Consider the following 142,972-nt stretch of genomic DNA (forward strand, 5'->3'; position numbering starts at 1 on the left):
TGCCACATGTTTAACATATTGTTGTCCAAAGCATATTTATACAAAAAAAAAAACAATCAATATATCAATACATGTTTAATACAGTGCCAAACCTAAAAATCACAAAATGCTAAATGGAATACTCAGAGAGACTTAAAATATGCACCAATGCTTAATATCAGTAATACTTAACTGCATGTTTCCTTAATTCTTAAATCCTTAATGAGTAAACATTTAATTTGCACTCGTAAATGCATTTTACCACAGTATGTCTACACTCACCAAGCACATGGAACACCTGCTTATTCATGCAATTATTGCATAAAATCCTGCAGATACAGGTTAGGTTAATGTTCACATCAAATATTTTTTCACACATCAGTCTTGGAGTTTATGCAAAATGGCGTTAAAACTAAAAAACATCCACTTAACAGCAGTTATACAAATAGAAATGCCTTGTTGATGAGGGGGATCAGAGGAAATGGCCAGAGCGGTTGGAGCTGACAGAAAGGCTACAGTAACTCAGATAACCACTCTTTACAACTGTGGTGAGCAGAATTGCATCTCAGACATGTCAACGCTTGAGGTAGATCGGCTACAACAGCAGAAGACCATGTCAGGTTCCATTCCTGTCAACCAAGAACAGAGATCTCAGGCTGCGGTAGGAACAGGCTCACCAACACTGGACAGTTGAAGACAGGAAAAATTTAGCCTGGTCTGATAAATCTTGATTTCTACTGAGGCTACAGATGGTAGGATCAGAATATGGTTACTTAGCACACTTTGGGTCCCTTAATACTAATCAATCATTGTTGAGTATACATCCTGTCTGAGCATTGACAAGTACATTGTGACAATAAAGGGATGGACATGACCAGCAAAGGTTGTTTTTCTGCCACAAAGAACTTAGGCCATACCCAGTATTGGTATTGTGTTCCTAATAAAGTGCTGCCTTCTCACACAGTTAGAGTGGATTTCATGTAATGTTCGGCATGTACTCCACATACAGTCCAACAGCAGCTTTGGCTTACAGGAATTTTTGAAAGTTGACAGTCTTGTGTTTTTAGACCTCAGCACAAACACACACACACACACACACACACACACACACACACACACACAACACACACACACACAAGCAAACAAAAACACACACACACACACACACACACACACACACACAAGCAAACAAAAACACACACACACACACACACACACAAACACACACACATAGAAGCAGAAGGAGAGCCAACTGTACACTAAATAAAGCTGCTTGTCGTAATAATGATGAGAGCCGACTCCATTATGTTCTTTTGAGTTTATTTCTCTGATTTACTGCAGTCAAAGTGACACGTGCCTGGGACAGTCTCCAAGGTTGCTGTCAGGGGGAATTTAATGTCCTTGGCTTTAGCATCTTTCTGGGAGCCTGTCACATCGGCTCAGCACTGACTGGCATACCAGCTGCGACCTCTGGCATTGTGAATATTAATAGAATATTGATACCTCCAAAATATTATGGTAGAATTCTTGTCCTCTCCCCCCATGTCTCTCTGTGAGATTATGACCCCCCACTTCCAATGTTATAGAAAACCCAATTAATTAGTTGTTTTTTTTTTACTATGTCTCCCTCTCACTTAATTAATTATTAGTTAAGCGAAAAATACAGATGCGTTGAATGTTTAAAATTAGGTTCCAATGGTCTGTGGGAGCACACTGGCTGAAGTGTGGGTGGTTGCAACCAGGCTATTTCAGACTATTTACACACACACAAACACACACACACACACACACACACACACACACACACACACACACACACGCACACACACAGAGCAAGAGAGAGAGAGAGAGAGAGAGAGAGAGAGAGAGCACGGTTTATCCATACTAACACTCAAGCTGTTGCATAAGCCACACCATGCATGTACCCTCATGTGGACGTTTCTTAAAAACAATGACTCAGCCATGAGCAAACTGGGAACTCATCCAACTATCTTTATTCATGTTTCTGCCACTGCAGTTACACCAACCAGTGTTTGTAAGACCCCACTACCACTTTAAATCCCCTCGTAATGCTGGTTTTCCTTTCCATAGGCTCCCTTCGATCTCACAAGTGGTAGTAAAGTGAGGGAACATTTTTTAAACACCATACTCTTGGGTGGCTAATTCAGTTGAACAATAAATATATAATTTGCTTTGTCAAGTTGATATATTCTGGTTGATATATATATATATATATATATATATATATATATATATATATTATGATCCATTCCCCAAAGGATGAACACTTTCATTTGAAAAGTATTTTTATACTTTAAAGCCCTTCAAAACTTGGTTTCAAATATTTAGTATTTCTCACTATAGCATCAAATATTTATGACTATATTAACAACAATCACAGCTAAAGTTTGTTATTATTTAAAACTCCCAAAACACAAATCAGCTTCATCATGATTTTGTGTGTGTGTGAGAGTGTAAATATATAAATCTATCTTGTGAAATTACCATAACTGTTCTAACTTTAACAAAAAATCCTTTGTTCATGTAGGACTCCATTGTGCAAAATAAGTTGACTCAAAAAATAAGTTTCCAGGGCCTTTAAATAAAACTTCACTACCATAAATACCACACCCTAACTTTGAAAAGAAGGTTATTATGAACCAAACAACTTTAGTATATTTCCTTCATATAATATTGAACCACATGACAAGCTAACATATTTCATCACAAGGGGCATTGATTTTGATGTAAACATAATTATCAAAGAGCATCAGAGTAAATTGGTGTGAAAAGATAGAAAGTTCATTATCAGTCAAAACACTTGGGAGTGTGTTACTCTAATTAATTTTCTATAATGAACCCAATGTTTTTGTTAAGCTCCAAAATACCTCAGTGACACATTGCTGACTGCAAGACCTCATTGCAGCTCCACTGGGTTTTGCAGGGAAGCTTGTGTTGGGTTATGAATTTCAGTAATCTGGTATATGCTGGTTTTTCACCAGTAGTGGTGAATAATAACAATTAGAAATCTGACATCATGTAACAGGATATAGTTTTAAAGCCTGAATTAGTGGCTGTAGTTTTTCTATCATTAAAAGACATTTTAAAGTAACTCCATTTGGTCAAGTCAGTGCTGTCCCCTCTATGCATGCACTCTCAGCGGTGGCATCAAACTATTTTCAATAATTGATTCCGCACTGTAATTGAACAGCTTGACTGAACGACATAGCTCATTACTTTACTCATTAGTTAATTATCGGAGAAGTAGGACAAGTCAATAAAAGTGAAGGCAGTAAATTCCGATACTAATTAGCAGCGTTTCCTTTGAGACATATTTAAAGGCAGATTAGTTACCTGAATGTCCCACAACGGGATAGGAGGGGGCTGGTGAAGGCAGTGTGTGTGTGTGTGTGTGTGTGTGTGTGTGTGTGTGTGTGTGTGTGTGTGTGTGTGTGTGTGTGTGTGACAAGAGATATCAATAAAGTGGAAGAAATTATAGTTACAGCAACATGATGGAACTCCCCAGAAGACAAGCTTTTCATCTACATTGGGATTCAAGGTAAGGAGACTGATGACTGGCAAATGAATACAGGGGGCACTCCGGAAAAGTCTAAATGATTTCTTGTTTCCATTTCTGGTGAAATTGTGTTATGTTAATACTGTTAATACAAAAAAAATGTTTTTTGTTAATGTACAATGCAAAAAAGTGGTGGCAAAAATAATAGGATGTAAATTATTTAATAAATAAATGAGCAAAAAAAGAAAAAGAAGGAAGAAAGTGTTTAAGCATAGCATATACAATTATATATATATATATATATATATATATATATATATATATATATATACATACACTGTTGCCCATAAAGTTGGAATAGTTTTGTTTTCAGACACAATCCTCTGTTTATTCCTATTTAAATGCATCAGTAATCACTTTTGACCAGGTGCAATGATTACATTATGTGTCCCAATTACTCAGGTGAAATGAAATAAATCACATTGTCACAATCATTTCATGGAAAGAGGTAAAACATGTTTTATTCCAACTTTATGAGCAACAATGTATATATATATATATATATATATATATATATATATATATACATAAAAATTTGCTATACTCATCAGTAACATCAGCTGGGAATGTGTCATTGACACATTGCTCCAAACTGATTAATGTAGAGAATCGATTAAAGCTATTCTCCCTTTCTTTATGAGCCTCTCCGCCTGTATTTGTTTTCTTGGCTAATGCCGCCAAAAATAACCGTTTGACATATTGGGCCAACTGTGAATAACCGTGACTGGGTTCATGCACTCCTAACAGGGGGGCTTTGCAACAGCGTAGCGCAGATGCCCTGTCAGCCAATCATAAGACGCGAAAGAGGGCCAGGCGAAGCAAACACTAGTTTCTTTTTCACATGCAAATTCTAGAATGTGATAATAAACACCTGACATGGAGCGTGACTGAATTATCCTGCCTGTTTAATCAAAGGCGCTGCTTATTGCAGCGCCCAACCCTTTGTTGCCCTTCTTTCATTCAGTTTCCTCTTTGAAAAGCATTTCATCACCTTCTCTTTTCTTATTCTTTTTCTCTTCATTCATATTTCTCTCTAGACTTTTCTTTCTTCTTCTTTCCTCACTTTCTCTCTTCTTCCTTCACATCCGCTTCCTAGACTGTTAATCTTTCTCCTTCCTTTTTCTCTCCCTCCCTCCCTTCTATCACTGAGCTGTTTCACAGTCATACATTATCACTTTTTTTGTCAATTGGCTTTAACCGTGCTTAGTAAGTTTTGTGAAGAGCCATCGGTGGGGGCCCCTTGGGGACAAGGAAATGACAGAGGGCGGCCTTTATTTACCTCTGCGGCCCCTACCGTGTCGTCTGCTTAATCATGTGGCTAATCGACAACACTGTCTCCCCGCTCGCCCGCACCCAGACAATGGGGAACCTCATTCATATTTGATACAATGGAGTGTTTAAGTCACTGCACGCGTCTGAGGAGGAGGATATTGTGTTTCATTGTGAAGGACTCCACAGGGACCTCCTCCCTGCCCACCCAGGCCTCCCTATCTGTCCTCCTCCTCCCAACTAGCATATGCTTGGCACTTCTGGTGTTAAGCAGGCGGGCCCCGGCTAATGCAGCTGGCTGGACGCAAGGGCCCCAGCCTGGTATCAAAGCATTAATTCCCATGATTAATTCAAATGGTTAATTCTATTTTATCGTGGCTTAAGAAAAATTACCAAGACAAATATGTACTCCACCAAAGAATGAATTACGTAGAGGTGTGTTTAATAATGCAACAGGGCATATAATAGGGACTCTTTTCCTTGCTCTAATCTCCTCACCACCTCCACTTTAAAGAGGATAGTGTCAGATGCTGGGCGCCATGTGCTGCCTCTGTTCTTTAATATATCTAAAAAGGGATTTATCCCTTGTGTCCTGTGTCTGTTTATGTGTCTGTTGCTACTTAATCACTCCCTGAAGCCACTTGAAATGGCATTTCAGTGGTCCAGCTTGGCTATGGTTGAAAACTTACATAACTGCAAACACGTTTATTGATGTGAACAGCTGATATATACTTCCTCTTGGTCCCTGTCAGTTTCTCTCTCCCTATCTCTTTGTCTCATGCTGTCTTTTCTCCTCCCTGTTACTTTAAAAGATTAACCAGGGTCATTAAGGACACTGAGAAGGTTCATTTTGTTACGAGTGGCAAATTAATCATGGGGGGATGCCATTTAATGACACACTTCCCTGGACTGATTACTTGTGTTCTTGCTAATTACATTGGTTAACTACAGTGCACCTATGAAGGTCCTTTTGGTATTTGGTCTCTTAAGTCCATGGGCCCCCTTAAAGACACACTTACAAGTTGTTTTCTCCTTCAAGCAAATTAAAGAACATAAAAGAAACAGCTGTGTATGGCACGGTGCCCTGACGAGCCCATTACTGACACGTTTGCCTGTGCCACGGAAGGAACTTAACTGTGTCCTATAACCTTATAACAAGGATACGCCACTCACTGTAGTTTTACTGTCGCAGTGGTGCAGAGGTCTTCCTCCTCATTTCTCTCTCCTTGTCTAAATGAAAAGAGTACAAAAGCCTAGCGTCATTAAAAACCACCATCATCAGGGCTGGCTGGCTTCATTTGTCGTCCATTATTACTGAAGACAGCTCAGCCTTCAGAGCCTCAGAGGTGGGGAGGAGGGTGATAGGCAATACAATACAGGTTAGACAGAGGGCCACAGCCCAGTTAATAAGGGAGGGAATCTTGGGGCAGGTAAGGGTCAAAACTGGACACTTCGTAGTATGCAGAAAAGAGCAATTCATCTGAATGGAAATGTCAACAGAGACCATCAGGTCAACAGCTCCAGGCTAACTTGGACCTGGGTGTGACTCCTGACACTCAACAGTGGACAGGGGCCAGATAATGGGTTTAGGACCCTGATGGTTATCTCTTGACTCTGACTTGTTTTCATTCCTCTCCTCTCTTCCTCTGCCCCTCCTTCAATCCCTCCATGCTTTCTCCCCCTCTAACGACAACTGAGGAGGGGTTAAATGGTCTAATTCCACAGAGATATTTGGTGGGACAAGATATGTGACAGATGTATTGCGATGAACGCAGTGCTGGCTTTACTTAGAAAATGTGTGTGTGTGTGTGTGTGTGTGTGTGTGTGTGTGTGTGTGTGTCTGTGTGTGTGTGTGTGTGTGTGTGTGTGTGTGCGTGTGCGTGTGTGTGTGTGTGTGTGTGTATGTGTGTGCGTGTGTGTGTGGGTGTGTACGTGCGTGTGCGTGTGTGTGCGTGTGTGTGTGTTTGTGTGTGTGTATATACAACAAGAAGTTCTGCTGTATGACCACCGTAATTGGTAGGTTTATTTATGTACTTTCTCTAGTTCCCGCAAATTACTCCTTTAAAAGACCTAAGGTTTAAAGCTGTTTGTTCACCATAGTCACCATTGTTTAAAATATTAAGATTTTGAATAATGCAGTTATTTACATGTGACTGCCAGTAGTTGACAATACATCCTTTACTTGATGAGTTGAATGAAAGGGATTTACAAAATACTTCTGACATGTGAAATGTGGAACGCTTATTTTTTTTTTTTTTTTTCAAGAATGCAACCCATTTGTGTGGAAGACAGCAGATAAATATCCACATCTTCCTCATGTCAAAATCTGTTGAAGCATTTGGAGTGCTTTGATTTTTTTTTCTTCTAGCTCATTTTGAGACGGCTTAGAGGAGATCCTGAAAAGACCTTTTGAAATGGACCAGAGCTGGCAGTCTGGCTATTTGGTAACCCCCTCATTTTCCTCAGCCTGTTTTACAATCTCATTAAATCGGCCCTTTGTTTTGCCACTTTCCAAGCTCTGATCTCTGGCTTAGGACGAGTCAAAAGGCCAAGACAGTTTGAAAAAGGCTCCCTCCACCACAAAGAGGCCTCTTGTTCTCAATCATTCCCCTCTTCAACATCACCCAGGCAAAAAAGAGAGGGAGAGAGCAAGAGGGTCATTCACTGGTGTGATATCGTGAGAACTTAATGAAAGTTTTATAACTCTTGAAATGTTTATGACCTTCTCACTCAGCAGCTTGTCCCACCAAGTAATGCCTGATTCTGACAAGAGCCTAATAGCTCACGTGGTATTACAGACAAAAAATAAGGAAAAAATATGGTGCATAAATATTTGACATTGGTGAAATGACTCAACTCTGAAAATATCACCTGAGAAAAGATATGATTTTTCTATTTTAATCTAGGTGGGACTATCACCAGCTGGCCTTTTATTTAATTCCAGATAGTGTATATGCCATCAGTACTTTACCTTGGCTGTTCAGTTGCTACAGGGAGGCACAGCACATAGAGATATTATTATCTCTTTGGCAGCCCGGGCCTCTCAGGCATTGCTAACAAAGTCTTTCTTCTCTTCCCTGCCCAGCAGCTTTCCAGCTCTTGATAAATACTGCTCTATTGTGGCCTTATTATGCAACATTCCACTCAATTATGTCACTATGTTTACAGGGTGTAAAAACAAAAGAACTGAAGAATCGAAAAGGCCAATCAAAAGCCGATTCTGCTGCTGTTACTGCATCATGTTAAGATCCTAATGCATTCAATAGTGTTGTATCAAAGATCAGAATGAACGCTAAATGCAGCCTCTTTCGCTCAGTAGACAGTAGTTACTGAATTACTCTTCTTGCAAGGACTGAGCAGAGCTCCATCTTGGTACTGTGAACCTGTCATGAAGCAATGAAGGGGAATCCAGCACCCATCTGAAACAAATGACAAAGTCTATTGCCCAAGGCCCCTCTCTCCCTCTTCTTAACAGCTATGCTGTGAAGCCATCACTGTCCACAAAATATGATAAAACCCATGCCATAATAGGATTCATAAACATGCCCAAATACAATTTGCTGAGATGTATTTCAGGAAAAGACAATCATTTACAACTTCTGAGGGGGATTTAGAATAAGTATGTTTGTATGCAAATCCGGCAAACACGTTTTATGTACTCCGCTCTCACAGATCATGAAAGCGCATTAGATTTATGGCAATGTGTGTGCATAATTGTGAAGATGGTGGGGAGGGGGAAAACAGGAAGAAGAAGAAGAAGAAGAAGAAGAAGTCTTGGGATTTATACTGAGACCTTATTGGGGGTTTTGATTAGTGTAGAATGAGCACAGCTTTCATGCCCCAGACATGAAAAACAATTGCTGCCACTTGGCTGAGTCCTGGGCATCCAGGCCCCCAATGCTTCCACATGGGATGCCGCCAACATTTGCTTTTGGCAATAAAGATAGCTGAGGACAAAAGACAAACAGCAAGTACCTCTTGGGAAAATTCTTATTTTCTTTCAAAACAAGAGCATTTAAAAGTGAAAAGTTTAACAGGAAGATATATTTTCATGGAAAATTATTATATTGGTTTATTAGTGAAGAAATTAATCTTAAACCATACATTATTAGATTAAAAACGTATGTCCAGCTGTCATTGTGAACATGAACCTGGAAAATATGACTTTTCTGTTTTTCTGAGACATGCAACTGTTTATTAAAGGACAATTAAGTTTTCAACTTTTGTCCAAATCTTTTTATGTGTTCACTCTTGTATCCCTGAAGTTTTTATCTGTGTAATCCCGTAACATTTAAAGTTAAATCCTCTTGTAAAAAAAAAAAAAAAAAACTTATGAATCCTGATTGGTCCTCTATAAAGATGACAATTTAAATAAAGAAAGTGTTATAATGTCTAATGACTTTATACTACCTTGGCCTTACATTGACACCATTACAAATTGTAATTCAATACAGACCAATTCACAAACTCATTTATTATCCATAAAGGAGAGGAGAAACAACTGCTTTACGCCACGTTAGTGTCATTTTGAGGTGTGTTTTCTCTCTCTTGTTCTGTTAGGAGACATCATTGCAATGTGGCATGGATTTGGGTGTCTGAGACAGCAGCTTCCTCTTCCTCTATCTCAATCATGGTGGGAGAGACGAAGCAAAGGAGTGGGGGAGATTTACCCAGGAATCTGGAGTTTTTTGGAATTAGAGTTCAAAGGAAATCCCTGCAGCCTACATAAACCACCCTCAATTGGCACAAGGAGGAAACTCAATTTGCAGGGAGCTGCGCTGTATACTTTTTATAGAGGAACTTTTAGTCATTAGGCCATATACTCCATCTTACTCAAAGAGCCAGGCGACGCGGTAGGAGGCCACAACGTGCTTCTTGTTCAAAATAGCAGGAAAGAACCCCCCACACCATAGAAGAAAAATGTCTCTTAATGAGAGCCCAGTTAGTCCCTGTGTCTTCAGATGGTGTCCTGTTTGTTCAGAAAAGCAGGGGGATCTGTGTTAACCCTTCCACATCGAAATCTGCTTAGAATGTGTAATCCTATCTAGTATGCATGTAGCAGTCTTCAGGCAGGGCTGTACAGGAAAATCAGCCAAAGATGCTGTATCAAATTAAACATATGTGTGAAAAAAGCATACTCTTTTGGGCAACAATCAGTCCACATTGAAAGAGAATGAATTTCTTCTGAAAATCTAGTTTAGGGTTGTCATATACATTTAAGTCAAATGGGATTTGAGAACAAAACACAGTTTGAAACGTGACAAAAGACTCAATAGTTGATCTGTTTACAAAAACATTATTCACTATGCATACTTTAGGACTTTCATCAAAGTACAAAACTGCTTACATGAAAAATGGAAATATAATAAAACACATTTAATTTCAAATATGTTTGAAGTTAAATATTTAAATGTATGCCTTCAAAATGAAATAAAAGTAATATATAATATATATATATATATATATATATATATATATATATATATATATATAATATATATGTATATATTATATATATATGGTCATTTTTTAAATTGGCCAAATTTTGATGGTGTGATTATATTTATGATTTGAGTTCAATGACTAATCATACCAAGGTGGACCAAATCTGCAAGTCACAAGACAAATTCACAAAGTGTGCTTATTCTATTATCTAGGGATTCTAAACATTTGCTTAGTTGTCCATTCTCCCCCATAATTCCTATTAACATTATTTTAAACATTTTACAATTTTACCAGTGAAATTAAAGCTGGAATTTTCTTTTTTTTTTCAATGGCTGAAAACAGCAAGTAAAATTTAAAATGATGTGGGTGTTTGAGAATTTCTATTTTGGTCCAATAATGAGTGTGAGAATTTGTCATTTGTAATTTGTTGTCAAGTAAAACAAATTTCATTGTAGCTGATCTGTCATTCAATCATTCAATAAGTGATTTGTTCAAACTGTTAAAGCTACAACAATCTATACATTTTTCAATGAAACTGTTATCTTTGTAGGTTGTAAAAATCTCTATGTCTGCTTCCTGTTTAAGACTCCAACCAAACATCATATTTCATAATCTCCATCTCCCCTTGTCCACCTGGGTTCTTGCTAACCTTTGTGAACTTTGAACTTACCACACAGCTCTTGCCAGCCATCATATTTGTCTCTTTGTGTCCTTTGTTGCCCTTCTGTCCCCCATTCTCCCCCTTCACTATATATGGCAGATTAATGACAGCTAATAATATCTGATGTTCCTGGACATTGCGCCTGGTAATGAGATGCATTCCCAATGGGTAGGCAAGGTGTCACCACTAACAAATTCCCCGTCACTGTGTGCAATTAGCCTGTAAAAAGGGTGGAAAAATACACTAAATCAGTATCAGCCAAGATGGATGAAGTGCACTGAACGAAAAATACCCCTTTGTTACCAAACACCCAACACGGAGGAAGAGAAAGAGAGAGAGAGAGAGAGAGAGAGAGAAAGAAAGAGAAAAATGTCTCTTTTCCTCCTCCACATCTTTCTCCTGGAGGAGATGTGGACAGGTTACCTTTATGGAAACATTATTCCATGACTGCTCCCTGGCAGGAGTTCATTACAGCTCAGCCTAACGTTGAAATATTCTCTGCAAAATGTCAACATATGTAAATGAGAACTCAGCCCTCATTCGCATGTCATGTTTTGTTAAAAGTTGTTGCAACCTTTCTTTCCTACTTATTCCTGGCTTTCCATTCCCCAGTCCTTACTAGGTCGTCACTAGGAATGTAGCACTATATGTAGCTATATACATATGTACATTTAGAAAAAAACAAAGAAAAAAATAAATATGTACATATTGCTTGATACTGATCATTTCATTTTATTTTTATATCATTGAAAATATAAAGGATACACTGCTTTATAAATATACATTTTTCATTTAATAATTATCTCTTAAATATGGCAATTTTGTCAATAAATGATGCCGTAACTTACTTTGAAATATTAGCCTTTTTTAAAGTCATAGATATCTCACTTTGAAATGAAACCAATTTGATTCGATTTCTGCTTTAGCAAAATTCTGAAGAAGTTAAATCAAACACCAAATAACAGTTTTTCTGTGTTATGTGGCTGTATTTATATCTGTAATTGTAGGCCATATTAAATCATGTTCAACAACATCGATCCCTGAGGGCAGTTTAAATATTAGTGAGCATTAAATCAATATCAATACAGGCTGTTGTTACACACTAAAAGGACACTGGCATGATTCAACATTTATGCAAAACAACAGCTAAACTGTGGCATAATGTCTTGGCTGGTGCCATACTCACTGTAGGGCCCTATGGCTACTCCGAGTGATGAGAATGGATAGAGCTTCCATTCACAGCCATCCATGTGTGCCCAGTAGCTCAAAGCATTGACTAGTTGCCCAGTCATCCCCAAATGTGACAGCTAGCACAAGTCAGAGCAAGTGGCTAGTGTTACACTAATGCTGAAACACCACCTACTTCACCCATAAACTCACAGTGTCTGTACTGATGATGTTCAGCATGACATTCAAAAGCTCCTTTGCCTTCCAGGGTGAGTGTGAGGCAGATGTAGATGCAGAGCTATATTCTGAAAAATTTCCCACCGTGGAGGGGCTTGCATGGGGGGGTTCAGTTTGGTTTGTGCTGCTATATATGTATGAATGCATCGATTCAGTCTTGCATTGTCAAAAATTCATTTTATGCAGGAGTACTGAAGATGCCAACTAGTTCACCTAGAGCTCTGAGGAAAGGGGATTTGGCGCATTGTGCCTCTGAAAAGAATGCTGCAGTACTCCCATATTCAGCAGCCAGCTCCCTGTTCTGCTTTGTACCATTACTGTACCCCTATTGACAGGCTGAATCTGTGGGGGCTCTATCAGCCTAATGAAAATTACATTCACACCCGTGTCACTCCTGCCTATACAGCCTACATTATGCAACGGATGAGCATTGGGGCCAGGGTATCTAAGTTGGATAGCATTTCTTAAGCTGGATCAAACTGGAAGCACAGGAAGAGTACTGGCAGTGATATGAACTTGATGAGTTCAACGGTAAGAATATTCACTTTTCACATATAATGAGAATGACAAACCCAGTTGGTTGCTGGGTTGATTTTCGAAGACTTTTTTGGGAGGAACCTTCTTTGCAATATCATTACGTGGGGTAAAATTGATATAAAAATTGACTTTTTGGAATAATTGACTCTATGCTCATAACGAGAGGGGATCCCATCATTTATTATGAGCCAAATGTATGCTACAATATAAGAAATCCAGTTAGGAGAAAAGTGATGAGTTTCAGGAAGGCACTGAAATCTACATGCAAATGCATAATAATCACACATCTACAATATTGCAGTGTTAAGAAAAAAATACCTTGAATTCAATTATCATGTGGGCTGGAATAATCATACTGTTATTGGAAACTCAATTATGGAGGCAAGCCATGTCTAGAAATTAGCTGAACTTAGCTAAGGCAAGTCAGCCCCTTGAATTCATCAAGTATGGATTATCACAATATTACATGTTCACTTTGATTCTGCTGTCCAAAGACAAACATTCACAGTCACTGCTGCATACTCCCCACGTTTGTTTTATTCATGAACTGTGCTCTGATCTATTATACATACAAAACTGATTCTATGCTGATTGCCTCAGGCTAAGAGGCTCAGACATAGAATTAATTATATTATATACACATGCAAGATAATTGTATATGATTCGGTCAAACACAGAGGTATTTCCCTATGTGTGATTACGAGTGTTGCTTCACCGGCAATTATTTTTATTATTGTTGCTAATATTGTTAATGTTATTGTTTTCTCATTACAGCATTTCTCTGGGGCTTATTTTTAAGGCATTAGGATGTATGTAACCGCTACTCTGGAATAAATCATGGCATTGGCTGACGAAGCCCATGACATTAATACCTAAGCTGCATGCTCATATACCAAGAAATTTACTTTGAAATTAAACACAGGGGTAGCCCAGGTCGGGCAAAGGAAATAGAGATATGGTTGTTAATTCATTAAAAAAATATTAATGAATTATCCCCCTCTATACAGTGTTCATGAGATGACCATCCTTTTGAAAATTTTAACATAAAAAGCATTTCCTCTGGCTGATATGAAGGGTAGATCTTTCTTTATTATTAATATTATATTGGTTGATATTTGTGCTCTGTTTTCCATGCCTGAACATGATTGAAAATATCATTTCCATTTGGTACTGGGACTGTCATGCATGGTTTGGTTATCAAATTCCAACACACACAGCAAGGTCCAATATTATTCCACCCCAATATTGTCCAAAGACATTTACAATAAATATACTCGGCTTATACAGAGTTTACTATGAAAAAAGTGTTGGACCTACGGAGGTCAATTGCATGCCTGGGTGGCATTTCTAATAAGTATAATGTGTTTAGGCATGGCCATGGAGAGAGGTGTTAGAATATCCACTGATATTTGCATGCATAGATCAATCTTGTGTGAATGCGTATATCATAGGGGAATGTAGTAAGGGAATGTTTGTATGACTGCATGTGCTGTATGTGGGGGAAATTGCAGGCCCTATATTGTGTTACACTATGAATGGACAAAACTCAAATTAAAATTTTAACTTTCATTTTTCAAATGCTTTCATATGTAACTGGGTAATTAAAAAACATTTATATGTAAACACTTTAAACCCTTTTTCTTTGCAAAATGAAAAAGGAAAAAGTGTTATAATTTCTTTTCTTTTTTTATTTTGCTGTCCAGCATCAATGATTATAGTAATATACGTGTTCCTTTTTATGATTCTGTCATCTTCAAGAGTTCCTTTCAGTTCACGCTGTTAGAAGCCTTACCCCTGTTTTCCCCCTACACCGCTGCCTGCCATGGCTGAGCTGGGGAACATGCAGCCTCGCTCCGAGACGACTTCAATCCCTTATTATCAGGAGCGCGCACATTGCTGCTCACAAGGGTTTAATTTATTTGTGCCTGTTTCAGCCCAAGATTAAAGTTTAATTGGCACTGACTGGCAGCTCCCAAGTTTTGACTAATTCTCCTTATCGGGAATCCTTACCGAGTAGCTCTGGGCAATGTGAGGTCTGCCTGCCTGCCTGCTTCCTTGTGTGCGTGGCAACAGTGCCCACACACAAACACACACACATTTACACACAGAGGTACACATGAAGTCAACATAGTAATCTCTTATTTTAATTGGTCGATAGATTGAGTACCTGTGACTATATGCTTATTTGAATTGTGTGTTTTCTAGTTGTGTGCGTGAGTGTAGGTGCAATTATGCATGTTTGCGTTTGTGTGTTTGAGAGGTAATACATGTGTTAGCTTCATTGGCAAGACCCCCAAAAGCTTCTGGATTGTTGGGTAATTAGACATGCATCCTATTATTTACTCCAGACTTTATAATTGATTTGTGAAGGTGGAACCACCATGCTATAGTGGAGACTGCTCTTGTGTTTCCGAAAAGCAGGCCGAGCTTTTGTGACTTGATGTATATGGATGTTTATCTAAAAGCAAAATTTCTTAGTTAGCTTTGCGAACACAACATCTGAAAAAATTCTGTGTAATAAAAAAAACAACAACAACATTGAATTGTGGTTTAATGCTGCTTGTGTTGCCACATTTTCCATGAATTGCTTACACATAAATCATTATAAAGTGCATTAGAGTAGAGGGATTGCATTTCCATAAGTGCGTGTTTATGCCAGAGTGATACACAAGCGTAAATAACACTGATAATCTAAGCCTGTGTTTCATCAGCCAAATCTATGTCTGAGGGTGCAATTATTTGTGACCTGTAATATTAGTGGCAGCTATTAAAAACTGTGGAGGATTTGCAAAGCTTCATTTACTCAGTTGAGGAGATGTGCGTGAAATAGAGTTACTTTGGTTGTAGCTAATGTCTCTAATTCTAATGAGCAGATCTTCAGTGTTGCAGCGATGTGCTCCTAAACTGGGAAGCACTGGATAAAGAGAGTTCTCATGAGGGCAAATGGACCCAAGTTCAAAGTCCTCGTCTTTGATCCAGGATGGAGATGAACACACTGGAGCAAAAGCTTGTATCAAATGATTCCACTAATGTACTTTATATGTGTGGCTGAACCTTCACACTCACTTTCATCCTACCAAAATAATGATGACGAACTGGAAACATTACAAAATTTGCATCAGCATTTTTAAGCAAATTTGAATATGACTTTGACACATTTCCAATAAGGGTGACATTTATGTGTACTCCCAAAGAGATTTGGCAGTAAACACAGCAAAAGTGACACATCTTCAGGTTAAGTCACTACATTGCAAATGTTTTAATGGAAAAAGAAGACAGGGAGAAATGCAGCAAAATAAGTATGGATATGTATTTGTTTGTGGAAAAGAAAAAATACAAGGAAAAGGCAGGAAGAAAGGAGGGAATGATGCAAGTGAGATTAGTGAATGGGAATGAAAATTAAGAGTATACACACGTAGATCCTGTGAGAAAGGTGAGTGGGTCCAACTGAAAGCCAAACTCACAGGCAGTGTGAGCACTGTGTCCACGTGGAGACAGCAGGCTGTCCTATAATGCAAATGACGTGACCACCTATACTTTTAAATATGACGGTACAGGAAGGACACAGTTAGCTTAGTACAAAGACTGGGAGTAGGGGGACACAGCCAGCTGGGCTCTGTCAAAAAGTAAATATGCATTAGAAATATTATTAAGAGTCTGGCCATTCTTCTTTAAGCGCTCTCATCAATATAGCCTGGTGATGATATAGCCATCCACAGAACTGCCACTCAATTGATGTTTTTCAGTAAACTCTAGCGACTGTTGTACATTAAGATCCCAGGAGATCAGCAGTTTCAGAAATATACGATACATGATACCCTACATGATCGGCTGATTACATGATTGCATGGATAAGCAGGTGCACAGGTGTTCCTAATAAAGTGCTAAGTGGGTGTACCTCGCAGTCACCATCATAACAGATTCTGCTCTGATGTTTTTCTGAGACAGCAAGCTTGCTGGATTGTAGACAAAGATACTTGGGACTGATGTTTTGTTGTTAGCGTTGTGTTTGCTAAAATGGCCCTGGAGCATCACACATCTGCACAGGGAGGGACAGAAAGTGCCACATGATAGATAAACACATACATACACATGAATATACACATCTTTGGACTTTTAGCTGGGAGTCATTATTTAGAGCTGTGATATCAGACGGGAATGACGTGTGTCTGCTTTGTGTGTGTTTGTATATATGCATGTCAAGGGTGTGAATGTGAAGGACTGTCGTGCGTTGAGATGGGGGAGGTTGTCCCTAATGAATCCCCCAGGTCTGAGGGTCTTTCATTGATGGCTGCTAATTTCACATGACACTGCCGGGCCGCTGCTGAGCACGGCCTGGCAACCAATCAGCACACATCAGTCTCAATCACGAGAAGATGCCCTCTCTCTGGTGCCCATAAACACACAAACACACACACACACACACACACACACACACACACCACTCAATACAGGGTTAAGGCTGGTAGCTGGGTTTCCACATCGCTCATCCCCAAGGAGAGCACCTGATGCTGACCAGGAGGATGACTTTGCTGGTTCTAACTCTACCTGACCTCTAGGTGCTAAATACTGTTCAGACTTGGTTGTCACATCTGTCACACCTGAGGGAGCAAGAGATATCTCAATGGAGAAACACATAGACACACAGACATGCTCAAGGCCTCTTCTCTTCTCTTCTCTTCTCTTCTGTTCTGTTCTGTTCTCTTCTCTTCTCTTCTCTTCTCTTCTCTTCTCTTCTCTAAAACTCTTGATGACATCACCTTGGCTTATTGTCACCTTTTGCCCGCTTCATGACAACTCTTCTAAAACAGTGTGTGTACCACCTGAGGAGTGGCAGAGTGGATTCCTCTCAAGCTGAAGTCAAGCAGCACCAAACAAACAGCACCCAGTCAACAGATGGTGTCACACTGCTGAGCTGAAGCACAGGAGAGGCACAGCCATTGGATGATGGCAGTTACGGTATAACACCTGTCATAGAAAGTGTGTATGTTGATGTGTGTGCACATGTCAAGTTTTTTAATAGTTTGTGTGTTTAGTTCAGTATTCAAAGAGGTTTTCGTTAATTTGGCTGAGGAAAGTGAACTCTTGTATATGCAGTATATCACTAAACTCTTAAAAAAATCCTGACTACTTGATAACATTTTATTTGTTTTTAGCCAAATCCAGAAAAGAATGAAGCCAATTAAATTGAAAAACTGAAATGTTTGACCAATTAAGCTAATGAAAGGTCTGTATTAAAGAGCCAACTGCAACACAAAAGTCAGCACAGTCCTTTGTTAGTGAGAATTTATTATTTTATTTTCTAATATTTTCTATGTCCACCTTTACTTTTGATGACAGATGTGATATAGGTAATATCAGTCTTACACAAATCTGTGCAAACATGTTGAGGTGTTCTGCCATTATTGAATTATTCTTTTAACTGCTTTTGCTTTGCTAAAGCCTTAACTATCTTCTGCTTTGTCTACTTTATCTGTACTCAGACATCTCTTTTTCAATGCAAGGTCACACAAATAGTGAATTGTGCATGGTGTCATTTTTCAAGGACAGCCACTGAGCCTGCTGTTATTGATAGTATGATTTTTCCTATACCTCCTAAACACTGCTTCATTATAAATACGATCAAATATCCTACACTGAAACTTTAAAACAATAGAATTGTTCACACTGTTTTGAATCATTTAATATTCTAGGGATAATCCACAGTGCTGTTCTCAGTTTTGTTTTCCACAGTAACAGAGACACATGTTGGCAGTCTCTGCTGGGCAGCTGAGCAACAATAACTCAACAAGCATCACTTTAATTCATAAACGTGACAAATGCACAAGCATCTTCTGCATTCATTATCCTCCCACTGGTACTTTTATTTAGCCTTTTTTCAAGGTTGTTACTCTGGGGCATGGAAAATGTTTCCTTTCTGCCATACAATGTTGAGTTATGATGAACAAATTGTGTGACAATATTTGTGTAAGGAGGAAAAAAAAGAAAAAACTCGAAACAATGTTGAAAAATGGGTGGAGCAGTTTTCGCATAACAATTAATGTTGTTTGTGGTGCACAAAAGCGCTTGTGGTCAAAACCCATCTCTCGTGCTCTTCAGCATCTGTATGTCACTGTCACGAGAGAACATGTGCATAGCTATTAAATGTTGATTTACACAACATATGTTGATAAAGACCAGTTCTTTATCAACATAATTCTTTGGCCATCACCAAATTGAATGAGCTTTTGATTTTGGCAGTCTCACAAAACATATACACATAACAATTTTTTAGTTAGGGCTTGCTCTTTTACAGCTCCATCTAGCTTCACATTTAAATTGGTACACAAATTCTCTCTTGGGAGCTGCAGATAAACACAATGCTTTGTTCGCTAGTAAGAATGACAGCAATAATCAGTTATAAGGGAGAATTGATTGACTTTGTTAAATGATTAAATGAATTTCAACAATTCAAGGTGAACAGTGACTATCAAAACTGTTGAAATACTTACAGTACATCAACTTAAGATTTTTTTTTTTATTTCTACATCTTATGTAAAGAAACTGGTCTTCAGCAAAGCAGCTTAAATTGGCCAGGAGTGACTAATGTGGCTACTAGAGAATGAAAATTGTTTAATTGTTATTGACAAATGTCATGGAGCAAAATAAACCAAATCAACAGAGATAAGTTTTTTAAAACAACCATCTTAGAGTGTTGATAGATGGAGATGATCACAATAATAAGGAAGAGTTGTACCTCTCAACACATGATTGAGAATTTCATCCAAACAAAGTGTCGGATACATTAATGCTAATGTAGTTTCAGGTGTAACTCTCTCAGTTGTTGATGATGCTTGCAAAGTTACTGAATGTTATGATGTAATTTTAACTTTAAATACTACATATTATTTAGTTTATTTGCAGACCCATATAAGCGCTTCATATGGGAATTGACACAAGCCCAATATTTCAGATATTTTACATATGAGTAAATTTAAATGTTATATGAGTTCAGCTTGTAGATTAAAACAATCTCTTCATTTCCTAACCCACTGTAAGGTAGCATGTTGATATACAGTATTTTGTCCAAACATGTTTGTATTTCTATTAACTAGCTAACATTTAAACAATTATTCACCCATGCTGTATATTTTGATTTTTGGCAGTATGATCAAATGTTTTTTCTGCAGACTGAGGTTTGGGCCTTATACGGTTTTTTAGCCATGAATCATTGTCTAAAGGTGAGTCAACCATCTCAGTCACCAACACACACACATACACACACACACACACACACACACACACACACACACACACACACACACACACACACACACACACACACAAACACACACACACACACACACACACACTAAAGTGCCCCTGTCAGCAGTGCTCTGAAGACCCCCAATGCGTACCTATCTGACAGCTTCTCCCAGCCACGTCTGCAATGAAGACACTACACACACTCACACCCCACATGCTGAAACAGAGACCCGGAGAAGGAAACTTCTTCTGTGCCTTGCACTGGTGCTTGAGCTGATGTTGCTTGACACCTACCGTAAAAACAAAGTCTTTCTTCGCTGCTACGTTAAGCATCGAGGCCAGTGCACCAGGCCTTACCTGCTTCCTGTTTGAAAGCTCCAGTGAAACCCATTGTGACGATACCACCTGGTCAGTGTCAGCAGAAGTCAGGATGAGTGTTACAGAGGAGAAACAGAGATAGGTAGAGGGAGACCTGGGAGAGAAGCCCACCATATCCTCTTATACTACTATATTGGTTATGAAAACTGTCTATTTTCTCAAACACTGATTGGTCCAATGCACTAATGTAAATCATTGAGTGTCAAATAAATGTGTGACTAGCTTACTTATTTAGCACTTTTTTGGCCATGTAGCAGAGGTATGATACTGTGCACATTAGATGTAAAGCTCTGAAAAGATTCATTCATCCTCTGAGCCAACTGCTTTTTTTTTGGCTGTAGTGTTGTCAAATAGTTTCACGTTGAGGCTAGAGAGAAATGTAATGCCTTCGGGGGATATTTTTAAGCTACTGGTGCATTTTAAGAAGTTACATGCATAAAATTTATTCATTGTGTCAGCCCACTATTTATTGATCACTAAAGTTGTGCCACATGCTTGCATTTGGTTCAAGCTTGATGAATAATAATGATAGTTTTAGACCTTGGCTAGGAGCGGGATGTATCATATTGTGACTATGGGCTTGATCTAAACTTTGTAAACATGTAGGTAATTTAAATTAGAGTTGAATGTGTAAGTGTGAACATGTAGTAGTGTGAAGAGTGTGAAATATTATATAATAAGTGTATTATTTCTGCCAAAGTCCGTTAGCCTCTGTTGTCGGTGTTGCTGTTTACTGGCATGATCTGCCAAAGGGAACATCACTGAAATAAGTCTGCTAGCAAAGCTGCTAATTGATTAGAAGTATCTGCAAAAAATCTACATCCAGTTCAGTGAAATCAAAATTTTGATTTTGAATTGCAAAAGAAGTGCAAAAGAGAAGAAGGAGCACAATTCCTGTGTGTGTTTTCAGCCTTCCCCCAAATTGAGGCCACACTTTTAGGTCAGCAGAGTGCGAGGAAATGCAGCGGGTTGCAGAATGTTACTGGCACTTAGCTTGTCGCACTTCTGAACCTTGTAGATGTTTGTGGCAAGGTCACTGCAGAAAGCATAAATGTAAGTTGATGGCTCTGTTGTTCCGCGTCATTGGCCATGCTCTCCACCATACTCTTTGGAGACGGCACTACTGAGTGCAGCTGACATCATGTGCATATATGCACAAGGAGGCAGGCGATGTTAAAAAAGCATGGCAAAAATAGAGCCCGGCTCAACATTATTGAGACACAAGCTTCAGTTAGCCCACACAATGTGACGATGGGATATAATTGATGCATTTCCTGTCTTCAGCCCGAGAGAGCTTTTCATGCTGGCTTACACAAACACACATCTTTGTGTCTGACTGCATGTTAGTGCAAGTTTTTTGTAAGTATTTGTTGGCTATCCACCCCCCCATCCCCCCCGCTTTTTTTTAAATGGAAATGTATAATGGAAATTCATGATGAAAGGCTAGAGTGCTCCTGATGCTCCACTCACCCGTTTTCTACTGAAGACTTTTTTCTACTTTGCAGATGCATTGTTTTACTGCAAATTATAACCATAAAAAAAGACTCTGATCACCCATTCTGTTAAATTAATAGAATTACACAAAAATGTAATGATAGCAATTAAGTCTTGAAAATGCAAATTTTATAGTCAAGGACGATTACCTCATTTATAGCATGTGCTGGAATGATGCCAGACGAAGGTAATTTAGATCCGGGTTGCTCACGGTTACATCATGATGAATATGAGATGAGCGGTGCCTCATCACGCACCTCCACTCACCCAACTCTCAATCAATTGGGAGATGGGGTTTGAGTTTGCGGGAATGAGGGACATGAAAGTTATTAGGGGCAACTATTCTGCAGGAAAGAAAGACACACATCAGGAGTATATCAGTGCTCCTTATGTATGTTGGGTGGATGTACTTTTGGGACTGAAGGAGTATGAAGATAAAAATGACAGTGCTAGAATATTTGAAAGGACTGCAAAGGGCCCTGACCATAAGCCTTAAAGGGCATACTCTTGACTTCTTTGAATCACACAGAGAAAAACTGTGGAATTTTACATTGAATGCTAACATTTTCAAGTGAAATTGATTATAACGCAGTTTGATAGAAGCCTCTTAGGACGACAATGCATTGCTTCCTTCAGCATGCTCTGTTAACCTCACAATGTTTATTGCCCAAGATTAAAAATTCACATCAAAACTCCAGACCAAAATGACATTTAATTGCAAGGATTTTAAAACCATAACTGCATTTGGCTGAGTAAAATACTCACATTAGTTAATTATTCGAGAAAGGCAGATGTATTGGTATGAATCTTTTATGGGGGCCTGCCTGGTGCAATGATCTCTAATAGCTTAACATTTCACTTTAGCACTCCTTCCACTCTAGTGCAAACCTGGACTGTTCTAATCAATAACTGTTTAACATGCTGGATTATGGTGCAGGTGGGAGCTTAGCACTTAAGTCCAAATCCAGTACACTTTTTATTTCAGAATGTTTGCCTCACTGTCATAGAAAAAATCATCAGGAAGAGTCATTACTTTCTCTGAAAGCAAGACAGGATAATTAATAAATCGTAAATAACAATTTTACTCCACTGAGGTAACATTATCATGTGGCCTGGATATTTCCCACGTATATAATGTTCTCAAATATTACTTGATTTAGTTTGATATCACCTCTGGGGTAAAAGTAATGGTGCAAATAGCACTGGGATAAAATTGAGAAATAGCACAAGTATCCCTCTTGTTTCTTTTAAAACTGGAAATTTCATTTACCTAACATTTCAACCAGGTCTGGCCATTCACAGTCTACTGACACACACTTCGTCTGGGTTCGACTCTTTCTCAACCACATCCATCGGTCACAAAGATTGTCCCCTGGTAGGCAGAGGCCTGCGACATTAATGGAAATGGGGCTATGCTGGGAGCATAGAGCCTGGAGAAGCCTGGATGATCCCTCAGGCCATGGCTGCCATGGGATGAAATAGAGAGACTATTACAGCAGAGTTGTAAAACCCCACACGCTCCACGCACTATCATAATAGAATATTGATTCTATCAGATGCCAGGCCCCAGCCTGTCCCTGCAATGAAGAAAATAGCACTAAAGGTCATTGTGTGAAAGAACAGAGTGGGGGAGAGAGAGACAGAAGAGCAGAAAAGTAGAGAGGAACAGAATTTAGTGGTCAGAAGAGAAAGAGTGGACTACTGCTGCTGCTGTGATACTGTTGTTCTGTTGTAACAGATTGTATCATACTATAACAGTGTAAACTATTAACTATTAAAAGTGAAAGGACCAGTAGAAATCATTTCAATACCATATGAATAAAGTCAAACCAATCTTAACTCATTTCTGCTGTTCAATTAAACTGTTTTTTTGTTTTTTGTTTTTGCATTGCTGCATCTGTCTCCACAGCCATAAGTAACAGGGAAGCAATTTCATCCATTAATTGTTGATCAAGGCGGTTGGGAAAAGTGCCAAAGGAAAAGGATGACAAATAAGCGCCCACCACGCGAACAGCAGTACAAATTACACCACAAGCAGGATACGTTTATGCTTGATTGGAGCAATTTAATGTTTTCTTACAAAAAAAAGCTTGCAAATCCTGGGAGGACAGTTAAGGAAATGACTTTTTAATCATCCAAGGAGCCGCTGCGCCTTGTCTCTCCTGATAGCCCCATATTGAAGACTTAGAGCTATTAAAAGAAGGAGTTCATTGGTAGAGGCCATTCTTAGCAACTTTTTAGCATGCAGCTAGTCCAAACTAAATAGGAATTTTGAACTGGGGATGAAACACGGAAAACATTTAAAGCAGGTCTTTAATGATGATTTTTTTTTAAATTCATTGTTCAATTCTTTACTATGTTTATTTATTTTTCGTACTTTCGTACTACATGTACTACTTGATAGAGATCTGGATATATATCTATATCAAGCAATGCAAAAAAAAAATAATTAAGAGAAAGAAAAACAAGTAAGAGAACCTCTGCAATGTAAATGTCTTGCCAATTTTGCAGTATGCAGTATAGTTTTCATCATGTACCTAAATGGTTTTAAATGGTCCCAAACTAGACTTTTTTTGAAAATTTTGCAGTCTGTCTGCAACCATCATACTATGTAACCAAGTCAGGGAAGGCATATGCTTAACAATACCACTGTTACATGCACAATACATTATAGGAAATTGATTAATCTTTGCTGTGACATTATGGTCTGTACAAAAGTTATGATAAATTCAGTTTTTCCACAGCCCTTGGAAAATGTATTCATGAAATTTCAATGTCCGATGAAACAAGCCATCTTTTAACCAGAGCTTGACTGTGACATACCATTCCTCATCTGTATTCCAGGCAAGGGTTTATTTTAGTCAAATAAATATCCATTTGTCTTCTTTTTTTTTTTTTTCAATTCACACACAGCCCCAGTAATTGAACCGTAGTTGTTGTTGAGGGCCCTGGCAAATGAAACTGCCATTGTAGCATCAAAAATAATCAATTTGATGAGTCTTGTATATACTCCCATACTCTAAGTAATGTGATATTGATTCGGCTCTCTGATTTAGTACTCCTTTCCTGCACCAGAATTATTATTGGCTTTTGACAAATTCCAGCACAATCTCCCCCCCGCAAACGCTGCCCAGCCTCTTCTTTTGTCTTGAAGCACCGGTGCCAAAGCACTCAGCTGCAGTTCCACTATGTAACCTGACTTTGTGTTTTTAACACACTTGAACAGTAAAAGAGTCTTTTCTTTATTGAATACATGTTTTACCCGATTAGTCTGCATCAAACTATTTTACACACACACACACACACGTACCTTTAAGTTATTAAGCATTGTGGATCGTATCTCTAAAAAATAATACATCAAATCACCCTCCTTTCTCTGGTCATGTCATAGTTATCAATAATACTGTCACCCCCTCTCTCCTCCCACTCTCTCTCTCAAACACAGATAAAACACACTTTTAGTCGTTAGTCTTCATACCCTCATTCTCACTCTCTTTATCTCTCATTTCCCTCTGATTAAATGGAATTCAGGTGTGGAGAGACGGAGGAAGGATGGAATGGGAAAAATAAACAAGAGACCATCATGCAAAGAGATCACTCCTGCTGTGACGCAAGTCAACATGTTGACGTCCCGAGCCAAGAGTGCTTAGTGTTTATAACTTTATTATTACATGACTATTCTGTACTCATGGGTCAAACCACACCCATCTTTGAACTCAGCCTTCATTTTGATCTCATCTACACACCTGTAAAGTTTCAGGACTGTATCTTGCACGATTGTGATGCCAACATGCAGAAAATTTGTTCACAGACATACAGTATAAACATCTGCCAGAGTATTCAAAACCACCTCTGTGGTAGTTCCCACAGTACGTGTTTCCATAACCACATTTTACAATGACGACACACACACTCAGAAGGTGAAAACAATACCAGCACCACTGTCATGGCTGGTAATGATGGAAGGTGGTGGAGGACAAAAAGGCGACCAGTCTGTATTGAATAGTGTGTATAATAAAGACAGGAAGACCCTTGGATAGGACAGGCTCACTTGGTATCGGCTTTAACAAGGAGTATACATGTGTGTGAGAGCGTGTGTGTTTGAGATAAAGTTACTAAATATGCCAATGCGTGCATGTTACACACAGAAATGCCTATGGGTGTCTAGAGAAATAAGTAAATGATGTATGTGTGTGTGTACAAGTGTGTCTACCTGTGTTTGTGTAAGACCATGTACTGTGCATGCAAGCATGTGTGTTTGTGCACATCCCCTATGTGTTGTGGATGAAAACACCTCACACACACAACAGGAGACTGCTCATGGAAAAATCAATATGCTGGTGATAGAAATATGCTAGAATGTTCTCTAGGTGAGAGATTGATCTGAGCTCCACAGAGAGTCTGTCCAAAACCAAATAATGGTTAGGGGCCAGCGACCTCTAAATCTCCACAGAAAACAATAATTATAACCACACTGTGTATGCCTGGACAAAGCATAAATGCTGTGGCCAATGACATCTAAATGTTAACATTGCAATAGTGGTTCAACATTAGGACAAACTAGAGCTTTCAACAATAATTAGCTCTAATGTAATTGTCAAGATGTGTGTTTCTGTCTGTTTGCTGAAATTACAAAAAAAAAAAACATATGTCATGGGGTTGCGGTTATATTAGCCCATGTTTTTGAGAAAAGGTAATATAATCACTCCAATACAAAATAGGTCAACGGAATTTTTTTTTTTTTTTTTGGAAAACTGTTCACAGCAAATAGAAACAAAATCTAGAGGAAAAATATATTTTTTGTACTTTAGATGAAGTGACCCTTTAAAGGTGCTGTATATAAGTATTTTATTTGATTAAAAAATTAACTAAAATTATCAACGTTGATATTATTGCAAAGACATCTATGTATTGTGTTGAAGAGACATCTACTGAAGTTAGCATGCTAACCAGCTAGCCACGCCCTGTCTCATAAGCCACTTTGTACCTCAGTTGATAGTAAATCACTTCAACTCTCAGTCTACCCTCCGTCCAACATGAGAGGATGTCCAGAGGGCAAGAAACTATTTCAGTGGCAAAAAAAAAGTGATACAAATAGAAGCAAAAAAAGAGTTAACATTGGTGATTCTTTCCACTGCTGAAGACAGTGACTGTGTCCTGTTGACAAAGGTTGTTAAGCAGAGAAGGGAGCAGCATTTTTTGGACGTTTAAGCGTGCACATTGAGGATAGCCTTGAGATCTTTGCAGTTGTAGCCAAAGTGTGCTTGTGTATCTGTCCTCGACTCTGCTTCAACCATTTTGAGATTCTGTGATATCTATCTATCTATATACACGTAGCACCATAGTACCAATTTCAATAGAAGAAATGAGAAATTACCACATGCAAAGACTTCTTCCAAATTCTGAATTAGTTCGATTTCAAGTTCAAGTTTCAAGTTTCAAAATGTTCATTGATGACCGAACATCGTCTGCTGAACAAGGATGTTCATTGCTTGATAGTTTCATACTGGACCTTGTGTCTGGTTACCTAATGAATATTCAGTAGGGCTGCAGTAGCACAGGGCCTCTGGTTAGGCTCTCCAGCACCATGCACAATCTATGAGCAACAGACCTGCACACAGTACTTCTGTTATGTGAATAAACCAAATAAATGTTTGGTTGAAAACATTATATTAAAATGCCAAAGCCAAATTTTTTGTAGTTTTTGATCATCCCAATGGAAATATGAAGTGGTTTAATACTACCAAGGCTAGATTGGCATAAAGAACAACCTGATATTACCTACCCAGCCTATCATCAGCACAGCCACTGTTTGAGTGATGAGTCTCCTACAGGAACCAACAGCTGTATGTGCAAATCATGCATATAAATCAATTACTGGGGCCCTATGTACTTTAAATGCACCCATTAATTAAGCAATGTCAGACACAATGAACCGTGAAGTTCATTACATTTTTAGCATTCAAACCCAGGATTATTTGAAGAGTGCATGAGAGAGAGGGAGACTGGTTTACCTAATGATTAGCCCCATAGCTCAATGTCAGGAATACGCCAGCGGAAATTTCAGGAAAGCTGTTGAAAGAGGAGACAGAACAGCAGCAAGCTGTCTCAGCAATCTACAAAACACGGAAGGGTTTTGATAAAAAGGAAAAGCAAGAAACAGCAACAAATATAAACTGTGCCTACTTTTAAACTTAAAATTCAACCATCCTTACAAGTTATACCTGGTGGATACATATGAGTCCATTTTTTAATTTTTCTTTGCGTTTTCACAGAACCAGTGTGCACACTGAGATTTGGTATGGAAAGTTCTGCAAGTATATTGTATACTCAAATCAGAGCAAATACAAGTAATGCATATTTTATTTAACCAGTAAGTGTGTCTTAAAAGCTAAAGAGTTTCAAGAATTATTCTAACCCTCTAAGTGTAGTGACAAAAAGAATCAAACTTAAACTACAAGGTTTTCTTTCAGCAACAGCATTATGCAGGTGTTTATGTTTATATGTGTCTGCATGTGCATGTGCTTCTCTCTCTGTGTGTGTGTGTGTGTGTGTGTGTGTGTGTTTATGTCCGTGACCTCAGTGTTTACTCATGCCAGGCTGTAGTTTGGTTCAAGTTGCTGTGAGATGACAAAAGGGGTTGGGGGGAACACAGAGAGAAGAAGCTGGGCCCAGCTGACTGGCATTAAGCAATGACCTCTGCATAATGAAAGATGGCGACAACATTTCCCACTCATTACAAGGTTCCACACTGTGACAAAATTTGCATATTCATATATTTTCCCCTTCACTCCCATCCAACCCCCCTCACCCTCTTTTTTCACTGCAAATTATTTTTCCTGTGAGCAGGACATCTGCCTCCCTGACAGTTCTCTGGATGAGGAAAAATAAATAAATATGTGTGCAGAGAGGCACATGATCTGTCCAGATGCCACAGAAATATGGCATGATGTAGACATTATCACACACCCTGACCGCGTGTGTTTTCCACAGCTTAAGCACCAGGAAATCATGTTTGGGGTCAGTGGAGAAGAATACAGCTTTTGCAGAAGAAACGGCGGTCTGGAATGTATATCTGTTTTGCATATTATTGTTCTACCACAGTGACATAAATGCCACTGTAACACTGGTGTTGTATGTTACACACAGTAGGTACCAACTATAATTCATGTCATAGAAGAGATGATCAATAGATGTGTTGCTGAATTAGACCTTTCATCTGACTGGTTTGGTTGAACCTTACAGCTGAGGTGAAAAAAATATCATCAAAATAATCAAATAAAAAAAACCCCTAATAACAACAAAAAACAAAACAAACCAAAAAAAAAAACAAACCAAAAAACTTGGTATGTACATTCAAAAGGCACACAGTATGAGATAGTTTACAGTTTTTTACATTTTATAAAGTGTATGCAAAGACATGGGCTGAAATTATATATATATATATTATTCTTTTGCTCCAGGTTTACACATAGGACACATACACAGCTGAATATACCTTCGGACCTCATTGATCAGAACACCAAGCTCTTCCAACCTCTACAAGGCATAATTATATTTCAACATCAAACAAAATGGTGCCATAAATGAAGTTAGGTAAATAGAAAATACGGACATGTATGCACAGACAGTAAATATACAAAACTTCATCAAAAGAAATGCTTTTGGTTTCCTTAAAGACAAAATATAAAGAAGAAAACAGAAAAGGTTTGAAAAGTAAAAAAAAAGCAGCAAAAGTGGAAAGTTGAATCCCTTTTATTTAGTTGGGTAACTTTAATTCAAATGAATGAGGCTGAGCTGCTCTCGCCAACTGTGCCCGAAGAGTTGCCCATCTCTACATGCAGCATAACGATCACCACAGCACTTCTCAGTACAAACTGTTTTATGTGAATACCTCAAGCTGAAGGCTACATAAATATAGAATTAGACAAAGTGTTATTTTTTTCTTTTTATGTTTCACTTTCACTCTCCAGCAACATCCCCAGGTTGGGCTGGCTCTAAGCAAATGCAGGCACTGCAGTTCCCTTATGATAGTTCTGCAAAAAGGTTTTCTTTCAACTTAAATCAGCAAATTGTGGAGCCGAGACCTAGCGGCATGTTTCTTTCCCCCAGAAATACTTGCTCCCAGGGATCAATTTGAAATTTAAATTATAGTGAAATGGTGTTTGTCATTAACAATCAAATATTTGAACCATTGAAATACCTTTGCCCCCTCTGCATCGGCACCCTCTGCCTTCATTTGGAAAATATCACACAGGGATTTGTTTTGATGATGAATCAAAAAGGTGGTGATACTCTCAGAAAATGTCCCATAAGAGAGAAACAAAAGACAGTCATCACAATTTATAGATTTATATAAACGTATTAATAATAAAATATTGAAACAAGTAGTTTCAATAGTTTGTTAGTAGTTGTGCTTTTCAGTTGTGTCAAACCAGCATCATGTTGCATATAAACTACTACAGACAGGAAGACGGAGTAAGCAAAAAGAAATCCAAAGAGTTGGGTAAAATACAGCCAGTAAGGTAGGACAAATGGAGAGAGAAGAGGTTCCTGTCATCTCTGAGTGGCAGCATCTCTGCTTAATGTTCATTAGGGGGCTGATTGAATTGGGGGGTGTAGCACTGTCACTGTTAATGGAATGATCTCTAATTGGGGCGCATTAGCTCTATAGGTTCTGGCTAGCGTCAAAGGCAGACAGAGGGGAAGATTGCAACATGAGAGTCTGAGACATCCAGTATTTTCCTCATTTTATATCATAGATGGACTGATAAAACTAAAAATGTCAACTAACTTCTTTCTTTTATTTTTTATGAGGACTTTAAAGGCTGCAAAGGCCAATGGCTCTCTCAGACCTCCATGGATCAGAAACATGTGTGTTCAATGTGTGTGGGAGAGAGAGAGAGAGAGAGAGAGAGATAATGTGTTATGTGTGTGTGTCCATATGCACTGTGAACCACACCCCAGGCTTATGATTGTCAATGATTTAAACATAGAGGTGAGGAGTAACTTCAAGGCCAAAGTAAGGTGTGTTCATGATAATGACGAGCACAAATGGCCACAATCTCCATCCAACAAGACCCAGAACTTGATCTATAATGGCTACCCATAAAAGAGAATCATCATCAATGAAAATGACAGGTTATTAAGATCCGATTTTAGGGGGGCTACAGCTTTAGTATGATAGGTTAGCTATCTATAAAATCTTTACAGCCTGGCCCTGAATGACATCAGTCCTGATCCCCATCTCCCTGCGCCTTGTGCCAGAGACACATGCTAATAAGCTCACAACCTTTAATTAAGCAATATGTGTAAGTAGGTGGTCATTATGGCCTGATTTGTGAGCCACTTCATTACACTGAGTACCAGCTAGCAGTCACATATTCAATACAAATCAAGCTGGCCTGAATATTATCCTGCTTAATGTGAGACCAATATTGATATTTTATCACTCGTGTTCTGATAAGTGACTTTTAGAATCTTCATTTTTCATTGTGTTGAGGCAACACTGAATACCTATCAACACACATTACAACACATTCTATAAGTACTGCTAAACATTGTTTATTAGGTTACATAGAGCTTATCAGTTCACATATGCTATTTATGTTTATTAAGGATGCACAAATAATATCATTTACAGCATTGTTTTTGGTTGTTGTTCTGATGGGTCAACCTTTGGGTTCCAACATATACCTTTTTGACTATATTAAGCATTTTCTTTCAGTCATGAAATTATATAGTTCTCACAAAGTACTACACACACACAGAGAAGAGAAAATATTCGACATACGTAGTGAAATTTACATTATGGAGTTTAGGTCAAACGGACAGTTGATAAAATAACTTACATCAGTTTAGTGTCCAACTAGCTCTGTCATTTCTTTGATGTTACTGGTCCAGGTCTTGCAGTGCAAAATTAGAGCCACAACCGCTTCTTCCTACTGGCTCAACACGATGGGACCCTGAGGGAACAAAACCCGATGAAACGGTGTAAAATCTATTAAGCAAACAGCAGGTAGGAAAGGTCTGTACAGGTAAAGGGGTCACATGTCTGTGAGATAAGGAGTTCTAAAAGTGTAGTTATTTTTGTGTGCTCTCAAATTTGGTGACTAAAATGTAAATAAATATAGTAAAGGTGATCAGGTTAACACTCACGGCCAAATAGTTTCTTCCGTTTGCGGAGCTGGTGTGGAGCACTTGCACCTTCCTTGCCCTCCCTCTGATTGGAAGAGCCGTCACCCGGGCAGGAAACCATCCTGGAAGCATTGTGCACCCCCTCTATGTCACCAATCACCTTCAGAAAAAAATCCCATGCATGCTACAGTCAGCGACACCCAGCTAGGCACATGAATGGAAGCTTAACAGTAATTGAACAGCACAGCAATGATAAAACCAAGTGTTTCAGGAGACTCTGGGGCCATAAGGTATCAAGCATCTCAAAGTACAGGTTGAACTTGGATGACAGTGACTGAGATTGGCAGAAGAAATTCTATTTCCCTCAAGGCTTGCGGGTGGTGTTGTCATGCATAGTCTCTACCTCTGCCTGGTGCTTAGAGTAAACTTGGAGGAGAAGCAGAAACGGAGACTATATGACACACTACCTCTTGTCCCGGAGGGGAAACGGTTTTCAAAACTTGGCCTACTTATGTACAGAGATTCGAAATATGAATATATATATAAATATCACTTTTTAATTATAACCCATGATAAAATGAAGTGCTATAAAAATAATATGGGTTTACCATTAATATATGAAGAAAATAAATGCAATTAAATTGTGCTGCATAAGAAATAACCAAAAACTTAATGCAATTATGGGTTGAGTCAAAAATACTTTGGCATTCTTTATACACATCTTCAGCTCTACGTTTCATCAAAGCAACATCAAGTAGTCATGTAAAAAATGTACACTGGCAGTTCTAAAGCTGCAAATTACACAGATTGAGCTACAATTGAGCAAACTTAAAAAATGTGCCACCGAGTGCTTCTTTGTCTAAAACTAGTATAAACAGGCCAGATAATTACAAGCGGTGTATTTTGAAGAAGTCCTCCTGCTAAGCAGACATGGCTGCCAGGGAGGCATTAATCTGCTCATGCAACATACAGTACATAGCCAAGGACATTCTCCTCTCCCTCTCTCCTTCTGTGTGTCTCTCATACCACATGAGCCACACATACCACTCCAGAAAAGACAGCCCACAGAGAGAGAGAGAGAGAGAGAAGGAGAGAGAGAAAGAGAGAGAGAATGACAGAGAAAGAGAGAGCACACTCCCTGTATAAATCATATTCATATTTCTGAGGGCTGCCGATGACCTCACGGCAAATGAAGCGTGGGTCCTTAGCTCCGCAGCGGCAATCAAATGTGTGGCAGAGTAATTACAAAAGAGGGATAGGAGGGAGAATTGATGTGGTTTGTCAATTAATGTTGCTGCAAGGTGTTTTCCAAAAGGTTAACTTCTTCATATTATCTACATGCTAAATTAGGTCAATATTGGTCTGGCAAAAGAGTTGTCCTCATGTGCAGATGGACGATGGGCTGAGTCATGGAAAACCAAGACAAAAGGCTCCTTGTTAATGAGAGATTTGAGAGCATATCGTCATGAAGAGGAGTCTCTTATTTGAAAGAGCAATCCTCTGTGCTCTTTCCAACTTTGCATCTGTCTGCTCTCCATCTCTCACTCTCTAGAATCATTAACAGTAAAATTATTATCACCATTATCATCATATTTATCAGTTTTGTCACTGTTGTTATAAAAATATAATCACTATAAGAAAAATATATACTAATACTAAATAATACAACATGCCATCCCTGGTGATATTAAGATAATTAAATAAAATACAATTTAAGTGTGAGTAAACTGCATACCTTTTGTTTCTACAAATGGTCAGGCACATCCTACAAAAAAAAAAAAAAAGAAAGAACGGGAAAAATAAGCAGAGCTGAAATTGCAGAGAAAAGTGTTTTTATTTATAGAAGTCGCTGGAGATGCTCATCATCAGCGTTTTTTCCGAGCCATAAATAATTTGCGGAGAGAGGTAATATTCAAGCTGGCAGAGCCTTAGTTGTGCATCTTTAATGGAAGTTTTACAGAAGCTAAGCCAGTTCTTGCATATGCTGCTGCTCCCATATGGAGAGAAGGAGACAAAAGGAGCACAGTTGGCTTGTCCTCTCTTTTCATAAGTCCATCGACACTTAAATGCTAGCCTGGGAGAAAAAGCGACACAGGGGGACATAAACCCACTGTGGTTTTAGGAGGGAAGATAATCACTTTGCCTGCATTAATTTCTTCATCAGCCATCTTGTTTCTTCAGACAGAGTGGTTATGAGGCCCTCTGTGAAGGTCCTAGGTTATATAGATGCATTTTCCTGCATAACAGTTGTTGTCAGTGGTGCATTTTGTGAGTTGGCAGCTGGGGAACATCTGTTTATAGGTAATGAGTATTTGAAATGCTGCAGCTCACTTTACCTGTAATGTCTTTTATTGGAGCAAACTGATGGGAACGTAGCTTTAACTTTTTGTATTGTTGTGATTCAGCGAGAAGATTCCTTCATTGTGGTCAATATTACAGATGCCTGCCTCAGGCACCAGACTGAATGAGAGCATATGATGGATCATTAATATTAACTTTCTTTAAACAGAATTCAATATGCAAGTCACTAAAGACTTCATTATTGCTATATTTTTTACTACACTCCCACTCCTTTAAACTTCATTCTTATTTCTAGCTAACGATGCAACACAGAAAGAAGCAAAAAAAACTTTAAGTCAATGTAGCTGATTCAATAATGGCTGAATAAACAATAGAAATATTTAGTTTCTCAAGACTCGCTCAGCCTCTCTCTCTAGTAAATCAAACAGGACACACCTCACTGTTCTGTTCCTTCCAAACAGTGTCTAACAGTGTCTATAGCTCAGGGCACTTCTTCCAGGACTTGCGTTTTAAGGCGTTCGTTTAGACAAATTTTGGGTGTAAATTAGTGGGTATTATGCAAAGCTGCTGGCCCCTGGAGCTGTGGTCATGTTAGTCTAAGGGAGGAGCAAGTCCTTGGGGGCATTGGTGTCCAAGACACTGCCTGTGAAAACAGGGCTCTCCGTCAATATTCCTTCAGTAAATGGAAACACACTTTTTCAAGTAGCAGGATTACCCTTTTAACTAACTGGGAGAGCAAATGGAGTTACATTATTACATAGTCAAATGAAGTTAAATATTTTTGTCAAAGTCATCCTGTTGCTTGAAGCACCATCTACATTGATCATCAAGATTTCAAAACAGAAAAACAAAGCTCAAACTATAAACTTCTTCTACTAATGATAACAATGAGAAAAAAACAAGGAAATGACCTGTTGTGTATGTTACATAGTAAGTAATATGTTGATAGTTTACAAAAAGGCCTTTGTGGAAATTTCAAATATACCTCAGCATATCTGGCTTAAAGTAAAACCAACTGCAATCATTTTTATTTCAGAATTACAGAAAGATTACAGAAATCATGCTACATAATGCTTATTGTAACAACATCACCATAAACCATGCTGTTATTCAGATAAGTGAATTAAGTAATAAGCCTATACAGAAAACCCATAAAACTACTTTAAAATGTCATAAATCTAAGAATAGACGGGAACTTCTATGCATTACTGTGGTCACTGCATCTTATAGTGCAGCCTTTTTTCTTTTTTCTTGTTGTATTTTTTAGCTATTTAATTTTTGTAGAAGTGCCTGCTTGGCTGTTATTTCTCTCAGAGGAGCTGTCACCTTACATCTGAAGGCCAGTTTGTACACAGCACCCTGTTGGAGTCTGTGTATCGCTGCCAGAATTATATAAAGCAATAATAAAATCAGCTCAAGTGTTCTTCGGAGTACTGGAGATGCCCTTTGGTGATCCCGGGATCTATACATAAACCCAGTCTATATATTCAGGGGAGGATTATTTTTGAATATGTAAAGTTGGGGTCCATGCTGTGAGGCGAAGGGGAATGGCATGGTGCTCTCTCGGCGACACTGTGCGTTGGTGTTATCGCTCCCCAATAGCAGAAAGTGAAAGAGGATGCCACCGGCATCTTTTGCAACTGGAAGCCCGTGTCTGTTATGTTACAAGGGACAGATATCAATACCCAAGGGACACAGTGTGTGAGAAAAGAGAGTAATAGAGAGAAATATAAAGATAGAGCATGGCGTGTGTGTGTTTTTCACATAGTAACACCTATCTTTCATTTAAGGTGGCCTCTATGAAGATCCCTTCACAGTTTAATGTTGATTTGGCAGGGTAGAAAAAGTTTCTCACAGCTGCAGTGTCAGGAATTTACTTAGTAAGCTGAGACTGTGTGTGTCTAGATTGTGTAGTAAATATATATAGGCATCTAATTTGTGTATTTTTCTTTTTGTGGGAGTTAAAGAGCTGTGTGTGTGTGTGTGTGTGTGTGTGTGTGTGTGTGTGTGTGTGTGTACGTGTGTACGTGTGTATGCCTGTGTCAATTTTTGCATGCTCTGTATATACAACTTTCCCTAGATGTCTTATCTGCACAGGTCTAGAGGCTATACACACACACACACACACACACACACACACACACACACAGTGTGACACCATACTATGCTGTATGTTTACTCACTTACTCACATAAGCTGACCATCACTCAAATTATGAAGAACAATTAGAACACAACAGTTCCTCAGAGCGAATTGTTTGCATATACTGTATAAACCCCTCCTAAATATGAATGTTTTTGGGATGGTCCAGGTTGCTCTTGGGGGCCTGAAAAAATGACTTAGATAAGTAGTGTGTCCTTTTTTTGCAGTTTGGAATTACATTTCATCATAAGTCATGACACCGTGTTGGACAGGATCAGGTACTAGGGTTTATATCATATGATACAAATTGTAAAAGGTGGTTACAGGCTGAAGAGATGGAGAAAAAGGTGAGTTTTGTTGAGTAAGTTTTAGGAGATACATGCACATGTTTAAATAAGTTTTGATTTGTTTTGCCGGGCAAGTCCCAGAATATTTTTTGTTAAAAAAGATGAAATTATTTAAAATCAGATTTTGCCCAAGGGAAAAAAATATTCCACTTTGTTTTTGTTTAACTGGCTGGCAAATGTCTGTAAATGTGGTTTATTAGACATAAATTGCTATTATTTGAAATTCAGATAACGTTCACTTGACATTTTCTTCAATTCAGACCTGTCCAAAGCCCTAAATTTTATAGGTGAAAATCTGTGTATTTTAATGCAGAACCAAGTCTTATGAATTGAAATAAAATATAGTATGGTATGATAAAAAAGTGAATATATTTGTTACGAAAATATTGTATGCAATATGTTGATATCACACCTCAATGATAGCTCCGTCCGATTGTCGGAGGAAGTGTCTGTATCTTTGTTTCAGCCCACTCTGGTACAGGGTGTAGATCACCACATGTGTGCTAGTCTCTGCCTCTGGTAGGGGTGCACCCTCCCTCAACGGGTCATCACTACTGGGTGTTAAAGAGCCGGGTAAGGGGTCTTCTGCTGTCCAGATGTAGTCGTGGACTACCACCTGATCAAACAGAGAAGATATTTGAACACACACACACACAAATGTAGGTAAGGTTTTTCACTCAAAAACCCAGCTGGAACATACTAAAATCCATGTGAACTCTACTAACCAAACTGCAGCACTATTAATTTTAGTTACATACAACTGCAGCCATCAGATACTGTAAGCACCAGTGGTGTGCAGTACATCAGCACACTAATTGCTAGTAACGCATGAGTCTAATGGGGCCTGATCTGTGGCTGATAAAGAGACAGGTTGTGTTTGCTATCATGCATACATATATATTATCCTGGTAGCAGGCTTGTTTTTGACTCTTTGTGTGTGTGTGTACACTGGGGAATCACACATCTGTAATGTGCTGCCCTAATCTATTAGATTGAGACGCAGGTAGCAAGCAGACCATATAACATGTTACGCAGGTCATATAACTCAAAGTCATCCATGTGTGTAGATCATGGAAGCTTTTCCCCTCTCTTATAGCGTCTGCTGGTAAAGGCTTGAATGCTTACTGATCACATGCATCACAGTAGACAAAGCAGTAAATCCATTGAAACAGTGTGTGTTTGTGGTTTTGCTGATGTGAGTTCATTGCCTGTCCTATAGGGGAATGTATAGGCCAAATTGCAAAGTTTACATTTCACACACACACACGCACGCACGCACACACGCACGCACGCACGCACGCACGCACGCACGCACGCACGCACGCACGCACACACACACACACACACACACACACACACACACACACACACACAATTAGAGTCAAAAAGAAGAGATAGTTTGTAAAACTCAAGGTGACCTTCTAATTGGCTGCGTAATTATGATTAGTCTAAAAATACAGATAAAGGAAAAAGGCTCATTCAGCAGGCCATGAGTGGCAGGGTCAAGCTGAAGGAGAGGTTTAATTTAATGGTGTATGGTTGTCACTCCACACTTACAAACAGTTAGCCAAACACAACTGTAGGCACTTCACCATGAAAACAATGAGCCATTATCACACTTGTAATTAGAGTCATTGCGTGAACCAGACAACCCCATGAGTTGGAAGGACCTCATTGTCAAAATGTCAAAAAGTCATGAGTGCAGAGAGACAGAGGACTAGCCAAGAACATTTAATGATGGTTTGTGTATGTGTTGAGGGGGTGGGGGGGCATCTCTTCAACAGTAATTCAGCTGCTCATTAGTGAAATTGCCTCAACTGCACCTTGCCTCAAGCTTGGCCTTGGTCCACACTGGGGGGAAACTGATTACCTGAATTCCTTCAGTAATCAGCACCTTGGCAAGGCAGCAATCAGTTTGTCTGGGTAGTGTGTGTATGTTGATTTGCTGCTTTCATTTATTTATTATTTGAGGAAACAGAAGTGGGAATGTGCAGAAAATCCTCCATCTCTTCCTCCTTGCTCATGATCCAGCACGAAATCACAAACATTTAAAGTCACGAATAAGAAAACATCCTTTCCTGCTCTACTGGCCATAGGATGTGTTCTTATGACCCAGCTAAGGCCCCAATCTGGGATTTGTAGGAACTGTACAGTGGTGATAGAAACACCATGGATTCAGCCTCTGTGCCCTTAGTCACTTTGGTTAAACACACCTGCTTAAATTCCCCTGTGTGGTGTGCATCTGTATGTATTTTGGCTTGCATAAAAATATATATTTATTTCATGTTAACCATGCCACCATCCTACGCTAATTAGCATGTGAAATCCAGTTGACAAGACTAGACAAAAGCCTGAAAAGGTGTTTGTGTGTTCAGTTTGGGTGATGCCATTTCATGCAATGCACCATGGCTCTCAGGATGCATCATTGCTATGACACAAAAAGGAAAGAGCATAAGAGGGCCTGTCTGCTCTACACTACTCTGTTCTGGTCTGTTGTGTTACGTTATGGTACTAGCCTGGCTTCTAGCCCTAGCTTGAGTGCTTCTCTCCACTCCACCATTGTTCCATGTGATAGCACTAAGTGACTGATTTAGGTTCAATGCCTGCATGGAGCAGACAGGCCAGCTGTGGGTTAAGCAGATAGCATTCAAGTGAGCTAACCCAATTCAAACCCAATCAAGCTGGGATTTATTGTTGGGGTCTGTATTTAGAAATCTGATAGAGTCTGCATCAGTCCCTTGACTTGCATCAAGAGAGACGGGCCTTATTTCCTTTAGCGGATGACTATAAATGGCAAACCATGTTTTCCAGCAGGGATATAAATTTCAGTATTTGTAGACATTACTGCAAATGCACATGGAGAATAGGAGCCTCCCTCCCAGGGACACAGGATGTGGGGATGGCACAGCTGCAGACATGGCTCCATGGTTCACAAATATAGTCTGTCTGTCTTTCTGGGAGAAGATGCGATTTCACACCTACCAAATCATACCATACCACAAATGAATGCAGAATAAAGGCAATCAGGACTTAAATACAGGCGCCTGTGGAAAGGTTTTCTTTTGAAAAATCCACTGTGACTTGTAATAAAATTTGACTGAAATGTCCATCATTTTTATTCAAGTGAGTGCAAATATACAGTCCGTCAAGACATGAATTTGGAATTACTGTTACTAAAATCATAGTTTGAGGCAAAAAAAATAGGCATCACTGCCTCCGACATAAGGATAAATAAACCACATTCTAAGATATAGTTTTGTATTATACTTAAAAAGAAAAAAACTGATTCATATTCACTTCTAAATTGAGATTTAAACTTCATCTAACAGCTAAAAAGAAGGCAGACAGTTTTCTGCTAATTAAGAAGTAATTTCCCACTGTGTGACATACATTTCTAGTAATAGCTTTGTCTGGGAATGGTACAGTGTATTTTATATATTTGTCTCACACGTCCTTTACCATCACAAGAATCAATGCCTGGCATTTTCCTTATATTTTCTCACATGTCAAACATAAACACACTGTCTAGAATTGACCATTTTTACAAAAAGAACATTTCCATTGTGACCCGATGTGGCATATCCCTGTCAAAAACCAAAACAGTAGGCAAACCTGACCTCTTGACCTTGCAGAAAACTTTGCCATTGCCAGTTTCAAAATGGGAACCAATCACAGGGTATGGTGGAATGCATTTACTTTTACAGATAGGCAAGCAGAGCTGAACATCAAACTAAGATGCTCCTTCTCGGCCACTGCGTTCTATCAAGGAATGTCATCTGGTTTTGCCATCCCTGCACAGAAGGCAATTCTCCATACTGTTCTTGGTTGTGGTTACCGGATGGTGGGACAAGCTACCAAGCAGGGCTGTCTCTTGAAGATACATCTCATCTGAGAGCACCTCCTCTCCTAACACCCTAACATGCCTAACTAGCACTTACTATTTACTTTTGGTTCACTTTACCTGATCTTTTTGCACTTATTGAATAGATGTAGTACTTAGTACTTACACTAAGGTCTCCTACTGCACTGAAGCTTTAATGTTGTCCCTCACTTGTAAGTCTCTTTGGATAAAAGTGTCTACCAGATACAGCTGCTCGATTATGGCAAAAATCAAAATCACAATTACTTTGGTCAATATTGAGATCACGATTATTCAACATGATTTCTTACTGACTTTGGAAAAAAGAACAGAATATAAAAAAAAATGAAACAAAACAAAAAGCGTTGTGTCTATGTAGTTATTCCTGTAATACATGATATAAGTTAAAGATATCTGAGTGTGTGATGAGCGACAGATGAGCTGCGAGCTAGTTGGTCGACAACTGTACATTACTCTCTCTGAATGTGATGGACTTTCACTGGATGTGTCCAAAGATCACTCGTGCTTCCATCCTTAAATGAAAAAGACTAAACCACACTTCAAAACGTTTAGTTCTCTCCATTGTCACTAAGAGCAGGGTCTCAGTGTGTGTGTACTGCACAGTGCTCCAAGGTGTGTGTGAGCGCTGTCCCGCCCCTCATACACAGGGTCAGAGAGAATGAGATGCAGATGAACTTCTGCATAGGAACAGCGAAAATGCATCACAGACCAATGTCTTAATCAGAAACGGAGTTGGTGAATGTGTAAGAGAACTTTTATGTTGCAATAACAAATCTATTTTCGTAATTTCAGGAACGAGAGCAGAACCAGTAATGTTGGATGGTTTTTGTACGGGAGATGAAATCTGTTGTGAAACAGAATGTGACATAATAATAGTTTTCTTTTGATTATTTTGTTTTTTTAATCATTGGAGGCCAAAATCATAATCAAAAATAAATTTGATGAATTGCCCAGTCCTAGTACCAAATGAGTAAATGTAATGTGATATATAATGTGAGCAATATCCTAACTAATCTCAGAATTGTAGAAGCTGAGTCAAGGACAGCTTGACAAGTACACGTTCGATATAACTAATCACTCGTAAAGGATCCCAGGATTATCCTCAATGCCTATGCACCATGGATGTATTATTAGAACTAGATACCAGATCAAAAATGGCGCCCGTTCATTTCTATAGAAGTTGCTCACCTGGCGCATACGCCAGAAAAGTTTCTGGCTTCCGGGTTACTTCCACGACATGCCGCCCACTTAATATGTGCAGTAGTGTCACTCTCATCGTGCCTCTGGGCTATGAGAACGAGCAAACGGCATTCTGGATCTGGCGCTGCATGTTCATAAATACTATGCTAATGGACTTCATGGAGGAGTAATAAGACTGCTACAGGACTTGCTTGGGGCTTGAAATCATTTATACAAATGACAACAGTAACAAACAATGAAGATAATGTTCTGAAAAGTAAGATGGTGTTAAACCAACGATCGTTGATATCACGGAAAATTCGTGTTGACAGTTAATTGTAATGTTAAAGGGAAAACGAGTCATTCAGTTAAAAGCTTTAGAGTTTAAAATCACTTTGGATTCAAAACAATAAATCATAATCGGACAAAAATATTTAGTTTCACCTGTTTTTTTTTTTTGCGTTTTTATTAGAAATTGATGATGCATGTGACAGATATTACAACTTGTCAGATAAAATTATCACAAGGGCTTTACTTTCTTACCTTTTTATATTGAAGCACATTCATATAGCACGTCTTCTACATATTCTTATAGGCCTACTAGTTATTTATAGTGGAGCATATCAAATAAAATGTGTTGATTTTGGTCATTATATACACTGGGATTTTGTCCATGATGATTTGTTTTACATCATCTTACCACTATGATCCACCAAAGCCTTTTTCCATTTTACTCGTATTTAGATGTATTTATTAATTAAGTCACTGTTACTTCATATTGTATACGTAAAATTTGTGCCAGGCTGCATGGTGTGACGCTGGTATGAATTAGTTCAATACAATACAATATTTCCACAAAACTGCAGAATTTCAATGTCCACAAATGTAGCTGTCACAGAACCCAGGTATTTTCTTTAAGTACATTACTGTCCCACATACTTGATTTGAAAAAGATAAAATAAATCAAAAACATATATTTGTAAAGATTTAATTTAAATGATAATGAATGCCATTGAACATTTAGCATATTGTATACTGAACACACGATGACGTGGGGAGTAAGAGAGACGATGATGAACACTTCCAGGACAGTTCTTCCCATCAGGGACCAGTGAGAGGAGGGGAGCAGGTTGCACCATCTCAGGCCACCACCGCCAACCCAGTGGACGTGAAGTCAGTTATAATTTTACCACACTGAGACAGTTTAAGCCATAAACTAAATGAATGTGGTTGCTGTGATCGGAAGACAGGCTGGTGAAGTAAAGTAAATTACATGGGCAATATCAGATCCTTTATAGGACAGAATGTGGTTCTGAGATATTAGGAGACTTTCATTTCAGTATTGTTCTAATTGCATGTTTTAGGTGGGAATACATGTAGCTTGCCCTGCTTACCCTGATGCCATTCCACTGCTAGAGAGCAAATTAGAAGTCAACAAAAGCCAAATAATGTATCCTGAAATCCACCATTTTCAAAATACTACCATGAGTGGGGATGGGGGGGGTTGCATAACTTATTAATAAACTAATAGGCTAGGCCCCAGAGTGAGTTACTCATAGGTATTTAATATTAAGCTTTTATTGGAAATGGGTATACATATGGGTATACATATAAGTAAGTGTTTGAACAAATTGTTTACAAACCAGCACATATGTGTGTGTGTATCCGTGTGTGACTAGAGGGAGGAGAGAAGGAGAAGTCTCCATGGGTAGATACTCTGAGCCAGGCTGGCAAATGTCCAGGACAGGAGCCTAAGGCGTGGGCACGTATAGACCTGTCATTCCTCCTGATCTTTAAATGATTGATCCAAAGTAGATAGCAATCATTCCCATTTGTGCACCCTCTCTTACCCAGATCTCCCTTCCTCTATCTAATTTTGCCTACCATTTGCATGTTCCCATGGACTAATTAAATCTTTCACTTCTCTCTCACTCTCTATCTATATTGCTCTCTCTGTCTTTCTCTCTCCATGTCCATTGGTATGAAAAATAATGCAGCACATTTTTGGCATATAATTATATATGAAATGTGAGGGCATAATTTATTCCAGTTGGTTGAAGTTCTCTAGATCCTGTCCGTAATGAGCACAACAGAAGTATACTCATTACACAGCCTCTGTGGATCGTATACCTCCCTTTTCACCCCTCTCTATCACTCTCACTATCTCCAGTCTTAAAGAGAGAAGATCATGACCTTCCTTCTGTCTACCACAAATACGCTGCATAAGTTCTTCATTTTCTTTCCGACCCTTTGCACAATTCATACATGGGAGGGCTGGGGTTTTCTCCTGCCATTACCATGATCCTTTTGGTTTGTAATTCTGTCCCACTTGGCTTTAATTTACAGTGGGAAAATAATTAGAATCTCACTTTTGCAAAGAGTGGAGTGAAAATGTAAACAATGCTTCCCTGCGGGCGGGTGCTTCATCACTTTGACAGGTGCATTTGAATTTGCCTGGGTGGCGGACAGGCTTGGTTATTTATGTGTCAGTTGCACATGGAAGCCCTGGCTGTGGCTAGGAGTATAGATGGGACTGAGACTTGAGAGGAAGACTGGAGCAATGTGAAGTGGGGGATAAGGGTTTGGATTTGGGAGAATACTGGTTCTGGACCTAGTTCTTGGAATGGGGCTTCTGGCAAGAGGCCTGATTGGGAATAGAGTTGCATGTCGATCTGCTGCTGTGACTGAGGACATATTTAAAACTGTAATGAGCAGAGAAATGATGGAGATAGAGCACTAGTACTGTTACCTGGAGGAGACAGGATTTAGAGAAGGGGAGTGAGATATAGCTGTGCATAGGAATTTGGATGCAGATAGTACATGAGTTGGTTTGGAAATTAAAACTATGGAACAATTTATGTATGGGCTTGGTTTTCTGGGCTAGTACCAGCAAGTTATGCAGGGATTACACTGCCTGCATTGCGTGAGCATGGTGGCTGATGGGAATCACGCATATATGTTTGCACCGGCTGCATCTCTGCTGCTTTTCTGCTACCACCATCCTGATCTATCTCTCTACATAGAGGTTGCTGGCATGTTCATATTTGTGTCATATTCATATTAAGCCTAGATATAGACAACTATAGGTAGCAGTTTTATGTATTATTGCTGGGATGATGTCAGTTTGACATCAACAGATCTTTTCTTTGTCTATTTTTGATGGGAGATGTGCGAGCCATGAATGAAAAATAGGCAAGATGCTGAATCTCTGAATCACGCGATGGCTGTGGGTAAGTAAAGGACGTAAACAAGTCACCATTACTGAGGTTGCATCACCCTGCAAAATGCATGCGTTCACTTGTCTGAGATTTGTTGGGTGTGCTGAGGACTAAGATGTTTGCTAGAAGTAGCTAAAGAATATTAACAGAAACAGACTTTCTTCCAAATGACAACAGCATGGTGGATTTTGGTTAAAAGCAGTCAATCTCTATTGACCTAACAATATCTAGTGTGCATCCGTGTAGCCCAAAATGGTAAAACAGCTCAAGTCAGCTAAGTTAACACTGCTTTTTCACAGGTGTAGGTATTGAGAGTTTTTGTCCTTGCAGCTTTTCTCTTACAGCCAAGGATTATCAAGTTTATGGTCCATGAACAACTGTTTCTTGTTATAATGAGGCTGTATCTTGGTTTGTTCACAGACTTAGGTACATAGTTTCCTGCTCTGGAGACCAATACTTGAAAATTTTATGAGGGAAAAGAATAACGCCTCAGAGTTTCAGTGACAATTATCCCCAAGCAACATGCATCATAGACTATTCTCAAATAAGGAAACAATCACAGAGATACAGCAATCACAAACATCACAATACTTACCAAGTCCTCTATTGCATAACCCGCAGTGGTTATGTGATGTTTGTTTCAAAATTGTGGTGGAAGGGCCTGCAATACTTTTATCACAAAGAACAGTGGCCTTGTTGGCCACCTGATTCCTGGTGATCAACTTTTAGCAGATTGTTATTCACCATCACAGATGTATTGTTGCCAGGAGTACTGTTGGCTGTTCAAGCACTTACACTGTTCATTATCTTAACCCTATATTAGTTCTATAGTTGGCATTTTGTTGCTCATCACAGGCTAGCTTGTATAGTGATGATAGTACAGTTTATTACACTTCAGCACTTAAAATGTGGCGGAAGGTAAAGAGGTCCGTCCTTTATTTGTAGTCACTGATAATGTAGTTCATTCACTTTCTCCTGAACTAAATTTTTGCATCACCATTCAAACGCAAGCTGTAGCATGTACAGCAGTAAGTGAATGTAATACCTCCACAATGTACACTACTAGGTGCATGGGTGATTTAATGTACAGGCTTTCCTGGGCTGAAGCCCAGGAGACTGAAAGGACTTCTAAATGCTGTGACTCAATTTCCAGTGCAAAAAATTGTAAACAACCATGGTGGACTTTAGGAGACATAAGAATGGTGCTGAAAAGTGAAAAGCTAAAAAAAAAAAAAAAAGAGCGAGACCAGGAATACTTTAATTTTAGATTTTTCAAAAAGGCTTGAGGCACAGTGTAGCTAACACTAATGTGAGCTTGATGCCTCAAGAGAGTGGAACTCAGCCAAGAAGATGGCAAGCAGATCTCACTACCAGGACTGGACATTGACTTGGAAACAAGTAGGCTACATCCACAGCAGGGTCACTTGCTGTCCAAGAAATAGAATGGCAGCTTCTGCCACTGCATGACCAAACTGGAGACCGCTAAAGGCAACACTGAGGGTACCAGAGGATCCATGCACTATTCCCAGGGACTTGTCAAAACAAAGATGCTTACCTGTCTAACTTAAGAATGCCAATGGCATACTTTGAGACAATGTTTGATTCAAGGGGCTAATCAACAATTTTGCTGGAATAGACATGTAGCCATATTCAGGGATTTGTTTTAATGCTTATTATGACTTTAATATATTCTATATTCCAGGGGCAGGCAAGTAAGTTTGGCTTCAGGCCAACTTTTTTCTAATCCATTAGATGGTGGGCCAGAATGTAATCAAAGGCTAATTTAAGAAATTGATGGATGAAAATGCAACTGGAATTTAAAATACAAAAGGAATACAATTACAGCATCCAATTTTTATAGGGGGGTCCGGGGCCATTACCCCATGAAAAAGAAAATAATAATTAAACTAAAATTTTGATTTTGTGATGAGCATTTGTATGAACTACAGAGGAAAACTTGTGAGCAAATTTTGGTTTGGATCTTCAGTAGACTACAATAGAACAGTATGCAGTATGCAGGCAGCAGTGCCTGTATGATGAACATTTGTATGATGAACTAGTATAGTTCTGCCTAGGATAGAACGATGTCTAGGCCCAATATGATCTTTTTGAATGGTGTAATCAAACAGCCTTATTAAAAGACCTGCCTCATCCCCATCCCCCTGACATTGCCCATGGAGAGCTAGCTCATTTACAGTGAGAAACTGAATGACCTCGCCTATGCTTTTAACATAGTACCTGTTCTTCTCCATCTGGGTTTGACCCAGTAACCCAATACTTTCACCTATCTCTGAGTGACGCTGGTATTCCTTCCATGCAGAGATCGCTCTAACATGAGGAATACTAGAGGCATGTTTAAGGAAACCACTGTCTCGTTCAAGCACTCTTTTACAATTAGTGTTTCCACGTTTCATGAATATGTCCTCTCGTTCTGAATTGGAAACCCCAAATTTGCGATAGACAAAGCAAAAGCAGGCATCATGGCAGACAGAATATTCTAGTCATGGTCAAGACTGGTACCAACCCACACTAAAGCTTCTCAAATGGGTGCTTGGGATAACTACTTAAAATTGGCTGGGATTGGCTATCCATATTTAAGTAAGGAGCAGACACAGCAGAGGTGGAGGATGGTGCATCTGGATTCTGTGGAGGACAGAAGTTTACTGCCGTCAGTAACGCTTTGCTCAGTGTAGATGTGCTGAGCTCGACAGCGTAGGGAGCATGCACTGGGGTTGAAGGTGCCTGTTTTTTAATGAGCCACCTATCCATGCTGGAAGATTTACCTAGCCAGTTAAATAAAACTAGTTGTGTTACCCTTCTGTCAAAATATTTTATACCCAACAAACCAACTCCAGTGACTAGCAACAACAGCTATAGCTAGCCTGGAGCTGGCTAGCTAGCTGGCTAATTACTAAACCAATAGCCACCAACTGAGCTGGTAACTTAAAAGAAACACACAGCTTGCAAAATGTGCAAACTCAACTGTGAAACTATACAAGACTACTAATACAACTTATAAGAACCAGAAAAAAGAATGAACATGAATCAAAGGTATTAACAGTTTTAATTGGATTGCTGAGAGCAGCTAGCTTCAAACAGGTCTTGCAATTCACTTAACCGTGTCTGTACAGCATCTGTGAAGAAGCGTTGTGGTTTGGCAATAATGTAAAGGAGGAGCACTGACTAAGCACACCTACACCATCAAAATGGCCAATATTTAAGCAGTGCATTTTTTGATGACCCATGACAAAATTACAGAAAACTACGAACGCTTAAAAAAGTAGCTTTTTTCAGTTTTCATTGGATGGGCAGATGATTCCTCTGGGTGGACAAGGCTTATCTCTGGGTGGGCATACCACCCCAGCCCACCCATTGACACGCCCCTGTGGGTAACCCCGCCTCGGGTGGTCCTGCCTGCAGCAGGTCTCTGGTCTAACAGCCAGACTCTTAACTCAACCGTCTTGGACTACAGCTGGTGACGGTGGTTCTTGTTCTGCTCTGGTGAAAAACTGGTTCATTTGGAGCTTTAGATAAAATAAATAAATAGTCAAGATACTTATTGCTATACTTATTGCTGGCAGGCCGCCAGTTGCCATTCCAGACCAGGGGTGGACAATTCATTTCCCAAGGGGCAACCCAGAAACTGGGACTGTTGTGGAAGGCCGGACCAATAGGCTGAACTCAGTTCTGCTCAATATTAATTTTTATATCTTTATAAAAAGCGGTATGTAATTGTATTGCTTTGATAAGCTGCTACTGGTAAGAGTAGATATTACGATTAGGCAATGAAAATGTGCAGCAGGAATAGTAAAAACTCCAACATTATATCATTATTTAATCAACATTCACGAAAATGATTGTGAACAAAATGTGCTCTTTTTTTGCAATATTTCAAAGACCAGCATTAAATTAATTTTATATAGTTACAGTGCTATTGCTGTGTTGTTTGTAGTCTAATTACCTAATTTGCTGTTTTTCAGTTATTTCTCTTGTTCATTGAGAGAAATCAAGTCTGCGTTAGGCTTGAAGTGCAATGAAGTCAGGTTAAATGTCTGAGGTTGATATGCGAAGGACACCTGACAGGAGATCGTCAGTGAGCGAGGATCTGTATCTGGATTTGTTAAACTTTATCACTGAGAAGGTTTGTTCCAGCAGTGATACTGACTTTAAGTGCTCTGCTAGTAGTGTATCAGACTGCAGGTCAATGAGTTCGAGCTGAACATCACTGGGTGCATTATCCACACTGCAAGGGAGGGGAGAAGAAATCATGTCTATCTCACCCTCAGTCTTCAGATCGCCTTGAAAACTCACCATGCAGTGCCCCTAACATGGATGAGTACCTGCGGAGGTGCTCAGCTGATGGTGTGGCTTCTTTCAGTGTTGGCATGTGGGTCGGAATGTTACCCTCCAGTTGACTTGAAAGAAACTGCAACTTTCTCATGAGAGCCTTCACCAGGCTGTACAATTCATATGCAAATAGGCCTTTGCCTTGAAGTTTAGTATTTATTTGATTCATTAATGCAGTCACATCAACAGCAACTGCAAGATCTGGGATGACTTTGCCTTCTTCTCACAAAACTCTCAAATCTGTGCTCTAAGGTCCACCCCGGGGGGGTAATTTGAAAGACTTTAGTATGTAAATTAAGTGAATGTATGTACACTATATTTGTTGTGGTGAGGATTGACTTGGGGGTATCAGTATGTGCAGTGGTAAATAGGTTGGTTGTGGCGAATATGTGGTTGCTGGCCAACAGGCTTCGTAAAGCCCAAGGACCTATGACAGCATTACATTACCCCAGAGTAGGTGAATGTATCACATTTCATAAGCACTTCAGTAAGTAAAACAGTAAGTGAATGTATCACGGTTCAAAGGCACTTCAGTATGTACAACATAAGTGAATGCAATGCCGTTCATTTGGCCTGATGTTCAGCGCTGATTTAGGTTGTCTTCACTTCAGTAGTATGTTCAGTCTGTTTATGGTTCAGGCTGTCATTGTCAAGGGTTTTGAGGTAAGTAGGACCCAAATGCAGCCAAAACTTGGGGAACGGTGCAGACAGGTTTATTAACCAAAATAACAGACATGAACAGACGACGTGAACAAACCCTGAACTAAACAGACGAACCGATCCAGACAAAAGGGAGCACAAAGATTATATAGACAAGGGAGGCAAGGGTGATTGAACACAGGTGAAACACATTAGGGCGAGGCAGACAATCACCACACAGACACAGGACCAAGACAGGAAGCAAAACACTGACACAAGGAAACCAATTACAAAATAAAACAGGAAGTGCAAAAAGTCCAAACAAAACTAGCAAAAGGTGTCTGCCATAGCAAACCATGACAGTCATGTTTAATTCAAAAACTAACCTACCCTAGCACTGCACATAAGGTTAATGGCTTAGCTTAGCAACTCATTATTTATGGTAGAGTTATCATATTATGATTGTTTCTGTGGCTTTCATGGTCTTTTAATAAGCTGCTAAGGAAGTAACATACTGTGTATCACAGCTGAGCTGAAAACGGTGCTCTTAGCCACTGGTGGGTTTGTGATGCTTAAAGCTACTGATTTGGTCAGTCACAATTTTGATTCAGTATAGTTAGTTCAGTTTGTAAATTTGCTGATACAGATTTGTTTGTACGTGTAGGCTACTGAACAACTCTGTTAATAACTAAAGATTTAGAGTTAAAGGATTTTTTTTGTTCCAAGAAAATATATCAGGGAAACCGCTCAGGGATTCTGTAACTTTCACACTTGTTATTAAGCCAAGTATGTGGTGATGATAATATATCAGCATTCTGATGTGCATGCTTAATTGGTTATTTGGTCATGACAACTTTATCAGCCACTGTATAGAAGGTGTTGTATGTTAAACCAAACCACTACACATTAAAAATACTTTATGATCGATCCTTTCTTTTTTACATTGATATTGATACCACATTGCCGTTGTAATAGCATTTAGGTGTATATTTCAAAACAAAAGGCAATCACAACAAGAAAATGTAGTGGGCACACAGGTGCAGCAGAAAGGAGCATCAATCAGTGTTTACTGTGTGAGAGAAGTAGACTTCTACTGCTACTTCTTTTGTTCATCCACACACACACAAACAGTCATACTCATCTACATGCTAATACACACACATACACCCATTCTCACAAACAGACAAAGCCTCACACAGTGAGGCAATGCATGTATGCATCTCCAACGCCTGCAGGCGCTTGGGGCTAGGCAGCAGAGGAGGGGGAGGGAGGGAATGGACGATTGTGGGGAGATGGGGGGGGGGGGCGGGCTGTACTGTGCAGAGGCTCTCTAAGCTATAGAAGGTCATTCCCTCTACTCCACCAACACCCGCACCCTGTCTATCAGAGCTGGCCCAAGTTCAACGCCTTTTTGCTGAGATTTGGGCTCATACCACTAATGCAGACTGTATGTAGGCACACAAACACGTGCCAACACGGACTAACAGACACATACTCCAGCACATTTGAATTAATGGGCACGTATACTGTTGTACAATGCACATATTTTAAATGTCAGGGGTCACACTGTACAGATGCACATGCTCATTTACGGAGATATTGACGCATGGACATATAAACTCAGTTACGTAGCCACACACTGGCTTCATGCAACACACACACACACACACACACACACACACACACACACACACACCTACACACACACACACACACACACACACACACACACACACACACAAACAAGGCCAAGACAGGCTACAGCACGTTGCACATGGCTGAGAAAGGACCAAACCACAAAGCATGAAAGACCACCGACATACATGCATGGATAAGCCAAGCAATGTCAGCCATTAGAATGGAAATAGATATGCTATTATTGTAAATTTGGCCAATATGTGGTCGGTCAGCAGATATAATTGGAGCAGCTTGAAAATGGCATGGATGCACACTGTCTGCGTTGGGCCTGATTTGGCTGAAGCAAAGGTCTGTGTCTGGTTAAACGCACCACTGGACAAGACAAGCCACTCATATTTGCATGTAGGGACACAAACATACTGCATGCACACACATAGTGATAAATTGGCTAGTATGCTACAGTAGCTTTCATCCACTCTGCTCTCATTACTGTGCCTACAAGGCAAATATCAAAGTCTATATGGACATTTCAACTTGAATAATGATAGGTAAAGTGTAATAATAGTCTCTATCCAAAAGTAGCACAGACCAAATTGGACTTAAGGAAAAGATAAACAAGCAACAATGCCTATATTTACAGTTAGAATAAACTGAACAACTTTAAAAGAGATTATCCAGTGTGATAGTATCTCTGAGTGCTCAAGATAATCCAGAAAATAAGATATGCATAATTCACTGTTACTAATCTCCTTTGCAGGAAATAAAGCCTACTCCCAGCCTACAGTAAACAACTCAGATAGCAGCCCATCATTTACTTCCATGCCATGTCTGACTCATCCTGGGCTCTAAGGAGATCACTTTTTCAGGTTTGTTCTGGAGCATATTGAAGTTTACCTGCATCTTTATTTAACAAGGGATATAAGTCCTTTCCATATTTTAAAGCCCCTTATATTGACTGTTCAATGACAGTTACATTTTAAGTTTTTTCAAGTCAAGGCATTACATACATGGGTAATTAAAACATTGATCACATTAAATTAATGACTGAACTTGTAAATATGTAAACTCAAACCTTCAATAAGCCAGATTCTGAAAAAAGTAAAGGACTAACATTAAAACCATTAAAAAAACATGCCTCAATATGAACTTATGTTATTTTAGTAACGATTTAGTAACCTGTAACCATAGGCAGTTAACAAAATCAGAAATAAACAAGTCCTAAACCTTTGTACTATCAAAGCCAAACCAATCACCAAAACATGCCTCCTTCAGGTAATCCTTTTGTGGTGCGAATAAGCTATATCTCTCACTGTAAGTGCATGGAAGACATATTTCAAGATGTCATGCTCAAAATTTCAGGAAACCAGGCTTTGTATTAAGATGCTGCAGAGAGATGCCAAAGTCAAGTCGTGCCTTTGATATCCAAAATTTGACTTTGGATTACCTTGAATTTAATCAGGCCTTGAAGGCTGGAGGTGATAAGTATCCAAGCCACTTAACCAAAATGATGCTGGGAATCAGTGGTAAGAAGGTACACACACATACGTTCTCTCTCTCAGTATCTCTCAGATACTGTGTGTCTGCATACACACACGAACCATGCTGTCTCTTTAAGGTTATGAGTGAAAAAAAAACAAAAAACTTCCAAATGTCTATCTCTCCTTGGGATGTCATGTTGGGCTGTTAAGACACGACACCTGTCACAATTACCAGACCTTCCTCATCCCTTCCGGGCAACAGGAAGCAGTCAAGGTCAAACTCTTTAAAGGGATGGAAGGGAGAGAAGGGAAAAGAAGTGACTAAGTATGGACAGTCACAAAGAATCAGATCTGTCGAGTTCAAACTGTAAAGTCTCTGTGAGTCAAAGGCTGCATAGGCATGTTTGTATATGTGCTTGCACGTTATATATAGCACACAATAATTTTCATCACAGATCTACACATGTGCCACAAATCAATTAAAATTTTTGTTAAACCATACTCCACATCAAATACACCGATCTGAGGCAGGATGTTTGGTTGCAAAACCTCTGTAAGTGGCATAAGACAAGTTTTCTCTTCAACAGTCCAATTTGTTGCCTTCATTGTCACATTATGGAATGGAAGCAGAAAAGGCCAGAATTCCTTAGGATTTGCCTTGATGGAGGAGAAAGAAGGAAGGGAGGTGGATGATGAAGGGGGAAGGACAGGAAAGCAGTGAAAACCTGGTGTCACTTTAACCTCCTCCAACTCAACATGTTTTGACAGCTGATGGGTGAGACTTCATATCATGAAGAAGTTGAAATAATCTTTCTCATTGGTGGTTTCATAAGATGCAAGTGTCCAAAACATTTGGAGAACAAAATATTCAAAAAATTCAAACAATCTCTAAACATCATGGCTTGATCCTTTTTTTTTTTTTCTTACAGAGGTTGACCATATCATAGGCTGGTAACCAAATAAAGGACACTTCCTTGTTTTGACTTGCTTTCTTTTTTTCACTCTCTCATTCCCGGCCTCTTTTCCCAGACAGAAAAGCCTGCCCAGGCTTTGGTAGATAATGACATCCTCTCCCTGGATTAATTGTGAGGGACACATTAAGCAATGGGGCTGACACTCCCTGTAATTAAACTATTCACACCGATGAGTTCATACTGGAACACTTTCTCCTTTCTCTGTCTATCTACTGCTGGAGCTGTGGGTCTGTCTAGAAATAGTATATTATAGGGATAGAAATATTATAATGGTGTGTTTGTGAGAAAAGTGAGTGTATCACCTTGTGAAATGTAAAAATAGGACATAGTGTGAGGTCTGAGTACACACCGAATAAGCAAACTACCTAGAATAAATTCTAAATCAGTTTATGGTGCCCTTAGTCATTATGGTCCTACTCTATGGAAATCTCTGCCACATGAACCAAGGTACTGTATTACAAACTACTACAACAATATCTTCTCTAAAACTAAAAACAACTACCTAAAACATATCATTTTTTGGTTTAGAGTTCAACCTTTTCAGGTTTAAAGTATATTGCTAACAGGTAAAACCTTTATCTGTATTATTATTATCATTCCCTTTTGGTAATAATTATAATCCAATATCTTATTGTTATACCTTTGCTTCTTATATGTTTTTATCATGTATGTACTTTGCCTATCGTTTGCTTTTTATCTTGAAGCACATTGAGTCCCCTGTTGTATGAAACCAGCTGCACTGTACAGTTAAGCTTGATGATGAGTCACATGCATACCTAAAAAGAGTGAACCATAACATACAGTATTGGCATTAATTGTAACCTCATAGGAAATTAACATGCAGTCATAGTGATAACTTCTGTCCACCCAACCAGAGTCTGTAGAGCAAACTGAGACTCTGGTATTAGCTGGTGTCCATGCCTCCACATGCCTTGGTATAGCAAGAAAGCAATGTGTGTGCCAGGAGTATTGTGTATGGCCTCTTGCTCCTACTAGTTTAGCAGCTGCTAAACAGAGGTTAAATAAGACACACACACACACACACACACACACACACACATATATATATATATATATATATATATATATATATATATATAGGAATGATGCAACGTCGGGGGACTCACTCTACCACGGACCCATTGTTTACACTCAGGACCAGCTGTTAGCCATATGCCACACACCCCTTCACTACGCTGAACGGCCAGAGAGAAGGAGGAGAGGCTGTACAGCTGCAGTGAAGCGCAGACAGCGGAAAAAACGGTATAAACCATGTTTACCGTCTGTCATTATGGGGAACGTAAGATCACTCCCAAATAAGATGGAAGAGCTTACTGCGCTAACCCGGCTTCAGAGAGAGTTTCGCGAGTGTAGCATCATGTGCTTCATGGAGACGTGGCTGAGTGAACTTTCTCCCGACTCACATGCCACACTGGACGGATTTCAACTGGTACGGGCGGACAGGAAAACCACGTTGTGTGGTAAGAAGAAGGGAGGAGGGGTTGCTGTGTTCGTTAATGAGAGATGGTGCCACCCTGGACAAATCAGTGTCAAGGAACAACTCTGCACTAGAGACTTGGAGCTGTTAGCGGTTAGCATGCAGCCGTACTATCTCCCGAGACATAGTGTTGTCTCTCAACTTCTAAACCAGCACTCCCATTCCCTCCTCCTCATCTCTGGGGACTTCAACCACACGTCCCTGTCCTTTGCTCTTCCTACCTTCAGCCAGTATGTGTATTGTCACACCAGGGACAATAAAACTTTGGACTTGTTGTATGCTAATATCACGAACTTCTGTGTGGAGAACACTGTGCTCTCCAAGTCGGTACGCTGTTTCGCCAAGGAACTCAAACAGAAAATAAGGGAAGGGAAGGACTGTAACAGACAGAAACTGGAAGAGCGGCTGGTGCAGAATAACACCAGAGATGTCTGGAGTGGACTGCAGAACATCTCTGGCTATGGAAAAGGAGTGAGGAGAGACCTGAGCTGCAGCGACAAGAACTGGGCCAATGAACTGAATCTGTTCTTCAACAGATTTGATTCTGCCCCCCCCCCCCCCCCCCCCCCCCCCCCCCCCCAACCCGCTACTTTCAACTCCCATTCACCTCCAGCCCTCCCCTCCCCACCAGTACAACTGCCCCCTCTCACCCCCCACTACCCCAATATCCTCACCTCAGTCATCTTCCACCCCCTTCTCCATAACAGTTGATCAAGTGAAGTGTCAACTTAAGAAGATCAAGACAAGGAAGGCCCCAGGCCCGGACGGCATCAGCCCCAGATTACTAAAACCCAGCGCCGCAAGGAGCCTAACCATTTCAGGCCTGTCTAGACCTCTCACCTGATGAAGACTTTGGAGAGGATCATCCTGAGTCACCTGAGACCACTGTTGAGCACACAGCTGGACCCCCTGCAGTTTGCTTAGCGGCCTGGTATTATATATTATATATTATACACAGTACGTGAGGCTTCATCACAGTGTGTCTGATGTGGTGCTCTGCAGTACAGGTGCCCCCCAGGGTACGGTGCTCTCCCCTTTTCTCTTCACCCTGTATACCTCGGACTTCACATACAACACCACACACTGCCACGTCCAGAAGTTCTCTGTTTCAGAGGGGAATGAACTGGAATACAGGACAGTCATCAGGGACTTTGTCAGCTGGTGCAAGATCAACCAGCTTCAGCTCATTGCCAGCAAAACAAAGGAGATGATTGTGAACTTCAGGCGGAAGACATCCCACTTCACACCAGTGAACATCTAGGGACTGGACATCGAAGTGGTGGAGAACTACAAGTTCCTGGGGGTTCACCTCAACAACAAACTGGACTGGTCCACCAACACCCACGCTCTCTACAAGAAGGGCCAGAGTCGCCTTCACCTGCTGGGAGACTAAGGTCCTTTGGCGTGTGTGGGGCTCTCCTCAGGACCTTCTACGACTCTGTGGTGGCCTCAGCCATCTACTTCGCTGTGGTCTGCTGGAGAGGGGGCAGCACTGACAGGGATAGGCAGAGGCTCAACAAACTGATCCAGAAAGCAAGCTCTGTCTTGGGCTGCCCCCTAGACTCCATTGAGGAAGCAGGTGAGAGGAGGATGTTAGCTAAGCTGACATCCATCATGAACAACTCTCACCCCCTGCATGACACTGTAGGGTCTCTGAGTAGCTTCTTCAGCAGTAGACTTTTACATCCTCGCTGTAAGAAGGAGAGGTTCCGCAGGTCCTTCATTCCAGCAGCTGTCAGACTCTACAACTCCTGCTCTTCCTGACCATGTGCAAACTTGCACTTTTTCATGTACATATCGTGTGTATTGTGTATATTGTATTTATTGGTGTATATTGGGTGTATATTGGTGTATATTTGGTGTATTTTTGATGTATATTTCCATAGATGTTTATTTTCTGCTGTGGTGAGTGAATTTCCCAGTTGTGGGATTAATAAAGTTAATCTATACACTATGTAAAGTGGATGTTCATACACTTTAAGTGATGAATTTTTGGTGTGGATCCAAGAGAGCTGTAATGGACTGAAGTCAGAGGTTGTGTTAGACTTTCTCATTGTCCATCATTTTGACAGACAGTGTCATAAGGATTTCTTAATAATCTTAAATTTTTAATGAGACATAGCCCATTTAATAGCATCTAGTTCTCAAAAGCAACTCAGATTATGCATTTACGAGGGCATGGAGAGAAAAGATGAACAGAGACACCATCACTGTCCATGTTGACACCATACGAAGCAGATCAATCGAAGCAGGGCACCAAAACACCATATCCATTGTGCCTAAACAGGCTAATGTGAATGATGAAATTTACGGACAGTTACAGTTAAAATACTAACAAACCATTGACAAGAAATTAAGTTGAACTCAGCTGACCTGTTGCCTAAACTCAAACGTTCCTCCATGGATTTAAACTGGTTGCTTGCTTGAACAAGGCTGCTCTGGAGCCACACTGGAGACTAGAATTACCAGCACCACTTCTGCCAGAGTTTTGAAATTGGGGAACATTTCTCTCAGAGAAGTGATCAGAAGTAATCTAGACTCTCTGAGTGTGGGATTTCCTGATCCTCCGAGCACCAAGGGCGCACGACTGCACCCCTCTATGACCCATACTGGTCTAAGAAAAACTCCAAGGCCTCCAGTCTGTAACTGTTCGACCCGTAGTCAGCACCCATATAGCAAGACACGTTGCTCCAATGTTGAAACTCTGATTTTTTTTAATGTCAAAAAATTCAGTCAATGATGGAAAATATTCAGATAACACGAATGGAATGTGTGAAATAAGATTGTGGTGTCATTTGCATTGTCCACATTTGTTTGATCTTTTATTTCATGTGTCTTGTAAACCACCTTGCACCACTTTGACATATTACTACCCAGCAAAGTCCATGTCTTTTTCAAGCATGTAACCGTTGCAGTCATATCTCTTACTGAGCTGCCTAATGTGCCGACTGTGGATGCTGTGTTTGCTCCTATGTCACTCCTGTCCTTGTCTTGCTATTGCCTTGGGCCATTGGCGCCCTCAGCGATGTCCACCAAAAACAAACCCATCCGCTGTAATTGAAGAAGCCACTCTAATGGGACAAGCACATGCAGGTGCGCGGCACGGTTTGCATGCACGTACCCACAAATGTGCATGATGATATACACACATGCAGACATACTGTGTAAATGCACTCTGTATCCAGATTAATTGGCTTGCATTCATACATTATCAGCTGAGCATATGCATGCACATACACAATGCATGCTGACCACATAGCTCTTTGGTAGAGGTGACCCGGGGGTTGGGAGGATTCCAGTGACTCCACACATACACACACTGACACACACACCATAAACCAATAGATGCCCTCTGATTCTAGATGACCCCTCCTGTGCCACTGAAGCACTCATTTCCTCCTCTCCTCTCCTGATGTTCCTGTGTTGCTGTTATGGGTTCCTGTTTAGGAGCTGAGTGCTCTATTGTTGTGTGACAGTGGTTCCTGTGTATCCTGTCACAGCCTGCTGCTTCCTCTGTCCCTCTCCCTCTCAACAGCTCTGTCTTCCTTTAGATTTGCATCTCAGGTGGCTCGATACTCACTTTACTGTGCTATTTCCACAGATGAATAACCCCAATGTGTTATAGTGTTTATTGTTGGTGTTGTAAGGTTCCACTGAATTCCTTTATTGGAGAGGTTCCAGGTAGATAGGCCAGGCAGATTTTATGATGTCAAAGCTCTCATTTACAGTGATAAATGAAATTATAGTAAGTGTGGTGAAGCAACCCTATGTTCAGATGTTTATTAACAGCAGCGGAGTCGCCAGGGGATGTTTGGGGTGGACGATGGTGGGCATACAAATGTCATGAATGTCACACCAGTGACAGAGGTTTGCCTCCACCGTCCTGTCTGTGGTTAGGTTTAGAGAACAAAAGCCCTTTGGTTAAACTTAGAGGGAAGATAGTGGTTTTGGTTAAATGTAAATAAACATGTTGTGCTTTAAGTCATTGTTAACTTTTTTTTCTGTAATAAACTAATTTTCCTGATCTTAAACAAGTGCAGTGAGTGCCTAAACAAAGCCATGTCTCTCTGGTCAGGTGGTACCATCATGCCACGTTTTATATGATTAACTGACTCCCAGACTCAGGTTATCATTACCACTCTAATCTGTTTGATTCTCAACAGGTTTACTCCCCACCAACCATGCTGCTGTTGCAAAACACCTTGGGTGTTCCCAAACTCACCTGCTGGTAACCCATTACCTAGACATATGGAGACAAACGGCATGAAGGTACACAAATGTTCAGGTTGCGAAAACATCTCCAGGGCCATTATACAAACCCCCTCCCTCCTGCCCTCCCCGCTTCTTTTAATCGCTCCCCCTCTCAATTATCACAGTGTCACCACCACCACTGGGAAAGTTTCCTTTTAGTGAATTAACAGCAAAATATATGTGCAGAGCGTAAGCTGGCACTCTTACTACTCTGTCATTGTCATAGCCATAGCTCTGAAAAAACAGTTTGCGTACCTGCTATAGTATTACCGAAATTAACACCTTCCTTCTAGGTACAGTAATCAAGAAAGTGACAGGAGACAATAAATTAGGTCCATCTGCATCACTGCCTTTACATAATTAATAGGGCTTATTACTTATTACTGAACCCCTAGTATGATGTGGAGCATGCCAGCACACTCAATAGTTCAGAGCATCATAGTACTCAAAAGGTTTTTGTTTGTTTGTATAACATTTTGTACAAATTTTCCTCTAACTGACTAACTGACTATTGTTAGCCTCTGTGCTAGATACAAATACAGTCACATTGGCACTTACACAACATGTTCTACAACTTAAATTACCATAAAGGTCCCTCCCCTCAGATAGGATCCAGATTGTTAAGATTGTGGAACGGTCATGGATAAAAGAAACAACGTTGACTATTTTTTAACGTTTCAACGTTCAAGAAACAGTGCCCCCCCCTGTGTAAAAGTCCTGTACATTCTCAAACTATAACTACTACAGCCACGAGAGGTCACCTAACGATAAAGCTATAGTTCAAGACAACCTACGGACTTGTTTCTTATGGTAAGCCAATCTCCCCTTAAGTTTAATTGGCAATCTCTAGCTTTGTTTATGTTTTGACTTTGAGCTAGAGCAATGGTCTGTCTGTTTTTAGCAGAAAGAAATACATTCAACTTACTAAACAACACTAATGCAAAGACACATACTTTATTTTGAATTTATTCTAGGAGCGGTGCCAAGTGATAACCCAGTCCAACCCCATTAAAAACTAGAATTACCACCTCACGGTTGTATGCCTCAGACTAGTTTCAGATTATTTCCCTGTTTATCCAGAGTCATATATAATATCAATCATTTGTGTGACCATTAAAATCTAAGTTCATCCTTGAGTCCAAGTGAATGTTTGTACCAAATTTGAAGAAATTCCTTCAAGGTGTTACTGAGATATTGCATTCACACCTTGACCTTTGACCACCAAAATCTAATCAGTTCATCCTTAGGTGTAAGCCAATGTTTGTGGCAAATTTGGAGAAGTTCCATCAAGGTTTTACTGAGATATCGTGTCCATAAGAATGGGACTGACGTATGTATGTATACCAATGGTCGTACAGACGGATGGACAACCGGAAAACAATATGCCCCAATATTTTATGCCTCCACTCTGACTTTCACTGGCATGGAGGCATGAAAATATACCACGGCCTATCTCCAAAAAATGTATCTGATAAAAGCAGGAAGGGAACAACAACTCAGTAAAAATGTAACAGATGAAACATCTGCTTGATAGCAGTTTGGAACAAAAAGTGTGAAAGAATTTCATTTATGAAAAATTTCATAATTGGTGAGTAAGCTAATACCCCCTCTCTCAGCTGTTCACATGCTCATCCACAACACGTGAGGCCAATAGTCTGATGGAAACTCATTCTTTTACCTTCATTCCTGAGAGAAAATTAAAGAGCACACAGGTGGATAGGTCCTTGACTCATTCACCCTCTTTGCTTAGCCAGTAAGCTGTACTGCTGACACCTTAACCTGAAAGTAATATTTAAACCTTGAAGCTACTCAAATGATGATATGGCATGGAGGAATTTTCAATATAAAGTTAATTGGTGAGAAAGTAAAAATTAGATCATGTTTTATGACCACCTTGTGAAAATTACAAGTTTGATAATAATAGGCCATTTGCAGGTTGGTTATTAAATGTGGACTCTTTTTTTAGTGTTTCAGGGCTGGAGGGAGATACATTGTCAGAGAGATTTTGCAGAATTCTAATTTACAGCACAGCACATCCAGAAAACTAGCTTTAATTTAACTGATCATGTCATGATCATGTCATTTTGTTTTACTTGCCCAACATAAACAATAATGAAATACAGAACAATACACATGATTTTTTTTAACCTACCTGTTATTATCTTTCCTATTAGCTTGTTTTCTCATTATAGTTAATACTGTGCGTGACAAAGTTTCCAGGAACCAGAGTTGTGCATGAACATGCATTCATTGAACATGCTCATGTTTTTTGGTGAACGGTGAACTAAACATATCAATTTGCAACTAATGAACGTGAACAAAAGTGTCAACTCTTACGCACCAGAAGGTGACAATAATGCACCAAAAAAACTCTTTGCCAACTGCCAAAAAACATCAGAAGAAGAGGAATCATGCTCTCAAGGATTTACCCAGCATGCGAACTGAAATCATAGCACATCTTTCAGCTAAGAACTGTAATGAAACCTGTGGTGGAGCTTTGTAGCCTGTAATCCATTTTATGTTTTTAACTGCTGCATAAGGTGGTTCATGCAGGCTAAATGAAAGTAATCTCTGTCTGTGATTCTATACTAGTATACCGTAATTCATTTAGTTTTGGAAGTAGCAATGATTCGGGGCATGGGATGGATGGGTGGAAGGAGCTTCTACTAAACAAAAAAAAGGAAATTCAAAACTCAGTGAATGTGAACTAGTTAATTTAAATGTGTGTGATGTGAACTTTGACATCACTCTTGAGTGAAGAGAGTGATGTCTGAACTTGCACAATACTGCTGGAAACTTACACATCAAAAGTTGTCCAGTCAAGGAACGTGCCAACTTGCTGAGAAATTTCTAATTTGTTTCTATTAAAGGATTCCTGACTGAAGCACAGTCAAGCAACAGATTGCTACTGGTTATCCAGTGCATCTGAAACCCCACTATTGGGTGCTACAGAAGAGGTTCTAAAATTACTGCTGCATGTAATAACCAACCTTAAGTACAAGATTTACCTTTCACTTGTGATCCTCCAAATGATTTTCCGTTTTCAGTTGCTCTGTCTGGCACCTGACATACAACTGGTATGAAATAAGGTTAAAACACACGGGGGGATTTTGCAGTTCCTGTTTACCCCAGATCTGATTTGTTGAAAATGTTATACTTTATCCTTTTAAGAGTGTACTGTTCAATAACATTCTAAAATTGGCTCAATATCAGACTGCAACTGTTCCTTTGAGTGCCTTGTTTTCTTTATCCTCATCCCTCATTTCTCTCACTCAGCTAATGAAGGCCTTGTGGCCCACTGTTATTAAAATTGCGCCCTTGCCTCTGATATTAATTGGGTCCGTAATAAGGAATGCGTCAGATTCATTATTTAATTGCAAGGGCACATTTGGAATACAGTTTCTGAAATGTATTTTTAATGAAAAACACTACATCCTGACCTAATCATATCAACCTTATTCTATCTAATTAAGAATGCAAAAAAAATCATTAGAGTTGCAAAATATTAGTTTCAGCTCTGTCGGGCTGCTCCTATGCTCCCCTTCATGAATACTTTTTTTTTTTTTTCCTGTCTATGATAAATACTTAATGGGGGAAAAATGACAAAAATTTGCATGTAGGCAAATTAGTCTAATAGGGATATGTCTTTGCTGAGTTAGGAAAGTGACCCTTGTCACAGGAGAAATTGTTACAATAATTATGAAATAATAGCAAAGCCCATCTTATTTTGATGAAAAATGGCCCACTTGAATAATGTAAAAATCATAAAATGCAATAACCCCAAATTTTCATCATGCTGGAGAATGTGTTAACCTGTTAGCATTTCATCAGTTTAATAGTGCCATATTAGGGACAATATGATGTATGGTGTAATTGTTGCTGTGGAGGCAGAAATGCAGTAATGCAATGATGATATAGCAGTGTTACCACAGCAAGAGGCCATCAGCACCTAAATGAAGCATTTTCTTAATAATACACTTTGGGGGTGTAATTTCTTTCAGTGTCTCTAAACATTGGGAAGTTCAATTTTCTCTAAATGAACAGGTCCATCACCATCCCATTAGTTGTAGTGTAGTCACCTCTCAAAGCCAGGGTTGCAGTTCATTAAAGCTTACAAGACAGGTGTAAAAAGCTCTGTTTTCATTCTCAACCAAGAACATGTGAAGTGAGATCACCAACTGATACTACATCCAGTCAAAATGATGGCTCCTATTCCAGCATTGCTAAGATTTCTATGATGGTAAGTTTGTGGCACATCAGATCAACCCTCAAGCAAAACTAATTTGTATACACATTAATTGATGAACTGCAATCATTATTATAAATACAGGATTTGTATTTATTTGTAAACATTATAAACATGTATTCCCAAACTTGTATGTCACTTTGGATAAAAGAGTGAATGAAATGTAATTTTCAATGAACTGCCTCTAATCATGTTTCTATTGCCTTCATTCACAATGTGGGGAGTCTTGGGGAGTTATTGTTATAAATAAAAAATCACAATCATGCAACAATTGGTAACTTCACAAAAGACATTTTGGTGTTGGTTGAATATGTTCACTTCCTTATAAGACAACATGGTGCACCAGTTCCTGGCATTCAAGTCTATCTTTCACCAGAAACACAGAACGTAATGTAGTTTCGGGTTCTATTTCACCCCTCTACAGCCACATGAACTTGTGCAAGTAGAGAGCAAGGGAGTTAATGAACATGGTGAACACCAAGCAATGTGTTCCACTAACAAATCCCACAGATTAAATTAAAGGGGGAGGGTGTGGTTTGATCGCTGCATTCTACTTCCCTTATCTCAACAAGTCACATTTTCAATCACTATGCAAAGATTTAACATCGGGTGCAGACTCAGTGCTAATACACTGCCCTGTCCTGTGTCATCATAATTGACCTACACTGGGCTGTCAAACATGTGACAGACTCTCCCAAGTGATAGGAATTTCATGGGGACATGCATTTATGCAAAGTGGAATCCTGCATTCCCTGACAGTTGTCCACATTAAGAAGATCCCCAGTATAATATATGCATGTGCATAACACCATGTATGTTGATTGAGCAATCTTTCTTTGATGAAATATCATAGGAAATTGGTTGCCACAGACTAATCAGGTTTTCTGTTTTGGTAATTATCTTGTACTAATTAGAATTAAGCTAAAGACCTCAGCTTTCTGAAAAGTAACTAAGGAAAATTCAAAATGAGCCTATTCTGTACATCCTCTTCCTTAAAGTGACCAATTTGAATGTAGTAAGGATGGACAGTGTGAAACCATCAAGGCTGTCATTAAATGTACCTCTTACCTTCATCCTGCCACAACCAAGATTTCATTTACAGCTATACCATAGCAGAAACCTCCCAGGGTTACAGACAATCAACTCTGATTCCTCCCTTTTACACAGACCAATCTAACAAAGTAGTATCAATGACCTTTTGGCGCATTCTGTCCTTACAAAAACAGCCATTAGCCCAATAAATCCCCAAGGGTTTGAAGAGAAGAGCATTGGCTAGAAAAGCAGGAGAGGCTTCAGAGTGGTGAGATACTTACCTTGCGCCTCTCCCCATTGAAGCCTCTCCATTGCTCTGCCTTCTTGACAATGTAGCTCAGTTCCTGATTGGACAGCTCCAGGTCTTGAGGTAGGAAGTACGTCCCCTCTTTGGCTGTCAGCCGCTGAAAGATGTCCAGCGTGTGTCCATCGTTGTGGAATCTGGAAGTGTGAAACAAGATATGAGGAGGGTTAAGTGGAAGCTGGACTGTTGCATATTGATTCACTGTCTCTGCCATATACAGGTCACATAGGGTTAAATGCCAAAGCAAGGAACTTATGTCAGAGATGATAACTAAAAGGTCTGTGGCTACGTCAGTGCCAAACAATATCATGTCCTCTTTTTTACTCTTTTTTTACTATTGGTTATCTTTAATGGAGCAGGTTAAATCACAGTGATCCAAACTCTCTAGAAGAACATATAAAACTTCTTTTGATTACACAAAGCATATTTGCAGTGTAACACAAATTGGCCTGTGAGGGGGACGGCACTTTGCTAACACAAGCTGACTGCAGCCATGTCTATGTTTGGTTGTGCATCTGCGTGTTTGTGCATTTGTTAATGTGTGGGAGTCAGATCCTGGGATGTTCTTCACTGTTAACGCTGAGCTTCAAAGATGGCAGATGCAACAGACGTACTGGATGCACATACGTCTGGAGAGACCAGCCTGAGTCACAAGAAAACATTCGGCATAGCAGAAGGCATATTGATTTATATCTCCAGATGAGCGCACATCAGCAAAGTGTTATTTTTCTTTTGCCACACAAGGGTGCATGCAGCCAACCCCTAAAAACAATCATCGGGTCTGTAAACAAATTCCTTGGCCAACCATCAAAACCAGCAGACCTTATGCCCTTCCATAGAGATTGTAGTCTGTCAGAGGGTAATCAACCCTCAAATAAAACCAACATCAAGGACACAGGGATTTATACAAGAAGCTGCTATGAAGCTTTGAACTCAGCATCATTCCCCATTGCTCTTGGGAGAGGGATGTTTGTAGAATCTTAACCTCAGACACAGGAATAGCATGCATTAATTTTCATCCTACACTTGAATTGTGCTTCTCATTCATTTATGCTGCCTTTCTCTCGGAGGAATTCACCGTCTTTGCATCTCTGTGCTTCAAAACAGGCTCATTTCCTTGGTGTACGAAGTGCCATGAATGCAAGTATGTAATTCTTATATGTGGTATATGACCTGGATGACAAGACCATTATCAGTTCCTCTTCAGTGTAGGGGTTACCATAACAATTTGTATTAACTTATGGAATACATTTCAACAGAATATTCATCACAAAATGAACATGGTGGATAAAAAGACAAACAGCTTATGTTTGTGTGGGAAACTTACATTAAATGCATATTACTACAAAACTGGGCCTTTATAATGCATACAATGTTATTATTTCATCCATAGGTATTTTCGAATTCATGCTTCTTCCTGTCTTATTATAGGCTAAATGAGAATTAAAATGAATATGGTGTATATTACTCCTTCAAAAGGCCAAACAACGGACAGGAGTCCTGCCTCCCAGTTTCCCAACACATGAAATTTGCATAATACTACAACCGATCAGGAAGTTTCCTCTGAGAAGAGTTGTTCAATGAATGACTAAACTTTGAAGTCACTGCCCCCCTGCCTCTGAGTTAGTTCCTGTTTAAATGGTATACTGTACTCTATGCCCATATATGCACATGCAACCTTTTCTACAAAAATCTAAAGAAATTATGTCTCTATTCAACTAAATTGCAATAGCAAATTTTGTTCAATACACAATTGTGACTGGAAATTTTATATTCACACAACAAGGTTATTTTGTTGATTTACATATTTGGCAAGTTGCAAACAGGTTACTGAACTTACCAGTAAAATGACAACTTATTTGTTTTCTGCAAAAATATCTGATCTTAGAGTACAATATCCAGTATTAAACTGGTTCATGGTTATGTTTGGGCATTCACAGCACTTGATTAAGATTAGGAAAAGATTGTGATCTGGTTTGATGCTGAAGACAGTTTACTGTGACTTCAGCCATAACATGTTTATTTACATTTAACTAAAACCATGAGCTTTCCTTGACCTTGACTAATGCTTTTGCTGCCTAAACCTAACAATAGACTGGACCTCCCCAACTACGCTGTGGTGACCCATTAATAAATGCAGCGCTTCATTCAGTCGAAAATATGGTAGCTAGCAATTATTTTTCGTACAAAATGTATTTGCTATTGCAGTTTAGTTTAGAAACATAATTTCTAGGAGTTGACTGAATATCCTTTCATACAGAAGCCTACACAAGAACAGAAACACAGTAAATGAGCAAGGGAGTACAAACTACATAATTTTTTTGTCTTGAACCTTCATCATTTAGATCTAAACTGCACCAGTATCAATATAACATCACTCTTTTGGGTGTTTATGAAGTTTCAAAGAGGATGGAGGTGCAAAGCATATCACTAATATGTATTTTTGCTGCCAGTGAATAAAGACTGCATAAAATGTAATTAAAAAAGGATAACAGTCCATTCTATCTATACATATAGCCCAAGGCATTTTTTTAGAAATAGGTCATGCTCTGTGTCAGAGCCCCTTCCTTGCAGCCAATAGAAAACTGTAACCCATAAAATGATCATCCTTGCTTCAGCCTCATGGCCTACATTCAATCCAAACCCGAGTGGCGGTTGAGTGGCAGAAGTCATTATTCCTGGCTGCTGTTTTAATATTGTCCATTTAGCTGGAGCCTGATAAGCGTCCCGCTTACTGAAATTAGATGGCACCCTCTCCTCACCCGCCAATCTCAAACTGATTAATTCAATAAGAATTTTCTTACATTTTGAGCCATTAATGGAATTTGGTCTTATATGAGGGTGGGAGAACACACCTTGGATGAATACTGAGTTATGTTATTCAGTAATTTACCACCCACCCTTCTACTCTTTTACTTCCATGGAGCAAAAAACGCTGTCCTTCTATTATTTAAAAAAGAGCAATATTCATCTTTTAAGCTGGAAATTTGGAATTAGTAGTGACGCAGTGCCTGTTTAAGTCTGCCCTCCCATTGCATTGCAGTGTCATTCTTTTATTAAATGTAATTTTATAAAACCAAGGAAAAAGGCAATGTTTGACTCAACAGTCAGGGACCTTGCTTTTTAAATTAAGCCGTTAGAGATTTCCATATGTATTAATGTTTTGTTTTTCCTGCTCAACCTCACTAATCAGCTAACGGCTCAATAGTGGACATGAAGGCTCAATAGAAAAAGAATTGCTAAAACAGTCTGAGGTGTTAAATCACAATACAACCTAACAAGTAAATGCTTCAACATGGCTGACCTCAATCTGAAAGACATGACTGGAACACAGTGCATGAAGATATGTATGTGCATTTACCATGATGTATATGCAGTCCTTTTCAGTATGTATGAAACCTGCACTGACACCAACCATGAAAAACATTCAGCCTAATCGGATAATGTACAGAGGTTACATGTTCATGCTATATTATACACTTATAACTTTTGAAATAGAAACACTATCAATTTTTGTACCGATTGCAGAATATGGTATGTCCAAAAAAGAAACTATGTGGTACATGCTTTTTTGTGAGTGATAACCCAGTGTGTGAGTAGACGTGTGAAGAAGCATAACTGCAAACGTAATTCTATGCCACTATAAAATCAGAACAGATATTTGTTTTCGTTTTCTGTTGTTTGCATTTGTTGCTTTTCTGTGGACAGAAGAGGGAAAGAAATGGATGCCCAGGAACAGGCACAAGGCTGCGGGGTTGGAGGCAGTTATTTCTGAACGTGTGCTTGAGAATAGTAGGCTGTTGAGGGCCACAGTGTCTCAGAAAGGGCCTTCCTCTTCATTGACAGAGTGTCCCTACAGGCCTTGTCAGTTCAAAAATACCCAAATGATAATCCCCACTTTCTCAGCTTGAGCTATAAGGCTGCTCGATTATAGCAAAAATCATAATCCCGATTATTTTTATCAATATAGAGAACAAGATTGTGTAACACAATTACTCATTGACTTTGGAAACACCATGCATTTATTGAACTATTTTTAACAGTGGACTTTCTTGAACTTTAAATACAATTAAACAGAAAAAGAAATAAAAAGATAAATTATAATCATAATTTCACAAAGCATTTTTTATTGTTTTAGGAAGCTTATGTGCAAGCAATACAACACATCAACCCTGGCAGCACACAATCACTAATTGAAGCATCCCACACAGAGGCTCCGACACTTTTACAGAAGCATCAACCCAGGAATGAGATGTGACAGATACGTTTTACCTGTTTGCACGGCGGCTAGCAGCTCACTCTCTCCACTGCATCTGTTTGTGCTCTGTAAGTGCATGTGATGCGCTCCTTGCAGATGTGTGTGTCCTCAATCGGAACAGAAAGGCAGACTCGACTGGCAGTGGAAAAGGGGGCAATCAGCAAAAGCGGGTTTACCCACGTTTGAAAAACCTGCTTACACCTGCTAATTTTGGTGGAATATCTGAACATGGGATATCAGCCCAACAGGGCATGGTCTCTCCTGACTAAATATAAAAAGTATCTGAACCGGAAAGCTGCTCAAGATGATGCAATTTGTTGCGAAACAGAATGCGACACAATAATCGTTTTATCTTGATTTTCTTGTTTTCATAATAATTGGAAACCAAAATAATATTGGAAAATAAAATTAGATTAGTCATGAAATGATTGTTGGTTGCTATCATTGCTTCAGTTACCAAAAAGAGATCTAAGAAGAAGAGACATAACTGCTTTTGGTTTTCACAGTAATGCTCTTCTACATGTTTGAGTTAGCACCTGGTTTGATGGTATGAACAAATATATACAGTAATTTACTGTATTTCAAACATGTTTTGATTTTGTTTGGTACACCGATTTAGCAGCATATCATTATAAAACCGTTTTTGTAATAATTCTGAATCACTGTAACCTTTGATGCCAGACTGTCCAGTCATGAAGATTGTAGTATCTGAGATATGTTTATTCTAAACTTTTCTTACTGGAATTTGTTATTCAGAGAAGAGACTGACCATAACCTTGGACATTATTGCAGTCTGGTACAGTAGGCTGGTGGAGAAAGACTGGTTAAGCAGATCCTACACTACACTCATGTGTGTCTGTTTCCTGGGCCCAGAAGAACATTACATTAATGTAGGACAATGGAGACTAGACTGTTTCTTTATTAATTAACCATCATCATCTTTCTGTTTGTCTCACCTGAGCAAGTAAATGGAGAGGATGGTGATGGAGAGCAAGAAAAGGACTGCGTAAAGGAAGAGAGTGATGATCACCCCTGCTGCACCTGATTGGTCAGCTCGATAGAAGTGCCAGTAAAGCTTGGCTGCGTCACCCACTGGCATGTCAGGGCTGTAGGTGAGATGCTGAGGAGACCAAGATTGAGTTAAAAAAGATAAAAAACAGTTTGATGGACATTCACAATATGGGGAAGACATCATGTGATCAAGAAAAGATCACATAATGGCGCAAAGATTTTGTTTCACATACTGTTCAGCTGGTGTTCCTCTCACTCTTACATCACACATTCACAAATATAACAGATATTTGGATTCACTTCTTAATAATTAGTACAAAATGTGAGTTATTAGGTCAGATATAACCATTACAATGGCATTTAACTAGGATTTTATTTAGACATCTGTAAAAGGATTAACAAGTGTGAACTATCAAAATCATTTTAGTCTTCCTCGTTGACAAAATCTAACCCACTGCCAAAAAAGACATCCATCTATCTATCCTTGCATATTTTCTTTCTCAGCCTATCCCATCCCCCTTTTTTGTAATCTAAAGTCACTTTGCCAAGATAAAGTGAACTCCTATTTAAAGTGCACAAGTGTCCATGCTATTTTTAAGTGACTTACCCCAAGGACGGCGTCCACTGCAAAGACTGCCAGAGGGTCGAGGACTGTCCACACTCCCTGAGCCATGATAAACTTTGACGTGAAGGAAGGGAGTGAGCCAAATAGCTGTTGACAGCCCCATCTGATCAGAACCAGCAGGAACATTAATGCGTTCAAGGTCAGGGGACCCACCACCAGCATCGCCAGCTCCTCCCAGATGTGGAGCAAGGAACTCTGGTATACAAGCTCCACCGTGTGTGCATGGAACTTGAACCTGGTGGGAGAGGAAATGGAAGCGGGTGATGTGTGTAGACTGTGTGTGAATTTTGCGCATGTGTCAATATGAGTGTAGTATATCTTTGTTTGTGATGTTTAACAGCTCAAGGGCAACTTCTTTTAGCAATTCAAACACTATGTTATATTGTTTTTGGTTGAGTCAATCAAATTTAATTAGACTGATGACAATTTGCAAACTGGCTGTTTTACTAGTCTGTGCTGCCCTATTTGGTTACACGTAATATGTATTAAAAGCAAATGTCATTATCTTAATCTGTAGATACAGTATATTAATTAAAGTATATAGATAAAGTAAAATCAAACTACTACAAGTAATTGTATCAACACCTGTGCTTTTACATGACAGAGCTTTTCCAGACCCCCTATTGTAAATTAGACTCCCCATTCACATCAAGCTTCATGAGTTTGTTAATCTTGCCATCAGTCAGGAGGAGGTAAAGCCAGTGGTGGGAGAGAAAAGGTGTTGTTTTTGGTCATTAATTTCCATCTGATTTGCTTCAATAGTCAAGCATCTCTCAGATTCTGTCCATTAATCTGACAGTAGAGGTCCAATAATGTTTTATCAGAGGAAAATCTCTTAACTCACAAAAATCCTGCCAGAGATTATCTCATCACAGTGGCTGACTCTACTCTGATTGGTCAGCTCTAGCAAGCCTGAGCATGAATTTCCTATCAACTCTAAGCCTTGTTTCTGGTCCTCCGCTTCTGCCCTGCCAGGGCATCCTTGCAAAGAGGGAAGCAGTGTAACCAAGTTTAACAGCATTTCTCAAAATATATGTTTGAGCAGCAGTCTGATCTGATATCAGGAAGGAAAATACAACATTGGCAACCAAGATTACAGGTTTCTCTGAAATTTTCCTCACGTAATATACTGCTCTGTTACATAATATTTAGGTTACTATTCATGCAGTAGTAGCCCAGTGAATTAGTGAGCGTTTGTTGTGAGAATATTCAGAGATAACATAATGATAGCATTCCCAAAACACAGTACAGCAGGTAACACATACAATAATTGTCAAGATGCAGGAAGGAAAGTAAAATATGTAACAACAGAGGATGTGAAACAATAGTCAAGAAATGATCTCTGTTAAAAAGACATCTAATAAAAGTAAGCTAGGGAGGGAGATGGTGGATCGCCTTAGAGGGTTGAGCAGGGGGGCATCGGCAGAGGCTGGTCCCTTCAGGAAGAAAAACTGGAGGAGGACCAGACAGATAGAGCCTCTTTGGAGGATGACTTGGAGGCTGGCAATATAAGTGAGACTCCTCTGGAGGCCAGCGCCACAGGCAGGAGTGCTCTAGAAGCCAGTGAAGAGAGCGGAGGCCTGGTGAGATAGCATTAGAAAATTCAGCTGCTGGTGGAGGCAGAATGCAGGGCAGAAGGCAGGCAGCTGGACATCTGGCTGAGTCTCAGCAAAGACAACCAAATGAGGATCTGAGAAGTCAGGCAGTGTGTCAGAAGGAACTGATGACAGCAGATTTGGAGTTGGTGTCAGGTGGACCGCCGACTGAGGAACAGAAAAGATATCAGCAGGATTACTGGATAGCGGAGACTTTTGGACAGTGTGGGCTCTGTAGAGCTGGGCAGCTGAGTCTCTGTGCTGCTGGGCAGCTCGAAGGATCGATGTTTCTGCTAGCTCTAGATACCTTTCAGGAAAAGCTAGACAAGTCCCCAAGAAAGAGGAGTGCTCAATGTCTCCAGTGTCTGGATCAAACAGGAAGCTGGACTGCAGGCTGCAGGCCAGCATGCTGGTGGGTAGCATTGGAAGCTCATTGGCTGAGGTCTAGCCAACTGAGAGGCTGGCTGCAGGCTAGCAGACCAGAGGCTAGCTGACTGGGAGGCTGGCTAGAGGCTAGCAGGTCAGAGACTAGCCAACTGGGAGGCAAGCTGACTGGGATGTAGACTGGAAGCTTGCAAGCTATATGCTACATTACTGACTAAGAAGCAGACGGACATTTAGTAGATTTACGTAGCCAACTGGGAGGCAGTTACAGTTACAAAATAACTTGCTCATGTTCTTTAAAAGACTGCTCAGTACAAACTATCCATAGCTACTGTGGGGGCTGTACTGTGTCCATATTTCACAATCTTTCCACTTGATAAGTCTTTACTGTCAGACATATTTATGCTTTAATATGTTTATTCAGTGACTCAAAGTATGTGTATGATACCTTTTGAAAACATTGTAGATAATGTAAATATTTTAGCTAACTGTAGGTGGAAAGTTTCAATCAAAAATAAATGTTATCCACTCAGCTCTTGTGTCCTCTGACAATGGACATAAATGTAGCCATTTGTGCTAGTCAGTGCAGACAACAACAATTAAGTTATAATTTTGAACACAAGACTACAATACTTTTACTTGAAAAAAAAAAATGTAAAAAAACCACGAAGGGAAAAAAACATTGCTCATATAGGTTATGGAAGGAGGGGGCCATGGGGCCAGAGACTTTGTTGCTCCTGGGCACACTATGCTGTCTGCTAAAATCCAAGGGTGGATTATGGGAAGGAGGAGGCAAAGAGAGACTGAGTTAGAGAGGACTAAATAGGAGAGTGAAATAGAAACAAGAGGGGAGGGAGGCCTGCCATCACGAAAGTGACTCTAACTGTCACTTGGTCTCTCTCTTTCTGTCACCGGGCACCACCAGCTCTGGACATTGCGTGGAGAGAGAAATGCTTGGAGGGAGAGCAGCAGATTCGGACATGTGGAAGTTGTCATCTGACGTTGACCCCCTCTGTTTTCATATTTTCGTTTTTTCACCTCCTCTCCGCCCCCTCAGTGCATTTTTTTCATTTAGCCACATTTTTTCTGTCTGCCTTCCTCTATCACTTTCCATGATTTAATGTGTGATGTTTGCACCCCACATGTTATTGTAATAAAAACCTGCCTCTATGCATGTTTGCAGCCAGCTCCTTTTATAGTGATGAATTAAATCAGCACCATATGCTATGTTGCAGTGTGATTTAACAATTCTGTGGTATTTTATTGCCATTTATTATCAATGCTGTGTACCAAAAAATAACAATAAATTCCTTCCAAATAATGTAGCCTTTTGGGACTTGGGCGGTGTGGTGAAATGAACAAACTCCTCCAACAATGGTTTTGTTTAATATTGAGTGAGTCTTGTTAAAATGTTAATGGGGGGATTCCAAACCGATGATTTGGGCGTATCCAGTCTGTGTGTGTGTGTGTGTGTGTGTGTGTGTGTGTGTGTGTGTGTGTGTGCGTGTGTGTGTGTGTGTGTATGTGTGTGTGCGTGTGTTTGCCAACACACACTCGGACACACTTCACTTCCTCATTCTCTCCTCTGCTCCTTACCCCCTCCACGTCCCATTTCACCACAACTATACTTTGCATGTGTGTTTCTGAGCTTGCATGCCTGTCTATTGAGTTGTGGGTACATTTGCGATTTTCCTATGCGCTTCAGTAATCTGTGTACTGTATGTATCTGTCCTCCATGTGAAGGGATTTATGTCAGCAGCAATGTGCATGCTCAAAAAGTGTCTATGTAATTCTGCTGTGTGTGTGTGCATGTGTATCCATGTATTCCCCCCATCATACCTATGTGTGTGTGTGTGTGTGTGTGTGTGTGTGTGTGTGTGTGTATGTCCGTGCAGGGCGATATCAAAGGAAGCAAACTCACTTGTTGACAGGAACTGCTATGGCCTGGAGGTAGAGCCACTGGCTGCAGTAATGCAGGTAGAGCCTCACAAACCACATCAAAGCCATCAGCAGCATAATGAGGCCGAGCTGCCGAACAGAGCCACGCCAGCTATTATGCGGCTGTTGTTGTTGCCCCAGCAACGGCAGGCCCAGGTCGGATGGCAGCATGTGCAGGGCCAGACGTGCATGGTCGGACAAGCGTGAGGGGCAGGAACCAGGTCCTGTCAGTGTTGATCTGTTTTTAGACACACCATACATAACAACTTGAAGCTTTTCTTTTACTTTTTCTTTTCTCCTAATAATAATATTATTGAAATAGATACATTACAATTTCAGTTAGATGGCTTGAACACAGGATGAATAAACAGATCCTGCACATAGGTGACAGTGTCAGTAAATTAGGTAATTCATTATTGTTGATGGCATTAAGTACACCTCAGTACATATATTAGGCTACAGTGGGTTACCACACTAGATGAAATGACTTAATTTTTTGATTTACAGTGCAAATACCTTTTCTTTGTATCACATATAGTATTCAAATGCATTTTTACCAGAGTCAGATGTGTGCAGTAAACATTAAAGGTAGGGAAATGTAGTATTCAAATGACACACATTCACACATGTACACAAATACACATACACACACACACACACACACACACGCATGCACACACAGATAGGAATCCCTTCCAGCAGTGCTTGGCTTCCCTCAGCACCTCTGCCTCTTCTGTGCCGCCCTTTGTCAGGCCTACTCAACTATTCCCTTTCATATAGAGGGCACAGATGGAGCAGTGGAGGCAAGACGAGAGGAGAGAAGACGAGAGGAGAGCAGAGGAGAGGAGAGGAGACTGGGAAGAAATTGTAATATCCTAAAAAAAACTTGTTCCATACTACATACATTACTGTACAGTGTTATGCAATATGTGAGGTAAATTAGTGTGTACAGTTACAACATGCATAGACCTACATGTATTATAGCTTGCACATGTCAACACAAGCTGACACTGGTGACCCCCCTATCCTTCACCTGACAGTAATTAGACCAAGGCTAAAATAGGTGTATACTGTAGAGCTATGGTTAGTATCACAGAGTGTGACTTCAGGCCTTTGCCTGTGGACATCCCTGTGTCTTACCACTGTGTCCCAGAGCACAGTTGGAATTCACTTTGTAGTGTGTATCTAGGGAAAATGGTACACTGCCTAAAGACAAAAAAATGAGAAAAAAAACAGAATCAGTTGTATTGCTTTCTTCTCCTCTACAAATAATTAGGCTAGACTTAGATCAAAACGCAGCATTGCATTTTCTTCCCTGCTTGTGTTGCTGCTGAAATACGAACACTTGCATTTAAAACAAGACAATTATATTTGCTCTCCCTGTGAGGTGGGCACAGATTCTGAAGTGTTAAATTATTACAACATTACCAAGTTTCTTAGTGAATGCACATGGTAGTTTAGGGTGTAGCACATGGGAGAACTCAGGATTCATTCAGAAAATGCTCAGGCAACAGTTTAACTTGGTAAACATTCATAGTTTGGCTGAAATAAACTTAGGCAGAGAAGATAAACGTCTAAATAAATGATAAAAGTCTGTTACTGGTCAGTTCTGTGGTTGAGATTTTAAACTACAGCATGTTTCAAAAGCATGTGTACTGTATATTTTCTATATGAAGTCAGTGAGAAATACAAGATAATATAAGCAATAGGGATATAAAGAGAATCACACTGAATCTATTGCTTTCTCTTTACACATTAAATCATCTGAAGGCATTGTTTTGCTATTGTTTTTTGTGTGCCATTACTGTTACTTTAGAAGAGCTGTATATGGTAAAAGCACAAACACAGCCACAGCCTCCATATGAATCAATGTGACTGGCAATAAAGATGACTTTAAAATCACTGCCCTGAGTCTTCAGAATAAACAACACAAAGAAGCCACATATGACTCTTAAGACTGATATTTGAAAAAAAAAATATTATTTTAAAATAGATATATCAGTTTTTCAGGTTATTGCAACAAAAATACTAATTTTGCTGTGATGTTGAAAAATGTATCTGGCAAGTGTGAGTTTAAAAAAGATAGCGAAGTGTAACAGAATCAGAAAGATGATAATGTACAACTAAATGTGTTTGCTTCTCTATTATAATTGTGAGAAAGGCACATCCATTCTGTTCCAAGCTTTATCACGACTTGATGTATCATGTGGTATGAAACTGCTTTCCGCATGTCTGCAAAAGTGGAATTATAGAATAGACAAAAACGCAGTGTGTCACAGACACAGGCAAGATGCTACCCTGTCAAGTGGCATTAAAAGAAAATAGCAAATGCAACCTGACGCCCATCTCTCATATAATGAAGATATTGATGATGCATGAAAGAGGAATATTTTTATCTTTATGTGGTGGCCTCTTCCAAAGTAAACTGGTAACATGATGTGAAATCTGTTATCACCACTGAATTGATTTCATTATGGCACCTCCAATTACAAAAGTACAATACAGAAAATGAGGGAAAGACGGGGGGTGGAGGTGTGGGCTTTGCAGGAAAGAAGGATGTTTCATTCCAATATCACAGCTTGTTCCTTGAACGACTGATAGCATGTGGCGTAGCGACCCAGAGATGAAACTAACCATTTCAACAGGCATGCATTGGCACATAATACTATATTTTAATTGCAGTTTATATGATTCTGTGAAATCCAGGCCAGAAGCTGTTTCCTTATTATCTTAAGTCTGATATGTTTGTTGTTCATTCCTATGTCATCAAAGCACATTGCAAAAGGACTCATCATCCTCTCTAAACCTTACCAAAGTGTGCCAAGACCTGTAAATCAGATTTAACTAGCGTGTATCTGTCAACCACTGGAACAAGAACCATCTACTGGAACTGGTTTTCCCTGACCGTCCTTAAATGTTGTACTCCATGACAACAAATGGGAGCTGAGCTTTTAAAAATAGCACCAAGTGAAAAGCAAGTACAGATGAGTATTAAACCTTTAAGACGGCATGGGTAATGAGAGATGGAGGGACAGGGCGAGGAGTACAGTGGGGTGTTACATTTTAAATAGCAGATTTATGGTGAGAAGGCTCCCAGGCTGAGGAGAGTGAAGGTAACCCTCAGAATCCTTTGCATGGCCCTGATGGCTTAAACCCTCCAGTCTAAGGCCACTTAAAGTATTGGACTTATCCCTTTATTTAGAGGATTATTTTCTGTCACTCTCTTATTTGGGCCACCGGCATTGTTTATAAATGTTCCAAAACCACACATCTTTTCCCACATAGTCGAAGAATGGTTTGCTGTTGGGGAAATACAGAAAGCAAAAAATGCAGTGTGAAAATAGACTTAAAAGATTGACAGATAATGTGATTGTTTTCTTAGTGGCCCAGATGCACAGCGTTGTGGTGATTATGCAAGTGTGATTATCTTAGGTGTCAAGAGATAAGACTGAAGATACCACAATCTTCGTTTACATTTCAGTTTTGAAGAATGCTGATAATGCATTTGTTTTGGATCGTGCCGTATTTGTCATCTGTCTTCTGTGGGTTATACAATCTTTTCTTTTCTGGGCTGTTATTCAGGCATGGTGGGGAAAAAAAAAACTTAATGTGAAACTTAGTTTGCAGCTCCTAAACAAATGTACATGTGTGAACATTTAAAAAAATATGCCCTGTTCTAACAGAAAAAGGGAAGTTATTTTCAAGCTTATTAAGAGTGTGTAATGCAAATCAAAAATAAACATCATGAGCAAAATATCCTTCTATTGCTGTAGTACCAAGTTTTCTTACTTCATTGTACAACTAACAGAACACAGACATTTTACTGTTTCTTTAGTTAGCAGCATTTGCTGTCTTGGAAGATGCTACTTATTATACAGTCAACTGTAAGTCATTACTTAAATCACAGCAGAGATTTTGCATGTGAGTTTAGTTTTACTGTGTAAAAGACTGGGGGTTTGTGTTAATGTGACAGCAACATGGCATACCACTGACATAATGACATATGCACTAACCAGGAAACAATTTTAAGACGTGAGGAGAGGTCTTATATTTGCATGAATAACCTATAGGTTCAATCAACAGCCGGTAACAGCTTAGCCAGTGAAGCACTTTATGATGATGCCTTTGTCAAAGCAATGAGATGCACTGCAATAATCCAATACACAAACACATAAACACACAGCTGTGCTTACATGCACACAGTGAATGACCTTTATGGAGCTGTTCACAATTACCAAATCCAATAGTTTACCATTTCTAATGTCGAGAATTGTTCCTGTTGTGAATATTTGTGTTTACACAATAAATTCACATTCAATGCACTCAATGATTGTTTGTGTGTGTGTATTTTCATACATGTACAGACATGATATACAGTATTCAAGTTCCTGTATAAGGACAATGCATGTGTATATTAACTGTGTTGCAGAGTTTGTATGTGTACTAATCCAAGTTTACCTTTTTTACATATGCTACAGCCATTCCCACAGTAGAAAGATTAAGCTTTAACTGCCTACCTATTGCATTTACACAGAAGCACACATACTTACACAATAAGCAGGGCTTTGCACATGTGGGGCAAATATAATGCAGGAAACCATGAAACCTCAAAAAGTGGAAATCACTGAGAAACCTGCTCCCACAAGATGTATTAAATGATAATCAGTGGTTACTGAGCTGGTATCAATTTCCAAAGCATCTCGAATGTGCATGCATAAAACAAGTTGAACAGAGCAGCACTTTATGCCTGCAAGGCTTTAAGATAATTAAGTCATTTTTATATAATCTTGTTTTACTTTAATCTAAGTTTTATTTGTACTGAAATCACAAAAAAGACAAAAATTTGCCTCAGATTTAACTTATTGTGCTCTCTCTTTCACTCTCACTCTCGCATCTCTTAGTTTTTCACAATTATATTTGTTCCAAGAACAATCACGTTACCATTTGGGGGCTTTATAAGCACAATTTTTCACAGAGATCCTGGCAAAGCAAGAATACACATAAATGAGTTTCATTGTCAATATGGGAGCACCGTGGCAGGTATTTGGGGTGTAGTTAAAAGAGAATTACGGAATTGTGACTCAGCTGCAGAACTGGAGTCCATCATCTTGTAATTAAAATAGCATAACGATGCACAACCAAATTATCAGAATTATTTGCTGACAGGGAGTGGAGGAGAGCATAATCAAAGCAGTGAAAAAATATGTTCCACTTAATTAGGAATCCATGTTTGACTAATAGTTGGCTGCTCATTTTTACAATGCAAGAGAGGCTCTCACATACAGGCAAGCATAAGAGAGCCATGGAAAAGGCCACAAGTGTTGTTGATCAGCTAGTTGTGTGTGAGATACGATGCTTGCACATAATCACAATCGGATACAAATTAATTAATGATTATATAGCCAGCTGAAGATTAGTAAGAAAAAAAAACATCTGCATTACAGTTGTAAGTAAGTAAGTAGGATGTGGGAAATTTTATGTGGTGTGTTTCATGTAGGTAACCAAATATCCTAGTTAGGGTTATGAATTCTGGAAGACGGCATTCTAAGATAATGACCATGAAAATGGTCAGTATCTTTGTTAACACTAATACAATCATGGCAAAATATGCTCCTAGAGACATCTACTGTAACTGGAACTTCCACTTATATAATAATGTAGTAAAAACTACTGAGTACTCATGTAGTAATGTAATAATTACTGCTACATTCTATGTAATAATGTAGTAATAACTACTGCATACTCAAGTAATAATGTAGTATTAACAACTGAGTAGTCGTGTAATAATGTAGTAATAACTACTCAGTACAAATCATTAACATGTTATGCTAGTGTGATCCCATGGTTTCTAGTTATGCTTTTTTTTCCCATGGATATTAAACAAACTTGATTTGTGAGTGCTGGAGGTGTGAGTAGGAGGATTTTTTTTAGTTCTGGAGTGAGGTAGACTAGCTGTTTCCAGTCTGTCTTCAAGCTAAGTTAACCAGCTGCTGGGTGTAGTTTCACATTTACAGCACAGATAGGAGTGTGGTATTGATTTTTGAATCAAACCCTCAGCAAGAAAGTGAACAAACAATAAACATATGAAAAAAATTCAGTTGTGTAGTAAAAAGCTGATCCCATCTTGCTTCTTACCAACAGCATATTCCCAATATAATGGCAGAGATGACACTCAAAGACTTGGTCATTCTCATATTACACCACTAACATGGCTATGAATGAAAATTTTCCCTAATATTCTTTGTTCAGTGGCATTCCTATTAAGCCAAAGGACCATTCAAGAACACTCTCTTGATGAGTGAGAGTCCAGTTTTGCACTGGCCAAACAAATCCCTCCTGCAAAAATGTGATTTGGCCTCCTCACACACCTTGGAATAGTTTAGATGCACAAATGAGGTAGCTGTTCACTGCCGTGCAACATGTGGTGTTTTTATGGAGCGCCTGACTTAGACCAAGAGAGGATTAAAACATAGACCCTTGGTGCACCATAAACCAGGGTGGAAACATTTCAAATGCAGATGCACCTGGGATCAGCAAACACACAGGGGCTTCCTAGGCACTCATTACACAAACAGTTACTATAACTACCACTATAGTTCGTAACAATAAAGAACAGGTTGTTTTTCTTGCTATAAACTTTTATCAGGGCATTGAGAAAATACACAAAACACAGTGCACGTAAATTTGTAATGCAATGAATGATTAATGCAGGACAAATAATAAATGTTCTAAGGAAATCTATCTATTCATCAATATGGGTGAGGTGCACAGGGAGGAGTGCTGCAGAGGCTGAGCATGGGCCTCCAGAGAGTTGCATCAGTATTTAAATGGATTTCACTTCTCTGACCTTGCCTCATAACTGCAGGACATTGTCACCAGAGAGATAGAGACACAGGGAGAATGAGGAAAGGATGGAGAGAGAAAGATGGAGAAAATTAGAGGCAGAGAAAGTGAGATGAAGACAGAATTAACAGGAGGGAGTGAGAGTGAGAGAGAGAGGGAATAATTATGAGCTAGAGTGACTAACTGTGTGTTATATGTATGTGTGTACGTAGAGAGCAATTAAGTGAATGGTGGACAAAAAAAAAGCAGGAAAAAAAGACAACCAGTGTGGCAGAGCAGACCTGACATCTATAGTTTTGATCTCTCTTCATTTTCCTCTACCAGGCCTCTTAAAATAGTTGTTTTCACATGATGTGGCCAGACTCACTTGTCATGTTCTCTCTTTCTTTCAAAAACCACACTGTTCACCTTGTTTCTTAAGCTTTTTTCTCATAGGCAATATGTATCATGAGCATATTCTGAATGTTTTATAATGCTGCAGTAACACTTGTTTCCTGTATTGCTCCAAATGTCCATAAAAACCAGCTTATATCACTGGATCAAATCTTGATGAGACAGTATTTCTTATGAGACTTGGAAAAACATTATGATTGAACTATGGGTTTGCGTTGTCAAACATATTCAACAAGTCCTGCAACTTAAATCACCATATAGGTCTCTTGTCCCAACCCTCAGATCTGACCCAAAGGAGCGTACCAGCAGATCATGGTTTGGGTTAAAAATAACCTTTGTCATCATGGTTACAATAATAAAAACACGGTGCTCGTAACATCATACTCATGTCCTATACAAAGATATCAAACAAATGCTGATTACATAGACATCTACAATTTGCCAATAATATTATTATACCTGACTGTAAATAATGTTTTCCTAAAAGTTCATATTTATTTTCACTGGTCACAGGGCATTAGTGAATGTTTGTACTACACTGCATTAGCTAACATGTATCTGCAAGTAAAAATCCACTTTTAAATTCTTTGGGAGTTGTTTGTTGACTTTTGCCATCTTTTTTAGATGTTCACATCAGAATGACTAGAGATGAAAAGGGAAGAGTGTGAGGGAAGCATCACCTCTGGCCTAGCTCTCCCTCTTTTGCACACATGCACACACACACGCACGTACACACACACACACACACACAGACACACACACGCACTCACGCACGCACGCACGCACGCACGCACGCACGCACGCACACACACACACACACACAATCACACATGGACAAATAACATACAATCACACATATGCTTTCACACATGTTTTTTTCTCTATCTGAACACCAACCCCCTCCCTCTCTCTCATACAACACATAAGGGTGGGAAACACATTCATTTGACCCAGACCACCAATGGGACCACAGTCAGCTCTGACTGACAACCACATCACAGCAGATTAACCAGTCATATTGCAATGTTAGCCTGTCAGGGAGCTGACAGCTCTGATTTCCATAAAGGAAGCAACACATTGATTGTGTATGCGTGTGTCTGTGAGATCCGAAGTGATCCGGCACAAAACCCTAACATGTGCACTCGGTTGCAGTACCCAGGGGCCCCTCTTTCACACATGCACGCATTTGTGCATGCATACGTGCAGACACATTCCTGCTCCCTCAAAACAGGAAAGAGCCCTGGAAAGCACTAGAGACCCAGGGTTGACCAGCATCGCCATCTCCACCCACCTCTCCTACCAGCATTACATCAGAATTGATTGACCCTTGCACTGAGTTGTGATTGGGAGCTGCAGTATACAGGGGATTGACAGCCGGGAACTAGCTGTTATTTCAGGTGGTTTTCTCTTTTTCTCTCACTTTTTTTTCTGCAGTCCAATCCCGCTTTATCTCCATGATAGTGCATGGTTCTTCTTTAGCAAAGTAATGACACTGCAGGGTGCATGGTATCAATGCTACATGCACAAGATCTTGTGTAATTAGCACCATAGATCAGTGCTTATGAGCAGCCTTGAACACTGTAACTGTATATTTTACTGCTAATCTTACACTCGAGCATGTATACAGAAAGAAACAGATAGAGGGCACAGAAAGACAGACAGACAGAGACACATAGTCAGTGAGTGCTCTGATAGGCTTGGTTGGGGAAATGGGTGCAGATGAACATTGGTCCCCAACGAGGCGAGCTAACTGAGGGAAATTAGGTCAGTGTGTTCCCTCTGACTCCACAGCAAGAACGGGCGTATGTGCATGGTGTGTGTATGTGCGTGTGTTTTGCATCAGTGTACCTACACTGCCATACTGCACCACTATAGTAACATAGTGCAGGTCTGTGCTTGTTTGTGTGTGTGTTTGTTCTACAGACCGCATGTTGGCATGTGAGTGAATGCGCAGCCAGTGGTTGGGCCTGAGTCCAGTACAGGTGATAATACTTTCCAATTGCTTCTGCAGCTTTAACTCAGACTTAATGGTGTTGTTAACTAGCTATGAACCTGGATGCTGAAACTGTATTTATTTTGACTAATCACTCATCTAATTGAAACAGAAAACTAGGATGTAACTAATCATAACATCATAATCAGTAACAAAATAGTTCTGAATATGAAACAAATGTATAAAGGTTAAGTGACATTTATCCCCAAATGGCCACTGTCTTTTGGAGTAAAAGCTTTGGGGACAGATGGAATCAGTTCTGCAGTCATTTGGCCTCCGGAGGATGAATGTGCTCTTCTCTTCTACCTCCTACACAGCTTTGTCTTTACTAGTCTCTGTTACTCTCTTCATGTCTCCTGATCAGGACAAGTCACACATACTATAATTGATATGAGATTAAGGGGGTATATTTCAATGTAATTAGAATCTTGATAATTGGACTAATTAGATCTAATTGCTATTTGAGAATGACTTTGATTAAAACAGGTTTCTCTCCTAAAAAGGAGAGGAAAAAAAATACTTAAGTGAAATTGACGCAACACAATGCTAAGGCTAATTGACAATAATCATGGATGCATGAAAAACAAAAACAGTATGTGAGTATATGATGAGCTGTTTTCCTAAAAACAACTATAGATAATTTGTTAGGATGTAGGTGATTTTTTTTCCTAAACTTAAATGTTAAACATTATCAACAGTTACTTATTACTGTGCTTAGTGTAAAGTAACCTCTTTAGTATAAAATGAATTCAGTCTGAGTGTGTTTACCTTTGCTAGAAGTTGATGCCACACCATCCGAAAGCATTAAATTGGCCCTATCAAATTACAACAACCGTATTGAATCAAGTGCTTTGATTTTGCTCACTGCTATTCTGTGAGAAAAAAAGGTGATTAAGATTACACAGACATCAAATAAGCTGGAAGGTCGGCAAGAGTCTTTCATGCATGTTCAAACAGACAGCAGCAGCAAAGGAACGCTACAAAAAAGAAGAAGAATCATTCCTGGCTTGTTTCCATGGTCTTTTTCATTGAATTGATTCACAGTTGTCAATACCTGCAGTAAAAGGTACTTGTGTTGTCTTTGAAATTGTAATTTATGGTTTACAGTTATTATGATACCATATACCATGTACTCTTTTTCTTTCTTTCTTAGGGGGGTAAATGTTCTTTTGAGGCTATCAACAAGAACAATGAAGTAAAAATTAAATACAAATTAAATAAAATAAAAAACAGAGTCAACTGGCCCTGTCAAAATAAAAAACCTTAAATATTAAGTATTATTTACAAATAAAATCCTGTGTATTCAAAACTCCTGAACAATACTTTAAACACTACAAGAAGTAATTTTTTTTTCATTTTTACTCCTGGTTTGAATAACTGACGCAATCATCTTTTCGTTTTTGAAAAATAGAAGTTATTGGTGATACATATATGATTATGCATTGCACTAACTTTTGTGCGACTGACATCTCCATTATAAATCAATTGTGGCCAACGCTCAAACAATATTATTTTATTTTTAGACAACTAAGTTCTTAACATTAAGTTGTCACACACTTGGACATCATGTCTTCTTCCACAGCGTGTAATGTATGCACTGTGTGGAGAGTAACATTTATTGTTTTTATGAGTAAATAATGTGGAGCTCTGTACAAAAGCCTACCTCTTTTCAATGCATTCCTGTGCATTTATTTTTCTTGGTGAATAAAGTGCACCTAACTGTGACATGCTGGAAATTAATGCATTGTGTTAAAGCTTTCGTTTGATTCTCTGACTGTCCTAACTGAATCTTATGGTTTCTATGTATTTGCTTAATAATGCATGAGCATCTGATATTGCACATTTGTGTCGGTCTATAAAAATCTGAGTGAGCTCAGTCTCTTATGGCTCAATAGATGGCAGTAATATCCCCCAATCACTGCAGTATGAATAGTCATCCCACAGAAAGTACTTGTATACACAGACACATGTGCGCACACATTATGCACACACACAGTCAAGACATGATCCCTACATAAACACAAACACACATGCGAGGTTGCATGGAAACACACACCCAGGGATACAAACACAACTCTGAAAATGCCAGAAGAGGAGATGGAGATGACATCAATGACTGCAAATAATAAAAATAAAATGTAAACAATCCCCTTTGTCTGCATCTCTGTCAGTCCTCAGGTAATGTAGAGAAGCCCAGAATAAGTCAAACAGCGGGATAGACGGTGAGGGTATGACTTCAAGACTGTCTTTAACTTAATTGTGAAAGCCAAAAAGGGCACTGTATCTTTCAAATAATTTTTTCTGATTAGGTGAGGGTAAAAAAACAGCCTATAACTCAGAGATACTGCTATGTGTGCACTTGTAAAGATGAAATCAATAGCAGCGGCACCTTCAATGGTCATCAGGGAAGAGCCAGGGCTCCAACTCAATACAATCCTTACCTATAACTGACAGAATGTCTCATCTCACAGAACCCGGCGACTGCTCAGAGGTAAAAAGCAGCACTATGAATAATCGTGAAAACCATTTAATTGTGTCTCTTTCTGCGCAGCCTACATAGGTTTTGTGTTCGTTTTGTATTCACTCTCCCTCAAGATAGTCCCTGTGTCGTCATTTATTGGCAGGATACGCTGGTAATCATTTGAATTCCCCAAGTATGTACAGAAGATGTCAGGGAGTAGTCTCTGATCTTGTTTAATATGTGACCAGCAGCTATAAATTACCAACTCCCAGAAATGAGGAAACATGGGTTCTTTTAAGTCTTCAGGGAGACCTCTCTTTCTGTCTGTCTCACACACATAGACTCCCTCTCTCTATTCCCCAGCCCCCCACCCCACACACACACACACCCGCCCCAAGTGTAGTATTGTGTGGGGCAATCCCCTCCCCTTCATTTAGTTGATGTGCAAATAAAAACAAATACCTGTGACTTTTTTCATTGAAATAAGCAATTTTGCTCTCAGCCTATTTTGATGCTCCACGGGGCAGACAGTGCTGCACCTTGCTGCTTTTAACAAGTTTGTTGGCCGAATATTTGGAATTTTGTGCTTTCTGCTTTGATTATATTTCATACATCCCCGTTTTCTCATTAAAATCAAATGCTGTAAGCCATTATAAAGAGTTTTTTTTTTTAACATACCTCCTTTGTTGCATTTTGTTGGTCAGAGTAGTAAGGAACAGCTAAACCACAGTGACACACTGGGTTAAGCAATGTTTGTGTTGGCGTCATATGCAATATTGTTATAAACCAAATTAGTTTGAATAAGACTGATTATTTTCTCTTAAAACTGTAAACCACAAAATGAAAATTTAACTTAGAATTCTCTTTTTTTTTTTACCTGGACATTTCAATCAGATTTAATTCAAATGCAGATCAAGGGACAAAAAGGAGGCAGTGGCATTATTTAGAATGCAATCTAGAAAATCTTTTGTTTTTGTTCGAAATAATTTACCTTCTTTCTCACATTTTCACAAAGCATGCTTTCCCATTTTCTAGGACAGATTAGACATGAGGTTTTGGAAACTTTGCTTCTGACTTTTTGTATTTTAACAAATTAACACTATCCTACTTAAGATTAAATTTATGTCAGGTGCAAACTCAGGATTTCCCCTGAAGACATTGTGACTACTGTATCTACATCTGTACACGACGTGTTCTAGGCACATTTTGTTGTCAGCATCTGTCTGGTTGAGGCCATGCACATCACTGTCTGTTGTCTGTGACGCACAGTAACCAGTTGTCACCCATAGTTTTTCTTTTCTTTTTTTTTTTTTTTCACGTCTGAATTTTGCGAGGCTGAGGCAGGATAATGAGTGGTGAGACTTACTGTAGGGAAAATGTATACTCCTCCAGCTCCTCCGTGGAGAGGTTCTCCATTGAAGGCTGCATCTTCTGTTTGTCTGCCTGCCGAGGCAGTGCGCTGCTGCTGCTCATGCTGAGGCCGCAGCTATTTGTCTTCTTGATTGGCTTCTTCTGTGAGGAGCAGAAATCGGGGAGATCACATACGGATGTCATTTGTAATCAAAGCAGGAAACAGGCCTCTGAATTTATCTTGGGGGATGCACACGGTGACAGTGACAGTGTGCGTGGCACTTTGGAGCCTCTCCTATATCTCAACCGCGCCTCAATTGACAAGAGGCAAGAATGATAGTAAAATCGCATACGGCATGCCATCATTCAAGCTGAGTTCGTTTGGGAAATGTGTGTACAGTGACGGTGGTGTTGAATATGTGATATTTGAGCAGCTGGCACAGGTTTTTTTTTCCACAGAAGTCATTTACTGTCATCGTTATAAACACAGTCAAATGGAGTTAGGAAGTGGGGTTTTAAATATTTCACCAAGGTACTTGGGAGCAGATATTATTTGTTAAGCCGCCAACATGTTAAAGGCTTGCATTCCCTGGCCCTGTCAGTCTTGCCTGTGTTGCCCTTGGGTGGGCTTAGTGCCTTTCTGCTTGAAGTTGTGAAATACTCGCTGATGTATGTTAATGAGATCCACAGTTGGAATTAGCAGTCTCTCTCTTTCTTCGAGCCCTGTCTCACTCTACCTCTCTCCATTTCCTTTTTTTTTTCATCTTTTCCTCTCTTCCATCCTTCTCATTCTTTCTCTGTCTCTCCCTCTGAGATAAACTAGGCACAAGAAGTAGTAAATGGGAAGAGCTCCATAAAGGCTCCATCCATTTTCATAGGGCAATCTTTGCCAAAGCAAACTTGGATTCCAGAGTGATGATCACAATAAAAAGGTGGAAAGGAGAGGGAAAGAAAGCAGAGAGAAAAAAAAATGCCTGAGATATATAAACCACAATGTTCTCCGGTGTCTCCCCACAATAAATTTAATGCAATACCTTAAGAGCAGATTCCGTATATAGCTGGATTCCTGCCCTCTGGGCAAAGTGGTCGCCTGGAGAAAATTCATTTTAATTAGGCCTGCACTGCAGGTTGAAGGGTTGAAATCTGATCCCTAGCACTCCCAGGCTGGGGCAGGTTGAAGATCACTCCACTTAATCATTAGACAACTGGGTTCCACACTACGACATTTGACAGAGTTAGCAAGGTTTAAAAGATAGGGCCAAGAGGAGAAGAAAAAAAAAAAAAAACTCTCCACAGAGGCTGGAGAGAAATAAAACCTCATATCAACAAACTCATTTATTTAACAGGTCACCATTGATTAATGGTGGCCTGAAGAGCCTCTTGTACATCAGAATAAGGAGGTTAGTAAGAAGACTTGGAGGGACAGAGGAGAAAGGCAGGAAGGGAGGATGTGTGTATGTGTGTGAGAGACAGGGACCTGATGTTCATAGGCTTCTAAATACCTCAACAAAAACATCACAACAACAAAAGGCCACAGCAGAGGCACAATGGCAGGGGCGGACCGGGAGGCTGCAATGCCAGATCAGCACACAGAGTAATTTTGCAATTACCACTTCAAAGTATGGCAGGTAACATGCTGGCTTTGATTAATTTAGCTTAAGTCCTCTGTAGCACAGGAAGAGGCGTACTTAGAGTGACTTGGAGAAAAAAAGGGAGGCCTGCTGGCATTGCTGATTTCACAGAATTTGAGCTGCTTTGGCTTGACAAGCAGATCAAAACTGGCTTTGAAGGCTGAAAAATACCTGTTAGTGTGAAATGTATTTTGACAAATCTTAGATAATAAGCCAGGGAGGTGTGTGGGGCGGAAAGGGAAGGCAAGGGAAAGCGTTATTTCAAGGGTGGGAACACTTAGCCTTGAATCAGAGTGTTACCTTGTGGTGAATCCCACCCTCTGCTTTCACCCTGCATGGATCACCCTTTTCTCCAGTGTTTCCAGAAATGGCTCCTGAGGAGGAATTCTTCCCTGCATCCCAAAAAAGAGAAGTGATGTGCAGTGAGTGTGAAAAACAAGGGAAGGTTTATGTTTTGTTTTCATTCAAAATCCCATCTAGTAATCATAGTGAGGCTCAGGGGTGGCTGAGTAATATTTATATCACAAAGTCGAAATGATTACTAGTGTACAGTAGCAAGAGTACTGATAAAATATCTACAAAACATTAATGGAAATAAATCATCATTCTGAATTGTGAAAATAATTTAATTCACCTCACTAAAAGTCAAAAGGTTTACATTTAGCTATGCAAAATTAATTAAAAATTTAACTAAAATAAGTGAAAAGTCCACATTTGTAGAGATTTAAAAAACAGAGAGCAATTCAAGCAGAATAACTATTAAATAACATGTTGTTCGCAGTGTACTATGAAATCAAATAAAATTCTCTTTGCATTTCTGAACACACTGCAAGTGTTGCTTTTGTCTTGTTCTTCTACTCTGAGGCAGGTAGTGAAGATGTTTTGGTGTACTATCTGGAGACTTGCAAAAAGCAACAAAGGCTAATTTTTGTCTTTGTACAGAGAGAAGTAGGAGTGTTAACTTATAGAGCTCCCACTGCACAGTCATCTCTGTCTCCAACAATCTCAGAGCTGAACTTTTCCAGCCCCAACAACAACCTAATGTATGCAATAAGAAATGATGAAAAAGCGAAAATTGAATTTGGTTGTAATACATTTTCCCACTCTTCTTTGCTTTGGAAGTTTTTTTCTTCATCCTCACCCTCTTTTTCTTTTTTCTCTTTATCTGTCTCACTCACTCTCTCCTATTTTTTTTATTTTGCTGTAATTTAAATGGTAAGCCGCCAGATGTGTGTCTCATGCTTGAAGAGTCGGAGATCTGCATTATTTAGCATATTAACATTCGCAGAATTTAAAAAAGGGTTCCTGCGTTGCCTGGAGGTTGTAATTAAGTAAACCTTAGCTTGATACATGTAAAAATCTCACTGTGTGAAACTTTGTTTCCCCCTGTGGAACAAGTCACATCTATATGATACATATGGGAACCTGTGCGATGATATAATTTTTCTCTTGCTGTGGGATTAGATATATTAGCAATAATAATTTAAATATAGGCAACACATCAGAAATCATTCTGACAGTTAAAATGTTCTTAAATGGCAGGAAGACTGCTCATTACTATTTTAAGACTCTGAAATCAGATTTCAACCTAACACTTATGTAGTTTTTAAACACCTCCTCTTTGGTCATAAACATTTTGAGTAGAGTGTTTGTTCTATTCTCAGTATAAAATAATTTAAATTTATAAATTTTCTTGACATTACATAATTGTAAACTCAATTTTATGTCAGTGTTAAGATTCCAATAATCTCACCTCAGACAAGTAGATTCAGGCTAGATAGTTTTCACACACTCTGAAGGTGCTTCAAAAAAACAAAAAAAATGTACATATAAAGCAAAAGGAGTTATATCATGAAAACTATATCATGCAGCATTAAAATCAATCAATATTTGTTTCAAAAATACAAAATGTGAGATGTTGGTCAGTTTTGGAGTTTTGTATTTATCCAGAAATAAGATTTTGCCTATTCTGCATTACTAACTTTTAAAACATCTGAAATCAACCTTTTTTCATTCAAGTTGTAGTGAATAGTTTTAATAGTTAACTTTAATTCTAGTTAGAAGTGCACTTATACTATATTGTCATTTTTTATATTATATACAATATTACATTTCAGCACATTTCTATGCAGACAGTCTAAGAGAGAGCAAAGCAACCCCTTGCAACACACGCACACACACACACACACACACACACACACACACACACACACACACACACATACAAACACAAACACACACACACACATACACACCTACACACACATACACACACAGACACACACACACACACGCACACACACACACACACACACACACACACACACAGACAGACATACACACACATACATCTCAGCCTATATTAGCAACAACAACAGCAACCATGAACTAACATAGACCCACATGGATTAGGATGTTTTTTTAGACTGTACAGACATACACACACACACACACACACACACACACACACACACACACACACACACACACACACACACACACACACACACACACACACACTCATTACACCCAGCCCCACTTGCTAATGGGCAGGCCTCTGTGGAACCAGAATGAGCACAGAGGCAGCATCGACAGCTTCGACAGCTTCGACAGCTAAGGGCTACGTCCATGAACTAAGAGTGCTGGAGCTGCCACAACTCCAGCCTCTCCGGGCACTCAAGGCCAACAACAAACTCCTTGTTATCCCCTGTGCTCTGAGCTGTGTTAAGATCAGGACACACACACATACTCATCCAGTGCATACACTGGACTGACACACCCACACACAGAAAGGCATACAAACAAAAATATTAATATTGCATACATGTACATGTGAAAGTGTGTGTGGAGTGTACCTCACAAATGCATAACTCAACAGCTCCACACAAAGTGAGTGTGGAGTGTACCTCACAAATGCATAACTCAACAGCTCCACACATCCTTTTCTCCTGCTTACTCACAAAAAACAGGCCAAGGAAGGAGAAAAGCCTGAAGGCTGTAACACTGTTGAGATCCCATCACTGTGTTACTGGTGAGATGCAACCAGGCTGAGATGGCAGTTCTTGCTCACCTAGGCCTCTAATTGCCTGATGACTGGTCCAAAGTTACAGAGGGATCGAAGGTCAGTGACTCTTGGATTACCCCCGAGTCCACATCAGGATCTTGTGTTACAGTTTCAATGATACAGTCATCATGTTCACTGAACCACACGAGTTGCACTTGTATAATCACACAAAAACTGGAAATTATCAGTGCATTTTGGAAGCAAGAAACTGTCACTTTTGGGCATATTTGTCCCATATGCTCCATATTCATCCTCCATGTGTGGTCCTTTTGCCTTGTTTACTACTCCCACCGTGAGGGTTCACATATGCATCTCTGCAAACAGGCTTCAAAGGTTGAATCCATCCAGTCGGAATCCAGACATTGTTGAATTAATTGGTGAGTGCGACTGATTGAGAGGGTATGATGTAACATTGTGGTTTGAAACTCTTGATGACTGGGACCGGCCTGGAGGGGATCACATCCTGAAAGTGCAGGGCACCGCTCCAAAGAAGACATTAGATGAGGAATCCTCGAAATCACCATCTGTGCTCAAGGGGATGGATGTTACCATGTATTTGTGAAAAAAATAAATAAACAAAAAAAAGTAGAGAATTGCAGCAGTGATACAGTATGGCAGAATCATCTGCATGCCCACAGTGATCCACAAAATGCAATCATGAAACAAGATGCTAATCTAATTAGTCATTTGGGTTCAAACAAACCCAATGTAACTGGATCATTTAGTTAATGTGAAAGGTCACTTAACCCAGCATGCCTCTAGCTAATCTCCATGTAAAAAAATCCAAATACACTGCAATATGCTTGGACGATTCAACTCAGGTAATTATTATCTTCCAACACACAACATCAATGCCCACACAACAGCACATACAGTAATCTTCAGATTTTTTTTATCAAAACCTGTCAGTTATTATCTTGGAGTGGGATGTCAGGTTTTATTCTGTAATAGATACCTCACCACGCTCTGCCATTTTTCAATGGGGATTAATTAATTTAAGGCCTCAGGAATACAAACTTCCAGTCTTACTGTCAAGCTCAGCTGTATGTACGTTATCGCAATGACAAGAGGTCTCCATATACTTGTCGTGATTCTGAGACAAATGGGTAATGACAAAAATCCTGCCGTCACATGAACAGAGAAAGCGATCTCCACACAGCGCACATTAGAAACAGAAGGGCATGAAATGGAAAGGAAATGCCTGAAACCCTCAGACTTGACGGAGGACTGAGGAACAGGGGATAATTTGTTCTTCTTTTCCTCACTGAATTGGATTTCCATTTTTGGCAAGGTTAAAGTTGTCTGTCCAATTGGTCCCTTCAACCTTCTCATAATCTCCTCATCGAAAAACGCCGTAAATCACTCCAGAGGTAATGCAAAAAGAATGGATCTGTATGCAAATGAGACAGAAACGTCAGGTTGTCTTAGGGAACGTTGTGGATGTGGTGTTGTGCAGGACACCTTTTGATCCATTGGTTCACTTCGGATCTGGTTCACTTCTCAAGCAACCTCTTCACCTGGCTGCATGTGTGTATGCAGTATGCAGCCGTGTGTGTTAAAGAAACCTGGTACTTTTTGCCTTGTCTGCCAGAACATAAATCTCCCATAGTGAGTGACTCCCTCCCTCGTACTCTTTCTCTCTGGAAAGGCAGTCAGTTTGTTGGGGACACTTCCCTTGTGGGCGTTAGGATCTCTGTGGGGGGTCACAGGTCAGCTGGCGGAGGAAGCGACAAGCTGTGAAATGTAAAAGACCAATTTCTTCCACATGTTTCAGTGCTGGGAGAACACTGCCAAGCTGTCAGCCGGCATCATGTTTAAAATGGGCCAGGGTGCTACCCAGCAGACCTGTCACAACTCATTTGTAATTAAAAAGCCTGTGTGATGTTTAAAGCAGAGCACCCCAGAAACTTTTGAGGACTGTTAAATAAAGATGAGCTGTGCATGCCAAAAAAAGAAAAGGAAAAAAAGGGGGATGTATTAATAACAAAGACGCTAGCCAGTCGTCTTTATAGTAGATCAATACCAAATGAGTCTGTATTTGATTTCTGGCCATGACCAAGATGCTGGATGACATGAAACTAGTTGGGAGATAAAAAAAGTGTGTTTTTAAAACAAGTAAGTAGATACAAAAACTATTAACATAAGTCATTAACCACTTTTAGATGTGGTTACAATTGTTGTGTGACCTTCCCTGGACCCAGATAAGCAGGACAACAACATCAGAATCAGTGATCTGCTCATTTGATGATTTGATGATTACACAGAATCATATTGGAGCTTATCCCAGCATGCACTGAAAAAAGCAAAAGAACACCAGTCAATCACAGGGCTAAGACACTGTAATATAATCAACAACTGGGAATGCTAAGTCTCAAATCAACCTAACCTATGTCTTCGAACTGTAGGAGGAAACTGGAAAATCACATGCAGGGGAAACATGCAAGCTCCACACAGAAAGACCACTTTTACTGTGAGGAAACACTAACCACTAACCCACTGTGTAATCGACACATTGGTTCATTTCCTATTTCAAATCAGTTCATCATCTGTTCCATGGTAAGAAATAAAGGTAATCAGATTACATTACAAAACCACTAGAGGAAAGATACCAAAAACTACTTTATATGAATAACTTAGAAGTCCACGCATTTCTTTAATGTAACATGTACTATCTAGCAATGCAATGCCTACCAAGGTAAAAAACAACAAAAAAACAAAATGAATAAATAAATAAATAAATAATAATAATAATAATAATAATGAGTATTCCATTACTGTGCAGTTAATCAGTGTATCAAAGCACCACATATAATGCCAAAATCATGCAACAATTTATGCCCCCTTTGTCAAAATATATTCAGTTTTGCTTCGTTAGGCACTATATGAATGAAACTGCATTGCCCTGTATGTATGTAAGGTGCACTGAGACTGCCAATATTTCTCATATGTATTTATTTTACATCTTAACATCTAACAGTCAAGTTCAGCTGAGTTTAAACGTGTCAGCCAGAGTACCCACTGTCCATTCACGCAATATTTTAAATAGCTTGATAACAGTATTATGAGTACTGTTATGTGGTACAGCTAATTTTGGCCAATACATATTTTCAGTACAACAATAAAAGAAAAAAGAAACACTTAAAATTCAAAATGGTGTCATTTTATTAGCTTAGATAAAGCTGTCCATGTCAATACCAAAGAGGGTTTGTTTACATATCGAAGTGGAGGTGTATTATCAAAAAGCTTTATCTAAATGTGTTACAAGTCTATCAGCTGGGTCTATCAGTGTCTGTGCTTGCTGCTCAAATACTGGATTTCCCTGAATCAACACTAATGCTACAGTATATCTGTTAGGTTTTTGCATAAAATCTAACTGAGAAAACACCTTTTGTTTGATGTAACCACTCTCTGTCAAGCTTAGTCTACTTTCTCTACCCAACCCTACCCTCAAGCACATTCACCTCAGCAGAGAACTGCTCTAAGTGACGCCTGCCACTCTTCCCATCCCAATGCTGGTGACATTAGGGTGACATTTTCTCCCCACTGTGGCATAGTTGGGGGTTTTAACATTGGACCCCTACCTGGCAGAGATGAGGAAGAGCAAGCAGAATCAGCTGACAGGTGGAGAGGAGACCCCCGGTGACAATATACCACAGCGGGCTCTCCTGCTCTGCTGCTGGGGCCTGCATGTGGCTGCCGCTGGTGGTATAACTGGGGCTGGGGATGAATGGGCTGCACACAGAGCTGGGACGGTGATAGGAGCTGGGGCTGGAGTGGCAGATGGCTCTGGGGGTGGTCATGATTGACCTCAGGTTGGGGCATGACTGGGGGGTTGGCAGGGGGTATCGATACAGTGAGGCCACACTCTGGACCCCTAGACGCTTCAGACGGGAGCCTCTTAACCTGAAACACAACAAACATGGAGGTAGGTTTGCCTGCATGTGCTTCAGGTCTACATATGGGATCAGTGAACATTAATACATCCTCTTCAAGTTCATGTCATTAGTAGTTATGTTCATATTATTCCATTGCATCACCATAGTTTGTGGGAAAACAGCATGTGTGCGTAATTACACTGCAGGTGTTAGTGATCAAACTGCAGATATAGCTTACTATAAGTAGTTGTCATAGTGTGTCATAATGGCCTAAAATAATTCAATTAAGACCATAAATGTGACTAATATAAATATTGTACATGCTATGTTCAAAAATATGGCTGCAGAAATCAAAGCAATTGTAGACAACTGTAATGATAATGCAGTAATACAAACAACATGTCAAAGTAAAAGGGACAAATGAAGAGACAAACCCCAGACAGAGAGCTTTGTTCTGGTATTTAATTCAAATAATATGTTTACTAATCTAATCAATGCAGCAGCTCACATGCATCCAGAACTGCCGGGTGAAGATGTGGTTCTTGTTCGCCCTCTGGGGCCAAATTCCAAATTCTCTATAAAAGCTTTGTATCACTGAAAATCCAAAACGCAAACCCCCATCTGTCCAGATCAACCATGTTGCCTCCCAAATACGGGGGAGTGTCAGATTGGGGGTAAAGATGCACATGCAAAAGAGGCAGACAAACACATATATGAATATAGTTTACCATTCAGAACTAGTCAGAACCATAACCTATACATGCACACAATCATGAATGCATGTTTTCTAATCACTCACACAAACACACACCTGGAAGTACATGTTGCACAGCCAGTGGTCGAGATCAGAGGAGATGAGGTCTTCAATTTTTTTAAACTGGTCCATTTGTGTGTTGGGCTCCCCCCTGAGAAGCGGAGTTTTGAACCTGGTTTGATGACACATAACCAGTAGTAGTCACTGTACAACAAGATGCATGATGAGCAAAATGCCCTTGAATATTCAGTTTGGATACTTTATTTTTATAAATTATATTATTATATAAATATTTTTATATTTAAATTATTTAATCTGATGATTAATTATAATTTCATGTGCTGTATTTTGCCAGTAATCATAGTGATTATATGACCTGAAATACTCATAAATACTTTTATAAATACAAAGTCCTTGAGGTGCAACAGCTAACTTTGATCTGCAAATGACCCACCTGCCCTGGACCAGACTGAAGCTTGGGCCACAAACAGGAAATGCCCCCCAAGCCACTACAGAGTTGTGGCTGCTGTTTCCTCGTAGTGCAATGAGTTGAAATATCAGGACCATGGAGGGGACAACCTCGCAGGCTGCAGGTAAGATCTGCAGAAACATAGAAAGGCACAAGTCACTCACAGTTCCACTCAGGTGAACACATGCCTGCAGGCACATGATGAGTAAGCGCGCATAGACTTGCTCACAACCACGAAGCCAATGACAAACAGAAACACAGAGGGTAACTAACAGGACAGGAGCCCTCAGGGAGCCACTTAATCTACATCCTAGACTTGAATCCTCCTTTAACTTATTTCCATGTTCTTTTTAGAGCTTTCTTAACTGCCATTCTTACCGGTCCAACTCAACAAATTGCCTAAAAGGAGATGTTGGAGTGATAAAGACTGTCGACAACAAACAGAGGGTGGAGGAGAACTTGAGATTGCCGTTGTAGGCTATGGATTTACAGTTAGTGAATTTGTGATACAGCGAAGCCATCATCAATCAAACTGATGATATTAAAGGTAACTTGCATGAAGCAAAATGTATTAGTGCTTTAGCAGTCAAAGGCAAACATTCGTATTTGCTCAGAGAATGGTGGGTTTGCTTAAAAATGAACTGACAGTGAGGTGTGTGCCACTCCATCCATCACTGGGTGGAAATATTTTATCCCTTTATTAGTTGTAATGGAAAAAGCAGAGGACTTGTTTTAACACATAAATCATGCGTATCCCTCCCACCTTCATGCTGCTGTTGGTATGCATGATCGGCAGTACTGTATGACTCAGGACACAAATTTATGGAATAATAACACAGATTATGAATATTGAGGATATTCTATATTATTAATTTACTGTAAGAAATACTACCTGCATAAATAGTCATTTGTGTGCTTGTACTGCATGCATATGTTCGCATGTGGGAAGTGAGGTTTTACTGTGAGGGTTGTGAGACTGGATTATGTGCATCAGAGGGCTATGTCTGGTGGTTGGAGGAGCCTCTAAAATAACTGGAAATATTCTGTTTAAAAATATATATACATATTTATAAAAAAAGAGTGCAAGTGACCACAAAAGGGGTGAGGAAAAAATCATTACAATCATTGTGAAAGATGATTAAATGTGTTGTCAAATGTCCAACTCATCTTGCTCAGTTAACAAAACATAGGACAAAAGATTAAAAAAGGGACAGAATACAAGAGTAAATCATGGATCCCAAAACATACTTACAAGAACTTTTCATCATTTTTCTTTTATTTAAAATTTTGAATGTTACACATCTGTGCATTTGGTGTGAATACTGCACAAAGACTGTAGGCTCAACTCTTCTCAAGTACCCCCCCTTGCCCGCATATCCAAGACATCTCCAACTGAACTGCACTGTTTGTGTCTAAATCCAAAGCCAGATACACAAAGCAAAGGGTGAATGAAAAAAAAGAGCGAGCGAGAGAAAGGGAGGAAAGGAAAATAAGCTCCTGGCTTCCTCCTACCATCAATAATTCCTTATTTCCTCCTCGAAGGCACTGCAAGCACTCCTGAAATTGCATGCTATCGTGTGGGCAACAGGAGAGAGAAAACATCCAAGCCAATCCTGATAGTCTGAGACAAATCTGATCAGCATTTCCACCACTATCAATGAGGACAACAACAACAGGTTTGTCTCTAAAGTACAGCTGAGGGTTTGTGGAGGAAAGGAGGAAAGGAAGAGTGACATGAGGCATTTATCATGCTGTACTTAAACCTTTTTTTTTTTTTTACCCCTGAATCAGATCCCAGGTCTGCATTCAGTTTATGCCAGCTTTTACCCCATCCTTTATGTTTGATGGGAGCCAATAGACAATATTATGTGGATGCTCTAGCAGTGAATACGCCCACCAGTACATTGACAGTGTCCACATATGCTAAATGCTCCAGCTAAGGCCTTTAGAGTTGCTATCAGAACACTGACGAAGCCCTCTCTGAGCTGGTACAAAACTCTATGGGATCAGGAGGGACACCGGATTAAGTGCCTTCTGTTTTAAGGTTTCTCTTGTGAGTCTTTTGTACTGTATTGCACACGTCAATGAATAAACACAAACAAGGATTTCTAATCTACCGGTCAATATCAACCATCGTAAATGTGTATTTGGTGTTTAAGATTACTGCAGCTTCTATAGAGGATGTTTTCCTTCATATGAAGAGGTTCAGAAAAGTGGTCATGAAATGTGCATATATTTTATCTAATGCAATCTGCTGAGTTGGTTCATCAAAAGGACTAAATGTGAAAACATGTTTAGTCTTTCATTATGCCTTGGAAGTAGAGTTTGAGATTTTTTTCTTATATGAGTTAATTCTCTATAATTTAATTTCTTTTTTTGCTCCCCCCCAACCCCCAGCCTAACCCCCACCCAAAACCCCCAATCCAGCTCAGCTAAGTTACAGATGCTCAAAGACATGTAGAAAAGACACTAAATTTTTCACTGCATTTGTACTTCATTTCAATTCCAATAAAACATTACTTCCTTATATAAATGAATAATTGATCTTGGGTTTGATTTACATGCATGGATTAAATGTCATGTTTGAAAAGTTGTTGTTTTATTCATATGAAGATTCCCGGAGAAAAACCTAGAGGCTGCGTGTGGCATATTTTCATATGCCATCTTTTACAGTAATATAACTTCTCATAACCCATTCAGTCTAGAATCTGCTTCATCTTCCCTGCAACTGATGAAACCATGGGAAACAGAAAGAGGAAGAGGGATTTGGAAATACTACGGCAAAAACAAAAAACTAAACATGCAGCATGGAAGGTTCTGTCATATTAGCACAGCTTATTTTATTGTTTGCTTCTATCTGAGGGAATTGTTTGTCTTTAAGATCACATTTCACTAAAAATTTCCATTGAATTTCACATCTAAGGCTTTATCCATGTCGTTGGAAGTGAGTGTTTTAATTCAGGGTCCCTAAATATCAAAATTGCTTTCAGATAACATGCTTATATTTATTCCATTTTGTTAGTGAAACAGAAAAAAACTCAAATATTCAAAGCAGCTTGTCCATGCATCATATAAATGAAAGGGTTGTTATTTGATAAAATTCAATAAAATTCGCAAATCACAACCTGATTTTCCGTGTTGAATGAAAACATTTCAGTGTCTATAAATTCTGCAACTTTAGTTGTGAATACCAATACAGATATGTTTTTTTTTTTTTTTTTTAATTATCTATGCTTTGGCACACTGGAGTTCTGGCTCATCTTTTTAAGCAATTCATCTAAATTCAGATAAACAACAAGGTATTTTTGACGTCCTGTGGACTGTATTTTATCTTAAAATACTCAGGTTTTCAAATTGTTACAGTATCATGATTCATGTTTTACAGTTTCTTTTCTCCAACATCTCATCAGAAATTCCTCACCATGAACACGCTCTGGTTGATGTGCAAGTCCGTGTTGTAGAAGTGGCCCCGATGCTCAGTCGGCTCAGTGGACACAGGCCATTGTTTACTGCACCAAGCTAGGGCTGAACCCGCCAGACGGCTGTTCAGGGCCACACTGACAGTGTAGAGGCCCCTGGGTAGTTTGTCTCTGGTGGCTCTTAGGCAGCACACACACACCTCCACAGGCTGGGGAGTTGTGCTCTGGTTCACCTGTAACACACAAAGTGCAGAACATGAGATCTCATTGTAAGATCTTATCAACTTTTTTTCTAGTCCTTATAATAAGACCATAGTTTCAGTTAGCAGGTAAATGTTGCCAATCTGCATTTGCTTATCAACTGCATTGAGCTAGTATTGTCATGCCTGTTAGTTGATTGTTGCAAATTATCTCATCAACATCAATCATCACACAAAAAGTAAATAGTTCACCTGCCTCTAAGACAAACAAATTGTTGACAGAGTGGAGCTAACACACTGACAAAACTTATGTTATCTAATATACATCCCCCCTGAACCACAACTTCCATCAGGAGTTTATTTATCACTCCCCCCACATTTCCTGCATGGTACGCAGGCCATACCATGAAACATTACTTACTATTAAGAAAGCATGGCCACAGTGTAGGAAGACATTTTTCTGTTGCCGCCATCAGTAGACATACAATTACTTGGTTCTTCATATTGAACTCGTAACCTCTAAATAATGCCCGGATATCAAATATGTATTTGATGATATAATCCTCCACTTATTTGGAGTCATCTTTTTGACTTCATGTATCTTTGATGAACAAGGTTTGTGTTTCTTTCCAGATGCATAGTCAAACAGTCTACTGTATGTAAGACATGCCCAGTACAGCTGCAGCTTCCATCTACCGATCTTCACTTAACAATTTAGCAGTTAAGTGTGTTTCTCAAGTACACAACCAACTAATCTTCAAGTTCAACTCCTAGAAAATAAATTTTAAGTGTAATTGGCTGGCTGGATAACTTTCAAAGTAAAAGCCTGTTTTGGATGAATGAAGCTCTATATGACATGATTGGGATGCATGGCATACGTTCAGTATGGGGATGTCACAAGAACTGATACTTACGTAACCATGTCGATGCCAAAAATTTTGACGGTACATGTTCTACAGTACCATACCTACTGAGGGCACTGATGTCTTATGTTTGAGTGATGATTGTCACTTGACAAGAGCTTCAGCCATTGTTGTGTTTACAACACAAGAGGTTATAATATGCCCTCTGAGCAGAGCTATGACTTCAGTGCAGTTTACAGTGAGTCGCTACCTGCCTAGCGTGCTAACTCCAGAAGCAGAAAAGATGTGATAGAGGCAAGAGTTAACATTGGCACTGCTTTTCTCTTATTATTAAAGTTGCATCTCTTAATGCCCATTTATTTTAATGTACTCAAATTTACACTGTGTTGATCAACTCCCAAGGGTACCTTTTAAATGTGTGTGGCAATTAAAGCCCTTGATTCTAATCAATGACAGTACCACTCAGGGGCTACATGTGCTCACAAGCACAAGCAACCACGCACTCATAGTGTGTCCAGTGTTTGTTTTACAGTCTACGGTTTAACAGTATTTTTGCACAGTGTTGTCACAGTCTTCAGTCCTCTCCCTGTCACAGGCACACCACACCACACACACACACACACACACACACACACACACACACACACACACACACACACACACACACTCACACTCACACTCACACAAACACATTTACCTAGCAGCAGCAGCTGGTGGTGCCCATTACTCTGCCAATCTGTGAGGGGGGAAGGTGTGTGCTGAGCCTTGCAGTAATGCCTTCAATCTCCCTACTGTGAGCATCTTTGCATGCCAAAACAACTAAAGCATTTTAGGCAAAAGTGAAATTAGTATAACTGGTGGCAAAGCAGTTTAGCCCACACAGCTTACATTTTGGGTTGGGTGGGGGTGGGGGGGTGGGGGGATTGAATGCGGGCCTTCATACACCATCACTTGAAAGACATGTGTGCTTGCATACTGGAAAAAAGAGGAGGAAGTGGAAAAAAGAGAAGAAAGCAAAGAAATAAAAAATAATGACATCACACCGGTGTCCAATATACACTATGTATGTCTTTAATGGGTATTGTTATTATCTAGCCCTCATGCTTGCATAGGCATCGTAACAGACAGTCAAGACAGCAAGGCGAAGGTAAAAGGTGGAGTGAGCCAATTTTCCATATCAGAGGTGGTTTGTTTGCCCCAAGCCTGAGTAGTGCCTAAAGTGCCATAACATTACAGTACTCCTACAGATGAGATCAAAGGCTTGAGCAAGGCATCCTCTGTGGTTTTGCTGGCAAGCGGCTGTCCTTTCGTTGAAATATCTTTTCAGGGCTTTCCACACATTGACTGATCACACAAAATGTACTCTTAATAGAGACAGGAAATGCTGCATACAAAAACTTCTTTTCTTTCTAAGTATGGGCTAATATTCAGAGATTAAGCTCTCTCGTTAATTATTTTCATTTTAATTAGTAAATCTTAATTAACAATGAACATTTACCCTTAAAATTTTTTGGCTTCAGAATGAAGGAGGGGGGTGAAGAAAGGAGAGAATAAATATGACAATCTTTTTGGGACCTCCAGGCAGGATTACTGATGCAGGCTGCCTTAGTTATTAAACACATTCTAAATTAAATGCCTCCATGAATTTTGCACAGAAATATATTTTCATAGTTTTGCATGCCAAATGTGACATTTTATATTTCAGATTCATCTCGCTGCAGTAATTTTAGGGAAATGTCAAATAAACAAAGATTTTGTCATTTACCAAAGGAAATTACTATGCGTGGCAGGTTTGGCCATTGGTTTCTCTCTCTCTTTCTCTCTTTCCCTCTCCCTCGTTTGCCCCTTATTCTGCCTGTGCCGGTTGTTTCAAGTCAGCAAGCCATAAAAAATCTTTATCTCAGTGAAACACAGCAATTTGGGAGATAATCGAATGGTGACTGGGGGGCACAAATGCCAGTCTGAGGAATTATACCACAATCTCCCCTGCATTTACAACCTTCCTCAAAGCCAGTTGTCACCCTGGAAGGAAAGCCCCCGACTGAAGATTCATTACATCTTTAAGCCAGCACGGTGGCATGGCAGTCTCTTCCCCAGATGCAACACAACAACACACACCTCCCACAGCTGGAGATGCTACTGCTAAAGCTGCTGCTTCCTTCTTTCCCACTTGGTTCATTTTTCTCCTCTCTCTCTGCTCCTGTTTTTCACCCCCGAAGACTCCTCTTTCCTGTTACTTAGATTCATAAAACCACAGACACCTTCCACACAAAGCAGGAAAAAAATATTGAAATATATTGCCTGGTCATGAATGATGGGGCCAGACACAGAACAAAATCCTTTGCTTTTACCTTTATTCCTCAACTGCACTCAATAGACAACAGCATTAATTCTATAATCTTCAGAGTTCAAGATAATCACAGAGATAACACTCATCTTCCACTTTAAAGTACCTAAAAACACTAGTGAAAAAAAAAGGAAGTAGATATATCTTCTATGAACATCCTTTCCTGAAACACTTTACCTAGCAAAAGCTTAATCTTGCTTTTTATCTCCATTTTATCTGTTCATATGAGAGGATTCTATCCATCAGTGTTCTCTATAACCGCTTACGCTGTCCCGCTTTTTAGTGTTACCCTAGGTGTGGTGGATATCCCACACCTAACACATTTTACTAAACTATAAGAATACAAAATCATCCATCAGCCTTACATTTCTGTCTTAATTATACTCTAATGTAATGACACTGGAAACCATCTTTATATTTTGCCAATGTTTTAAGGATATTTATACAACACATAGGCAAATATATATACCTTAGCAGTCATTAGTTCCATGGTACTGCCGCTTCCTTGTGCCTGACGTCTAACTGAAGCTCCACAGTTTCACACGCTCTACCCTAACATTCTCAGCCATATCATCTGGGTGGCTTTCTGACTTATCAGTCCTCCACCAGCACAAACTCTGGATCCATGAACTCTGACAACAAACCTATCTTGAGTGGGAAGAGGCTGCATGGTGACATCACCTTGCCATTAGTATGGTAGCAGTACCTTCTCCTATTTCTGGGCTATTCTTTCTGCAGCCTACTGCTCAGCACACTTCCTTGCTCTTGTGTATGCATCTTGGAGACTCTCCTGGTGTATATCCAACAAGTAAGGCTAGGTAAGGTTATATGCATACACAGGTGCTGACAGGTGACAGAGTGGAGACACCAGCCACTGTCCCTGCCTCCAAAGTCTCAAAAGTCAACTTCACGAGTGAGCAAGTGATGAGCTGGTGCAAGCGCATAGGCAGGGTTGAACGAGTGCTCATGACAGCCCCTTGTCGTGTAACCCCAATTGTATACAAGGATGCTGTGCGATTGCGGCTACTGTTCTGTGAACAGAGCAGAAACGGTCCTTCGCAAGGAAGGTTTACTGCTTACTGATCTGTTCTGTGTACTTGTATCACATGAACATGCATGGTTTTTCTGTATGTAAGTTTTGAGAATATTTAAACACTATTGACCTGGCAACCCTTTGACAAAAGCATTTTTTTACATTGTGAAGAGGCCTTGCGATTTGGGAAAACCTCCTTTAGTAACTCCAAAATCCCAAAAAGGACCTAAGCTCTTTTACATTACTCACTTCACTTATTTTATCATGATCCTGTACCTATGCCTTAGGCGGAAACTTGGTGACCAATACTAAATCGCTCATTGTAGCCTGCATCAGGTGTTTAAATGTTGTGGGCATATAACACAGCTCGAAGATCATCCTTAGGTACTAATAAAGGCTGTCTCTATCCTCCTCATGTAGTCTAATTTGGTAGTGACTTGTGAGGGCGATTGCTGGGAAGAATTCTGCGCCACTCAGGGCATCCAGAATTTTATCAATGCACGTGGTCCTTGATTTCAGCACTTCTACACATTGGACTTGCACACCAGAATGACTGGTGAAACATAGGAACTCTCTCTCTTGACAGCTCATTGCGCTGGCACGGAGTGATGTGCGTGTACAAAATTAACATTTTATTCTGGAAGTCGGGACAGGATGAAGTTTTTATTTCCGTTAACTTGACGCGTTTGTCTCTACGGTTTTCAGGAGCTTGGCATTATTGCCAATGAGCGCATATGTATCCAGAAGTCAGTACATTAACACACACAAGAAGCCTATATCATGCTGTGTTTGTATTTTTAGCATCTAGCAAGCTACAGAAGGGGAGCAAGCATAAACAGAGTAGCTTTTTTCTTAAGTGGTAAGTAATTTAACATGCTAACGTTTCAAAACGAGCTCAACAAATAGCTGTTTTATGTGCAACCTGGCTATGTCTTGCTAGTTACCGGTGTGGTACGGTAAATCAATTTAGGAATTTTTTTGAGGTGAGTCATTTTTCCCCACTACACTGCTACACCAGATCTTAGGGTTCTCCCACCTCCACCTCCCACTTCAGGTCCCATTCAGCACAGGATTTCACATAATTTCATCATTTTACTGTTTTTGAAAAAACAACCCTGCCTTTTTTAAAGATTTGTACACACACCAGGACCAGTATCTTCTACTGTGAATCAACCCTTTTAGAGACTAAGGGACATGTCACTTCCCATTTGTGTGCTTTATTTTTCCTATGAGTGTGTGTTTCTCTGTCCACAGCCACACTAGCTAACAGACCTTACCTGCCACATGGGCTGTGATGTTGAAAAGGAGGACTCTGGGAGCTTTGTCATCTGGTCGAATTTGGCCATAGCTTCTTCTTCTTGGCCTTCCCCCAGCATTCTGCGTGACGGGCTTTCGATGGTGCTGCTGCTACGTGCACAGACACACTCACATATACAACACGCACAAATATAGGAAGCTAACCCTGTTAACAGCCACCTGCATTTTGGTCTGTTGTTCCACTCTGTATCAACTCAATCTAATAACACCACAAAAACCCCCACCTGGCCTTCCTACCCCTCTCTCTCTCTCTCTCTCTCTCTCTGCCTTTCAATCTTATCAGTGGTAATGTAATAAACGGTTGCTTCGCTCTGTCTCCTCGCCACCTCTCTTAATTCCTCAAAATAAAGCAATATCACAGGGGCCCTGGCCTGCCTGTGACTGGGGATAAGATGCTTGTAAAAGGAAGGATAATTCAGCAAATAAATGCTCGGCATCAAAGGCAGGCACTGGGTCTTTCTTTCTTTTTTCTCCCTCCTCTCTGTTCGCCTATCAAAAGTATTACATGTGCTTTCATCAGTTCACAACAAGGCACAGTGTGCTTCCTAATGCAATTACTCGACCTCCATTAAATCAGAAACAGTGGAAACAAATGAATTACACATTTGTTACAAAAACCACAAGTCAGCTCCACGTCTCGTCTTTATTTTTTTTTTCTTTCATAGGCTTGGGGAGAGAAAAAAGTGAAATCATTTCTCATCCAATTTCAGGCAGATGTAGCCCTAGGTGATGCATAGAAAGTCTCCCATGTCTAATAGCCACCCACCATTGATATCAGAAGGAATTTACAGGGTTCGAGGCTGTCGAGAGGAGGTCATCTTGCCAAACTCCGATCCACATTCATCTGACAAGGCTGGTGTCTGACAACCACCCACCCATAAAACAACCAAACACAGGAGAAGATACTGATGTGTACAGTAGTTTCTTGATTTTATCATGTCATCTTGCATGGTAGTCCATAATTACTAAAAACTTAAACATGCTAAGTGAATTGCCTATGGGGCTCTCGCTATGAGATGTGATGTGTGATCCTAAAGTGGATGGACCAAGAATTGATGTGCCTCCAAGCCTCCAATGACATGAACAGATTTCTATTCCCCCAAGCCAAACTACCCACAATGCAATTCCTGCTGACAGGAGAAACCATGCAGAGTATATATGAATTACATTCCTTTTGAACGTCAGTGGGAATACAAATGGTTTTCACACAAGTAGTGATTACAGTCATGTGACATCAATTGTACATATGGAGAGAAATATGAAATGGGCTGGACTTACCACTCAAGCAGTGTGTTCAGCCTGGGTTGTGGTGCTTCCTCTCCTGCTGCGTCAGAGTCTCTTTGTGAATAGGGATCCTTTGAAATATTAAAGTGGATATATTAACACACAGAGTTAACGCGTTAACCATCATTAACTTTATCAGCTAATCGGCATTTACAATTTACACCACATCAGTCTAAATTATATTGTGAGATATTAATTTCTGTGACTGACTGTATTGACATATTTTTAAGCCAAATTTGTAACCATCAAGAATTTGATGGGTTTCTGTTATGGAATGAAAAAAAAAAAAAAGATTAATGTGTTAAGACCATAAAAGACTTATAAACAGTATTTAGTCTCAAAGTTTATGTCCTGAGGGTGGTTAGACCTATAACTAAAAAAGCAACACATCCTTCATACAGCACACGTACAATACATGGACCTTTACCTTAACATTACCAGTAAAGAAAGCCATTATTCTCTTCTTTCTCTTTGCCCACTGTCTCCTCTTCCCTGGTCCCTTCAGAGCCGCTCGCTGAAAATACATGTAAATACACATGCAGACTTTCTTTAGAGGCAGCTTTATGAAACAGTGCAGTGCTCCATAATAGCAGAATTGAGCACAAGGAGCAACTGCAATCTGCAGGCAATCTATACTGAGCCAGACCCTAAAGACATGTAGCGTTTGATGAGTATTTCTGCCAGTTTTACATTCAGTCAGCACATTCACTCTCCCCATTCAGACGCACCGACACTGCTAAGTGACAGCGTCTCGCTCTGTAGAGGCTTTGTACAACAGAATAGAGAAAGAAGAAAAACACTATTATTTTTAAAATAGATGTGAAATCTCTGGTGGATAATGTGTTTTCAATGGGAGGTGGGTGTGGAAACAGTAGGAGAGCGCACACATATTGTGACAGAATAAGATAACACTGATCCCAATACTGATACAGTACACAGTAGATGCCACTGATTATCCAGTGAGAGAGAATGAGTCAACTGTTGCTGTGGTTTCCAATTGAGGGTAAGACATTGCTGAACCATTTTTTCCCAATTAAGTTTACTTCCTATTCATATAATTTGATACTCCTACTCTCCTTTCAAGTGAGATTATAACTATAAATACAGTGGATAGAAGTTCTGTATTCTGTGTACACATGCGTTGATGTTTGGGTTTCTCTGCGATCTAGATTTACCAACACAATGGAACCCCCATCTTCTTGTATCCACTCCCATTTCTTTTTCTGACTGATGGAATACAAACACTTGTTTTGAAAGAAGCTTCATATCTTAATGCTAGTTCGCAAAATCCCTACTCCCCAGCTGGAAAAAAAAGGTAGTCACGCTCTATTTTCCTGAAAAGTCCCCAAAATTAGTAAAGAATGAAAAAAATTCAGCTTCTGTCAGAAACAAATGCAAAACAAAGTTCAAAGACAGAAGAGAACTGTCTCCACAAATAAATTAATTATGTGAGGATATCCTTAGATCATGGAGTTCTGTATCGAAATCCATGCACTGATTTTTGAGGTGAGGATGAGTGAGTTATATAAACTCTGAAATACCTTGAATGCATGTTGTATGAAATCTAATTTCACATGAGTGCATTCAGCTGAGATTGCGACCTTGAGTACTGAAAATGAAATGCAGAACTTGTGTCAAGTTAATGGAGGAGAAATAAGGTTAGGGACAAAAAGTAGAACAAAGAAGCAAATATGGGAGGAAAGAGAAAGAAAATTAGGAAGCCAAGTAAGTAAAACACATAGACACATTGCCTTCTGAACAGACAAAAACAGATAAATGTACACGCAGACATGAACGCACTCTAGGTCCATTAGCCAAAGCCAGTGATACACACTATAATGGACATGGCTGATGTGCTGGTGAGTATGCAATGATGACACAGATATTCCTCTTTGTAGCCCTGACCTGCTGCAGTGAAAGGCTGCCAAGCGTGATCATGTCAGGCTGAACACGCTCCCTCAGCTGCTGGGCGTAGTGGGGGATCACCTCCTCAGCTATCCTCACTGCAAGAAGTAATACAGTGGCATCAAAAATGTTCAAATGTTTATCAAGAATAACTGCAGTATTATACAAAAATGTTTTGTCTATTCACCAACAGACAAAAAATTGAATTAACTTCCTGGAACAATTCCTTAGCTTTAATGATTGATTCTATATTATGTATGCACAAAGCAAATACATTTCACAGTATCATACGAAATTTAAAAGTGAAATTCAATACTGACAAAACTGACATAATGCCTCTCCACATAATACAAAATCAAATAAAAGGATAGCATTACTTTTTACAGTGCTCTCTCTGCCCATTACCATCCTCCCTGCTTCAAATCCACCTTCTCCTCCCAGCCCAGCACTAGCCTCTTCCTGGGTTTTGGCAATGGTATGGGCCTGGGAGGGCCTGGAGCCCGAGGCATGACCACCACCGTGGAGCAGCAGTCGCTGTTGAAGCACCGGATCACCCGTCTTCACCTCCAACACCTCCTCATCCCTGGAGGCTTGCAACGTACCTGGAGAGATACGCATCAGTGGGCATGCACAGACACACACACAGACACACACATGAATCAGCACACATAAACATCAGAGCATGCATACACATGCTGATGGCTGCGTATACTTAGCACATCCAGACACAGCCACACACACACCAATTTGTATATGCAAGACATAAATGCAAGTGGACAAGGTACTCTGAAACAGTAACTCACTCAAACATACAATGTAAACAAAGTATCATAGTTACACTCTTAGGGATTTTTCATAAATCAGATCATGTTTTTAATGTATTCAAACTGAGACAAAACTGTAGTTCTACACATAAGCACTAATACTGTGGGTGCTTCCAAACCCGAACACCCATGGAGAATGCCAAGACTCATGTGCTGGAGTGTAACATTGGTGCCAATTTTACATTGATATGATAACCCAAACACAATGGTTGCTTGACTGGATCAGCCATGGAGACAACGCTGTGACTGTTGTTTCACTGTCAGGCCCCTGCCCCTACTCTAACCACCAATCTGATGCAATCTCGCATTTACCACACTCCACCTGACAGACACACTGAATGAGCACGGTATAGCGTAGTCAAATTAAACACCAATACAGGGCAAGGCTGACTGGAAACTTATTTTGACCAGAGAGATATTGCCTCTATAAAATGGACAAAAACCACAGTAGCAAAGCTGGACAAAAGAAAGGACGGACAAATCAAGCTAAATGGAAAATAAAATACCCATGGATAGCCTATAACACAACAAAAAACAAGGTATTCTGTGAAGCTTGCAGGACAGTAAAGACACAAGTCCCCCCCCTTCCATTAACAACACATGAAAAATCTGATTCCACGAAAAGTTAACTGCATCGAGCTGCAATAAGCATTGCTAATGTGGGTGTAAATGTTGCCGCTTCTATTTCTGCCAGTACGCAAAAAACAGATGGCTGATGCCAGAGTAGCTTTGTTGACAATTCTATCCTCTGTCCAATATCTTTTGTGTCAGGGATTGTCCATTCGAGTAAAAACGAATGAGGAGTCCAATTTGACCCAGTTGCGAGCTAAAGATATCCCAGAGTTATAGTCATGGCTGGCTCGTAAGAAGAGCATCATTATCAATTATTTTCCCATGATGTGCTGAGAATGCTGATTGAAGAAATAAAGTGTGCTGAGTTTTTCTCTGTGAGTATGGACGAGACAGCCAACATTACAGTAAAAGAGCAGGTGTCTGTCTGCTTACTTTTTGTGGTGAAAAATCTGGAGCCAGAAAAACTTTGTTTGGATTTTATAAGAAAAAAAAGAACAATACACCCATTGCACTATAGGCCTACATGTTTTGATTTTGGTTGTGCATATGTTGCCCAAAACATGATAGCATGCATCAGAATTTCCCAAAGCAACTCACTTGGGTCCAAGTGACCGTGTCAAAGGCTTCTTTACAATCCATTGCTGCAAACTACAACACACTACTGGAATTTCTTGAGGACCTGAGTTTAAAGGACAGAGGTGACACAAGCGATAAAGCTAGTGGTCTGCTTTTGCACCAGCAGGACTTTATCTCTTTTTTCTCATTGAAACTCATGCTGAAATTCTTTTCTTGCATGGACACAGTCAATGTTGCACTCCAAAAGAGCCAGTTGCACCTACAGCTAGACAGATAGTTGACATGCTCAGAGAAGCCATAAAGTACCTTTGTGAAGAAAGATTCCAAGAATTTTGGGAAAACACTACTTCAGCAGCACAACCCATGGAGAGCCGATGTGCCAAGACCAAGAAAAATGCCCCATTGATTGGAAGATGGAGGTGTGTTGCCACACAGCTTTCAAACATCAGGCACAATAGCAGTATTTTGTTATCACGGAAAAAGCATCGGAATCCCTGGATTACAGATTTATTCCTTCTGCATTCAAACACATGCAAGATGGTGAGGATTGTGTGACTGAAAAGGGCGACTGCAAAAATATCATGCAGACTCACTGCATTATGTGTATGGATGTAGCAAAAATGATGAAGAGTTTGTCTAACTATTCTTTCAAGATGTAGTGGACTTCCTGAGAGGTGATCAGGGAGAGCACTTGAGGACCATGTGCCAGAGATCACCAAACTAGTAAAATTTGCATTTAACATGTAAAATTTGAATGTAACATCCTGAAGTTCAGAAAGGTAATTTTAAGATCTCTGGTCCACAATGGGACAGGCAAGACTGAACCATGCTGCTGTATTGAACTGTCACAAGAATATGTCATGAAGATGAATACATCAAGCACACAGCTACAAGGGCACTTTCCCTATAAAGAAGTAACGTCAATGGCGAGTGAAAAAAAAAAGAAAAAGAATATGTAGCCATGTGGGCTATGTGGGCCCTATGTGTTGGTGTTGATGGTTAATTGACTGTATTTTGACTGTGGGTTGGTATACTTTCTTTCAGTGTGTAACAACATTGCCTATTATAACTTGTTTGGGTTGGATTGTGCAGTTGGTCTATGATTTTTGTTCATGTGTGCCTCTTTACTGAACACTTGCAGTGGCAGTGATTATTACTTTCTTTGCATTTCATGTTGTGTATCGTTAGTTACATTTTTGTTCTCCAATCACTCTGTGTGTGTGTATGTTATTGGTTGTCGCTATTAATTTCCTATAGTGCTGAAATATGTTCATTTGACTACCTTTTCTGTATAGCACCAAGGCATGTAGGCTATGGTTTGAGTTTATCATGGGGCATGGGGGTGGGTCACCTAACACAGAAACATAAATTGGCACCTATTGTTCTACATGCTAATGAGAGAATGACCCCATTAGCCTCCTTTGCTTTTTTTGCTAATAAAGTTAAGAGCAGATGTAGAACAGGGTACAGGTTGAACTGATGCTGCAAAAGTGCAGATATCTAATCCATGCAAGGAATCACAGGAAGATGTAGTGGCCTACCTTTTTCCATATTACTATCTAAGATACAACCTGTCTCCTAGAAATTAAATTTTTATACAACTAAACTGCAACAACAAAAACATGTTGTAGAAACGTAGTCACTGTCTATATTATATTTAGAGGAAACATATTTTTTGAATGACTGAAGCACTACGGTGCACTAATGATTGTTGTGGATAGAATACAAGGCGCATGGCTCAGACTGCTGTTTGCATCCTGGGTCCTGTCTGTCAGTAGGTTTAGGAAATAAAAGCACTCCAGATTAGGATGAGGAAACCCCACCACATTTTTCCTCTAATATTAAACAAGTGCTGTGGATGCCTGAACATAGCCATAAAGAAGTTTAACTAGAAGGGCACTCAGAGAGTGCAGACCTCTGCCAAGGCCAATGAGAAACAACATACACCAGATTTCAGAGAAAAAAAAATCACATTCATAGTAAATGATCTGGATTTTAATGAGTTCTTCCCTGGCCCATGGCTCCACCAAGTTCAGTGCAAATCGGTTCAGTTCCTTTTGCATAATCCTGCTGACAAATAAACGGACATGGGTGAAAACATAACGACCTTGGTGGAGGTAATAATGCTGTTTACAAATGGATGTTGTACTGCAAGATATTCTGACCGATTACAAATACAATGTCTATATACATTTTACTGTTCAATAATATTTGCAACTTGCCAAGTATCAAAATTGACCATGTTTCTTGCCGTAATGTAAAATAGAATCCACTTGCAATTATATTTCTGAAAAAAGGTATTTGCTGTTGCAGTTTAGTTGTATAGAAATTAATTATTTCAGGAGACAGAGTTGGATGAAGAAAGTGTTTTAAGTTGTCGGTGCTATTTTAGTTAAAAATTTGTAAGAATATTTTATTTTCTTCACACAAGACAGTTCAGTTTTTACTCGTCAACCCAAGTTTCCATCTGCACAGTATGTGAACTAGTTTCTTGTTAGTAACCTAGTATTTGTTCCTGAAAGCAGAGAAGCATTATCGACTGTAGCTAACATGCTTGCTGTGTGTCTTAACAGTTTTAACAGAAAGCATTTAGGTATTCTTTGAGCATCTGTGTATTCATTGTGTGCAGTCCAATATGTGTAACAGCCAGAGCTGTTATCACTGCCTAATGCTTTTCACATAGAAGATGATATCAGTGCCTAACGCCTTGCAAAGAATGAAAATGAAGAGAATACCAGTTCTGTGGTCTTTCATCTCCAAGCCAAAGCAATAGAATGCGTTGAGATAAAAAGGAGGAGATCTTAGACTGACAGACAAGCGATTTCTCCAGGATTTTTCTTTATGAAAAAAATGTCTACATCACTGGCCACTGTCCATTTCATTAATATTTTGTCTTATTCATGCTCTCTTCTTGTGAAATGTGTATGGTGCTTTGTGGCAGGCTGTAAAAACAAAGACAAAAGCATGAGAAGCAGTCAAAAAATGTCAGGATCAATACTGACATATACTGAGCTGGTTCTACAGCTGCAAAGAAGACTTGCAGCCTACACCAGTGGGAGGCATCCATACAACAGCACAAGGTGATTGTCTTGAATTCTGTTGTAGCTTGGTGAAGCACTAACTGGCAGTCATCACAGTTGGACTCCAACATTACAGAAGTAAGAGCTCTCTCTCTCTCTCGTTCCTTCCCTGTCTCTCAGCCTATTGCATGGAAGAACAGTTAATCCAAGAGCCTCTTTACTTTTTCTGTGGGATTTCATGAACATTCAAAGACAATGGATGGGGTTGCTAATCTCAGTGGTACAGCTAAATCCAAGACAATGGCAAATAATACGAGTCGGCTAAATTCCACCATGTTGAAGCGGGCCTAAACCCATCACTTGTGCACTGGAATTACAAGGGAAATGTGCGTCATGTCAACAGGATCTGGTGCAACTGTCTTCACCCAGAACAATGCTAATCTTAAACCACCTCAATGTTGCCTGGTTGGCTACATATTTAAATGAAACTGAGCTAATGAGAAAAGGCACGCCTACTGTGAGACAATAGTTGTGCTTGGAAAGCCCTGACTACTGACTGCGAGGGTTCGTTTCTAGTCTCATTCTTTGTTCCATGTTAGTGCGGCTTTCGGTGAAAATGTAGCATTGTATCTTTGTTTGGGTTGTATATTATTTCACTGTCTTGAGCTTTTCTTAAAGACACTGTACCTAAAGACTTGCAGTCCTCAGTGGCACTGTTGTTATAACTGTGCAAACTGGTTCAAGTTTGGTAACTTTGGTAATTTAGTTGATGTTGATGTTAAAAGATAAAGTTTTTATTGATACATCACTGTGTGAATTAAAAGACAAAAGTGGTTCTGAAGTGTAATAATAAAATGAACACACTACAGCTTAACAACATTAACCAGCAGTTACTCCAGCCAGAATTGGAAAAATGTTACTTCAAATCATATCATTTTTTTACCATATGTAAACACATGGTCTTGACAGGAAAATAAAGTTATGGCATATCAATAGAATGGGGATCACATGGGATTAAATACACTTTACATGTCTCAAATTTTAATTACCTTAAATTAAAGTGATGTAATGTAATGGTAAAGTAACTGTACTTCATTAAAGCGGTAAAATACCTATCTATGCTATTTACATTAGAGCCAACAAACAAACTGCTTCCAAAATAATAAGATACAGTAGTGCATTAATATGAGAATACATACCAGGCACATCTATGGAGGTGTTGTCCTCATCCAGCAGTATTGCCATTTTTTGATACAGTCTGTTTTCATCTGCATTTAATATTGCTAGAGGTTAAAACAATTATAAAATGAATACACCTTCATTGGTGCTGGGAAATTACATGAATTTGTGTGCTTCAGAATTACTTCCTACTTATCATACAAGTCAATCTAAACCACATCTTAACATACAAACCAGACATATTAGTCTTGGCTGGAGAGGGGTGAAAATCAAGTGTATGCAGAGAAGTAATGAAATAGGAGCATTAAAATGCCTGTTAGATGGCCTGTCATCATGTGATGAGATTTGGTTTGGTGAATCCTTTGATATTACATGGCAATGATATCCAAAAGATACAGGTGAAATGGCTTCTCCATTAATAGCCATGTTTCATTATAACATGCATATTACTTGGCTCCCAAGAGCTCGCTTTTTTATAGCCCTACATTTGGATGGGGCCGCAAACTATTGATATGGCTCTATGGTATCACTTGACAGGGGAGAGGATATGCCATGGTGAAATGAAAACTGACCAATGATACGTGACCTTCAACAATGACAAGCAAGTTGGGTAGCCAATCTAGTGATGCCATCATCACTAGACTTGGTGTATTTACACAGACTGTCCTGCTGTCTCAAATGGTCTGCTAGTAGTGATCTCTCTCACCTCACTTTAATGAACCGAGGAGAACTATTATGACAGAGAATGGCATACTTAATTCCAGCTCATCTTCAGCGCTGACCCCAGCCATCCTGCAATGTCTTGGGTCTGTCTGCTGTGCCGGCGACGGGTCAAAGTAATTTTGGGCACGTTCATCTCCTGTGTAAAGTGCGACAGGAGAGAGAATGAGAGGAACAGGGGTTGGGAGTAGGTGGGGGTGGGTTGGGGAAAGGAAGAGGGGAGTTGTACAGGTTCAGGTTAGTGGTTATTAGAAGCACATGAAGCAAAATGTTAATTTTGAAACCCACTCTGTCGAAGGGCAGGGGCAGCGGCTGCTACCAGATAAGGCAGAGCTAAGATGAGACAGGAGTACAGAGGCAGAGAGAGAGAACTGGGAAAGAGACTGCTGGGTTTCTCAGTACGCCTCTCCATGGCCTGCGGTGCTCTGGGGCCTAATTAGCATGCTGCAAAAGGTCACGGCAGGCAGTCTCTTAAATACGATCGCCATATGTTTGCCGTGTTCAAAAGGAACTAATGAGAAAGTCTACAAGCTCAAAAGTACCTGGAATTTCAAAGACAATACCTTCTAAATACTCTAAGGTCAGTGGCCTGGAGGACTGGGCAAGTTTGGAGGAGCTGATCCAAAGGAAAATAACCTGAGCCCATGTCTCATTGACTTCTTATTAGCAATCACTGACCTATGGGTATCAAGTCTGCTCCACAGAGTTTATGGGAATCCAATGGCTCCAGGGCCACCAAGCAGCTTTCTTAACCCCAAATCATACTCATTACAGGCCTTGAATATTTCACTCCAATCTAAATTGCTTTACTTGTATTTCTCAGGTTGTGGGGCAAAAAAATGCATGGTGCATTAAATCATGTTATATATTCCACACAAGGATTGCCTTTATAGATGTCTGAGGGTATTGGTGCTTGGATGCATAAAAATGCAAGTAAGTGTGTTTGCATAGGATCACCCCTGGTCCACTAGGCCACTACCCAAAAAACTGTGATTCTTTCGTGCTCACATGAAATATCTCCATGAGGTTTTCACACTCTGTCCTTACTTTAAGTCAGACCGAAATCCTTATTAAACAAGGAGCAGCCGTATGACTCCTCAATGGCACCATAAATTGACTGTGAAATTCACGTTAAATCCCTCTACATCGTTAACAGAGAGTTTGAACAATTTCTGCGCAAATAGCTCTGAGGTTATGAAACCCTTTTTTCAAACACAAATTTGCATAATGGTGGTAGCTTCGTGGATCGCCTTTTGAATCATATCTGTGATTTACCTAAATAGTCTGGCTATCCTCCAGTTCATCTCTCTAATGAAAATATAAATTCTCTGTTCTTACATGAACAATATCAATAATAGCACTTCTTGCCGGTCAGAGTTGGTCTTAGTAGAGAATGAGAGATATGAAAGATTTTGGTAAAGGGCAAATAGAAGTGTCAAAAACAGGAACCATTGCTGTGATCTGCTAATAAAGGCACACAAGTTACATAGTGCCTATTCACACCGCACAATAAAAAAAGTGTTTTTTTGTGGGGCCAATTTTGCTTCTTGTGATTTATAGTTTGTTTATGTACATATCATATTTGCACAATTACCACAAAGAAATGAAGTTATAAACCTATAAAACACAGTGTGTGATAAATGTATACAATACTCTTTGAGATATGCATGTGATGAGAAGCTGCAACTCTACTTGAGACAGCCCTGTCAATAGTACATAAGTAATAGAGTATGGCATCTGGTTTGATTTTCATTTCTAGTCAATAGAACAAAAGAGAAAAAAATAAAATCAGCAATTTATCTCACCTAATCTCAAATATATGACAATATATGTTCAAAATAGTGGATAAATGTACCTAATGTAGAAAAAAGCTTTTCACTGACTTGGAAATGGAAAGAGGAGGGACGGAAAGAGGAAAGAGGAAGCTGAAAATGCATCACTTATCGACAGTCAATGTAAAGGAGTGAGCAAGATAGTTTCTGATCCCCTTGTCCAGCTCCAGTATTAGTCTCAGTTATCTATAGTTTAACAGTAGAAAGTTACAACGTCTCTCTAAACTCCTCAAACCAGACAGCGCAGACCACTGTCTCTTATGTTTGCAACTTGACATTTGCTATGTACTGGTCAGTGTTTTCAACACCAAATTAAATATAAGGGTGAAAAGCAAAAAAAAGCAAAGATGATGGCTTCTGCAGGGGTTGATTACCATGCTAAACTGAGTTTAGAATGATAATTTTCAGCCAGTTAGAGTTTTATTGATTACTTGTTCAGATTTAACATTATTTGTCCACATCATGTGAGTTTATGGTGCGTCATTTTTGTTCATATGTTAGCCAGTTCCACACACCAAGTGTAACCCTACCTTTTGTGCATGGAAATAGCTGATAATAATTACTCGCCATGCACAGCAAAAGCAGAATAAACCACATTAAAACAAGAATCTAACATATGACTCATCCCTGAGAAAACTGGCATGCTTGCAGCCTTGAACACATCCTTTACCATCCTTTACCATTTACCATCCCATTCCTCAAGAGTTCTCCCTGACATACTGAATTATAAGGGGGCATATTGGTGTGCCTGATTGGCCTTAAGCTGTGTTTTGGGGGCGTTCTGAGTACACCACACAGACAGCGGATCGGCTTGGTAGCATAGTAGCATATGTAAATGCACTCTCCTATGACTCCAGCCCACCACAAGGCATGTAGCCGAGAGTGGGTGTTAAGGCTGATTGTGTCGAGGGTACTTCAAGATAGAGAAAGAACACCCACTACTGAAGCGTTCTCCAGCAGAGGAAGAAGTTATACGAGGGTTGCTTGTTAGGACACGCTTGCTTTGGAATGCAGGAACCAAGGGCCTCTTGAATGGAGAGAGAGAACGAACGAGAGAGTGAAAGAAAGGTTAGATCAGGAACACATCTACTGTCAACAAATTTGAGGCTAATGAAGAATGAAGCTTCACCTCTTTCTTTGGCAGGGGCTTGCAGCTCCATTTTTTTTTGGTGAGCTGCAAGGGTGCTATCTGGCCTGTCACCTCGAATTTCTCTCCCCAGCCAAACTGGAGGAACGGAAAGCTTGGCACTTCTTTCTCCATCGAAGGCTGGGTTTTCTATGCCCACCACTGCAGCTCTCTCTTCTTTCCCTGACAAAATAAGTAGAAACATGAAAAAAAAAATACAAACAGTGACATGATGAGGCTATACAACAGTTGGGTCAAAGTGACTTGTAAAAAAAAAAGGAGAAAAAAAGGCATATAATATAATAATAGCAACAAATTTTTTGTGATTTCTGTGCCCTAAAATGTTCAAGCGCATCCCCCTCAAATGACACTAAAACACATTTAGGTTAAAATTAAATCAGAATCTTGCAGGAGAAGAAAAAAAGAGAAGAAGAAGAAGAAATGATTAAAATAATTACAAATTGCGCCCTGACAAGCAAGAGCAAAATTTAGCCCAAAGCCATTTGTCTGTAATTAGTTAATTAATCCTTACACAAATTATGAGCAATAACTCATCAAGCAGGACTCACCCATCAGAAATTCAGCCGACTTGGATTTCTTCTGCTTAGGTTGCTGCAAAGCCTTCTGCTGTAACTTCTGGAGGGAAATTGTTAAATGAATAAATTAGCTGCAGAATGAAGATCATCATTTATGATCCGCAACTAACACAGTATTTTAAATATGGGATGACACTGAAATGTCATTTAATTTACATCGCTGCTAAAGGGGTCAAGCACTAATTGAACAACAGGAGTGGAAAAAAATTTAATCATAAATAGATAAGAAAAGTTGACATGAATGTGTAATGAAGGTCACATTAAAATACTTCCTCCTTGTTTTTAAAATGAATGGGCACCAACACTCTCTCCTGGAAAATTATGCGTTTTTACACCGGCTGCATTAGAGTACACCGACATGGTATTCAAATAAATATGTAAATCCAGAAAAACTCCTCATTACTTTCATTCACATGAACTCAACCTAAAAAGTCTCAAAGGAGAGAAAAATAGTCTTTAAATAACATCATGCCAGGTCCCGTGCATTTAGTAAAGCTTGGAGAATTTTCACTTAAGATTATATATGTAGTCTATATATATGTTGTAGTATATTGTCCTACACTAGTACAGTATATATAATAATGTTGTAGGTGGTCTACACTAGCATGAAATGGAAAGAAAATGAAGAAGGGATGGATGAAAGCAAGTATGGGTTTCTTTGAAATCAACAGTATGTGGAACAAACTCTGCAGTCCCACATTTCTCTCATTTCTGCGGACAAGCAGAACAATAAGAAAGCTGATAAAAAAAGGCATAAGTAGTTGTTTTCGTTATGGATATGTTTACATAAGAATGCACCATATAAAAGAGCTCTGTAGCTCAAAGCGTATGGAGCTTTTTAAGCATCATTTTATGCAGATTTCAATGATGAACTGTGCTCATGCCCATGAACATCATGTATTTGTATACAATATTTAATTTCAAAGACAAAATCAAGGCACAGAATGGGTGGGGAGAGTATTTCAACTCTAAATGACAGAGCAATTAAAAAGAGGAGGACTACATCCAGACCAATCTGGTATGAGGAGTTTTTGTAAATCTGTTTTTACATTCAACAAGCCCTACAGCAAGACATTCATTTATACCACTGAGATTAATGCTTATCTAATTGTAACTTATTTAAAAACCATTTTCTTTTCAACTGGGTACCAATCAGTTTTTCTGAATTTCACTCATACTGTGGAGTATGAGACCGGCAAATGCTGCATCAGTGGGGATTGTTGCTGTGTGCTTTTTTTTTTTTTAATTATTTTTATTTCATCTTTACACACCTTCCTGTAAGACAAATATTGTTTTGCATACAGTATGCAAATTGAGAATCTCTCTGGCACAAATATGGGGAAATTAGTCAGGTTACTTTACTAATAAGAAAATTGTGCACAATCACCATTTGTTTTGTATTATACCAGGACACTTAAACAATATTGTGTTGTAAACTAAAGCAGTTATTTAAATACGCTGCATGACATTTGCATTCATTATATGGTATTAAAATTTTGATCGTTATTGGAACATCACAGCCAGTTCTGAACCTCAATGAAGACATTTGAAATAACGTCCCTCAACAGTAAATAGCTTAATTAAGTTTTATCTCAGGCTAAACAAATGTATTTAGTTTATCACCTCTAGATCTAGAATGTGTAGCTGCCTGTAATACATACATGTAACGCAGACAGTTACATGTAACATCAGTTAAAATTTTAAGAATATTACCTGAGATTATTTTTCTTTAAAATTTTTCTATAGTCATTTCCCTTGTTACATTTTTAAATTAGTTTATGTCAGTTCTGCTCTGGGCACTATTTTTGTTTTTGTCTCATTTCTGACAGTGACAATTTCTGGCAGTATGCAAAGTGAATTAGCTCCATGTCCTGCAAATGTCAATAAGTCCTCTGATTACTATGAATGTATTCTTGCCTTAAGTTCAGTGAAAAAAAAGCTTAGTAAACACACCAGGGAAAGTACACAGAAGGAATGCAGTAGCTTCATACACCCCAGGCCTAATGCTTTGGGTCATTGTCACTAAAATCTAATCCACACAGCACATGTGAGCCTTTCTGTCTAGAGAGCTAAGAAAAATGCCAAGTTCTCATCTCTTTCCCTAGACCCCACTGACATTGACAGCATGCTCCTTGTAATAAAAGGACTGTTGTTTAATGTGCCATAACTGGATGGAACAGCAGATGTTGCATTTCTAAAACGATAAACAACAATTCAATCCTGAGGGAAGAAAGGTATCATAGAGGTTTCTGAAATAAGCTGAATTTGAGCTTAAAGAAATGGCCATTTAATAACTAAGAACTATGATAACAGAAATGTAAACTGGCTCATTGTAGGCTGCGATTTTGTAAAAAATGTGCCTGTCACATTGCACTTAAATATGTTACATTTTTTGTGCCGCATCAAAATCACCTGCCAAGAAATTTGTGTATATTACAACATACATATAAAGTAGCACAACGGAATAGCCTCTGAGTTTATTCTCTTGTCATTTGAAGGCATCTACACATAGTACTTCTTCACTATGTGAACATGAGAAAAAAATAATTTATAACTGGTGACAAAAAAATCCATGGCTTTTTTTTTTCTTTCTTTCTTTTTTAAATGTGATTGTTGTCAAAAGGAATTGAACGCAACAATTCCTTGTTCAGTTCTTGCTGCATTCACAGGCATAGCTAGAAGGGTTTGGGGAAGACCGCTTGCTGCTAGGGGCTGGTGGGCACAGACAAGCTAGAAAGTGAATTTTGCATACTGTACGGATCATCGCCCAGTTCAGCCCAGTCACATTGAATCTGCCATCAACCAATTGTGCTTCATGAAACCGTCAACCCTCATTTACGTCTGCCTGTTTTCTTCCCCACTCTGCTGTAAACAAGGCCCCAGCTTTGAGATGTCTTCCTCTGTCCCTGTGAGCATGATTTGCCAGGGGAGTGCAGACAACCTCGTCTTTAGAGAGCTACTTCAAGCTACCATTTCCAGACAAGCACCCTCTGCACCAGGCAAAGGAGTCAAGGACAAGAATGCTTCTGGAAATGACAAGAGTCTTAAGAGATTCACATAGAGATCACTGCGCATGTTTTGTCTCTTCCTTTAGTACTTAAAAATTCCTGATTTCAGGTTTGTGTTTTTGTCTCTGTCTCTGGTGTGGTCCTTATAGTGGCAAATTTCAATGTAAATAAATGTATACACATATTGACAGCCTAATAAAATCATGTCTTAATATAAATGAATATACATCTTAATGGGTTGTGATGAAATCATAAAAGACATGATAAAGATGAGAGTGAATACCTTGCTAAATCAATAAAAACATAAAAGTTGATTTTGTTTTCATGTTTATAAAGTCTCCTTTTATCTATCAAAATAATTAAAATGGCCATTTCAATAAAATGTCATAAAAATAATGAATACATCTACAAAGCATCTTTATTTAAATTATGAAAGATAAGGTTAGCATTTCATTTCAAAGGCATACAAAGCCCAGTTCTACCCTTAAAATGTGAAACCATCTTAATTTATAGAGCAGCCTTATACGTGCACAGTGATTTTGACCCAACAGTTTCTTATTAAACAACGACCGCGTCAGTTGGTGTAGACAGAAAACATAATTAGTATTCAAGCTTAATTAATCTACGCTGGCCCCCTTTAAGTGAATTAGTCAATTATTTATGCATGTGTGCTCCTTTGATGCTAACAGATTATGTATGTTACTGGGAAAAACCTTGAAAAATGACTTTGAAAACTTTCCACCATAAAATGTCACTACAAGCTTCCGCACTCACTAAGAAATGTCTGTGAAGACCATGAATAATTATGAAAAAAAACCTTAATGGACTAAACTGCCAAACTTCTACAAATTTTTATTATTGCGAAATCACCATACCAAATGTTTTAGCGCCAGCCAAGTAAAACATTGCAATTATCTGTCCAAAATCCAGTGCAAAAGACAAAATAAATCAGCCAAATATGTACTTTTTTGTGCCCTAATGCGCGGAATGGAAATCTAACACAGGTCGGATCAAGGTCTTTCCTGGGATCATGGGAACTCCTTGGGATTTTCAAGAGCCTTTTTGTTTTTACCCTTGAGAACCAGGCACTGGCCTCTGCACCCCTCAATCCCCAACTGAGAACCCAGAGGCAGCGCGGAGGAATGCTAAATGTCAATGGTCAGACTGCACCAGCACCTTCAGAGTGAGAGAGAGAGAAATGGAGGTATATGGCCTGACCTCCTTGTGCTCAGCTACGCTGATATGAGGGGCCAGAAGTGAAATTGTACTCACACTGCCAAAGGTGTCCATCTCTGCAAACTGCAAAAGATCATCACTGGGTGACCGTGATCTCTGAACAATGGCAAGACTGCAAAACATAATGTGTGAAAATATGTAAGAAGTCTGTCAAAACAAGATAAACCTGTACTGCTTCCAAGAATCGGAAATGCACAAGTAGAATATGCCATTGATTTAATCTACAATTTTAAACATGTCTTATAATTCAAAGTTTGTTGATGTAATTAGAACTAAAATTTGCAAAAGAGCTCTTTTAATATCTTAGTGTGCAGCACAAAATCCTTAATTCCAAGCAGTGTTATGTTATCTCCCTCCTGCTTGTGTGTTTAAAACTGTTATCACTGCAATGCATCTCAGAGTATAAAGGACAATAAACACCATTTATTATCACAGATAAATTATTTGCCCTTATCACTGAAATAGTTTATTCATTTATATCTGATACAATATCATTTGGTTTTTTATCATCTTTTCCTATGGTAATTCACATGGCTTGCACAAGTTTCTGCTGAAATCGCAAAACAAACCCCAGGCAAAATGTGAAAGATTATCCCATACCATGCAAGCTAGGATGAAATGCTATACTTTTTCACACTGAACACTGCTCCACTGGGTGTGATTGAAAAACATGTAAAGCTATTGAATCTGTGGTTTGTCTATGTGCGGGAAAATGAGTGTTGTAACAAGTGGGCCAATGTTTTTGTAATTGTTTCAAATTACACTTGGTGTAATAACTCAGTGAAAGTAGAGCCAGTGTGCGGTCCATACACATTAACTAGGCAAAGACCACAGGATATCCATGCACCTTATCATGGCCCACAAAAAAAAAAAAAAAAAAAATTCTTTAGCGATAATTCCAGCTGTGTCTATTTGTGTCCAATGGTGCTTATCATCAACTACACAAAAGAAGGATCATACTTTTAGATAAAGAGGTACTTTGCAGCACTTCCTTTACATGTGTATTTTATTGAATTAAAGACACCCTAACATTCCTGTTTTTAATTTGCTGAACTGTTTTTCTGGGTTACTAATAGAGATTTGTGTGTGTGTGTGTGTGTGTGTGTGTGTGTGTGTGTGTGTGTGCGTGCGTGAGTGAGTGAATGTTTTATACACGCTGTAAAATTGTGATGCTGTGAGAAAAATACATCCATTAGTTGTAAAAACTGCATGCCTCCTGCCAAATACTGGCTCCCTGACCAATAAGATTGCCAACACTATTGCTAACCATATAAAATACTGACTCACTTTTCTGCTTGGAGTTCAGGCTTTCTGTCAAAAGCAATATGCAAATATTTTACAGTATGTGCAACAAACCTATTAAGTCCTACAAGTATAATGTACTTGCTGGAGTTAGCATCCATCTGAAGAGATAGCCATGTATGAGTTTACTGCCTGTTAAATTACCTCATGTGCTTATTGAACAATGCACCCATGCAAACACGAGCCAGCATGCAACTATATTATCCATTCAGTGTTTCTTTGCAAATGTATTTGTTTTTGATCCATAAACCACAGAACTTTTTCCTTATTTAATTACAACAACATGCCTAGAATAAGCAGCTCTGGTCAGAGTTTAACAGTAGAAAGACAACACTGCTGTCAATTGATTGTTATTTTGACCTAAATTCTCCACAGACCAGTCTTTTAAGGTTTTCAGAATTATGCAAGTTTGTAAAATACCTCCTTCAATCAATGGCCTTCTGTCAGGCACCAAAATTCCACTTTTTTAGCATTTTTATAGCCTGCATGAATTAAACACAAGGTGTATAATCAATGAGTAAATTGTTATATATTATCCCTAAATATTATTAATGACAGTACCAGAACATTATATGAACCAAAACTACTCCTTAAATCACACAATAGTTATGTAAGTATGTACATTGACATCTAAAATGGCATGATACTACATTTGACCTGGAACCCTTTTTTCCATCTCCCTTTCCTGCCCTGAGAATGACCATCTCCTCTGTCATCTAGTCACCTAAGCTCAATCAAGCCTTAATCCAGAATGACAGTGCAGTCTGTGTTGCACTAGACAAGGCACTTCCCCTCTTCTATGGCATGTAACCTGAAATCTGCGTTTGACATTCTTTTTTCTTTTCCATGAACACAGATAAGGGATGTAATTCAATAGTCACTAAGGGACAGGGCACTGTGCACCAAGGAATATTTTATTTGCTTGTAGACAGAGGTCTTTTCTTAGTGTTTGACAACAGTCAGTCTCCCTCAAGACAGAAACTTTGCACAGCTGACAAGGGTAGAAAAACGGCAGTTTTTCTTTGTTGCTGGGAAATGGAAACATTTAACATGTATATATACTCTAAATGTACTCTTTGCAAATTAAAGTTAATTCCAAAGGCATGTACAGTATATCAGAAGTGTACTATGAAGATGACAACAGTACACTGTTGTGCAGTATATCTGAGTGAATTCATGCAAGTCTATAGCATGCATTTTACGCATTTTTGTTAAAGTGCTCTTGCTCAGGTAAATTCAGGTAATGTCTTTGGTACAGTCTTCACTAAAATATGTAATTGGATCCTTCTGCATTATTAACCATATCTATTACAAATAACTCCCATATTATACTGGTAAATGTCTACATACATATTATTATTATTTAGAATTAAAAGGTATGTTACCTTGTGAGGCCCGAATTCTTCCTCTCCATGTTCAGCTACACCACAGTCGTCAAGGTGATGATGACGCAGTGCCTGACAATACACATACACACACACATAGTCTCAGGTAACCTCCTCATGTTCACTTTCACGCATTGAAACAAAAAGTGCAACAGAAGGTCTGGATTAAACATACACCTTTCAAAATAAAAAAATACATAATTTAGATCTCAGGTTTCTACTATCTGCTGCCTTTATGTTATACATTAAATTAAAGGGAAAAAAGCACATGAATTAAAGAAGGAATCGTGTGTTATTTTACCCCATAACATCTGAATCATACCAAGGCCAAAGTGTCCACAGGGGGGACGGTGTATTTTAAGGGTTTAAGTTGTGTCAAGATACAGTTTCATCTGTGTGACAGTCCCATCTACCATATGTTGTTGCTGTTTGTGTTTTAAATTATGTTTTATTATTTATGGGGAGTGTGGCATGGTACTCCTTCACTTATTGTTTCATCAGAACAGAGATATAACTGGTAAACAGACTGCTTTGTCACCTTTCAGTGCCAATAACAATAAACTCCCCCAAACTGAAAGTAAAGTACTCACTCTGCTTTGTAAACATCCATTATGTAGTATGTAACAATTCCTACAAAAGTTCCCCCATGCATTATTTAGAGGAAACTCCACACAAACATGTCTCTCAGCCAAAGACAACCCAGTGAGCTTTACAGCTGCTGTGAAGAATAGGTAAACAGCGCCCTGCGGATTGGTCTGTTCACGTTTGGCATAAGGCATATTAACACTAATGTCCCCCCTAGAACAGATCATGAGCTACAGCTAATGATTCCTTTAGAAACAACAGTCAGACTGAGCTTTACTTATGACTGCAAAGCCGGCCATTGGTGGCCTTTTCGACTGAGGTAAACAGATTGCTCACATGTATCAGCAATGGAGTGGTGAATATTTTGTTTTACACAAAGTTTACAAAGGCTGCTGTGAACTCTTTGCATGATTATCCTACAATAAATAATCAGAAGTTAAGAAGGCACAATAAAACATTGTGAATGCTTATTTTAATCAATACAGTGCATGCAAAGGGGATCTTTACAGCACCTACATTAAAAACCACTGGGATCCTTTTTTGCTCATTAAGCTGGTTAAATCTAGATCTAAATAAGATGCCCACCGATTCGTCTAAGTTGTCATTGATCATTTATGCGATTAAATTTAGACCTAAATCTCCATCTTATCCAATTAATTCTCTGTGCAGGCATGAGAGTGGCTAATGATGTTATCTTACCTAATTAACCTGTATAGGGATTCAACTCTAGGACAGGGGATTGTTCATCCTTCATCCAAGTGTTCATTATTATCATTACAATCATTATCATAAAGGGGCTAACTTATGATGTTGGCCATTCCACCACCATTAATCTAGATTGAGTCCTTTTTTTTCTTTCTTTTAGGGGAGGGGAATCCTTGGGGTCATTTTTAATTATCACTAAAAGGATGGAAATTCTTGCAAAGCCAGATAAGTTCAGTTGTGGTCACAGCAATCACTGGAATCCCATGAGACCACATAACACAAATGTGATTTGACTACTTATGACTAAGGGGACATTTTTGATTTTGCTGTATTTAGGTCCTTATGTCCAGTGCATGCTGTGAAACTCTCCTCACAATTTTCTGTCAGCTTTCTATTTGATTGTTGGCTTCAACCTATTAACACAGCAGAGTTTCAGAAGATCAATAGCCCTCATTGGACCATGTGTCATTAGTTAATCGGATATTGATGAGGGTATTGACACACACCTAATTAATCTCAGGCCCAGTGCTGGCTTTCATATGTATCCTTAATTATGCACTTCATCTTAGTTCTTACACATCAGCAGGCTGCCGCTTCCTGTTTGACATTGAGTAAAAGTTAGCTGTCAAGTCTCACTCTTGTACTATAAGTATTTTTTTTTCTTTGCTCCTTTCAAACTGTTGTGTATTCCAACAGCAGTGCAGCAAACATGCATGTTAGGCATGTTACGTTTTGTCTCTACCACATGCAACTTACATAGCTTTACAATTACAAAAAGCAATTTTAAAGTGATTGTCTTGGTAGTGTTGGACACATTATTATGCAGTAGCACAGACCAACAGATGAACATGGAGGAAATTTTAAACTTTTGTTAGAATTAGATTAATTAAAGTAATTTAAATTAAGAATACTTTCAATTCAGTACCAGTACAAATAAATATGTTAAAGAATTTAAATTAATCCATAAACACTGTATATTATGTGTTTTATAGTTAATACAAATCACAGAATTGAGTACTCACACAAAGTCTTCCTGATGTCCATGTTTACTTGACTGCATTGTCAATCTCTACTGTCCTTGTATCTTCAGCCTATGAAGTATGCATGCATGTAACCCCATGCCCCATGTGTACGCTCATATCTGTGAGTTTTGTGTGCACCTGCATGTGTGTGTGTTGACACACATGGGCTGATCAATAGGGCTGTGCATTAGCACACTGCTGTACAGATGAGAGAGCACCTGAAGGTGACCCTGACTACTGGAATCACCACAGGGCTCCAATAAACTGCTCCTCAACCACTGCTCTGCAAACCACAAATCTCCAACTTTTAGCCTGCTGCTGTTGGTTTGATTATTGTTTATAGATACAGCCAAGAATTAAAGTATGGCCCGCAGGCAGCATAATTATTTACAGCTGAAAACTCATATCATTACCAGCATGCTCCTAATTGCCAGAAGTAATATCAATGTTAGTTGATTAAGTGTATTTTTTTTTCATCTTCAGTCTCCATAATGTGCAGAGATTGTTTTCCCTCAGCATATGGGGTGACGGTTTATCTCAATACAGCTGTTCATCTGGCTTGACTTCTATCTTTTTCAGTGTTAATTCTAAAATGTTGCTGTATCTTCAGAGGGCAGCAATCGATTGGTCCACTTTTTGTACTTTGCTCACACGGTCAAAGAAAACGTTCATCCTTGATTGCTCAAAAATAATTTATCTCTGTAAAGATTTTCCTTAAATAGATACAGATGTGACTTAGAATGCCGATTGCAAACCTTTTGACTCAAGGTGATGTCAGATCCACAGTGAAAAGCCAGTGGGCTGTAAAGCCATCTCTATTTCACATTTGAATGATGAATTAAAACAAATGTTTATTTGGCCAGTACCTCCCTCCCTCTGCTATGAACATGTCAAAATATGTATTTAAGGCGACAAGAAAGATGAAGCGATTAATAACATTGCCTGTGAAGGGGAAAATGCATAAACCTTGAAGGCTACTTTATCATTCACATGTAGATTACTCAAACATGAATGTGGCGCTGCAGCATTACAAACCTATTCCTCAGATCTGAACTAAGAAATCTCATATCACAAATTGCATACTGTGAGTTGATGTTAAATTTTAAAATTCAATTTTAATAGGGTAAAGGTCAAATAATTCTTACAGTGACAAGTCATCTATTTTATATATTTCTTTGTCAGCATGCCTGCATAACAAAGTTTGTCATGCTTTTCAAGATGTTTTTTTTGCAATTTACACATCATTAAAACTAGTGCTGATATCAACATCAAATGTGTTGCTTCTTTTCTTACAATACTGAAATAGGACACACAAGTATTTCAGTATGAAACTTAATGTCAGCCAGTCAGTGTGTCTTTTAGTTCAATTTTGATTCTTTTGGTTCTTACGTTATTTCTATCATCCTCGCTTTGCTTCCTCTTTGACCACAGAGTTCACGCTACCTCGTAAGAGTGGGAGTGAGTGACATTTTTAAAAAAGTCTTATATGTGAAGCCTCAACTTTTTGCAGTCAAACTTGGGAACAAATGCTATGGAAGTAAGTTTTGCATGATACAGCATAAGTAATACACAGAGGAAACGTCACAGACGACAATTTTTCTCCTACATTTTTCCTCATTGCCTTTAAATACATCCTATCTTGTGAGGAAAAAACTGACGTAGCCCGAAACGACTATGTCTATAAGGCAGTTAACAATGACAGGAATCCATCTCATGCTTCTAGAGTTAAAATTGTGCAGAAGAGTGGAATAATTGTTAAAAGGGCAATGCAAATAGTGATTAAAAGTGGGCCTAGGGTCATCATTAGGGCATGATCTGAGAAATTGAGAGCAAAGGGGGGAGTGATTGAGAAACATCTTGCTGACCAACAAGGGGTATCTCGCATGCTACTGACTCCTCTTTGACAAAGATTTATTTTGCGCCTTTTGACAGGCTGAGACTCTGCCCCTTTGATGAGTACATTGTGAGTTCACGTACAAAACACTTGAGGGAATTAGACAGTCGTTGAAATTAAACTTTGTGCTATAAATACATTATCTTTCTTTGTCATTCATTCTTAGATTCAGTGATGTCATTGCACAGTGAGGGTCTTGTGATCTCTTTTAAAGATCAAGAGGCTACAGGCAGTGGTGTGTCAGTGGCTTAAAGGGTCAGTATGTATAGGATATATGATAGGAAATACAGTCTGAGATCTCTCTACCCACACTTTGATGATATGAAAAGAAAAAAATGGATGATGATGATGGGGATACTCATGCTTTGTTGATCTTATCAACTGGTTTATATTATGGTAATCCTTGATTATTGTGTTTATAAATATTATTTTATTTGTATTTAAAAAAATAAAAATAAAGCACCAAGGCCTCAACATGGATTTACGTATGAAAACAAGCAATTGCATTAGGGAAAATCTTTACAAATTTTGTTGTGAAGAATAAGGGATTACATGCATCAGACTCTGCATCTGCGGTTGCTGTACATTAGATAAAGACATTTATAACTGAAGTAGGTGTTCAACAAGCTAACTTCATTCAATTAGTTTGCAGGTTTGTTCATCTTCTTTGACTTGAATCAAACCTGTGCTTCATTTCTGTCATTTGCTGTAAAGCAGGCTGATTATAGGCACTACTAACTACTTACTTAATTCCCTAGAGGTGGTGTCAATATGAGATTATTGCTGCTGTAACAGTGGCAGCAGTGTTGCAGCAGTAGTTTCTGAAACCTTTGGAGTGGCCTGTTCAACCTTGCGGTTCAGAGTAAATGCAGTCAGATCTGTAAATGGGTTCAGTGACCGGACAAGATGGATCTGACAAGTAAACTCTGCCATTCATCACCATAGAGTTGCAAAGAAGGATTAAATTACTAGTCATAATCAGGTTTTCCCCCATTGTCTATTTCCAGTTCAATTTTTTCTTTAAATGGTACCCTCAGTGTTATTTAATATAGAAACATGGTCTTCCAGATACAGTTGTGAACCTGTAGGTTTACACCATGGCTAGTTGTAATTATTTTTCTGAAAATCATGTTTTGTCATATAGGCACAATTTAATTGATTGCTGATTGGATGGAGGTTTTCTCAACAGCATAATCTCCAACATCTGATCTTACACATATATCTGTACTTTCAACATTTTGTCAAAGGAATGTCTAGTAGAAAATTGAATGGAACATTTACTTTGTGAAATCAATTTATTTTCAACTATTCCTACCCAAATAGTCCTTTATTCCACAACAATGGAAAATATCTTAGAGGTTTTGCCTACATATAGCAACTGGTAAATTAAATTCACTCTTCTTGTTCCCTGTCAACCAAGTTGCTGATGTGGTACTACATTCAAGTCAGGACAGACCTCGATATTTTTCTGTGCATCTTGCCCTTGCATTTCCTGTCACTTTTCACTCTAATGATCTGACTGCAAAACATTTGACACTACCAGAGGCAAAAATATTCCATTTATTGATGATTTTAATTTTTGTTAAAATGTCATTGCATCAGTGTGAATAGTAAAAACTACTGTATACTATAGTGTTCATTTGTCCAACAAGATTGAAAGTTTCAGCTCATGTAGAAAAAAAAAGTCTTTGAATGCTGTGGATGCTGTGCTTAAAATGTTAAAACTAAGTCCCTATAGAACAGCTTTATGAACTTGTTTACGGTTCAGAAATTTTCATTTATTGATGGCTCACAAAGATGTAATCCACTTTGAATTACAGGCCTGCCACAAGGCGAGTCAAAGGGTACAGATGACCCTCGCCCAAGCTAAGGCGGGTCTAGCAATGGTCATTCTTACTAAAGACTAATATCTCTGACAATATGTATTTACATTTAAACACGTAAATAATAGTAAGAGCGTTAAAAACACATTTCAACTTGTCAGCTGATGCCCCGCCCCCTGCTGCTATATTGTGAAAACACTTGCCTTGTCAGATGTCTCTCTTCTCTCTCTCTCTCTCTCTCTCTCTTTCTCTCTCTCTCTTTCTCTCTCTTCCACACACACACACACACACACACACACACACACACACACACACACACACCTACACACACACATACACACACACACACCACACACACACACACACACACACACCACACACACACACACACACACACACACACAAACACATTGACAATGGACTTGTCTGTGAACAGCCCCTCCTTTCCATGCACAACATGATAATGCACAGGAGGAAGGCTTGTTGTTGGCTTTTCCCCACAGAGAAGACAGCTAGCATAGCTGCTAGTCATTATTGATTGCTCGTGCAAATGTATAACGTTGATGTTTATTCTTTAACTAACGCTGAACATTTGCTTTCTCAATCCAGATGAATATTGAAAAAGATTTTTTAAAGACTTATCCTGAGGAGGTGCAAAGACAGTCTGGACTAGCAAAACATAGTACCTATAAACTAAGAAAATGTGGGAAAGCTGAACAGTCCGACCAGTGTGATTAGCTATCCAATTAGTTTTTTTTTTTATTTCCAGGCTACAACCAGTGCTCCTGTGGCAGCTGAAGTAGCAAGAGAGGGTCAGGAAGGGATAGATGTAGCTAATGGGGAGAGAAATATGGGAGAGGAGTGGGTGTGGATGAGGGGATCCTATTTGGAAAATGTTGTCCCCCTGTCCATAATTCATAATGTCTGAAATTAATATACCAGGAAAGTAGTTTGTCCACATAAAACTCCTGTTGTAACAGCAGCTGCTCACCTGAAGTGAGTCAACCCTGATCTCCCATGTCACTTGCTAACCAACACATCTGCCTAAATATCTGTGAGAATGTTTGAAATGTAAATGTCTTGTCAATGACCAACTCCACTAAGCTTGTCTTCAATGGACATGCATCACTGACCTTCAGGGCACTAGCAAGCTCATTGGACTATTCATAGACTGTGTGTCCTCTGCGTCTTGCCTTTTAAGTTTTTTAAAGGGTATAATGTTCACTCTGTGAGTTTAACCTAGATCTCTTTTTTAACTTTTAATGATCTATTTCCTACAGTTAATGATTCAACACTAAGTTTACTACTGTGAGTGTGCACAGACATATTAATGCACAGGCGAAGCCAGGACACATTTAGATGCAGAAGTTTCTATGTTTGCCTTGAACTCACTGGATGTTGTACATTTACATTTCATTTTCAAGTAACATTTATGTCAGCAGAAGACTTACACTCACAACTGTTTGCGTCATTGTAACAGTCTTAATAACATGAAAAATAAGCTTTAGGCAAAAAAGTAAAAAAAATAGATAAAAAATAAAAATAATTGGCTTTAGGAGAAAACTTACTGAAGAAACTAAAGTCTTTGCTCACCGATGCCATGTGATCAACCTAGCTATGGTAATGCCAGCTAAATATCTTCCTGAAATCAGTAAAATACTGTAGTGGTCGAAGAGGTCCTGGCTTTGAGTAGCTGTTGTAGAATTGAAGATACTACAGAAGACAGTTAAAATATTTCTTTACACATTATAAGCAGCTTGGTTGCTAGTTTTCTGCACACATCATGACTTCTTTGATCCTTCCATCTAATAAGAATTAATCTTCACGCTAGCATTGACGTAAATGCGATTGCCTTTGACTGGTATGAGGTGATACCATGCCTGTTTGAGGGCATACCAAACAATGCTATAAATTGTTAAGGATCTACTGTTTTCTTGCAAATACATGAATGTACCTCAAAAATTGAGATATGTTATGAATTAAATGACCAGTTTCTGGATATGGTTTACATCTAGGACAACTGTCATTAGGGATGGAGAACATTTTTGATAATTTAGCTTTTGTGAAATAGAGACGGTGGGTGACCTTAAACTGCAGTAGGCAGTGACGTATACAGATGGACAAGGAATAAATACAACTGATGCTGAGATCCAAGATGTTGTCAGGGATAGTCATAATTAAGGTTTTGTTCCCAAGCATGTTTTGTCCTGGACAGTGACAGAGGATTTATGTGCTGAATCAGATCATATATTCTCAAGATTTGTCCTTTAATGTTTGATACAGACTGTAAACAGTCTTCAAGAGGGCAGCTAGGTGGAAGAAGGGGAAATGTTGTTTAGTGTTTCATAGTAAAGTTTTGAGTCTGTAAACATCTGAAAAAATGGGATCTGGGAATGTCAAAGTTCTTAGTTAAGGCATCAAAAGAGATGAATGAATTATTTACAAAATGGTCCTTAAAACAGACTATGCCCTTTCTATGGCAAAATTTGAATGCTGGGTCTATTGGGCCGGAGTGAAAAGGGCTTGACTTGAGGTGAGCAAGACTGTTTAAAGGCAACATGGTGCTGACATTGGAACCAGATGCTGAGGAGGTTCTTAACCACAGGATTTTTGAGATAGCTATTTCATTTCACAGGTAAGAGGACATTGGTGAGACAAACAAACTTGAATTAAGTTCGATGGTGGACCAGACAGGGCCTGTACCATCTATAAATGTGAAGAACCAGATATACAGTTTACTAATGTTCGCTGACCAATAACATAAAAAGTATGGTAAGGCTAAGCCCCCATCAAATTTAGAACTTTGAAGATATGTCTTACAAATCCATGTGGTTTTTCTGTTCCAGATAAATGTGGATATTACTTTGTCCAGCTTTTTAAAAAAATGATTTGCATAGAAAAACAGGGATCATTTGGAAAAGGTACAGGAATCTGGGCAAAACTCTAATTTTAATTGTGTTTATGCGGCCTGTAAGGGAAATGGGTAAAGTAGACCAGCGTGTCAAATCTGCTTTAGTCCTGTCAATTAAGGGAGTGAAATTGTGTCTCAGTAGTGCTTTAAAAGTGTGTTTAATTTGCACGCTAAGATACATGAAAGATATTAACTCTACACTTGTTGGGAAATGTAAATAGTTGATATCCATGGACGGCTGATTGACAGGGTAAAGTACGCTTTTTGTAATATTTATTTATATCCGGAAAAATGGCCAAATGTCTGAAGCAGCTCCAAAACTTTAGGAATGGACTCGTCCAGGTCCGTGATATATAAAAGGAGATCGTCCACATATAGCAATAATTTGTTAGTGACGTTGTCCCTGCAAATTCCTTTGATCCCAACCTCTGATTTTAACGAAATGGCAAGGGGTTCAATCACAAGGTTACTCCTGATGTTTTAAGACAAAAACAAGGCTCACTGCTAACTTCTGCTGTTTTGTAATTTGGTTTTTGTTTGTACCAAGAACATCCTACACCCTCAAAGAAATGTTAAAAGTGAGCTCATTAATCTGTGTTTCAGATTGGGAATGTCATTCATGTTATTGTTATTATTCATGTTATCCTTTTCTTTGCTAGCTAAGCAGCTCTTCCACATCAGAAAAAAAAGAGGTTCTGAAAGCAACTGGAGAACACAGGCAATTTTCACTAAATCCTGCTGGCATGTAGAATATGTTTTGTAATCTGCCTTGACAAAAATCAAAGACATAATTTGATTTAGTATTGATATACTAAACAAGTGCCAGTTTTGAGTGCTCACACCCAAAATTCATACTTGGACTGACTTTAATTTTTAAGATCTTAAAGCCTGATAATCCACAGACTTTGTTTGTTTGCTGTGAGATGAAAAGCATTAACAGTTACTGGAAGTTGTTTAACCAGAGATGAAAAGTACACAAAAGGCAGGAGTCAATGTTAATGCAGTTGATGCCTGGTGTCAGTGTAGCCCAGGCTTGCTAATTCTTTAAATGCTTGTGTCTTAGTCCACATTTCAAACATCATCCGTCAAAGATCAGACTCCCCTTTTGTGTCAAGAACTGACACAGTATTATTTGGTTGTATTGTATAGTAAATTACCTTATAAACAGTGGACTTGATATAGTGTAAATCCTACATATTGTATCAGAATCTGGTCCTGTCTGTCATTTTCAAATTTTGACAGATGAGGAAAAACTGCAACAACAGAAGAGCATTTTAAAAGCAGGTTATATAAGTATCTCAGAGTACTGCCTTGTCATTCAAACTTTTTAGTATCTTCAATCTATCAACACATAGATAAGAATTAGTTGTGGTAATTAAGGACTCCTGATCAGCCATTTTTGCACATTTTTCTGATGTTTACTGAAAAATTATCACAGTATCAAAAATAAGTTTAATTACTTCTGTACTCTCTGAATCTCAATCAAACTCACTTACGATGGAAAGTATGGTGTTTCTTTTGCAGCATTATCATTGTAAAATGACAAGAGTGATGACTGATGTTCAGTTGAGCACTTTCCCTTCTGTTTTTTGTCATGTCTACCTCACTTTTTCTTTGCAAGACAAAATTTTAAGCCAAAGAAGATGTTGTCAAAGCTGAAGGCAATCACAGCACACATCCTCACATGAACGAGTGGTCGATCTGGGCCTGTGTGGGGCAAGTCTAAGAGCTCAATATCTGCAGCGCATGAAGTTATAAAGAAGACAGAAGCAAAGCATCCTCTGTTGTATAAAAGTCATACATCGCTTGCAGGCACCACAACACAAAAGAAGTTGAGTCGTGAATGTATTATCAAACAAGACTGGAGAGTGGCAAATTGGTAATTAGCCCCTACGTTGCAAATGAACATTACAGTCTTGCTTATGACTTTCCTCTATGGTCCCCAAAGCCTCTTCTATTAATTTAGCTCTGAGGGGCCATCTATAAACAGGCTAAATAAGCTGTTACTCTGAACAACGAGTACAAATGAAGGGCTGGCTAAATATGCTGAAGGTACCAGAGATAACGAAACATACAGTACTCAAATTACAGGAAGTCGAGAGGGTGAAAGCTCAAAACAAATTAGTTTTTACAGGTATTGCTGGTACCGTGCATGTTTTATGTTTAATTCTATTAAAAAAATGTTCAGTATCAATTTTAAAAAAAATAACTGGTTGCTTTTTGCTTATAACTATTTGCATCTTGCAAATAAAAAAGTATCATTGTATGAACAACTTAAAAAGTTAAGTCAAGTCAAAAACATTAAGGGACATTAATGAGAAAACATTTTGAGAAAGAGAAAAACTGGTTCCTGACTATTTTTACAAGTTCAACCTACTCCCACCCAATTATTTAATTATACAAATTAACTGTATGGAATTTATTGACCCAGAAATCAAAAATACAATCTATGAAATAAAATATCCAACAATATACAACATATTATGTAAATGATGTGCTGAATGAATTTTGTACATAATGGAGAGAAAATGCACTTGTGCATTTATTTTGTACATTTTTCTGCATGTACCAGCTTGACACAATAAACTTGCCCGGCATCGTTTGTCACATATCATGTTCTGTCTCCCAGCTTTAATGGAATTGCTCTGAACTCTTGAAATTCTGCCTGCCTCCCTCATGAGGTCAGTTTCCTGCTTCAGAATTCATTCAGCCCTCTGGTTGTCTTGCATAAGAACAAGCACAGCCCATTACTACCAAATGAAAAGGAAGTAAGGCAGAAACTTCCAAATTAATTTACAGTAGAACACACCTTACAGGTAACTGACTCAAGTTTGATGTAATTACTCCAGAAACCATAAATGGCTGTAATTGAGAAAAAGCCTACAGCATACAAGGATAACAAATGGCAAGATAATGGAAGCAGTGAAAGTCTTAGCTTTTCAGATTGATGTGAGAGGGAGAAATATCTGGCTTCTTTGAGATGGGTAATTCTTGCAAATACACCTCACCAACGTGGGTAGCACTGCTTCCCTGCTTTTGCCCTCCCATCAGTAAGGTGCTTATATTCAGATGAGCCACCCATTATCTCTAAGTGGTCTTTACCCCCAAATTCTGCCATTTCACAAATTAGTCAATTTTCAACAGTAGACATTTGCCAGTGGCTAGGGTCAAAAGGTCAGCTGTGGTAAATAAGAGGTGCAAACCTGCCGTTAAGGGGAATAATAAGGGCTTCTTCAAAAGCTCTTAAGTGGAACATACAGCACATTTACTAGAATAAAGGTTGGGTGCAGGCTATTCAGGATCAGCTTTTAAAATGTTTGGAATGTTTCATTTTAACTGAGCTATGCACTGCTCTGACCTCAGAGCTATGGAGAACAGGTTTTAAAGCCATCTCTCTCTCTCTCTCTCTCTCTGTCTCTCTCTCTCTCTCTCTCTCTCTCTCTTTCTCTCTGCTGTGTCCGACATAGTGTCCTAAATGGCCACGGCATGGTTTAATGCAATAGACAAAACAGCATTAAGCTTTTGCTCTGCACCAGAGTTGGAAGAAAGGCTTGTCAGCAAAATAGACTGGAAATAGAGAGAAAGAAAGAGCACTCTCTCATCCCTGCCCTTCCACTCCATCAAGTATGCACCAGGGCAGACGCACATATGGGTGACACTACATTCTTTAAAAAGAGTGAAGCATATTCCTGACCCACCCTTCCTGCCCCCATCCCTCTCCCCTGCCCCGTCACTCACAAATTACCCATTCGAATGTCAACCCTTCTCTTTATCAAACAAGTCCATTGTCTGCCAATTCGTGGGCAATGACAAGAAAAGCATAGCAAACTCTGGAGCCTCTCAACTGTGAATTACTGTATGTGTGTGTGTTTAGATATGCTTGCTGGCTGTCGTATTAGCAGTCAGCTTTGTTAAAATGGGGGCACACGATCAGACACACAGCCAAAAAATCAATACAGCTTTGCCTGTGCCTGACCCAAATATGGGGGAGGCCAGTAACTGCCCGGTTGAGGCTGTTTCATTATTTTGAAAGCAATGTGTGTATGGAGAAATGTGTGCACTACATGAATGTCAGTATGTGCATTTTTGAATTTATGGGCATACATGAGCATGTGTGTATATATTCAGGTGCGTATGTACATGTCAGATGTTTTTGTTGACTCAGCTTAGGAAGAAAGCTAATTTCTATGTGAACATGTACATACACCCATCCATATGTGCGTGTGTGTGTGTGTGTGTGCGCAAGTCTGAATGCTGGGCCTGAGTGGGTGTTGAGTTCACACAAGCCCTTCCTGCTGCCTGACTTCATTGTCACTGATCGCAAGCGACGCAGAGCTAATAAAAGAGCAAAGCTGACTGTCAGCAATGATTAGGCTGGCTACACAGACAAGACAAAGAGAGGAAAGAGCACAGCGGCATTAGCTATGGTCATTAAACAACTTGAGTCAAGGAGATTTTCAGACTAACCTGGTTTATCAAAGGGGAGGAGGGCAGCTGCAGAAAGCTGTTAGCAATAATTCTGCAACCACATTTACATCAAAATGTCAATTTCACACTTTCAAGTTTGGACAGTGGTGATGACTAAGGTCACAGGCTCCTAGTCTGTGAACAAAGTAGATGTAGGCATATATTCACGTAAAGATGCCTATATTTAGCAATATAGGCAACAGCTTTTGCACCGTCCAGTGTGGGAAGCCTTCACAGAACATAAACATTGTGAAAAATTTATTTTTAAATAGATAACAGGCTACTTATTATATTACTTCTTCATCCGTATCTGTCTACATTCAATTGTATTTCCTATTCATCATGGTATCAGTTCACTCTACCCTTTTCCCAGAAAACATTATTCTATAACAGCAGTGAGGACACAGGATGTCTAAGAAGACAGGATGTTTTTACTCCAGCTTCCTATGGTTCATTTATGGTGTAATCTTGTCTTGCTTTTGTTGTTGTTGTTTTTCACACATTAATATTAATTCAAGGTCCACTTACTTGCCCTTTTCAGTGCTTTTAACTGGATCTGACAGTCAATGGAGCTTGCTCAGTTGCCATGGAATTGGTTCAGTTCTGTGTTCAATGTTTTTTGTTACAGGAAAGCAAGGTGATGTCATTTTATGATACTGCAGCACAGGTGAGTCAGCATGAGTTTGATTGAGATTCACAGCTGAGTATGTGTGTGGGTGTTTCCGTCTAATTTCACTCCCTATCTCTTGATCTGCCCTTTTTTATCCTGCCATAATTATCATTGGTGACTGACACTCAGGTAACATGTTTGTGTTGTGGTTGTATTGGACAGTTTGTCACAAAGGTAAAACCATAGGTAAACACAAATACTCATTGTTTGTTTTTTTACTCACAAGCTTGTTCAAGCAGATACAAACATACCTAAACACACACACACATGAAAACACATTGACTCAGTTCCAAGATTTCTTCCAGTGGCTAGCTGCCTTAGCAGGTACCTGTAGATCTCCTGACAGGCAGGGGGGATTAGTAAATTGACTCTTCGATTTTCAGCAATGTTAGCTCTCTGGCTGGCTGGTTCACTGGCTGACTGGCTGGCAGGAAGGTTACATCACCATCTCCGCCTTTTCTAATCCCCCCTTCCCTTTAACATCATGCATACTAATGATATTATCTCTAGCTATATCAAATCTGAAAGCAACCCATCTGCTTTTTTTAGGCTTAAGGAGGTATAAGTTATGTGTGCAAATGTGAGTAAGAATGGGGGTGGGTGTGTGTGTGTGTTGGTATTGCAAAGAAGGCAGCAGTCAACCAGTTAAGAAGGACTTCTGGCACATCAGCATTTACTGAGACATTTATGAGCAAAACTAGCAGCTACATTTAATATTTAGAGGTCTCTAGAATGAAATGGAAGCCTAAATCTGAATATGGTGATGACAGCATGGATAATGAGAGCCAGACGAGACATGACCTAGAAAAGAGAGAGACAGGGGAAGAGTGAGTAAACACCAGTGATGGGGGTAGCAATAAAAAAATGTTTAAATAACAGATAGAGAAACTGTAAATGATTCTGAAG

General features: G+C 39.3%; 1 protein-coding gene across 1 annotated transcript; it reads right to left on the reverse strand.

Annotated features, from left to right (window-relative positions):
- Positions 1 to 31,612: 31,612 nt before the first annotated feature.
- On the reverse strand, positions 31,613 to 121,418 carry ofcc1 (orofacial cleft 1 candidate 1). Its single transcript, XM_056365080.1, has 23 exons — positions 121,392 to 121,418; positions 121,032 to 121,098; positions 120,466 to 120,645; positions 117,539 to 117,643; positions 116,805 to 116,888; positions 110,990 to 111,214; positions 110,613 to 110,710; positions 109,135 to 109,221; positions 108,702 to 108,778; positions 107,384 to 107,510; positions 101,666 to 101,896; positions 98,230 to 98,375; positions 97,833 to 97,947; positions 96,728 to 97,049; positions 90,383 to 90,474; positions 88,468 to 88,613; positions 75,395 to 75,649; positions 71,477 to 71,729; positions 70,815 to 70,978; positions 65,578 to 65,737; positions 37,329 to 37,532; positions 32,148 to 32,286; positions 31,613 to 31,954 (listed from the first exon to the last, which is right to left on the reverse strand). Exons 1-23 carry the CDS (start codon positions 121,416 to 121,418, stop codon positions 31,881 to 31,883), a joined length of 3,378 nt encoding a protein of 1,125 aa, XP_056221055.1. The 3' UTR covers positions 31,613 to 31,880.
- Between the last annotated feature and the right edge of the window lie 21,554 nt (positions 121,419 to 142,972).

Source organism: Seriola aureovittata, chromosome 20 (genome assembly GCF_021018895.1).
Source record: "Seriola aureovittata isolate HTS-2021-v1 ecotype China chromosome 20, ASM2101889v1, whole genome shotgun sequence".
Lineage (NCBI taxonomy): Eukaryota > Metazoa > Chordata > Actinopteri > Carangiformes > Carangidae > Seriola > Seriola aureovittata.

Excerpts from the sequence above, each read along its gene's own strand:
- ofcc1 (XM_056365080.1), bottom strand. The coding sequence starts at position 121,418 with ATGTCGGTGTACTCTAATGCAGCCGGT. Across the intron at positions 121,099-121,391 it reads TGTACTCTAATGCAGCCGGT|AAGTTACAGCAGAAGGCTTT; the intron begins GTAAAAACGCAT and ends ATTTCCCTCCAG. Across the intron at positions 101,897-107,383 it reads CATCACAGCCCATGTGGCAG|GTGAACCAGAGCACAACTCC; the intron begins GTAAGGTCTGTT and ends TGTGTGTTACAG.